General features: G+C 39.9%; 2 protein-coding genes across 28 annotated transcripts; one reads left to right on the top strand and one right to left on the bottom strand.

Annotated features, from left to right (window-relative positions):
* The first annotated feature begins 38444 nt into the window (after nt 1–38444).
* On the top strand, nt 38445–104327 carry METTL21A (methyltransferase 21A, HSPA lysine). 13 transcript variants are annotated; one of them, XM_069578146.1, is made up of 6 exons: nt 49251–49295; nt 49606–49696; nt 50118–50297; nt 51730–51841; nt 56450–56766; nt 57586–58328. In XM_069578146.1, the coding sequence occupies exons 3-6, from the start codon at nt 50151–50153 to the stop codon at nt 57604–57606; spliced, it is 597 nt and encodes a 198-aa protein (XP_069434247.1). In that variant the 5' UTR covers nt 49251–49295; nt 49606–49696; nt 50118–50150; the 3' UTR covers nt 57607–58328. The 13 variants fall into 13 exon arrangements, with proteins under 13 accessions (XP_069434241.1, XP_069434251.1, XP_069434244.1 ...); XM_069578145.1 differs by having other exon boundaries at nt 49251–49455; XM_069578140.1 differs by lacking the exons at nt 49251–49295; nt 49606–49696 and adding an exon at nt 38445–38598.
* Nucleotides 72455–123448, bottom strand: CREB1 (cAMP responsive element binding protein 1). Of its 15 annotated transcripts, none has more exons than XM_069578126.1 (11): nt 122961–123139; nt 108582–108705; nt 107552–107660; nt 104384–104505; nt 97891–98037; nt 97143–97184; nt 90196–90296; nt 86967–87109; nt 83211–83393; nt 81162–81312; nt 72455–73505 (listed from the first exon to the last, which is right to left on the bottom strand). In XM_069578126.1, exons 4-11 carry the CDS (start codon nt 104495–104497, stop codon nt 73361–73363), a joined length of 1026 nt encoding a protein of 341 aa, XP_069434227.1. In that variant the 5' UTR covers nt 104498–104505; nt 107552–107660; nt 108582–108705; nt 122961–123139; the 3' UTR covers nt 72455–73360. The 15 variants fall into 15 exon arrangements, with proteins under 15 accessions (XP_069434227.1, XP_069434226.1, XP_069434231.1 ...); XM_069578125.1 differs by having other exon boundaries at nt 107552–107643; XM_069578130.1 differs by lacking the exon at nt 97143–97184 and having other exon boundaries at nt 122961–123207.
* Between the last annotated feature and the right edge of the window lie 4490 nt (nt 123449–127938).

Below are 127938 nucleotides of genomic sequence, written 5' to 3'. Positions count from 1 at the left end.
TATTCTGACTACCACACTTTCCCTTTCTGCCCATATTTGTTAACCCCCAGGTGTTCCTCAATCTGGCCTAAACTTTCCTTTCTTGCTTGAATTCTCTCAGGTCTCCTACTCATTCATCCCGCTTCCAGCTGTTAATTTCTCCTTCTCTTCCAACTCAAATCCAACCCATTCCACAAGTCCCAGGCAGATTGTAAGCCCTTTAGTAAAGCCTGTCCAGGCCAACAACTTACAAGGATGGCTTCCTAAACCCCATTGTATGTGGTAGCTGTACTGTTCATTTGGCAGATACTCTGCCTTCTTGTCACATATTTATGGCACATATGAAAGTTGTTCAGTTGTGTTCAACTCTCTGTGACCCCATGGACTTTCCAGCCCACAGAATTCTCTAGGCCAAAATACTGGAGTGGGTAGCCTTTCCCTTTTCTAGGGGATCTTCCCTACCCAGGGATTGAACTCAGGTCTCCCAAATTGCAGGCAGATTTTTACTAGCTGAGCCACCAGGGAACCCCATCATGGCACATAGGTGCTGCATATGCATCGAATAAGTAAATGAATCTCCACCACCAGACTTTAAGAAATTGAGTCTTTTTGTCTTTTTTTCCCAGCTTTATTCAGGTATAATTCACATATAATATTGTGTTAGTTTAAGGTATACAATATGATGATATGATATACCTATATATTGGAAAATGATTACCATAATAAGTTTAATTAACACATTGATTGCCTAACCTAATTACCATTTTTTGGTATGGAAACATTTAAGATCAATTTTGTTAACAATTTTCAAGTACACAATACAGTTTTGCTAACTGGGGACATAAGAAACCGAGAACTTATTCATGTATAACTGGAAGTTTGTATTTGGCCAACATCTCTCCATTTCCCCGCCCCAACCCCTGTCAACCACCAACCTACTTATAGAACCATGTCTTATGCTACTTTCTAATTCAACACTCCAGGGTGGTTGAGGGGAGATACATGGCAATGATGAAAAGATAAATCATGTCCAGGAGCTCCAGGGAGGGAATATTTCCAGAGTCCCATCTGTTTCCTTAATTTAGAGCAATACCAGCTTACCTCCTACAAAAACATCTAGGGCAGGGAGTCTTTATTCTCTTTGCGCTAGTGTTTATGACAACCTTTAGTAACAATTTTTCCTAAGCTCTTCCTGCCCAACTTCTCATGCTCTCTTAATATGGTACCCATGTGCATGGCCAATAGAAGCTCTTACAGAAAGAAGCACAACGTCACTGCTGAGCAGTGCTCCAGAGGCCACCATTGCCTGCGCAGGGCAGGGCAGAAGTGAGATGCGGGAAGACTCAAACCCTCTCATTCTATCTGAGGATGACATTCTTAAGAATCTGTGACCTCCCTTAATTTGCATATCACTAGTATATTATTTATTGGCTGATAGTTTTCATTGTTTAAAGAGTTTTGGAGAGGAGGCATTTGTTATTCTATTTCACCCCCAAAGATAGATATCACTACTTCATGTGTAATTTTGTCTTTCCAGTTTATGATGACCACTTTCTGTAAGTAAATAGTTTTACTTTTCTACTAATATTTTGAAAAAAATATCTTTAACAGAACTTTCTTCATCAGCTCATAGCATTTATTGAGCAGTTTTCTCAGTCAAGGAAAAGGGAAAAGAAAATTTGGTTTCTTTTGTCCTTATGGTTCTGCCTACCAGCCTAAAGTTCATATGAAAATACACATCACACAATGCTATTTGTTGAGACAAAAATTTGTCTCACATTTTTGAGAGAGGAGTTGAAAACTTTTTATGTAATTCAGCAAATGATTAATACATGAACACTTCACTTTGCGAAACAAATAGATGAACAGGAAACAGTTCTGGCCATCGTGCTCATCAGGCATGAGCATAAAAAGCTGCCCATGAACTATTCCAGGCATCCATTCTTGCTCACCACTCGTGATAGATTGGGCACTAGACCAAGAAAAATTAAACCCTAGATGTAAAAAAAAAAAGTTCCTTTCAACTTACTGGGCAAACAACCAAGACTACAGACCTTTTAGGTTTCAGAAAACATTACAGAGAATCTTTACTGATGGCAAATTTGCTCTCCCAGCAATATACAACTTTTTCTGTATCCATAGTTATTGCGCCATTTCTGTGGCTGTGTTTCGCAGTTGGGCACAGATGTGGAGTTTCGCTTGTATTCAACTGTAGAAGATTAATTTGTAACTTTCCCCCCCTCGCTTTGGGGAAAAAAATCAGGAAGGAACTTAAATACAAGGCTTTTCCTCCTATTTTACATTCAAACATGTCTTGCAGGAAATGAACAAATAGCGATTCTCAAATATAACATTGTGCTTCTATGTGCTGCAGTACAAAAAGAGCTTTACTGGAATTTTGTGTGTTCCGGAAGTTGAGATTTTTTAAGGACAAATGTGGGACTTGCATTTTTTCACTTCCTGTAGAATATAAATGCCAAATTCCTTAGCCTAACACTCAAGATCTCCAAAAGCTCATCCCAGCTCACTTCCAGTCTGATCTAGGTCCATCCTGATTCCATGAACCCAGAAACATCTTGTGAGGCATGTTAAAGATTTTTACCTCCAAACTGTTTTTCTCTCTGGATTATCCTTTTATCTTTCCTTCCCTCATCCCCCAAACCCACTGTCAAATTATTTATTCTTCAAGATACATCTTCAGAGAAAAGGCATCCAGAAAGCAACCCATACATCATCTCCAAGTTAGAATTTCCTTCTTTCTTGGGTTTTCATAATTTTGCATAACTAAGGATTACAGCTTTTGTAATGAGGAATAAAAACTAAAAACTACTTAACAGCTTATCAAATAAAACTTGATCATAATTTATTTTTTTAAAGGGCAAGAAATTCTTTCAGAACCAAAGAGTTACATTCATACCTTTAAATGCTCTCCCTAATAAGCAAAAAGAATAGAAATGCCAACCAACATAGGAAGCAGTAACAAGACAGAGCTGCCCTAGGGGTCAAACGTTACTATTTTTAAAAATAATGGAAAGGTGGGGAGAAAGCAATTAAAAAGCTAAAATACAAAAATTGAATGTGACCTACAAGAAGAAAGTCAACAACATTTTAATTGGAGATTTAAAAATGATAAATGAGTACATGCATACTCCTGCAAAATTTCTTCAATTAATGTGTAGGTTTAATGCAAATACTAATAAAAATTCCAATGTGATTTTTTTAATTAAAAAAAGGAAGTGAAGTTTATTGGGAAAAACTAAACAGACATGATTTAAAACATATATTGGAAAAAGAATAATGCAGTGACATTCATTCTGCCTGATACCAAAACATATAAAAGCTAAAGTAGAATGCTGTTGGAAGATGACCAGGGAAGTAACTTAACAGAACCGAACAGATAGCCTAGAAATAAATCTTGTTTTATGTAATACACTAGGAAATGATAAAGAGAAAAGAAAGGACTTTTCAATAACTGGTGTTGAAGATTTTAGCTCTTTAAGAAGAATTTTCTGGTTGCACACTTCAGAATAAAATGTGTTCTAAGTAGAATTTTAAAACTAATGATTCAAATAGTAGAATCTTCAGACAAAGTAGAAGAGGTGACTATTTTTTAATGTCTGGAGGAGAGGGTTCTTTAAGGTTAGAAGTAGGAAGAGGAAGCAAAAGAGGAATGAAGTAATATTTAATCACATAAGTCCCAAAGGTGTGCGCATTAAATATAAACAAGTAACTGATTGATGTCTGGTAAGTTGGTGAAGCAGCTTCAGGCTCTGATAAAATGCTCCCTTCCACCTTTAGTGCCTATATCTATTTCAAACGCATAGTAATAATAAACAGGATATTGAAAGGAAAAATCAAAATGATATAATTGAGTTCAAGAAAGGAGACCAAATAATAATAATAAAGAAAGGAGACAAAAGTAAAAATAAACAAGTGGGACCTAATTAAACTTTTTTGCACCACAAAGAAAGCTGTCAACAAAATAAAAAAGAGAACATACTGAATGGGAGAAAACATTTGCAAATGATATGACTAACAAGGAGTTAATATCCAAAATATATAAACAGCTCTTACAACTCAGTATCCAAAAAAACAAACAACCCAGTTTTAAAAATGGGCAGAAAACCTGAGTAGACATTTTTCCGAAGATATACAGATTGTTAACAGGCACATGAAAAGCTACTCAACATTCCTAATCATCAGAGAAATGCAAATCAAAACCACGGTGAGATATACCTCACATTTGTCAGAAAGGCTATCATCAAAAAGAACATAAAAAAAAAAATTTTGGCAAGGATCTGAAGAAAAGGGAACTCTTGTACATTTCTTGGGGGAATATAATTAGTGCAGCTACCGTGGAAAAGAGTATGGAGGTTCCTTAAAAAAACTAAAAATAGACCTACCATATGACCCCACAATTCCACTCCTGGGTATGTATCTGAAAAAACAAAAACACCAATTCAAAAAGATACAGGCATCCTAGTGTTCATAGAAGCATTATTTACAATCGCCAAGATGTGGAAGCAACCTAAGTGTCCACCAACAGATGACTGAATAAAGAAGATGTGGGATAATAAACAATGGAATACTACTCAGCCATAAAGAAGAATGAAATTTTGCCTTTTGCAAAAAGGGATGGGCCTGGAGGGTATTATGCTTAGTGAAATAAGTCAGATAGATAAAAACAAATTAGTATATGTCACTACTGATATGTGGAATCTAAATAAAACAAACAAAGGTAGCCAAACAGAAAAACTTTCAGTTATAAAGAACAAACTATTGGTCACTAGTGGGGAGAGGGAAAGAGTTTGTAGTAAGAAAAATGTAGGAGATTAAGATATATAATTACTATGTATAAAATAAGTAAGATACAAAGATATAGTATACAGCACAGGGAGTATTACATAAAAACTTTTATGGAATATAATCTATAAAAATTTTGAATCACTATATTGTACACCTTTATTTTCTTGGGCTCCAAAATCACTCCAGACTGTGACTGCAGACATGAAATTAAAAGATGCTCATTGGGAGGAAAAACTATGACAAACCTAGGCAGCGTGTTAAAAAGCAGAGACATCACTTTGCTGACAAAGGTCTGTATAGTCAAATCTATAGCTTTTTCAGTAGTCAAGTAAGGATGTGAGAGTTGGACCATAAAGAAGGCTGAGCACCAAAGAACTGATGCTTTCAAATTGTGGTGCTGGAGAAGACTCTTGAGAATCTCTTGGACTGCAAGGAGTTCAAACCAGTCAAGCCTAAAGGAAATCAACCCTGAATATTCATTGGAAGGACTGATGCTGAAGCTGAAGCTCCAATATTTTGGCCAAAGGCAGGAGGACAAGGGGACAACAGAGAATGAGATGGTTGGATGGCATCACCAACTCAATGGTCATGAGTTTGAGCAAACTCTGGGAGATGGTGAAGGACAGGAAAGCCTGGCATGCTGCAGTCCATGGTGTCACAAAGAGTTGGACATGACTTAGCGACTGAACAATTGTATATTGTAACTATACTTCAATGAACGAACTAAAAAAACATAAATATAAATACCACCATGGAACTGAAGCAAGCAAAACCTGCCACAGTTGAAGAGAGCAGAATTTCAGCTGTATACCTTCCCGTCTTCCATTCCCATATCCAAGGCTGCAGCTCGTACAGATACAGCCTCATACAGAGAACACTGAGGAAAAAGATTAGGGCTGAGACTCCCTCTAGTCATATGAAACTGAACGGAAAAGTTGGCTTACCCATACCTTAGAGGTGTGGGTTCATAGGAAGCTGCAGACGTTGGGAAGTAGGAATTCAAAGACACAACCTGAGGTGTGAAAGAATTTGTGATATCTACAATGTCTCCTATCCTGGTACTAACCAGATTTGACCCTACTTAGCCTCCAAGTTCAGAGGAGATCAGGGGCGTTTAGGGTCGCAAGGCACGCTGGGATCTCCAGTTCAGAACTGGGTATGTAGTAGAAGTTTGATGTTCCTGACTTACTTTGATATTGTAGGTTTCATTCTACAGCCATACCATCTAAAACAAGACCATACAAAATTTGAAAGAAAAAGAAAAAGAGGATGGGAAAGCATGGTATATGCCAAAAGCAATGCTGTCATATAGGAAGGAGTGAACTTGGAGGGAAAGGGAAAGAGAAGAAATAAATAAAAGACTAAAAACCTTTCTACTAAAAATGAGTTACAGTGTTCTCATGTCAGCAGACCAGGTTGAGGCCTTGACTTACAGGGAAAGTCAGCTTTGAGGTGACAGGTTCACTTCTGAGCAGGGAGGGGAAAGGGGAGACAGAACTCACTGACATGGAAGATTGTATCTTTAAAGTCATATTGTGCCATTGTAGATGAGAGTAACTACAGCCTCCCTTGGGATGAAATGTGAACGCTGAATGGCTCCAATAATTTAGGACAAAGCAGCAAATCAAAGGACCCTAAGAGGATGTTAATTACTGGAAGAGTACAAAATCTCTTAGAACAGATGCCTTTTCTGAAAAGATAGCAATCCCAGTCCTGAAGGGATAAATTTAATACTGAGACCACACAGAAAAGTAAGATTGCAAAGGAGATATAAATAACTTTAAATAAGGATTTTCCATAGAAAGCATCTTCTTCAAAGAAAAGATTTTAAAATATGTTGGCCTATTTTACAAACACATTCCTGCCATTTCCTTCTCCAATGCATGCAAGTGAAAAGTGAAAGTGAAGTCGCTCAGTCGTGTCCGACTCTACGACCCCATGGGCTGTAGCCTACCAGGCTCCTCCATCCATGGGATTTTCCAGGCAAGAGTACTGGAGTGGGGTGTCATTGCCTTCTCCTAGACATCCCAAAGTTCTCCCTAAAGAGAGACAGCATCTCCAAGACAAGAAATAGGATTTTGCAAGCTTTTGAAAAACACACGTCTATGAATTGAACATTTGTTTTGTCTCAGTGGTTGAAATAGATTCCAGTTCTACAAAGGTGGATTTGGTCCTCCTACAGAATAAAGCACTTTTTGATTATTAAAGGATTTGCCAATGTAGCTACAGTCAGAAAAGAACATGTCTACTTGCTGGATTTATCCTTCTTCTCTCTCTTTCTTCATCTTTCCTGTCTTCCTTGAATTACAGATTCCCATGTCCATAAGGGCTAGGCAAGCTGTGTAAATAAACACAAGTTGTGGATGTGAGTGTGGGAAGTCTGGGGCAATGCTGGGCTGGAGAACACAGGCTCCACAGGAATGGGCAAAGTTACTGGCCAGCAAGAGCCAGCAGGCAACCTTGCAGGAATGCAGGCCCAGTGCTAAGAGACAGTCCCATTTTTGCAATAAGCCAGAATTATAGACATTCATATGAAATCCATCAGGTTTTGAAATAGCTAGAGTTGATTCAAATATTTGCTTAAATTGGGCAGGCCAACTTTGGCCTTTTTGGCCACTTTGCAGTCTCTGATTTAACCTACTTAAGGCTAACGGTCTCATCTACCTCACAGGACTATTATTGATAGATTTCTTTTTTTTAATAACAAAAGCTATACTCATTGAGCCTTTACTTTTTGCTAGTCAATACTTGAAGTGCTTTACAGGTATTAATTCATTTTTATCTTATGTCAACTGCATGATGAAAGGAACTTATAACCTCATTTTGTAGATGAGAAACAGAGGTACATGAAAAACAGATGAGACGATGCACAATTAGCATGCTAGTAACTCTTTCTGTGCTACCAGAACACAAGGCAGTATTATAATTATTAATGAAGGATGGGACTTTCCTGGTTGTACAGTATCTTAAGACTCCATGCTCCCAATGCAGGGGAGTGGATTCTAGCCCGGGTCAGGGAACTAGATCCTGCATGCCACAATGAAGAGCAAAGATTCTGAGTGCTCCAACTAAGGCTCAATGCAGCAAAATAAATTTTCAAACAAATTATAATGGTGGAATAAGGGGACTCTTTTGAAACTGGAAGGAAAAGTTGCACAACAGTCTTCTGAAGAGCCGGGAGTCTAGATGTGTTCTAGTTATCTTGCTGTGTAACAAATCACCTCAAAACTTATCGGATCAAAACAATAATTTACTGTCATTTCTCATGGTTTGGGGGTTGATGGGTTCATCTGGGCAGCTCTTATTGGGGCCACTCATGCAGCTGTAGTCAGATGGCTTCTGAGGCTGAGGTCACATGAAGGGGTCTTCATTCACACATTAGGCACTTGGCCCAGGATGGCTGGAACCACTGGGTGCTGGCTGGGCATGGGTTTCTTCGCAGGACCTCTCAATGTGGCTAGCTTTGGCTTCCTTGCAGCATGGTGGACTCAGGGTGCCTTGGAGCTCCAAGAGCAAACCTGCTAAGGGACAAAAAGTGGAAGAGGTCTATGAGAGCTAGGCACTGAAACTGGCAGGCACTTTCACTTATTCTTGGTCAGAGCAGTCTGACCAGACTGAAGGGGCGGGTCATAGGCTCCACCTCTTAGCGGGGGAAGTGACCCAGAATGGATAGCCATCTTTAATCTGCCAAAGGATGGCCGACCAAATGGATAATCTCCATTATCCTAGCTGACAGGCTATCACCGGAGTGAATCACTGTCAGTTTTTGTCCTTGTTTTGCCTGAGTTCCATCTCCATGATAGCGAGATTGTCTAGGCCAAGGGGACATGCAACAGGGGAGTCACAGTTCCCCAGAGAAAAATCATGTAGTCCTCACTGCAAAAAAATGATGAATGGATGCTATAGAAGTAAAAACAATGTCTGCTTCAGATATTTATTATTTGATTTAAATCTATTTTTGATCAACATGAGAATCTTCACATAAACCCTTGCCCCTCCTTCCATGCCTTTCACACCCAAACACTGTCTGTGTCCCTCATTTTATTCGAATAACAGATGTTCACCAGTGGCAACGCTAGGCAGGCCTAGGCTAGGCTCTGTATGGGAGATCAAAGAAGAATCGGCACTGGAGCTTGCCCGCCAGTCACTCACTCTTGAGTAGGGGGAAAACCCAGGAACAACAGTAACATCAGAGAGGAGAAAGGAGGTGCCATAAGAAGCACAGACAAAGTGCTCTGGAAGTTTAGAGGAAAGGGAGATTTCTCCCAGCTGCACCCTAATCACATACCGCCTCGCATCTCTGCTATTGTTGTCATGGCTGGTTACTGATTCCTGTGTTGTTGAACAACAGCAAACCAGTCACACTGAATAATTCACAGGGCCGCTCCTTCCTGTCTCCGGACCATCAGCTCCTCTGAGGCAGGGCTGGAGAACTCTGATAGGCATATTGCAGGGGCTCATGTCTATAGACTGAAGAACGTCGCTCCAACAGAAAAGAACATCAATAAGATGCTATCTGAATATGCAATATATGCTCATAAAAATAGGCCTTTATTCGCTTCCTCATATTTCTTCAATGCATTAAATAGGAGATTAAGAGGAGATTAAAGGCCACCTTACCTTGCCCTCTCCACTCCCCCCACCCCTTCCCCTTCCCCCTCCCACCCGCCTGGAATGATAAATCTTTCTAATGGCGCCTCCTGCTTCCAATGACTGACATCTCACTTGGGTGTGTCCTCCACTGCAGCTATGGAGAGATGTCAAATAAAGGTGATTGACTGTCATAGTAAAACACACTTTGGTGATGGCTCTACAAGGACTTTTACACATAGCAATCTCAGATTTCTTCATGGAAAGTTCTTTTGTGTGTGTCCCATTAGAGTGTCGCCTTTTGACATCCCTTCCAAGCCTTTCTGAAAAACATACTGTATTTTCCTTTTTGTTTCTTATTTTTAAATGACAGATGGTTAGGAAATATCTCCTTCTCTCGTATAATTATTTTCCTCAGTTTTTCTCCATTAAACAGCAATTACCCTCATGCATAATCTTTCTAAGTAGTTATTTTCTAGCTCCCAAAGAGAATAATCACAGTGAAGACATTCATCTTACATACTTCTCAGCAGGAAACTTCTAGTGAATATAATTTGTACCACAGTAACTAACATAGACACTTAAACATGCTTGGTAGTTAATTTTTTTTGAGTGGGACCAAATTTACAGATAAAACATTCATCGGTTTCACAAAGGGTGGTTTTCCTGGATTCTCTCCAAAAATACCTTCAAGGAAAACTAGATATGTGACTACTGTACTTCAGATATTTTCCAAGGGAGAGATGGAGTGAAAAAAAATTGTTTCCTCTGGCTTAAATTACCTCATTTTTGTACTGTGCTAAGCACTTTACAAAAGATGCAAATTGTCTGCCTTATGGAGAAGTAAAACCCCTCCAGGATTTATTTTTTGATGCCAGCAATATTGAAAAACAATTTAATTCACATTATACAAAAGAAAAAAAACCTTAGATAGATTTAACAATTAAATATATAAATCAAGTCACAGCTAAGTAGTGGAAAGCAGAAATAAGCAGTTATGACATCTTTAGAAGAATTATAACTTATCCAAGCTAGGAAACAGTAAGTGAAATATCAAAGGACAAAAACAAGAGATTTGATGTTTTATGAATTATAACATTAAAGATGATTTTAAAAAGCAACATTATTTTACCAAAGATCATTCATGATTAATTTTGAAGAAATTATTCTTGGCTTTTGGCATTCAGCGATGGTCACATTTCATAAGATATCCCCAAAGCCAATGACATAGAGAACCATGTTATTTTGAGTCAAAATCTGAATAATGTTGAGACCATGGTATGCCTGACAGAGTCCCTCATGTGAAAGTATCCTATATGACCCCCCAGCACCTGAATTTCAAGGAGGCCTTGTTCTTTTTACCAGGTTATTCTGACATACTTCTCTCCAGAAGCCACATGTTGATATATTAATATTTGTACAAAGGAAAACATTCACTGCAATAGTTTTTCTCAAATGTGGGGATTCAGAAAGGTTTCATTCTGGAGAATGATATCACTGCTGGGAAATTCTATAGAATGGTGATAACAGAAAGATCAGTGGAAAGTTGCTGAATTTCTAGAGATATTAGCTGAATCAGGACTCAAATTGGCTTTAGAAAAATTGCAACTTTGAATGACAGTATACAAGGGAATCGATTAATACAAGGGATCAATTTTCAACAATCTCTGATTAAAGAAAGGAAAAAGAAAAATACCCATGCACACACACTAAAGATTCTTGTCCCCATCATACAGAACAAGAACCACAAGTGGTTAATGTGATTTCTAACAAGGAGACCTCTTGAATTAAATGACCTCTCCCGGCAGTATTAACAGCACGCCCAGCTGGACAAGTCCCAAGGTTATACACCTCAGGCACGACAACAGCGGTTCCCAGCCACACCTGCAGTCCTGTGTGCTGCTATATCCTGTTTCTCTCTGAGCTGGTCACACTATCATTAACCCAGATCTGGACCATGGGCTTCCCAGGTGGTGCTAGGGGTAAAGAATCCACCTGCCAATCAAGACCTCGGTTCCATTCCCGGGTAGGGAAGATCCCCTGGAGGAGGAAATGGCAACCCACTCCAGCATTCTCGGCTGGGAAATTCCATGGATAGAGGAGCCTGGTGGGCTTTATATAGTCCATGGAGTCAAAAAAGAGTCAGACACAGCTGAGCACAAAGCACAGTAGCATAACTGGACCATGGCAAGCCCTCCAATTAGTCCCTCCAGCTCCAGCCCATTTCATGGTCAATCCATCAGACACGTTCCCAAGAGGTTGCTGTCTAAAATGCAAGTATAGCTTTGTCCCTCCCAGCTTTAATATACTACAGGGAATGGCCCATCGCCTTCAGGAGACTTCCCAATTCTTTCTTTCTTATTCTGGTTAAAAAAAAGCAACATGAAGTTTACTACTGTAACCATTTTATGTATACCGTACGTTCGTGTTAATTAACTATAAGTACACTGTTGTGCTGAACAGATCTCTTGAACTTCTTCATCTTGCAGAACTAAAATTCTATACCCACTGAACAATTCCCCATTTCCCCTCTCCTAGTTCTTAATAATCACTCTTCTGCTTCCTGTCTCTCTGAGTTTAAGAACTTGAGAGACTTCATGTAAGTGGAATCATAGAGCATCCGTCCTCTTGTGACTGGCTTATTTCACTTAGCACAACATCCTCAAGGTTCATCCACACTGTGGCAGGCAACAGATTTCCTTTTTAAGATTGAATAATATTAATATTCCACTCTACATGAAGATCACCACATTTTATTCAGCCATTCATCCACTGATGAACATTTGGGTTGTTGCCATGTCTTGGCTATTGTGAATAATGCTACTTTGAGCAAAAGTGGACAAACACCTCTCTCTTCAAGATCTTGCTTTCAATCCTTTCGGATACATACCAAGAAATGGGATTATTGGATCACATGATAATTCTACTTTTTGAGGAACTTCATACCATTTTCTATAGTGGCTACAGTATGTTACATTCCCACTAACAGTGCACAAGCGTTCTAACTTTTCCATATCTTCACCAGTACTTATTACATTAGTCCCCTCTTATCCGTGGTTTCACTTTCCATGGTTTCAGTTAGCCATGGTTCAAAAATATTATGTGGAAAAATTCCAGAAAGAAACAATTCATAAGTTTTAAACTGTGGGCCATTCTGAGTAGCATGATGAAATCGTGAGCCACCCTACTCCAACCCACACAGGACGTGAATCATCCCTTTGCCTAGCGAATCCGCCCTGTAGTCAGTCACTTAGCAGCCGTCTTGATTATCAGCTCAACTGTCATGATATCTCACTGCTTGTGTTCAAGTAACCCTTTTTTTACTTAATAATGGTCCCAAAGTGTAAAGGTAGTGATGCTGGAAGCGACTACTATATTGTTATTATTTTACAGTGGTCAACCCCTTGTGATTAGTGAAATGGAACATCTTTTCATGTTTGTGGGCCATTTGCACATCTTTTTTCCTTTTTGGAGACATGTCTAGTGAAGTCCTTTTTTTTTTTTAAATCTGGGGTCTTTTTGCTGTTGTTGTTTTGTTTTGTTTTTCTATTGTGGAGTTGGTGTCCTTAATTCTTAAGCATGGTCTACACCCTTCCTGATCTGATTTGGACATCAGCCCCATTTCCGTCCTCTCCTTACCTCCTACACTTCTCTTTGGCAGGCTCAGTTGTTAGAAGTTCTCTACTAGAGGAGCTGGGCTATTGATGTCTCCAAGTGTAGCTCCTGCCAGGGTGCTCCCCTCCCTACTCCAAAAACATCTTGACCAAAAAAAAAAAATCTTGACCGCTGGAGAAAAATTCTGCTTCTGTTATAAAGAACAATTATCTTGAGGGGATTACCTCTGAGAGGCCTTCTCCCACCATGTCCTGTAGCCCATCCACTATCTGTTGCAAAGAAAACCAAGTTCACCCTCTTCTGGACCATTGATCGACCCTATGTTCAGGGCTGATCACGTGGGGCTGTGATTTTTATGAGTATCTGACTCCCCTATGGGAGAAGGCAATGGCACCCCACTCCAGTACTCTTGCCTGGAGAATCCCATGGATGGAGGAGCCTGGTAGGCTACAGTCCATGGGGTCTCGAAGAGTCAGACACAACTGAGCGACTTCACTTTCACTTTTCACTTTCATGCATTGGAGAAGGAAATGGCAACCCACTCCAGTGTTCTTGCCTGGAGAATCCCAGGGACGGGGGAGCCTGGTAGGCTGCCGTCTATGGGGTTGCACAGAGTCGGACACAACTGAAGGGACTTAGCAGCAGCAGCAGCTGTCTCCTGCATCTCCTGCATTGGCAGGTGGATTCTTTACTACCGAGCCACCTGGGATGATACAATCGTGCTCTGTAAAGATTTTTTTTTTTCCATTTGATTTTAAGTGTTTTTTTTTTAAAATATGAAATCAATACAAGCTCAAGAAAATTAAAAATTAAATAAAATTAAAAATAATCCATAATTCATATTCCAGTAATCCTAACATATTGATAAACATGGTTTTAGAGTTAGTTCATTTGTACCCCATTTTAGGCCTTAGAAAACAGATGAATTTATTCAGTGAATGGTTGTATATTTGTACATAAGCACACAAGTACATATAGAATTAGTTTATATTATATTCTTTATAAAATATAGCATTCTTGCTGAATACTATGAATAATTTATTTCATTAAAAATCTTTATAAATATTCTTTAATATGGAAAGGGTTTTCACCATAATCATAAAAATAATACTTTTTCATTGGGGAAACATTTTTTAAAAATATGTAACTCTAAAGTAAAACTACTTATTATCACCAAGAGAAAACTTCTATTAAGACTTTGGGTTGTGTTTTTTTTTTTTTTTTTTTTTGAGAGGAGAATATCTTTTTGCTGTTTATGAATGTGTATTTTAACAGAAACAAATGGAATAGATATTTTCAACCCTTGATATATTTTTGCCAAATTACTTTCCAGAAAATTTGTTTTTATTAAAATGAACAGCATTGGTGAATGAAACTGTTCATCTCACAGTATCTTTTCCAACATCAAATATTATCTTTTAAATTCAGGGGTTAATTTTATAGTGGGGAAAAATGGTTATGAATGTGAACTTTAAAAATACTGATGGTTGTGAAAATAATTGCTCATAATTATCTCATTTTACGACACAAAACAGATTAAGTACGTACAACTAAACATACTTGAGAGCTCTGTACAGCTAAACTCTAGTTTATATCATATCTGTTTAGACTGTTTTAAACCAAGATAACATTGGCTTTAAAACTGTTTTGAAAACTGCATTGTATTAAATGATAATGAAAGAATAAGAAAGTACCTGGCAAGGCAGGTAAAACAGCCTCAAATAAGACTTCCGTGGAAGAGACAAAGGCAGCATCTCTCTGTAATCTGTTTGTCTCTTTCTTTCCTACCCTATTCCCAAAAGGGTAGACAACTAATACATTGATATACACAGCACAATTCAAACAGTCAGATCCTACCTACAATCAGAATCTTTAAAATGTTCTACTTGGGTATATTTTAAAGTCACTGTTGTATTTGAAGGGCTGTACATCAAAGCCACAATTCACAGAACACTAGAGTCAGAAACCTAAGTACTTTCAGAAGAAGTTTAATTTCTAGTCCACTTTCTAAGGCTCCCCAATGCTGTTGTATGTGCCCCTCTTGTCTCCTTGCCCCTGAATTTTTAAAAACAAATATTTATACCCATTAAATGTTCAACAGATCCCTGGGTCAGGAAGATCCCCTGGAGAAGGAAACGGCAACTCACTCCAGTATTCTTGCCTGAGAAATCCCATGGACAGAGGAGCCTGGCAAGCTATAGTCCACAGAGTTGCAGAGTCAGATATGACTTAGTGACTTCCACAGCAACAACAATAAATTAAACGCCATCGCTGACCTTAATATTGTGACTGCGTCATTGGTCAAAGGGAAAGGGAAATCATATTTTCGGAATGTGCGGTGTTTGGTGTTGGCATTCAGAGTTCACAGCCCCAGGAAGGTCCTCTGTGGTACCTGAGAGAAGGCACGCCTGCCATGTGCTGTCTGTGTGTAAGGCTACTCCCTGCATCTCTAGATAACTATGTGAGATAATCCTGGGAGAAGGAGCAAGAGTGAGGTGTAAATGTTTGGGTTGTACTTCGTAAACACCAAGATACATGGGAACAAAGGCAAAATGTTGGACTCTGTTACAGCCTGTGAATGTAATACGATGCTGTCCTTAGTGTTACTGTCTGAAGAGATGAAATCCCTTCATACAGAATGTATTGTCTGGTCTGTGACTATTATTCATCAGGGATTAATGCTCTCATTGTTCTGGGGCCCTTGTGTTAAAAATGCATGCTAATCGTGATAATGGAAGCACAGGATTCAAACTCCCAACATTCAAGGCCCTAATGTTGACCTAAACAACCTTTCAATCTTGATCGCTTTCCTATGCAAAGCCTTGTTCCAGGAAAACTAGTTTCTCAACATTCCCTCCCCATCTCCACTCTGTGTTAGTGCCAGTCACTCCATCTGAAACACCCCTCTTACCAGCATGGTCTGGCAGTTCTGTCTGTTAATCAAGAATCATCTTCTCAAAGTCACCTCCACAATAGCTCCCTTGTTGACCTTTCTCTCTACTCTGAGGAAGGTTCTAGAGACCTTTAGTTCGTTCTCTTCCTTCCTGAGTATGAACTTGTTGCAGGAAGTGGCTACTCAGGCAGTGACTACATTGGTCAGTATTGTACAGCCAGGTGTGCCTGAATGACTTGTTCTTGCTAGTTGAATATAAGTGGAAGGGACAGGTGTCACTTCTGGGCTGGTTGTTTTAAGAAATACGTCTGCATGAAAAGATGTTCAACATCACTAATTATTAGAGAAATGCAAATCAAAGCTACTATCTCACACTAGTCAGAACGGCCATCGTTTAAAAATCTACAAATGACAAATGCTAGAGAGTGTGGAGGAAAGGGAACCTCCCTACACTGTTGGTGGGAATGTAAGCTGGTGCAGTCACTATGGAAAATGACATAGTGGGAGGGGCCTAGGAAAATTAAAAATGGAGCCACCGGGTGATTCAGCAATCCCACTCCTGGGGATATGTCTGGACAAAACTATAATTCAAAATGATAGATATACCCCTGTGTTCATAGCAGCACTATTCACAATAGTCAAGACAAGGAAACAACCTAAACACCCATGAAATGAACCTGTTCCTCTCACAGATGAATGGATAAAGAAAACATGGTACGTACATCCAATGAAATACTACTCAGCCATTAAAAGTACAAAATAATGCCATTTGCAGCAACATGGATGCAGCCAGAGATGATCATACTAGCAAGTATGATAGAAGTCAGTCAGAAAGAGAAAGACAAATGCTGTCTGATACCACTCACATGCAGAATCTAAAACATCGGATAAATGGACCTATCTATAAAACAGAAACAAAATCATGGGCCAGAGACAGATTGGTAGTTGCCGAGAGGTTGGGCTTAGCAGATGTAAGCTTTTATGAATATATTTGTAATGGGTAAACAACAAAGTCCTGCTGTGTAGCACAGATAACTGTATTCAATATCCTATCATAAGCCATAATGAGAAAGAATTATTTACTTATTTACAGCTGTGCTGGGTCTTTGTTGCTGTACGTGGGCAGACTTTCTCTAGCTGCGTGGCGCTGGGGCTGCTCTCTAGTTGCACGGGCCTCTCACTGTGATAGCTTCTCTTGTAGCAGAGTACGCAGGCTTCAGTAGTTGAATAGTTCACTGGGCTTGGTTGCACGGAGGCATGTGGGATCTTCCCAGACCGGGGATGGAACCCAGACTGGAGAGTAAAAGGAAGGTGATAAGGTAATCAGAAGCTTGGCATAGACGATCAGAAATGGGCTTACGGCTCTTCCTGGAATTACTCTTTAACCTCTTCTCAGAGTGCTTCCCCCCGAACCTCCCCACACCCCTAAGAATCCACTGGCAGGTGGATTCTTAACCACTGGCCCACAAGAGAAGTCCCAGTGGAAATTATTATTATTTTTTTTTAAGAATTACAGAAAAAAAAAAGGAAGAAATGTGCCTGCCTTCTTCACTCTTCCTGCTTTTAGGCAGTTTGAAGCCAAAAATTGTGAAACCCTAGAGCATGGCAGGGACTCAAGAGGTACAGCCCAAGCCCCTGGATCATCAGCTGAAGCAAAGCTGCCTGGAATACCATCACTGAGTTATTAAGTGAGGGTAACATTAATTTTCAGGGGGTTAAGCCACTGAAACCCAATGTTTTCTTTCTTACAGAGCTACAGCCACCCTGACTAATACAACTTGGTATATTCGTTTGTGCTTGGCTCATTTCATATAGCAGGTGTTCAAAAAGTATTTGTTAAGTTGAACTGAAAATTCAGACACAAACACAAAGAGATATAAATTAGATTATACTGTTAGAGATAGTATGAGATATCCATTGACACCAAAATGCTCTTCCAGCTCTATTTTCTGAAAAAAAAAAGAAAGAAAGAAAAAACAAAACAAAAATCCCTCACTCCAAGTCTCTTATTTTACATGATAAGTACTCATACTTTGAGATCAGTTGTCACTTATTCTCATCAAAGAGAAAATAAGATGTTTTGAGAATTGACAGTCACTCTCATTGGATGAAAGTGCCAAGTATTCTTCTGGTTATAAGAACCAGATGGAATAACTGTGAACAATAATGGCAAGATGTCATTTGATTGTCATCTCTTTGATTGTCAGATACTTGGGTCAGATTTTCAAATAAGACATAATTAGTGGAAAAGGGCCCTTGGCCAGTAGCACTTTCATTCACATTCCAATTCAACTTTCATTGTAAAATGATACTGTTATTATTGCTGGTATAATTTTTTAGGCTGAGCTAAGTTAGACAAAAAAGAGATCTCTATTAGCTCCAAGTTCAAAATGTCATCAAAACAAGATTGGGTTATCAGTCCTCCAAATCAAGCTTCAGGCTAATGCAGTATGATTGAATTATTGCATTAGAACATCAGCATATAAAGTTTGAAGAGGAAGAGGAAGGTAATAAGGTAATCAGAAACTTGGCATAGAGGATCAGAAACTGGCTTATGGCTCTTCCTGGAATTACTCTTTAACCTCTTCTCAGAGTGCTTCCCCCCGAACCTCCCCACATCCCCGCCCCACACCTGGCTGTGTGGCTTGTGGGATGTGATTTCCCAGACCAGGGATCCAGAAACCAAACTTACACCCCCTGCAGTGAAAGCCTGGAGTCTTAACCACTGGGCCACCAGGGAATACTCCTCAATGTGCTTCTTCCTTTTGAAACCTCCTTAACCATTTTGGGCTTTCTTGGTGGCTCAGATAGTAAAGAATCTGCCTGCAATGCGGATTTGATCCCTGGGTTGGGAAGATCCCCTGGAGAAGTAAATGGTAACCCACTCCAGTATTCTTGCCTGGAGAATCCCACGGACAAAGGAGCCTGGCAGGTTACAGTCGATGGGGTTTGAGCGACTTAACACTTTCACTTTCACATTTTCCACCCATTTTATTTCTCATCTATCTCAATAAGCAAGTATCCACATGGAGCCCTAATCCTGTCTCTGTGTTCAGATACATTTTCTTAAGACCCATTTGTATTCCTAGGCTTCCCTGGTGGGTCAGCAGTAAAGAATCCACCAGCAATGCAGGAGACCAGGAGACACTGACAGTGAAGTTGCTCAGTCGTGTCCGACTCTTTGCGACCCCATAGACTGTAGCCTACTCCAGTCTACTCCATCCATAGGCTACTCCATCCATGGAATTTTCCAGGCAAGAGTACTGAAGTGGGTTGCCATTTCCTTCTCCAGGAGATCTTCCCGACCTAGGCATCGAACCCGGGTCTCCCGCATTGTAGGCAGACGCTTTACCGTCTGAGCCACCAGGGAAGTCTCCTGCAATGCAGGAGAGGCAGGGGATATAGGTTTGATCTCTGGGTCGGAAAGATACCCTGGAGGAGGGCATGGCAACCCACTCTAGTATTCTTGCCTGGAGAACTCCACTGGGTTGCAAACAGCCAGACATCACTGAAGTGACTTCACATGCATCTATATTTCTAGATCATTTAATTTGCCTGGCTGGCCTATTGTATCATCAGATTATTTTCCATGAAAACATTCCTGAACATGTCTACATATGTTTTTGATAATTTTTTTCCAAATATTTTTTTGCTTTTTCCTAAAACAAAAAGCTGAACCCATACTTTCTGAAGGCAAGGGGATTAACTGACTCAAACCCACATTTGGGGACCCATTGTGCTCAGTTGTGTTTGACTCTTTGTGACCCCCTGGTCTGTAGCCTGCCAGGTTCCTCTGTCCACAAGATTCTACAGGCAAAAATACTGGAGTGGGTTGCCATTTCCTACTCCAGGGAACCCATTTGTGGTTCATAAAAATAAATTTACTGAGGCACGACCGGCATTTCCAAAAATGAAATAAAATAGAACAGGAAAAAGTATTAGAGGGTGTCATACATCAGGGCTTCCCTCATAGCTCAGTTGGTAAAGAATCTGCCTGCAATGCAGGAGATCTGGGTTCGATCCCTGGGTCGGGAAGATCCTCTGGAGAAGGAAATGGCAATCCACTCCAGTATTCTTGCCTGGAAAATCCTATGGACAGAGGAGCCTAGTGGGCTACAATCCATGGGGCCGCAACAGTCGGACACAACTTAGTGACTAAACCACCAAACCACACATCTGTTCAATTCAGTTCAGTTCAGTCGCTCAGTCATGTTCCACTCTTTGCGACCCCATGGACTGCAGCATGCCAGGCCATCCTGTCCATCACCAACTCCCGGAGTTTCCTCAAACTCATGTCCATCAAGTCAGTGATGCCATCCAACCATCTCATCCTCTGTCGTCCCCTTCTCCTCTTGCCTTCAGTATTTTCCAGCATCAGGGTCTTTTCAAATGAATCGACTCTTTGCATCGGTGGCCAAAGTATTGGAGTTTCAGCTTCAGCATCAGTCCGTCCAATGAATATTCAGAACTGATTTCCTTTAGAATGGACTGGGTGGATCTCCTTGCAGTCCAGGGGACTCTCAAGAGTCTTCTTCAACACCACAGTTCAAAAGCATCAATTCTTTGGCACTCAGCTTTCTTTATAGTCTAACTCTCACATCCATACATGACCACTGGAAAAACCATAGCCTTGACTAGATAGACCTTTGTTGGCAAAGTAATTTCTCTACTTTTTACTATGCTGTCTAGGTTGGTCATAACGTTCCTTCCAAGGAGTAAGCGTCTTTTAATTTCATGGCTGCAATCACCACCTGCAGTGATTTGGGAGCCCAAAAAATAAAGTCTGCCACAGTTTCCACTGTTTCTCCATCTATTTGCCATGAAGTGATGAGACCAGATGCATGATCTTCGTTTTCTGAATGTTGAGCTTTAAGCCAACTTTTTCACTCTCCTCTTTCACTGTCATCAAGAGGCTCTTTAGTTCTTTTTCACTTTCTGCCATAAAGGTGGTGTCATCTGCATATCTGAGATTACTGACGTTTCTTCCACAATCTTGATTCTAGCTTGTGCTTCATCCAGCCCAGCGTTTCGCATGATGTGCTTTGCATATAAGTTAAATTAGCAGGGTGACAATATATAGCCTTGACGTACTCCTTTTCCTATTTGGAACCAGTCTGTTGTTCCATGTCCAGTTCTAACTGTTGCTTCCTGACGTGCATACAGATTTCTCAAGAGGCAGGTCAGGTGGTCTGGTATTCCCATCTCTTGAAGAATTCTCCAGTTTGATGTGATCCACACGGTCAAAGGCTTTGGCATAGTTTATAAAGCAGAAATAGATGTTTTTTCTGGAACTCTCTTACTTTTTCGATGATCCAGTGGATGTTGGCAATTTGATCCTTGGTTCCTCTGCCTTTTCTAAAACCAGCTTGACCATCTGGAAGTTCACGGTTCACGTATTGCTGAAGCCTGGCTTGGAGAATTTTGAGCATTACTTTACTAGCATGTGAGATGAGTGCAATTGTGCGGTAGTATGAGCATTTTTTGGCATTGCCTTTCTTTGGGTTTGAAATGAAAACCAACCTTTTCCAGTCCTGTGGCCACTGCTGAGTTTTCCAAATTTGCTGGCACACTGAGTGGAGCACTTTCACAGCATCATCGTTTAGGATTTGAAATAGCTCAACTGGAATTCCATCACCTCCACTAGCTTTGTTCGTAGTGATGCTTCCTAAGGCCCACTTGACTGCACATTCCAGGATGTCTGGCTCTAGGTGAGTGATCACACCATTGTGATTATCTGGGTCGTAAAGATATTTTTTGTACAGTTCTTCTGTGTATTTTTGCCACCTCTTCTTAATATCTTCTGCTTCTGTTAGATCCATACATATCTGTCCTTTATTGAGCCTATCTTTGCATGAAATGTTCCCTTGGTATCTCTAATTTTCTTGAAGAGATCTCTAGTCTTTCCTATTCTATTGTTTTCCTTTATTTCTTTGCACTGATCACTGAGGAAGGCTTTCTTATCTCTCCTTACTATTCTTTGGGGAATATTGATTCATGAAAATTCTATTTAATTTGCTTATATATTAGTATGGGCTTCCCAGGTGGCACTAGTGGTAAAGAACCAGCCTGCCAATGCAGGAGATGTAAGAAATTCGGATTTGATCCCTAGGGCAGGAAGACCTCCTAGAGGAGAGCTTGACAACCCACTCTAGTATTCTTGCTTGGAGAATCCCATGGACAGAGTTGCCTGGCAGGCTAGTCCATGGGGTCACAAAGAATTGGACACGATTGCAATGAGTTTACCAACCATGCATATGTTGGCATGTTCTAGCAAACAAAAGAAAATATTTCTCAGTGTGAGCTAAAGTAAAAAAGTCTGAAACCCACTGATCTAGCAGATATGTTTCTGGTTATTGTTGCCTTAATAATTTAGCTAGCTATTATTGGGGCTTCTTAGGGTGGAGGGAATAGGGGAAAGATCAAGATTTTAATAATTAGTATTGTTCCTTAAGGTAACAATGAAAGAGAAAATTCCTCAGTGAAGAAACAGAATACAAACTTCAGCAAGTTTTTTTACAATGAAAAACTTGAGACTTATTCCCTAAAACATCCATAAAATTCATAAGAAAATTATCACCTTGTCCTAAAATTATAGTAAAACAGTAATTTGCTTAATTATTAGCTTTAAAGGCTAACTCACTTTTAAAAAGTTTCATTGAGATATAATTCACATGCTATAAAATTTATTCAGTTAAAGTGTATAACCCAGTAGCTTTCAGTACATTCAAAGAACTGTGCAATCATTCAGTTGAGTTCAGTTCAGTTCAGCTGCTCAGTCGTGCCTGACTCTTTGCGACCCCATGAATCGCAGCACGCCAGGCCTCCCTGTCCATCATCAACTCCCGGAGTTCACTTAGACTCACGTCCATTGAGTCGGTGATGCCATCCAGCCATCTCATCCTCTGTTGTCCCCTTCTCCTCCTGCCTCCAATCCCTCCCAGCATCAGAGTCTTTTCCAATGAGTCAACTCTTCACATCAGGTGGCCAAAGTACTGGAGTTTCAGCTTGGCATCATTCCTTCCAAAGAAATCCCAGGGCTGATCTCCTTCAGAATGCACTGGTTGGATCTCCTTGCAGTCCAAGGGACTCCCAAGAGTCTTCTCCAACACCACAGTTCAAAAGCATCAATTCTTCAGCCCTCTACCTTCTGCACAGTCCAACTCTCACATCCATACATGAACACAGGAAAAACCATAGCCTTGACTAGACGGACCTTAGTCGGCAAAGTAATGTCTCTGCTTTTGAATATGCTATCTAGGTTGGTCATAACTTTTCTTTCAAGGAGTAAGCGTCTTTTAATTTCATGGCTGCAGTCATCATCTGCAGTGATTTTGGAGCCCAAAAAAATAAAGGCTGACACTGTTTCCACTCTTTCCCCATCTATTTCCCATGAAGTGATGGGACCAGATGTCATGATCTTCATTTTCTGAATGTTGAGCTTTAAGTCAACTTTTTCACTCTCCTCTTATTGCTGCTGCTGCTGCTAAGTCGCTTCAGTCGTGTCCAACTCTCTGCGACCCCACAGATGGCAGCCCACCAGGCTCCCCCGTCCCTGGGATTCTCCAGGCAAGAACACTGGAGTGGGTTGCCATTGCCTTCTCCAATGCATGAAAGTGAAAAGTGAAAGTGAAGTTGCTCAGTCGTGTCCGACTTAGCAACCCCATGGACTGCAGCCTACCAGGCTCCTCCATCCATGGGATTCTCCAGGCAAGAGTACTGGAGTAGGGTGCCATTGCCCTCTCCGCTCCTCTTATTACTACAAACTAATTTTAGAATATTTTCATCTTCACCCAAAGAAGGCTTACACCCATAGCAATGACTCCCAGTTCCCCACCTTCCCCAGCTCTAATAAGGCGCTATTCTATTTTCTGTCTCTATAGATTTGCCCATTGTGGTCATTTCATATACAATTGACTCTTGAACAATGTGGGGGTTGCAGGCACCTATGTTCCTTGCAGTAGAAAATCTACATAACTTTGCAGTCAGCCCTCCCTATATCCAAGTTTCTTCAATCTTGAATTCAATCAACTGCTAATTATGTATTACTGTAGTATGGATTTATCAAAAAATTCATGTATAAGTGGACCCACACAGTTTAATTCCCTCTTGTTCAAAGGTCAACTGTAAACAGTATCATATAATACATGTAGTCACATATACACAAATTCTTATTGTCTTTCATGTTTGGCTTCTTTCACTAAGAATGTTTTCAAGGCTCATCCATGTTGTAACATGTATAAATATTGCATTCCTTTTAATGGGTGAATAATATTCCAGTGTAGGATATACACATTTTCTTTATTTATCAGCTGATGGACATTTGAATTGTTTCTACCTTTTGGCCATTATTGATAATGCTACTACAGATATTTTTGTACAAATTTTTGTATAGATATTATATATTTTCATTTCTCTTGCACATATACCTAGGAGTGGAATGATAAGTCATATAGGAACTCTATACTTTCTATTTTAGAAACTGTCAAACTGCTTTCCAAAGTCCTGCACCATTTTACATTCCTACAGTAACTTATGAGGATTCCAGTTTCTCCACATCCTCTCCAACACTTGCTATTGTGTGTACTTTTATAATAGCCCTCCTAGTGGGTATGAAGCAGCATTGTATTATGGTTTTGATTTTCAATTCTCTAATGACCAGTTATATTGGGCATAGTTTCTTCTACTTATTGGCCATTTGTAATTCTTTGAATAAACCTTTATTTAAAGACTTTGCATATTTTAAACTGAGGTATCTTTTTCATTGCTAAAGTTTAAGTGCTCTTGATATACTTTGAATACAATTTTCTTATCCCAAATGATTTGCAAATATTTTCTCCTATGATTGTCTTTTCACTTGATGCTGTCATTAGCGCAAACATTTTTAATTTTGATAAAGTCCAATTTCCTATTTTTTCTTTTATTACTTGTGCTTTTGATGCTGTATCTAAAAAGCCACTGCCTAGCCCAAGGTATAAAAGATGTATCCCTATGTTTTCTTCTAAAATTTTTATAGTTTTAGCACCTAAATCTTGGTCTAGGATCTATTTTGAGCTAATTTTTTGTATATGCTGTAAGATAAAGATACAACTTCATTCTTTTGCATGTGAATATCCAATGGTTCTGGTACCCTTTGTTGAAAGATGCCAGAACCATTGATTTGGCCATTGAATTATGTTGGCACCTTGCCAACAGTCTGCTTACCGTAATTACAAGTGTTCATCTCTGGAATTTCAGTTCTGTTCCATTGGTCTATATGTCTCTCTTGTCAGTGTAACAAAGTCTTGATTACTTTAGCTTTGTTGTAAGTTTTGATATTGAGGACTGTGAGTGCTCCAAAACTGTTCTTTTTCAAGGTTGTTTCATCTATTACAGGTATCTTCCATTTCTGTTTGAAGTTTAGAATCAACTTGCCAATTTCTCCAAAAAGCCGAGCTGGGATTTTTGATGTGTATTGCATTGAATCTGTAGATCAGTTTGAGGACTACCGTCATTTTAATAATATTTTCTAAGTCCATCTATGTCAAGCAGAGTGAAGTCAGAAAGAAAAACAATATTGTATTTTAATGCCTATGTGTGGAATTTAGGGACTTCCCTAGTAGCTCAGAGGTAAAGAATTTGCCTGCAAGGCAGAAAATAGTATAGATGATCTTATCTGCAAAGGAGAGGTAGAGACACAGATGCGAAGAACAAATGTATGGATAGCAAGGGGGAGAAAGGGGGTGGGAGGAATTGGGAGATTGGGATCGACTCATACACACTGCTGAGACTACGTATAAAATAGATAACTAATGAGAACATGCTGTATAGCACAGGGAACTCTGCTTAATGCTCTGGGTGGTGACCTGAATGGGAAAAAAGTCAAAAGGGAGGAGGCATATGTATATGCAAGGCTGATTCATTTTGCTGTGCAATAGAAACTGACCCAGCATTGTAAAGCAACTATACTTCAATAAAAATTAATTAAAAATAATATTGAGCTTCAAACATGGGATATCTTTCCATTTATTAAAGTTTCAATTTTTTTTGTTTTTGTTTTTGGCTGCAACCTGCAGCGTGTGGGATCTTAGTTCCCCAACCAGGGATTGAAACCACACCCCCTGCAGTGGAAGCCCAGAGTCTTAACCACTGGATTGCCAGGGAAGTCCACCAGGGGAGTCCTTGTTTGTTTATTCTTTCCTCACCTTTTTTAGACCATGGGAATTTCTTTCATGCCTGTTTATGCCCTAACTTCAATGTTTGCCTCTTTTTTTTAAACTTCAGCATTAATGATGTAGAATAATTTTCCTAGAGCTGCTTCAAGAACTTAAAAAAAATCTTAAATTTGAAACTTCTATTTTAAAAAACCTCTGTTCTATTTGACCACTTCTAAGTCTGTAAAATGCAGACACATGGATTTATTCTGATAGAAGTTAGTGCATCTGCCCTCAGTTACTTCCATAATGTGACTGGCATCAGAATTATTTTTGGCCTCATAAACTGTTTTTTTTTTCCTTTTTTTAATTATAGGTAACTCTAATGCTCTAGAAATTCACATATACAGCAAAACACACACCCACATCCACTGAAAAAAACCCTATTTTAGCAAAGAGCTTCTCCATCCAGCTTGTTCTGTTCAGCTTCTCTTTGCTCCTTCTTCAGTTCTGCAAATTCAGGTTTATATTTAGCTCCCTTTTGATTCTCCATATGCTCCTTCTAAAAACATTTCCTATTAAGGACGTTTCAACGGCTGATCTCTTGGAGAAATACTGAGTGAATGTGACCTGGAGTAGGTGTGACTGAGGTTTGTCTACTGGGGGCATCCCAATCAAACTGTAGTCAAGGAAGCCCCTCGGGAAAAGGTCTGGCCTGCAGCTCTCCCGTTTTTCCAGAACCCTTACTGCTGACGACTAGAGAGGGTTAAACATAGCATGTGCAGTGTTGGTGGGGCGGTGGTCAAAGCACCCCTGTTTGCCCATGTTTTTCACTTCATGGGGAGGGGGAGTGGGCAGAAGATGGGAGGGGTGGGGTCCCAGCACCACAGACAAGAGCAAACAATCTCCTGGCAGGGAGAGGCCAGCATGCCTACCTGCCCAGGGTCAGGTCAGATGGGGGCTTCCCAACCCAGCCAGGTCACTGGCTCCTGATGGTGGTTCTCTGACGGAGCTGACCCTGGCCCCCTGATTTCAGAGCAACTGCTTATGCTTGGCCTGAAGGACAGGAAGGAAGAGAGGAAGGATTTCGATGAGACTAGCCTTGAGGTCCCTCCGTTGGCCCTTTAAAACCACTCTGGGCCTTGGTTTCCTCATCTCTAAAGACTAGATGGCGCATTACTCATATCTGCTTTACTGCGTTGGTCTGGAACTGAACTTATGATATCTCTGAGGTGTGCAGGTACTGCAACAAAGCAACTCACATGAATTTTTTGGTTTCCTAGTGCATTTCCTTAGAGAAGGAAATGGCAACCCACTCCAGTGTTCTTGCCTGGAGAATCCCAGGGACGGGGGAGCCTGGTGGGCTGCCGTCTCTGGGGTCACACAGAGTCAGACACGACTGAAGCAACTTAGCAGCAGTGCATATAAAAGTTATGTTTACGTGACGCTGGAGTCTATTAATGTGCATTAACATCGTGTCTAAAAAAAATATGTACCTTAATTTTAAAATACTTTATTGCTAAAAATGATAACCATGATCAGCCTTAAGCACATTATAATATTTTGCCTGTGGAAGGTCTTGCTTCATACTGATGGCTGCTGACTGATCAGGTTGGTGGTTGCTGAAGGCTGGGGTGGCTGTGGCAATTTCTTAAAATAAGACAGTGATGACAGCTGTCTCATTGATTGACCCCTCCTTTCAGGAGCAATTTCTCTGTATCCTGTAGTGATGTTTGATGGCATTTTACCCACAGTAGAGCTTCTTCCAAAATTTGAATCAATCCTCTCAAGCCCTACGACTGCTTTATCAATCAAGTTCATGTAATATTCTATTTTTTGTTGTTGCCATTTCAACACTCTTCACAGCATCTTCACAAGGACTTGAGTCCATCTCAAGAAATCACTTTCTTTGCTCATCTGTCAGAAGCAATGCCTCATCCATTAAAGTTTTATCATGAGATTTTATTGGGTCGTCCTGGTAGTCTAGTTGGTAAAGAATCCGCCTGCAATACAGGAGACGCAGGTTCAGTCCCTGGGTGGGGAAGATCCCCTGGAGAAGGAAATGGCAACCCACTCCAGTATTCTTCTCTGGAAAACCCCATGGACAGAGGAGCCTGGCAGGCTACAGTCCATGGGGTCGCAAAGAGTTGGACACAACTTAGCGACTAAACCACCACCATGAGATTCCAGCAATTCAGTCTCATCCTCAGGCTCCACTTTTAATTCTAGTTCTCTTGCTATTTCCACCGTATCTGCAGCTACTTCCTCCACTGACATCTTGAACCCCTCAAAGTCATCTAGGAGGGCTGGAGTCAACTTCTTCTAAACTCATGTTCATGTTGATATCTTGACCGCTTCCTATGAATCACTAATGTCCTTCACGGCATCCAGAATGGTGGATCCTTTCCAGAAGGTTTTCAACCGAGTTTGCTATGATCCTTCAGAGGAATCATTATCTCTGGCCACTATAGCCTTATGAAATGTATTTCTTAAATAAGACTTGAAGGTTGAAATTACTCCTAGATGCATGGGCTGTGGAATGAATGCTATGTTAGCTAGCATGAAAACATCAGTAATCCCACTGTACATCCCCATCAGAGCTCTTGGGTGACCAGGTACATAATCAGTGCCAGTAATATTTTGAAAGGAATCTTTTTTTTTACTGAACAATAGACCTCAACAGTGGTCTTAAAATATTAGTAAACCATATTGTAAACAGATGTGCTGTCATGCAGGCTTTATGGTTCTATTTATAGATCACAGGCAGAGTAGATTTAGCATCATTCTTATAGACCCTAGGATTTTAGAAATGGTAAATGAGCATTGGCTTCAACTTCAAGTCATCAGCTGTATTAGTCCCTAATAGAGTGTTGTTGTTGTTGAGTTGTTAAGTTGTGTCTGGCTCTTTGTGACCCCACGAACAGTAGCATGCCAGGCTTCCCTATCTTTCACTATCCCCAGAGTTTGCTCAAACTCATGTCTATTGTGTCAATGATGCCACCCAACCATCTCATCCTCTGTCATCCCCTTCTCCCTCTGCCTTAGATTTTCTCAGCATCAGGGTCTTTTCTAATGAGTCAGCTCTTCCCATCAGGTGGCCAAAGTATTGGAGCTTTAGCTTCAGCATCAGTCCTTTCAATGAATAGTCAGGGTTGATTTCCTTTAGGATTGACTTGTTGATATCCTTGCTGTCCAAGGGACTCTCAAGAGTTTTCTCCAGCACCACAGTTCAAAAGCATCCGTTCTTCAGTGCTCAGCCTTCTTTATGTTCCAACTCTCATATCCGTACATGACTACTGGAAAAACCCTAGCTTTGACTCTACCAATATTTGTTGGCAAAGCATTGTCTCTGCTTTTTAATACACTGTCTAGGTTTATCATAGCTTTTCTTCCAAGGAGCAAGCAACCTTTAATTTTGTGGCTATAGTCACCATCCACAGTGATTTTGGAGCCCAAGAAAATAAATGAGTGTTAGGCTGTCGTTCGAAGCTCTGAAACCAGATACTGACTTCTTTCTAGAAATGAAACATCTAGAGATGAAACATCTCTAGAAATGAAACATCTGGTGTCTTCTTCCAACATAAGGCTGTTTCATATACACTGAAGATGTTGTGTAGCATAGCCACCTTCACTAATTATCTAAGCTAGGTCTTTCTGGATAACTTTGACACTAGCACTTGCTGCTTCACCTTCCACTTACACGTTCTGGTGATGGCTTCTTTCTTAAACCTCATGAACCAACCTCTGCTAGCTTCATAGTTCTCGTCTGCAGCTTCCTCACTTCTCTCAGCCCTCATAGAACTGAAGGCCAGTTAGGGTCTCGCTTGGGATCAGGCTTTGGTTTAAGGGAATGTTGTGGCTGGTTTGATCCTCTATCCAGATCACTCAAACTCTCTCTACATCAGCAATAAGGCTGTTTTCCTTTTTTACCACTGACGTGCTCACTGAAGTAGCACTTTTCATTTCCTTCAAGAACTTTCCCTTCGCACGCACAACATGGCTAACTGGTGCAAGGTGCCTAGCTTTTTGGCCTCTCTCGGCTTTCGACATGCTTTTCTCACCAAGCTTGATGGTTTCTAGCTTTTGATTTAAGGTGACAGATGGTGACTCTTCTTTCATATGGACACTTAGAGCCGCTGCAGGATTTTTAACTGGCTTAACCTCAATATGGTTGTGTCTCAGGGAATAAGGAGGCCCCAGGAAAGGCAGAGAGATGGGGGAACAACTGGTCAGAGGAGCAGTGACACGATACTCATGAATTAAGTTCACTGTCTTGTATGATCAAGGTTCATGGTGCCCCAAAACAGTTATGATAGTAACATCAAAGATCACAGGTCACAGATCACCCTAACAAATGCAATAATGGAAAAATATGAAATATTGAAAGAATTACCCAAAAGTGACACAGAAACACAAAGTGAGCAAATGCTGTCAGAAAAATGATGCCTACAGACTTGTTCAAAGCAGGACTGCCACAAACCACCAATCTGTAAAAAACACAATTATCTGTGAAGTGCAGTAAAGTGGAGAGCAGTAAGGCGAGGCACGCCTAGGCTTTGCAGGGTTGTGAATGTGCTCGGCACCTGCTGCCCTCAATAAATATGATGATACCCCCTCAGCTGCTGCCCCTCCGTCTCTGCTGGTGGCCGGTCTGTTCTCCTTCCCTCTCTGTCTCTCTCCCTTATTTTCCTGCATCTAGCCCCCACGTCCTCAGCACATCTTGGATTCCCTTTCAGCTCTTCGTCTTTATTCCTTGGCCTTCGTTTTCAGTGCTTTTCTTTCCACTCGAGTGGATGCCAGCTTGATCCTGTTGATTCATTCCAGTTGATCCCAGTGGTCAGTGGGTGCAGCTTCTTTGTTTCTAGACTCTTCGTTTTCACTGTTGCTGAATGTTACCATATTTATTTGCCTTGAGCTAAAAGCCACTTGAACTCACCACCACCATGGGAGGAGACGGTTTTTACCAGCCTGGCACATTCTGGAATCCTTTCTCCAGCTGACCTCAGCCCAGTGCTCCCGGGGGCCAGGCCAGCAAGCAGGGCTCCTTCCTCTTTCTGAGATCTTCAAGACTATCACTCCAGGCCTCTCTGCCTTTTGACACCTTTGGGGAGGGATAAACTCCTGAGACGTGGCTCGGTTCCGGCCCTTTTCCTCCTGGAGGCAGGTCTGTGCACAGAGCCCATACTCCCTGTGCTGAGAGAGTCACCTGCATGCCCCACTCTCACCCAGCGTCAGCTTGCTTTTGCCTGCAGATATAACCCATGCCTCCACCCTCTTCTGTCTCAGTAAGTAAAAAGCATATTTTTGTTTTCAGCTTTATTCACTGTTTTCTCTCTCCAGCTTCTTTAGAACTCAAAGAAGAAAAAGAGAGATGCCGTTTATTGAGGGCTCCTCAAAGACTCCCATGGTGTTGGCAATGCACGAAACTGGCTAAGGAGAAGACACTAAGGAATAGAGGGGACTGTGGCAAACTGAGAGAGAGAGTGTACCGTCCAGGGAGGAGAGTGCCAGCTCAGCTCTAACTCATTGCTATCTTCTGGGCTTTTACGCTCATTTTAGCCAGATACTTTCAAAAATGTCAAAGAAAGCCAGAGACCTTGATTTTTACCTGACATTTCCTCTGTTTTTTTGGTCTAATTTAATTTTTAGATCAAAAACTTTTTTGGGGCCACATGTGGGATTTTAGTTCCCTGACCAGGGATCAAACCCATGTCTCCTGCATTGGAAGCTCAGAGACTTAACTGCTGGACTGCCAGGGAAGTCTCTATCTCCCCACTTCAAAATGTTGACAACAAAATTAAAACCATGAGAGCCAAGTTGGTGTGGAATGAACAAAACCTATCTGTAAGTCAAGGCTGTCCAAAGGCTGTTGGTCAGGGACAGCTGCCCGCATCCTGTCCTGGACCCTCAGCACCGCATCCTCCCTGCTCACATTTGCATGTAATTCCACTTCCGTCATCCCATCTGGAAAACTTCCTTACAGCCCATCAGCAAAACTTGAATTCCAAATGCCACGTGATACCTGAAGAGGAGCATTGCTGTAAGTGAATGAGTTCTTTTGGAACTGCAAGCTAATCATTTTCATTTGATAACATTTGACTCTCCTTTTGATCTGACTTACTTAAAATGTATCCACTTTTATACTAGTTACATATCAATTAACATGCCCAGTATGAAAAGCAAATGGCTCCATCCCTTTTCTTGGAATCAGGTTGATAAAACACTGCTAACTCTTCAGCATCATTGACTTGAAGGTGCCTAGTAAGTGGAATTTGAACTTAAAAACTCTTGCAGTGAGGTGGGCAATAATTTTGTGTGATGGTTCTGAATTGTAACATTGATTCAACAAATATTTACTTGGTGTAAGCATGCGTGTGTGTGCTCAGTTACATCCGACTCTTGGTGAACCCATGGGCTGTAGCCCACTGGGCTCCTCTGTCCATGGGATTTCCCAAGCAAGAATACTGAAGTGGGTTGCCATTTCCTTCTCCAGGTGATCTTCCTGACCCAGGACTGAACCTGAGTCTCTTGCATCTCCTGCCTCAGCAGGTGGATTCATTACCATTGTACCACCTGGGAAGCTTTGTTTACTCAGCAGTTCTCTATAAACCACAGCTGTGATGGCAAAACCCACCAGAACACAAGCCTGGAAACTTCTCCTGAAGCTGCCTCTTGTGCTGTTGAACAAGAACGTCAGGATCAGCTGCAGCTGCTATGCAGCTGTGAACCAGGGCAACCTCACCGGCAACATGAAATGTCCGAATGCGGCTACTGATGCTACCCATCCCCTTAGGGTAGAGCTCCTGGCAGTCCTCCTTTTCTCTCTTGGTGAGGTCTTACGGAAACTTTGACATTCAGAAACTGCAGGGTAACTTCAGGAAGATGGTAATGAACATGGTCATGCCAGGGCTCTGAATGTGATTAACTTTCTGTAGCATCAACGTGAGCCTTGTTCCTTAGGCTTCTCGAATATCCTCAAGACTGCCTCTCTCTGGCTGTGTTCACGTCATCCAGGGCAGTCAGCCTCACCCCGGAGCCACCCAGGGCTCTGTGACTCACCCAGAGGAGCTGGGTGGCTGTGCCCCAGAACCACCTCTCCTGCGGGGTGAAAGCCGGGGAGTAGGGTCCTTCAGTGGTTCAGTGCCAGGTCTGGTTGCTCTTCAGGCTCATCTCCTGCTGCCCCCCTCGGGCTCACAGCTGGTCTTCCTTCCCCCTGGGGCTTTTGTATTTTCGAATCCCTTGCTTGGAAAGCCTCCCAGCCTCTTTAAGTGGTGGTTTCTTTTTAATCTTTAAAAATTTCCATTTAAATATCACCCCCTTAGAGTCCTCTCCTTCCAGTGAGTTCCCTTATGTATTAGTGAAGATGGGGCCAGGCTATTCTGCATTTGTGAATAAGCCCCAAATCTCTGTGGCTTAATAAGATGAATATTGATAAACAATCCAGCAGCTCAGGGCTCCAGCTCCTCCTCAGCTGGAGGATGAGCTCCAGCTCACGCGTCCCAGGGTATGAGGATGGGCGAGAAAAGACTTTCATGCAGGGACGCTATGGCCCTCACCCTCATGGCCAAACCCAGCCCTGAAAGGTGGCTGGGAAAGCAGTATTCCTTTATAGGCAATATTTCAGTTAAGCTCCACAGCAGGCCTCTGAGGTAATTGGGAATAGCTTGCTCATTTTCCAGGTAGGACACTGAGGCTGAGAGAGGCTATGTGACCCCTCACCCTTGACCCATGGCCATGCAGCTAGGTGGTGGAACCAGAATTCTACCCAGGGCATCAGCCTCCTGAGTCCACTCAGAACCCAAACTCTGTATTGCCTATGTTGCTTCCCTGTTAAAGATAACAAGAAAATGGATAACCTATAACTTCACAATAATACTGAGATGTTATTCACCTTTTTCACTCTCATTTTCTCATGAATGGATTATGGGGCTTTCCAGAGGCTCCGTACCTATGATAACATCATTGCTGTGACAGTGACATATAATGGCGATGTGGCTGTAACTTTAAAATAAATTAACAAATAGTTTTGTTTTACCTTCTTAAAATGTATCCTTTCTAATATAACATTAATAGATTTTACCCACACAAAGGGCTTCCCCAGTGGCTCAGACAGTAAAGAATATGCCAGGCCTGCAAGGCAGGAAACCCAGGTTCGATCTCTGGGTCAGGAAGATCCCCTGGAGAAGGGATGGCTACCCACTCCAGTATTCTTGCCTGGAGAATCCCATGGATAGAGGAGCCTGGTGGGCTACAATCCATGAGGTTGCATAGAGTCGGACATGACTGAACAACTAACATTTTCACTTCCAACCCACACAAAAGTTCTTTGGGGAGGTCTTCAATGATTTCAGAAAGTGTAAAGGATTTTAAGACCAAAAAGTTTGAGAACTGCTGCTGGGTTAGAAGTTCAGGGCAATGTGTTTTCTAGTCACAGTTTAAATGCTAGTGTACAGCAATTAAGAGTCTCAGTTTAAATTTTGCACTCAATTAAGAGTGCACGTCCACTGCAGGAGTCTTGGGTTCAGTTCCTGGCTGGGGAACCAAGAGCCTGCATGCTGCAAGGCATGGCCAAAAGGGGGGGAAATGCCCACACATCTCAACTTCTGTATCTTTAAAAAGGGGTTATGGTATAACTATCATATATTACAGGCTTCCCTGGTGGCTGAGATGGTTAAGAATTCACCTAAAATGTGGGAGACCTGGGTTCAATCCCTGGATTGGGAAGATCCCCTGGAGGAGAGCCACTTCCATATTTTTGCCTGGAGAATTCCATGGACTGTATATCCATGGGGTTGCAAAGAGCCAGGCATGACTGAGTGACTAAGCACAGCACATAATATATTATAAATATGACATATTATAACAAATAATCTGTATTACAACATTGAATAAAATAATTTAAAACATTAATCACAGTAGGTTGGATTAGAATTGAGCATTCTAAAAACTAAGAGAGGAAAATTACTATTTAATAATAAATTCAAAGAAACTTTCCATATTTTCTGTACCTTTCTCTCAAGTCCATTCCTTTCAAGAATAGTGGGGAAATGTGGCCAATTTGCTCTTACTATAATATTCAATCAGTGAGGCTTCTACCTTCCAGAGACTGATAGTCTATAATCAATTTACCTTGGCTCATATTAACGAAAAGTCACTACAGGTAAAATTCATAGTAGCAAAACCCATTTTACCTATGTACTGTGTAAACAGCTCTTGAACTTGGCTGATGGGTTGTTATGTTGTCCCATGCTGCTGTCATTATGGGAAATTTCAGTTTAAATAAAGTCAAGTAGGCACTGTCTTCCAGTTCACTACAGTGGCTATACGATGGCACAATGGCTCAAGTTTATAATCTGATTTACCTTCCCATAGAGAGTAGGCCATGTGAGCAGAATGTTCACTGCAATGGAATACAGTGTCTGAATAACTTGATATTTATAATCCCTGTTACTTAATAGAAGGTGAACTGTGCGAGCATAGAGTAGCCCATTTACAAAACAACAGCTAAGGATTGCACAAGGGCAAATAATGCTTGATTTAAAGTGCAATAGAAATTCCTTTAAGATATTCTAGCTTTTTGAAAAATTAAAATTCTAAATGATAAATTAAAAAGGAGTAAATCAGAAGAAGTGGTTAAATACTACTATTAGGTCAGGTGTTATACGTGGTAATTGACATGCTTATCATGTCATGTTTACCGTGTTAAGTTGACATGCTCACCACCTTCCAACAGTTCAGTGACATAGGCATTACTATTTTGTTGTTATTCAGTCACTAAGTCATGTCCAACTCTTTGCGATCCCATGGACTGCAGCACCTCAGGCCTCCCTGTCTCTCACTATCTCCTGGAGTTCTCTCAAGTTCATGTCCATTGAGTCTGTGATGCCGTCCAACCATCTCACTACTATTAACCTATTTCTGAAAAAGGGGAGAAGTTTATCTTTTTAGGATTTAAACTCAGACGCTATGATTCAGTGGGCCAAGCTCTCAACCACTGTCCATACTGGTGTCTACTATAAAACTGTGAATTTTAAGCAAATTTGGATTTTTTTAAAAAGTTATTTTTCATTAAAATTTTGTTCTCATTTGTTGTCCTTGTTGCTTTGTTGTGGATTGTGTCCCCATAAAAGAGATGTTAAGCTTGAACACCTGGCACATGAGAATGTGACCTTATTGGGAAAGAGGGACTTTGCTAAGATGCCATTAAGAAGACATGCTAGATTCGAATGGGCCCTAAGGGCTGGTGTCCTTATAAAGAGCAGCAGATCTGGACATACAGGGAGAAGACTGCCGTGCGAAGATGAAGGCAGAAATTGGGAATGCGTTGTCACAGACGAGGGAACACTGAGGGTCCCCAGAAACTGCAAGAAGCAGGGAAGGAGTCTTCCCTGGGACCTTTGGGGGGTGGGTATAGCCCTGCCTGCTTACACCTTGATTTCAGACTCCCAGCCTCCAGCTCTGTGAGGAAGTATCAATATATTTCTGTTTTTATAAGCTACCCAGTTTTTGTACTTTGTTATAGCTGCTGGAGAAGGAAATGGCAACCCACTCCAGCGTTCCTGCCTGGAGAATCCCAGGGACAGGGGAGCCTGGTGGGCTGCCATCTATGGGGTCACAGAGTTGGTCACGACTGAAGAGACTTAGCAGCAGCAGCAGCAGCATGGCTGCTCCAGGAAAAGGATACACTGACTCCATGGGTTGGAGCCCCAGCTGCGCTCACGCTCCTGAGAACGAGGCCTTGGCTACTGATGCACTGTTGTGCCAGGCACAGAGTAGATGCCCCTGGAGACAATGTCAGCAAGTGAACGGATGATCTGAACAAATTAAGCTAATAATTCAATCTGGATTCTGAGACTGTTTTGAAGGTCTAGTTTTGCAGTGAGATCACTAAGAATCTCAAAAAAGTAAATAAGATTCTATCCTAAATATCTTTTGGAACAAAGGAGAATAAAAAAAAAACTTAGGTTTTTTAATTTGATGCAATGAATTGATAGGCAATAGGGAGCTACTGAAATGCATGGCTAGAAAGATTGTGTGCAGGCAGAGTGCTCTCTTTAGAAGTGAGCTTTAAGAAGGGGACCAGGAAAGTGAGAGTATTAGTTGCTCAGTTGTGTCCAACTCTTTGTGACTCCATAGATTGTAGTCCGCCAGACTCCTCTGTCCATGGAAATTCCCAGGAAAGAATACTGGGGCTCCCTGGGTGGCTGCAATGAGGGAGACCTGGGTTCGATCCCTAGATGGGAAGATCCCCTTGAGAAGGGAGTAACAATCCATTTCAGTATTCTTGCCTGGAGAATCCCATGGACAGAGGAGCCTGGCAGGCTACAGTCCATGGGGTCACAAAGAGTTGAACATGACTGAACGACTAACACGTCACTTTGAGAATGGGAGGGTGGTAGAGTGACGAGCTGGCAGGACACTGACCCATGGGCATGGCAGCAGGTCAGCCAGCCAGGAGACCACTCTCGAGCAGCCAGCTCACTCTCAGCAGCTTAGGTTCAGCCAAGGCTCCAGCCCATGAAGTCAGTGTAACCGTTTCCTAGAGCTGCCATAACAAAGTACACCAACTGGGTGGCTTATAAAAAACTGAAATGCGGTATAGACAATCTTATTTTACAAAGCAGAATTAGAGACACATAAGTAGAGAATAGATATATGGATACAAAGGAAACAAGGGCCAAACGGGGGTGGGATAAACTGGGAGATTGGGGTTGACACATACATACTTGAAGCCAGTATTGGAATGTTTCAACCACCAGCAGGGCTGCCCAGTGTGTTCTGATGTTGGTGGCAGACAGGAGACCAGGAGGCCAGTCTACAGACAAGGGGGTTTGTCTCGGAGAAGGAAAGTGTTTAGGAAGAAACAATGAGAGCCTGCTACACATTCAGACAAATAAACTGAAGGATGGCAAATCATGTAAAGACTTCATGGTGCCCTCAGGTCAGAGGCAGACCCCACGCAAGCAGCCAGGGCGGAGGAGCATGTCAGGATGAGATGGGAGAGGCAGAAACCACAGGCTTCTCCCCTGGATGTGCACCACCAAGGCCTTGAACTCACCGCGGTCACCGAAGCCACAGGCTTCTCCCCTGGATGTGCACCACCAAGGCCTTGAACTCACCGCGGTCACCGAAGCCACCTGGGGTCACATGAGCACCGACGAAACAGACTGAAGGCGTGGGCACTGGAAGGCGTGAAGGTTACAGATCTTGTGACCTAGCGGAAAGCGGGGGCAGCAGATGAGGGTGATGAAATAAGTAATGGTAGATGTTTAGTAAACATTTCCTGTGTGTGCAAGGTACTGGTCAACGCACTGAGCGTGTGGTCACCACCTTCCTTTTCCCATCAAGCTGGCAGGGTCATGATAAGACATCCCTTTTGCAGATGAGGAAAATTCACAAAATGCTAATTCATGAGTCAAGGTCCTACAGTTAGGAAAGGATATGACCAGCAGTAAAGTCCAGGCCTTTGACTCTAAGCCTGTTTTCTTAATTTTTCACACTAAAGATACTCAATACCATGCATTAAAGTGTTCAGTGAGCTCTTCCATACAGCATCCCTCTTGGTGCCTGCAGCAATCCTGTGAGGTGGGTATTATCATCAGCCCCATCTACGGATGAGGAAACTGAAGCTCAAGGTATGGTAATAACTTGCCCAAGGTCGTGAGATTTGGGGCTGGTGGAAGTGGGTCTCAAGTCCGCATCCTGCAGTCCCAGCCCCCCACTCTTCCACTGCTCGGCTGAGCTGCTGAGCAGAGCACTGCTTGTGCGGAAGTGATGATTTTGAATACACTGAACCCTGAAATTGCAGTAAAGAGGCTAAGTAGGCAAGAGCATAGGAAGAAAGGCCAGCATTCTGAGAAGCTGCAGAAGCCTGGAGGACCCTGGTGGCAGAAGGGCGACACCAGAGCCTGGTGTCCTGTTGTCCTAGAGGAAAGAACCTCTTTACGTCCAGTGTCCAGAGAAGGCTGGTGCCAGGACAGAGCCAAGACCTGGCGCTGGCCAGAGGCACTCTGAGAGAACAGACCATGTCAGTTGGGCGCCGAGAAGAGTAGGCAGGTTACAGGCAGAGGCAAGCCTGCAGCACTCTTAAAATTCTGAATTTTTAGATAACAGGGGACTCTTAGACTTGTTTGAAGGCAAAAAGGAGCAGCCATTGGTGGAAAGAGTTGGGGAGCAATCCTCCCCTGTTCTGGAGAGGAGACAGATGACTTAGGGCTGTGTGAGGTGGGGGTGGGGGTGCCTTTTCATCCTGGAGTGGACAAGAAAGATGCAACCAGATATCACACTTCTGTTTCACCAACATATTTATCAAGGTGGGAGGGGAGGCTTCCCAGGTGGTGCTAGTGCTAAAGAACCTGCAAGCCAGTGCAGGAGATGTAAGAGACATGGGTTCGATCCCTGGGTTGGGAAAATCCCTGGAGAAGGGCATGGCAACCCACTCCAGTATTCTTGCCTGGAGAATCCCATGGACAGAGGAGCCTGGCGGACTATAGTCCATGGGATCACAAAGAGTCGGACATGACTGAAATGACTTAGCACGCATGTGTGGGCTCCAGTCATCTGCTGACATTGAGTGTAGAGAGGAGATTTTTTGTCTTTCAAACACAAGTCCATCTATTAGGATCATATTTGTTGTTTGGCAAATACAATAGCAAGTTATTATATAGGTGAAAGTTGCTCAGTCTGACTCGTTGTGACCCCATGGACTATACAGTCTATGGAATTCTCTAGGCCAGAATACTGGAGTGGGTAGCTGTTCCCTTCTCCAGGGGATCTTCCCAACCCAGGCACTGAACTCAGGTCTCCCGCATTGCAGGCAGATAGATTCTTTACCAGCTGAGCCACAAGGGAAGTCCTATTATATACATGAGGACCTTATATAATGTTTATTTTCTGTTTATGTTACTTCCTAAAAAAACACATCAGAAAATACAATAGCTAAAGCAAAAAAGGGAGCTTTATTATCAGGTTACACTGGCGTCCTGTAGATCCCAGGAGCCCAGGTGCAGCAGGACCTGGAGGACCATCTGGAGGCCTGGCTTCTCCACATACAGCACACCGGGTGGCCCTGATGGGCATGGCTTTTTCTCCTTTGTTCAAGGAACCAGCCCAGGCTGAAAGTATCAGGATTGTTTTTCTTCTTCAGGGGACACAAAAGGGAAAAAGCAGCTCAAACTCATTTAAGCTAATTAGGGAACTTAATGGCTCAAATAACCAAGCACTTCTGGCCCACTGGATCCAGGTGGTCACTCAGCGCCACAGGAGGCACTTCTCCTTCCACTGGCACCTGCAAGGGCTCCAGTCGCTCCTGGTTCAGTCCTCTTGGGACCAGATGACTAACAGGACTTGGATTTCTCATCCTTCTCAACCCTCTGGTTCTCTGAGAGTTCCAGCAAGTCTCACGATTGGCCACAGGAAAGCCCAGCTTTGGCCACATGCCTACTTCTGACCCAGCAGATGGAAGGAAATACTTTTTGGCCAGGCTGGGGCCACTTGCCTGGTCCTGGAGTCAAGGCTGAGGTTGTTCCCACCCCAAACATAGAAGAGTAACAGCAAATGCTACATGAAGTTCACTGTTTGCTGGGCATGGTTTTAAGTTCTTTAGACAACTCATTTTAACCTCACCTTGTGGCTAAAATAGTTTCAGTCATGTCTGACTCTTTGCGACTCTGTGCACTGTAGCCCACCAGGCTCCTCTGTCCATGGGGATTTTCCAGGCAGAATACTGAGTGGGTTGCCGTGCCCCACTCCAGAGGATCCTGCCGACCCAGGGGTTGAACCTGCGTCTTTTATGTCTCCTGCATTGGCAGGCAGGTTCTTTACCGCTAGCACCACCTGGGAAGCCCTTGTTTACTAATTTAATCAGCAGATTATCCCCTCTTGATAGCTGGGGAAATTGAGGCACAGGTGAACACATCTTAGCTAAGGTCTCACAACTAATTGAAAATAAGTTGCAGAGCTGGGATAGGACCCAGATTCTTGGGCCCCAGGGCTCTTGACAATTAGCAAAAGGGGACTGCTACCAACAAAACAAGAAATAAATATTGAATTAATAAAGATAACAACAAGAGATGTGCAGTAGCCACCCTGAATTCTCAATCTGCAGAGGGAATTATCTGCCCAGCCCAGGCCGAGTATCCACCTTGGTCCAGGGCAGGATCACATTGTACCAGGGTGGCTGCATCTGCTGTGACCTTGTATATGGACCAGTTCCAGAAAACAGGAAGGATAAAAGGATAAGCTCCCTTCTACCATTATTCTCTAGTGAGGAGTCATAAGATTGGGAAAGGCAGTTTTAGTCATAGGAATAAAAATAAAAAGCTGTAAATTAAAAGGCCCTGGGTATACTTATTTATATTGTATCTTACCCTAAATTCTGCTCTCCACAAGGGGAGAGTAGGTATGAGGGTCCAATAGACGAAAGGTACATGGGGAACCATGGACCTGGAGGAGACGACCAAGCATGGTCCCTTTGTTTGGGTCCAGGAGATGCCCAGGGAGTGAAGCCCAGCCACCTTGCTATAAGCAAAAAGCACATAGATTTAGAGATTGTTATATTATGAACGAGCTGCACTCTGGAATTATAAATAATCCAGAAAGTGAATCTACCTTTTTGCACATCTCCCACAAGACTGTCCCAAGTAGGAAAATGGTCTTCAAGCCTTAGAATCACAGCTGCATAAAGGCAGTCAGTTGTCTCAGTTGATGCTGATGCTAACAAGGGACAGTGGGAGGTGTGTGAGTGCTCAGTTGTGTCCGACTCTTTGCGACCCCATGGACTGTAGTCTATGGGCTCCTCTGTCCAAGGAATTTTCCAGGCAAGAACGCTAGCGTGGGTTGCCATTTCCTCCTCCAGGAGATTGAACCTGGGTCTCCTGCATGGGCAGGTGAGTTCTTTACTATCGTGCCACCTGGGAAGCCCCATGTAGAGCTCCCCAAGAGGATCACCTTTACTGAAATTGAGCCACCCACACTATAAACTTCTCCCTGTTTTGAAACTTCCATCTTTTTTCACACTTGTGTTCTGGCAGCTTTTGCTGCCTTATACTGTAATAACAATCTCCAGTCTCAATGATGAGCTCAATAAAGGTTTATTTCTCACTCGTGGTTCAAGTATTACACAGGGTTGTTGGGGCTCTGCTCCACCAGGGGATGGGGTTAGGCAGCACCCCCATCTGGGGTCTGCAGGTCTTTAGCAAAGGGAAAAGGAGCAGTGACAGGGCTCCAGAAAGGGGCGGTCCCTAACCCCATCCCCAGGTGGAGCAGACGCAATACAAGGGAGAAAAAAACTGTCTTTTCAACAAATGGTGCTGGAACAACTAGACATCCACATGGAAAAAATAATTCTAGATACTGTCTTACACCTTTCACAAGAATTAACTCGATATGGATCACAGACTTAAAATGCAAAACTATAAAACTCCTAGAAGATAAAATACGAGAAAGCCTAGACAACCTTGAGCATAGGTATAATACCAAAAGCATGATTCATGAAAGAAATAACTGATAAGCTTAACTTGCATTAAAGTTAACATTTCTGTTCTGCAAACGAAACTCAAGAGAATAAAAAGACAAGCCATAGACTGGAAGAATATTTCCAAAAGACACATGTAATAAAGGAGTATTATCCAAAGAACTCTTAAAACATAACTATAAGAAATCATATTTTAAAAAGGTCCAAACAACAGGTATGTGAAAAGGTGCTCAGCATCATTAATCACCACAGAAATGCAAATCAAAGCCACAATGAGCTATTTGTTGAATCCCTATTATAAAAAAGGTAAGAGATTACAACTGTTGGTGAGAATGTGTAGAGAAGAAAACCCTTGTGCACTGTGGGTGGGAATGTAAATTGCTACACTCACTATGGAAAACAGTATGGAGGTTCCTCAAAAAATTAAAAATAGAACAGAATTACCATAAAATCTACCTAGAGGCTTCCCAGGTGGTGCTAGTGGTAAAGAACCTGCCTACCAATACAGGAGACATAGAGACATGGGTTCGATCTCTGAGTTGGGAAGATCCCCTGGCGGGGGGCATGGCAATCCACTCCAGTATTTCTCAGTATTCTTGACTGAGAAATTCCAAGGACAGAGGAGCCTGGAGGGCTACAGTCCATGGGGTCACAAAGAATCAGACATGACTGAAGTGACTTAAGATAGCAGATCTTAAAAGTTCTCATCACAAGGAAAAAAACTGTAACTATGTGAGATTATGGATATTAACTAAACTTACTGTGATAATCATTTTGCTATATTTATATATATCATGTTATTATGTTGTATACTGTAAACTAATGCAAAGTTATATGTCAATTATATCTCAGTAAAACTGGGGAAAAAAAGAAAGATGCTCCATGGCACATGTAATTAGGGAATTGCAAATTAAAACAGCAATGAGAGGCCACTACAAGCCCATTAGAATGGCCAACATTCAAACACTGACAACATCAAATGCTGGTAAGGATGTGAAGCAACAGGAACTCTCATTCATTTCTGATGGGATTGCAAAATCACAGTCACTTTGGAAAGCAGTTTGGCTGTTTCTTATAAAACAAAACATACTCTTCCATGTGACTCAGAAGTGATGCTCCTTGGTCTCTACCCAAAGGAGGTAAAAACTTATGACCATAGAGAAGCCTGTACAGGAATGTTTATAGCAGCTTTATTCATAACTGCCAAAACCTGGAAGCAACCAGGCTGTCTTTTAGTGGGTAAATGGACAAACTGTACTACATCCATACAATGGAAGGTGTGTCATTCAGCACTTAAAAGAAATAAACTACCAAACAATGAAAAGATATGAAGGAACCTTAAATGCACACTAAGCAAAAGGCTACAAACTGTACAATTTTAACTATACGACCTCCTGGAAAATGCAAAACTTTTTGGAGTTTAAAAAAAAAATCAGTGGTTGCCAAAGGTTATGGATGGATATGTGGAAGACAGAGGATTTTTAGGAAGTGCAACTACTCTATGTGATACTATAATGGTGGGTACATATCTTCATTTGTCCAAGTTCATAAAATGTACAACACCAACATGCTATGGAGATCAGTGGAGAAATAACTCCAGAAAGAATGGACAGAGCCAAAGCGAAAACAACACCCAGTTGTGGATGCGACTGGTGATGGAAGCAAAGTCTGATATAAAGAGCAATATTGCATACGAATCTGGAATGCTAGGTCCATGAATCAAGGCAAACTGGAAGTGGTCAAACTGGAGATGGTAAGAGTGAACGTTGACATTTTAGGAATCAGCGAACTAAAATGGTCCGGAATGGGTGAATTTAACTCAGATGACCATTATATCTACTACTGTGGGTAGGAATCCCTTAGAAGAAATGCAGTAGCCGTCATAGTCAACAAAAGAGTCTGAAATGCTGTACTTGGATGCAATCGCAAAAACGACAGAATGATCTCCGTTCGTTTCCAAGGCAAACCATTCAATATCACGGTAATCCAAGTCTAAGCCCTGATCAGTAATGCTAAAGAAGCTGAACTATAAGACCTTTTAGAAGGTTCTATGAAGACCTATAAGGCCTTTTAGAACTGACACCCAAAAAAGATGTCATTTTCATTATAGGGGACTGGAATGCAAAAGTAGGAAGTCAACAAACACCTGAAGTAACAGGCAAATTTGGCCTTGGAGTACAGAATGAAGCAGGGCAAAGGCTAATAGAGTTTTGCCAAGAGAACGCACTGGCCATAGTAAACACCCTCTTCCAACAACACAAGAGAAGACTCTACACATGGACATCACCAGATGGTCAACACCGAAATCAGATTGATTATATTCTTTGCAGTCAAATATGGAGAAGCTCTGTACAGTCAGTAAAAATAAGACCAGGAGCTGACTGTGGCTCAGATCATGAACTTCTTATTGCCAAATTCAGACTTAAATTGAAGAAAGTAGGGAAAACCACTAGACCATTCAGGTATGACCTAAATCAAATCCCTTACGATTATACAGAGGAAGTGAGAAATAGATTTAAGGGATTAGATCTGATAGACAGAGTGCCTGATGAACTATGGATGGAGGTTCATGACAGTGTACAGGAGACAGGGATCAAGACCATCCCCAAGAAAAAGAAATGCAAAAAAGCAAAATGGCTGTCTGAGGAGGCCTTACAAATAGCTGTGAAAAGAAGAGAAGAGGAAAGCAAAGGAGAAAAGGAAAGATATACCCATTAGAATGCAGAATTCTAAAAGATAGCAAGGAAAGATAAGAAAGCCTTCCTCAGTGATCAGTGCAAAGAAATAGAAGAAAACAACAGAATGGAAAGGTCAGAGATGTCTTCAAGAAAATTAGAGATACCAAGAGAACATTTTATGCAAAGATGGGCTTAATAAAGGACAGAAATGGTATGAGCTTAATAAAGGACAGAATTGGTATGGACTTAACAGAAACAGAAGATATTAAGAAGAGGCGGTAAGAATACACAGAAGAACTGTACAAAAAAGATCTTCATGACCCAGATAATCATAATAGTGTGATCACTCACCTAGAGCCAGACATCCTGGAATGTGAAGTCAAGTGGGCCTTAGGAAGCATCATTACAAACAAAGCTAGTGGAGGTGATGGAATTCCAGCTGAGCTATTTCAAATCCTAAAAGATGATGCTGTCAAAGTACTACACTCAATATGCCAGCAAATTTGGAAAACCCAGCCACAGGACTGGAAAAGGTCAGTTTTCATTCTAATTCCAAAGAAAGGCAATGCCAAAAACTGCTCAAACTACCACACAATTGCACTCATCTCACATGCTATAAAGTAATGCTCAAAATTCTCCAAGCCAGGCTTCAACAATACGTGAACTGTGAACTACCAGATGTTCAAGCTGGTTTTAGAAAAGGCAGAGGAACCAGAGATCAAATTGCCAACATCTGCTGGATCACTGAAAAAGCAAGAGAGTTCCAGAAAAAACATCTATTTCTGCTATATTGACTGTGCCAAAGCCTTTGACTGTGTGGATCACAATGAACTGTGGAAAATTCTAAAAGATATGGGAGTACCAGGTCACCTGACCTGCCTCTTGAGAAATCTGTGTGCAGGTCAGGAAGCAACAGTTAGAACTGGACATGGAATAATAGACTGGTTCCAAACGAGGAAGGGAATACATCAAGGCTGTATTTTGTCACCCTGCTTATTTAACATATGCAGAGTACATCATGAGAAACGTTGGGCTGATGAAGCACAAGCTGGAATCAAGATTGCTGGGAGAAATATCAATAACCTCAGATATGCAGATGACACCACCCTTATGGCAGAAAGTGAAGAAGAGCTAAAGAGTCTGTTGATGAAAGTGAAAGAGGAGAGTGAAAAAGTTGGCTTAAAGCTCAACATTCAGAAAATGAAGATCATGGCATCCAGTCCATCACTTCATGGCAAATAGATGGGGAAACAGTGGAAAAAGTGTCAGACTTTATTTTTGGGGGCTCCGAAATCACTGCAGATGGTGATTACAGCCATGAAATTAAAAGATGCTTACTCCTTGGGGGAAAAGTTATTACCTAGACAGCATATTAAAAAGTAGAGACATTACTTTGCCAACCAAGGTCCATCTAGTTAAGGTTATTGTTTTTCCAGTAGTCATGTATGGATGTGAGAGTTGTACTAAAAAGAAAGCTGAGCACCAAACAACTGATGCTTTTGAATTGTGGAATTGGAAAAGACTCTTGAGAGTCCCTTGGACTGCAAGGAGATCCAACCAGTCCATCCTAAAGGAAGTCAATCCTGAATATTCATTGGAAGGACTAATATTGAAGCTGAAACTCCAATACTTTGGCTACCTGATGCTAAGAGCTGACTCCTTTGAAAAGACCCTGATGCTGGGAAAGATTGACGGGAGGAGAAGGGGATGACAGAGGATAAGATGGTTGGATGGCATCACCAACTGAATGGACATGAGTTTGAGTAAACTCCAGGAGTTGGTGATGGACAGGGAGGCCTGGCATATTGCAGTCCATGGGGTCACAAAGAGTCAGACACGACTGAGCAACAGAACAGAACTGAACTGACAACAACAACAGCGAAGTCTAATGTGTAAACTCTGGTCTTGGGGGGTGATAATGATGTGTTACCGTAGGTTCATCAGTTGTGATAAATGTACCATTCTGGTGGGAGATGACAAATGGGGGAGGCTAGGCACCCGGCAGGGAGTGCTTGGGGAATCGTTGCACTTTCTTGCCAGTTTTGGCATAAAACAGCCAGTTTTATGCCACTAACATAAAAAAGTTAGTCATGAATAACTGAGCAAAGCAAAGAAAGGAAAAAAAAAAGGAAAAGATATTCACTGGTGACCTTCAAAGTTCAAGTCACTTTTGCAGCCCAGGGTCCCAGCTTTCTAAGGAAATCTGGACAGAGAGCAGAGCACGCCCCCTGCGGGATTTGAGAGGAATAGGAAGCGGGGACGCGGGGGTCGGGGGGTGGTGGTGGTCCAGGCTGCCGGCCGGAATCACCCGGGAAGCTCTGAAAAATAGGATTGCTCTAGGCCCCACCGCTTACCAGCTGAGACTTTGCAGTGGCGGCATCCAGCTCTGCAGGGCTGAAAAGCGCTCCAGTTTATTCTAAAGTGCAGGCGGAGCTGAGACTCGCTGCGAGAGAGCGGCGGCGGGTGGGTTGCAGGGTCTGGGGGTCAAGATCCAAGAGGAAAAAGAAACCTTCCAGGGAGAAGGAGGGTAGCCCTCATCTCGTCATTTGTGCCCCCCTCCCTCCAACTCCCAGCGCAGTCACATTCCTGGATGCTCTCTCCAACCGCGTCCCTCCCAGGGACCTGCGACCAGATGCCACACTCTGAGCAGCTTTCGTCTCAAGAACGGGTGCCCCCAGGGCAGGTGCGCTGACCTTTCGGCCGGGGAAGGAAGGAGACAGGATCCCGGCTGACCGCGCTAGCAACAACACCGGCCAGGGTGCCGCGTGCGGGCTCCGAGAAGGGCTTTGTCGCGTTTCCCACTGCGCAGCCACGGAGCACGCGAATTCACTAACTCGGACTTCACCTGGGTGAGATGGTGAATGGGTGATGGGTAGTGGATGGCTGACCACGTATTCTTAGGGGCGAATTTTCTCCTACACCCGCTAACTGACCACCCTTAAAACTAAAAACCCGCAAGCGCACAAATTTTAAGACCACACACACACAAAAGCGCGAGCGCGAGAACTAGCACACAGACTGGCAGGCAGACCCGCCGCCTCTCCAGCGCCAGGCGGGTGGCTTCGCGGTCCCCGGCCGCGGTGGCACCCACGCCCTCCGCGCCCCCGCTTCTGCAGCGGTGTATATCCAGTAGTGTAGTAGTGTTAGTCACTTAGTCGTGCCCGACTCTTTGTGACCCCAAGGACTATAGCCCGCCAGGCGCTTCTGTCCATGGAATTCTCCAGGCAAGAATACTGGAGTGGGTTGGCATTTCCTTCTCCCATCCTGATGGTAGTGGACACTGAAAACATTTAGGCATAAAGTGTTGGCTAGCATAGCTCACCAGTAGAATGAGATCACCTGTTTGTTGGCTCTCAGCACCGCCCTCAGTGTGGCGATCTGCTCCCGTTTGGTGCTCAGTAGGGACTTGAACTTGAGGATCTCTTTCATTAGGGCTTTCTTGTCTTTATCGATCACGGGGTCTGCAGCTCCTTGACGAGACAGTTGCAAGGACCGGTCCACGGCTTTCTGCAGATGTTTGATTTAGTCCCGGAGCATGGCATTAAGGTTGTAGATATTCATTGGTTCTTTGCGAATGTCACTTGTATCTAATACTGGAGATGATGGCGGGGCAGTAATAACAGAGGGTATCGTAAAGCGGAATAATCATACTGTTAATGCCTAGTATTTAAGTTCAGGATCGAGTCCGCCCAGTTTAAGTTCAGGATCGAGCCTGCAGTGGTCGTTATAGAACTCCCCGATTTAGACAGCGTGGATCCCCACGAGCTCCACCCTCGGCGGCCAGAGAAACTGACTTGCGGGTGCGGATACCTTGCGGACACACGCAGCGGGAACCCCGCCCCGCCCCCGCCTCCGCCCCGCCATCCCCGCTCTGGTCCCCACTGCACCCGCCGCTCCGCGTCGCTGGCGCTCGGGGATCGCGTGTTCTGGGAGGGCGGGGGACCGGAAACGGGTGGCCCAGCGCCGGCCACCCGCCCCCTCCCGGCCCGGCGCGGCGGTCTACCCGGGCTCTGGCCCTTTAAAGCCGGTCATTTCCGCCGGCGACCTTGGGGGCGGGGAGAGCAGCGCGCGCGCCTCGCGAGGCCGTCTCCGGAGCCGTAAGTAGAGGCCAGGCCGTGCCGCGGGCCCCAGTGCGTGGCCCGCCGGGCTCCCGGGGCGCTGGCCGCGCCCTCGGCGGGGAGGTTCCGGCGCTCCCGGGGCGGGGTGAGGCCGGGCCGAGCGGGCGGCCCCTCTCCAGGCTCCCGCCCCTACGCCGCAGCTGCCCGTAGCCCCGGGGCCCGGCGGAAGGACGTGCGTCTCTGTCCGCCGCCCCTGTTTGGGGTTGGGGGGCGGGCGACTCCGGGGAGGGCTCCCAGCCGCGGAGGGGGGCAACTCCATGCCGGACCCAGGGTCCCGCTCCCCGCGAGAGATTCAGAATGCCCGAGTGTCTTTCACTTTCAGTCTCCAGGAAATGGATCTGCGTAGACCGTGTATATCCAGCCGGTACCATAAACCAGGATAATCACAACGTTAACCCCAGGTTGAAGTTCAGGTTCGAGTCCGTGGTGGTCCCCACTGAACTCACCGAGCGAGAGGGAGCGAGGGGAGACCAACACAAAACAATAGATGCCCCGCCGACCGCGGCGGGTTGCAAGCCGCCGTCCACGCGGGCCCAGGCGGTTTAGAAAGCGCTACTTTCTCCGCGCCCTGAGCTGTCACCGCCACTTCGCTCACTCATCGCGCTGCGAATTCACTGAGTGGTTACCGCTGAGGGTATAGGGCATCCAGCACCTTTGGCTTGAATTCAGAGCGAAATCTCACTTCCCAGGAGGGCCGTGCAAAAGGGATTAGAGACTTCGCCTCAACTCTTTCTTCTTTTGAACTTGTAACAATTGGCTTTGAGCATTTGGAGCTACTAAAGAGGTCGTGCATTTTCTACCTAGAGCCTCACTCAAGATTCTTTTGCCCTACAGCTTGGAGGGAGCAGAGAGCTGGGCGGGGGCGAGATGGCCCTGGTGCCCTATGTGGAGACCGCGGAGATGGGGCTGCAGAGATTCCACAAGCCTCTGGCCACCTTCTCCTTTGCAAACCACACGATACAGATCCGTCAGGACTGGAAGCAACTGGGAGTCGCAGCGGTGGTTTGGGACGCGGTAAGTGATCGCCGGACGTCTCTGAAAATATCAGCAATTGATGATAAGAGTGCTCTTATTTTTGAAAAGTTAACAGCTTTGTTGGGTTGTAATTTATATACTGTACCTTTCAGTTAAAGTTTTTTTTTTTTAAAGTAAATTCACAAAGTGGTGCAAGTACCACTATGCTCAGTTTTAAAACATTGCATCACCACACCCCATCCCCAGAAAACCTCTACCCATTAGATCATTTTCCTGCACCCCACCTCACCAAACAGATTGCATTTTAAGGGTGAGTAAAGAAAGCTGAGAGAAATCAAATGACTTGCCACTGGAGCCCCTAGCTGCTTTGGACACTAGTTTAACACTGCACAAAGGAAATGTAACTGACAAAGCCCCACAGGAGGATCATGTGTTTTCTTTAAGTTTTCCATAGTTGTCATGATCAAAAAACGACACTATAATGGTTACTTTTTCCTCTCCCCAGCCTTGTTCTTTCAGCTGCTTGTAGCAGACTTGCCCTCAGCCTCTAGCCACACCTGGGATTCAGTGGGAACTCAGGATTCAGCCAATGCTGGATAAATGATTGGCATAGATACAGTTTTACAATCTTAACATTGTATTGGGGGTGTCAGAAACATTCAGGGATACAAAATATTGATATATCTGTAACCCAGTAGTACTACTTCTAGGAATCTAGTCCAAGGTAACAAGAAAAGTTTTCTCAGAAAGAGTAATAAAGATACAGAATAGTGAGGAATGGATGAGTCTCCTTCATTCTCACTGAGAAGAGGAATTGCTTGGTATACTAATAGTATGTGGCCATGAAAAATTAAAGTGATGTTAAGAGCATACATTGATTTTTAGAGCTGTTTGCAAATGCTAACTCACATATCAAGTCCAACCCTTCATCTGAAACTTACCCCTTGATGTCCGGTCGCTGTGGGGTGATGAGTGTTAGGGGCTCAGGAGAGCAGGAGAGAGGGATGCAGCTCCGAGAGACTTGGTGGGGCTCTGCTTGTCCCCTTTGGTTGTGGCCTTGCTGATTTGAACTCGGTTTAGGAACTGGACATTCCTTAAGCCAAATCACAGAGACTGTTCATGTCAGCTCTGCCAGAATGGGTTTGTAAACCTTGAGTGTCAGAGTGCTGTGACACAGAAGTTAACCTTCCCAGATTCAGCAGGACCCGGTCTTGGATGGGCAGAATCACTGACTGCTGCTGTCCCCCCAAGGGCCTCTGGTGGGGCTGGGGGCAGCTGGGCCGTGGGACTTGGTATCCATGTTTGCTCTAGGTGACCCTACCAGCAGCAGCTGAGTTCCCATGGGTGCTGTTAACCTGGGAGTTGAGCTTTGCAGTGGGAGGGGGTGTGTGGTAACTTCCTGGAGCATGGAGCCTGCTGGAAATCCTAAAGCGCTTATTGACCTTAACTGTCATACTGTGTTTTGACTCAGGCTGTCGTTCTTGCCACGTATCTGGAGATGGGCACTGTGGAACTCAGGGGCTGCTCTGCTGTGGAGCTGGGTGCTGGCACAGGGCTGGTGGGCATAGTGGCTGCCCTGCTGGGTGAGTGTGACGCAGGGCTCCCTCCTGTGTGAGTGGAGGGGTCGCCTTTTCATGACGCAAACCCATTGTCAGTTTCCCTCTTACTGGGTTACTGTCCTTCTCCTTGTACTTATTATGAGTCACAGGCCACAACTGCTATGCTCACAACTCCAGGAAGGCTCATTCCTTCTCTCTCTGTCTCTCATCCTGTTATTTATATTCTCACTGGAGATGCTTTGCCCACTTCAATTCTGTGATGATCTTAAGGAGACTGAATTCAAAGAGAATTATCCAATTCATGTGTTTTTAAAAAAATTTTTTTTATTTTACAGTTTTAGGTACTGACCTCCTGCAATGCAGGGGAAGCAGATTTGATCTCTGGGTTGGGAAGATCCCCTGGAGAAGGAAATGGCAACCCACTCCAGTATTGTTGCCTGGGAAATCCCATGGAGCCTGGCAGGCTACAGTCCATGGGGTCTCAAGAGCTGGACATGACTTAGCAACTAAACCACTATCCCTGTCTCTATATTTGGATTTACCCCAAGGAAGTAAGGAGAGCAGAAAATCTTTTACCTTTGTTGCTGAGGAATCTTTGGTGGTTTGTTCCTTTTAGGAAGGGCTGGGCCCCCTGCAGTTTGAACTGACATCTTCTATTAAACAGTAGGTAGTTCTGACTTGATGTCAAGGTTTGTATGTGTGTGTGTGGTTTTTTTTTTTTTCATACAGACATTAATTTAGGCCTAGAGCATTTTTAACCTTCATTTCTATTTCATAATTCATTGACTCTTTTTTGACAAAGAGTTGACTGTTGACAAATTTTTTGATTCTTTACAACTTCTGGCTTGTGCAGTTCAAGCGATTTGATGATTGGGTAGACCTGCCTCTAAGATACAATATATACTATTCCTCACTTCAGTATTGTCAGCTGGGGCTCTTGTTTCTGCTTCCCTGGGTCTGGAGTGGGGCCCAAGAGCCTGCATTTCTTATGAGCTCCCAAGTGATGACAGTGATGCCCAAACTGCTGGTCCTCAGACCACGCTGAGGTGGTCAGGATCTAGAATTCCATCATGTGCGTACAAGTACTTGAGGACCCACTAAAGCCCCACTTCTGTCCTGTTCTTTTTCTGCTAACATATCTTTTTCAGTATTCCTTTCTCTGTTTAGATTTTGCCTTCCGATGGGGAGCATAGGCAGGGGCGGTGGGTGAAATTATGTACCTAGAAGCTGGCTTAGGTCCATCTGTATGACATCACTGGAGAAGGCAATGGCACCCCACTCTAGTACTCTTGCCTGGAAAATCCCATGGTTGGAGGACCCTGGTAGGCTGCAGTCCACGGGGTCGCTAAGAGTCGGACACGACTGAGCTACTTCCCTTTCACTTTTCACTTTCCTGCATTGGAGAAGGAAATGGCAACCCATTCCAGTGTTCTTGCCTGGAGAATCCCAGGGGTGGGGGAGCCTGGTAGGCTGCTGTCTATGGGGTCGCACAGAGTCGGACACGACTGAAGCGACTTAGCAGCAGCAGTCTGATATGACAGGTGGCACTAGTGGTAAAGAACCCACCTGCCAATGCAGGAGACATAAGAGATGTGGGTTTCATCCCTGGGTCGGGAAGATCCCTTGGAGAAGGGAATGGCAACCCATTCCAGTATTCTTGCCTGGAGAACCCTGTGGACAGAGAGGCCTGGTGGGCTACAGTTCCATGGTGGGGGCAAAGAGTCAGACACGACTGAAGCGACTTAGCACGCAAGCGTGTCTGATGTCACAGCACTTTCCATCACTGGGGAGGCCCTCACTGATACCACCTTTTGTTCTCCTCACATTAACCTTATATCATCCCTATGTATGTTAGGTATGTTTTAAAATTTTCGTTTTGCCAGTGAAGCTGGAAGTTCTGGGAAACTAACCCACTTTCTGAAGTCCTGATCAGTGTCGACCTGAGACTCAAACCAGGCTTGTCGCATACAGCAGCCTGAGTTCTTTCTTTCTGCAGTACTGACCCTCATCTCGGTGACGTGAGAGGAGTTAACTGGATGGAGAGATGAAGTTTCTTTTGTCTCTTCCTGAGAACAAGGGCCTCCTCACTGCTGGCAAGACAGAGTGTGGTGATGTGCACAGGGTTAGAGGCCCACTAGGCGCTGACCTTTTTTTTTTTCAATTTAATTTTACTGAAGCATAGTTGATTCCCAATGTCATGGCAACTTCTGTTGCACAGCAAACCGACCCAGGCATATATATACATATATACATTTTCCATTTTGCTCCGTCACAGCATACTGAATACAGTTCCCTGTGCTACGCAGTAGGACTTTGCTGCCATTCATCCCACATACAATAGTTTGCACCTGCTGATCCCAAACATTGGGAAATACGCCCTCCTGCCCACTCCCTCACCACCCCCCAGCTGCAAGTAAGCACTTCACCTGCTCTGACTTCTTTTAACTCTTACTAGCTGTGTTACCAGAGAAGGCCATGGCACCCCCCTCCAGTACTCTTGCCTGGAAAATCCCACGGACGGAGGAGCCTGGTGGGCTGCAGTCCATGGAGTCGCGAAGAGTTGGACATGATGGAGTGACTTCCCTTTCACTTTTAACTTTCATGCATTGGAGAAGGAAATGGCAACCCACCCCAGTGTTTTTGCCTGGAGAATCCCAGGGACGGCAGAGCCTGGTGGGCTGCCATCTATGGGGTCACACAGAGTCGGACACGACTGAAGCGACTTAGCAGCAGCAGCAGCAGGTTGCTTCTAAGTCCTAGCTATTGTAAACAGTGCTACTATGAACACTGGGGTACATTTGTCTTTTTCAGTTGTGGTTTCCTCAGGGTATATGCCCAGCAGTGGGATTGCTGGGTCATATGGTAGTTTTACTACTAGTTTTTTAAAGGAATCTCCATCCATATTTTAATCATAGTTATAATTGTGATTCCATACATGTGCCTATGCATTTGGTTATTCCCCTGCCTAAGTTACCTTCTCAGTGAGGCCTTTCCTTTCAAACCAACTCTCTTACTTCCTGATGTTTTATATCTCTCTTTCCTGCTTTATTTTTTTCTTAGTGTGTACTTCCAACTAACATACTGGACATCCTGCTTTTAAAAACACCCCTTGCTGCCTCTCTCCTCACTTAAATGTAGATTCTGTGAAGGTAGGGGTCTTTGTCCCATGGCTGATGGCAGCCACTTGGATATTTATGGAATTGGTGGATGTTTTGGGGAATGGTCAACTGACAGATTCTACTGAAACTTGTGGCACACTCGGCAGGTCAGAAGTAGCCTCAGAAACCTCTGAGGCAGGCATTCGAGGAGGTTTCCATCTAAGAGCTATTAATGTGAACACCGAGGTGACATGGAAAACCACATCACTCCAGTGCTGACAGCAGAGTGCTCGGTAGACTGTTGGGAAGTCCAGAGGTAAAGTTCTAGGTCAAAGCAGGAAAAGGCTTGTTACTGGGAGAGATGGAAAGTATCACTGAATTCTACTCTGGTGAGCATGCTGGCTAGCAACAGTGATAGGTGCATGCATCTGTCAACTTGCACATTTTCACAGTATCACACTCAGGACTGAGTCACATGTCCAGCTGAATTGTATACCCTAATATGTTATATGTCAAGATAAGAAAGCTTCAGTGTAGCCTGTACTGAAATGGTGCTGCCAACAGCTGTTCTGGGATCCTCTGGGGGATTGCCCATGAAGATTGCAGACTGGAGGATGCAGATGAAAAATAACTTATGAAGGAGTTAAATGTGATGTTTATGTTTTAGAATTTACAGGGTAAAAACCAAGCAGGATCATGTGTGTGATAGTGTTAATGCAATGTAGATGAGGTGTTTCAGGGCTGACCTTATGTAGTTGCTTTACCTGAAGGGTTACTACCCTTCAGACTTCTCTCCACCATACTGGTTCAAAAAGTTGAATCTCTTAGTTCATTGTAAACAACCCACAAGAAACAGATTAATACAATACTGCCTCCTTTATTTTACACATTGCTTGTAGAAACTTAGCACATAGAGAACATCATTTCACCTACAGGACTGTAATACAATCTTGTGATTTTTAACTTTATCGTTTTTCCATAATTATATATAAATTGAATGATTACATATAGACTGGCTGCTTCCTGACAGCGTAAGTAGAGGTAGATTGAAATTTCTTAGTAGCCAGTTAATCTTTTCCATGCTTCTTTTTAAAGCTTTAGCCCCAGAAAGGAGTCTTTCTGTGTTTAAAAGTATCTTGCTGTCTTCATAATCGTTTGCGCCCAGATTTTTCGTCTTTGGCTTCAATTTTGCCCTGGAGCCTACTGACTTGAAGATGGTAACCTAATGAATGAAGTGTAATGGTAGACACTTATGGAGGGTTGGGCCACTTCTGCCTGCAGATTTCAGAAGCATCAGCTAGCGTATCACTTGGGTGCTTTGTATTTAATTGGCATAACTTCTGCAAACAGCAAGAAGGACTCATAGAGGCAAACCGGAGGTTCATGTTTACCTGCAGGCGGCAGAGGAGGAGCTTCTGGCCATTGTTCTGATGCATCAGGTGAAATGTGTAGAGTCGCTCACCTGCTGTTTAACTTGACCCCTCTACTTGTTAATTATACTGATGTGTGCATTACTTTCTGTCCCACATTCTAGGTGCTCACGTGACTATCACGGATCGAAAAGTAGCATTAGAGTTTCTTAAATCAAACGTTCAAGCCAATTTACCACCCCATATCCAGCCCAAAGCTGTTGTTAAGGAGCTGACTTGGGGACAAAATTTGGGGAGTTTTTCACCTGGAGAATTTGACCTGATACTTGGAGCTGATATCATATATTTAGAAGAAACATTCACAGATCTTCTTCAAACATTGGAGCATCTCTGTAGCCACCACTCTGTGGTTCTTTTAGCTTGCCGAATTCGCTATGAACGGGATTACAACTTCTTAGCAATGCTGGAAAGGCAATTTACTGTGAGTAAGGTTCACTATGATTCTGAAAAAGACGTACATATTTACAAAGCACAGAGGAGATTCCTGAGAGAGGACTTATAATTGGTTCTAATTTATAAGAATGTTGTCACTGAGTGTATCAATTAAGGTCTTACATGGGGAATATAATCATATGTAATAAAGTAGCCGCTGTACAAGTTTAACCAGAGGTTCTCAAAAGACAAAGCAAATGGGCAGTTTTAAAACAAAGCAGCACTTTGTCCCATAGCTGTGACTTCTTTAGTTATATTTTACCAACTCTGAAATTCAGTTAACATTAAAGGAAAGTGTGAGACTTTGGTTTGTGTTGTCTCTGTATCCCATACGCTCCCTCTCAAAACACAATTTTCATCGATGCTCTGATGAAGGGTTGGTATAAAGAACTTGTTTTGGTGAGGCTAGGTGATACAAATCATTTAAAACACATTGTAAGACATATGTTTATCCCAGTTTTCTAATTTTCTGAGTATAAGACAAGAAGCTTAATGTACATTCCCTAATCTGTTAATACTATTGAAATCTTTTGTCTGATATATTTAGGCCTTAAGTACTTTTGGTTACTAGAGATTAGGATGTGAGTTTCCTGAGGTCTCATATGCTTTTTTGGTGTAATTTCAGATTTAGGTATATAAACAAAAGTAAATAAAAATAAAATTTTAGTTACTTTTTGGTAAGCTCCTAAAATCTTGGACCTCTGTGTGCTGGGAATAGGTTATCTTCTTCAAATCCAAAGCAGTAGTATCTCCCTTCAGCTTTACCCTTTCTCGAATGTGTTTGTATTTCTCAAATGTTGTTTTGTAGGCTTCCCCTGCCTCCTCATGATGCACAGGATGACAGGAAAAGGAAAAGTTTTAGACCTCACCCCTCGATGGGAGGTCGACTCCCCACGTCTCAGCTCCTTCCACATTGCACTTGTGACTGTTTATTCAGTGTTTGTGTGCCCCAGAAGATTGCACAGTTCTTGGGGGGCCAGGAATGCTTCTGCCTCTTTCATTATGGTCTCCCCAGTATCTAGTATATCATAACCAAAGATTTGTTGAATGAAAAAGATACATTACAGTTAGAGGGTATTGATCTTTGGATTGACTGACTGCTACATTGTTTTGTGATTACCTTTGATAGACTTTATGAAGTCTCACACATACCCTGGCCTTTTGTTTTTTACCCCCACAACGTAAAACCTTAAACAACAGCTTAAACATGTAGACCACAAGAATATTATTATCTCAGTATGATGTTTCGCACTAGATAGATTTCTTTGTAAAACAATAGAAATAAGACCTCCTCCCTCTTAACCTTTTAATGACTATTTTGGATGTGTCATATTTTAAATAGAGCTTTAGATAGAGGTTTTACTTTAATAAAGGTGAATTTAAAGTTCTGAGCATGTACCAGTTGTGATGTACCAGTTCAACACAGTTCTGATAAATGCACATGAAATGGAAATATCCACGGATAACCGAATCCAGAAAATGCCAGTACTGTACCATGGGCCTGGAACATCTTTAAAAACAAGTAAAATAAAAGCCCTGTAATATTAACAACATTGTAATGAAAGGCCAATCCCATCTAGGTTTGTTGCTAGAAATGAATATATTAATTGGAGTTCAGCTCCTTTGCTTGAACATCCCTGGCTTTGGAGAGAGCCACGAGAATGTCTGGGTATGGATGGGGTGGGGTGGGGGCAGTAGACTGCTTGGATGCACTACCAAGTGAAGTAAGCTGTGATTGGGTTCTCTTACATTTCTGTAAAACATTAAGAATCAGAAAAGGTGGAAGGTAACTTTTCCCCTTTGTCCTACAAATAGAAGAAAAGGTGAGAAAAATTCACCAGGAATAGCTCAGCTGTCTAAGTGAAAATCAAGTCGTGGTTTTTTTTTTTGGCTTTGGGTTCAAAATGTCACAGGTCCAGTTCCCCAGGGAAATAGACTCAGGGTGGAAGGTTAAGGTTCAGAAAGTTTAAATGAGAATGCTTTCAAGAACCTCTGAGGGAGTAAAAGTAGCAGGATTGGGAAAGAGGGAGAAATTGGGTTGGGATGCAGATGGGAAAGCCCTCAGCAGAATTCAGAGCTAGGATGGCCAGAAAATGGGTGTTGAGGCAAGGGGGTGGGACTTACATCCTTGTGTAGTCAGTCATTGGATCCAAGGGGCTTAACTCTGGGGTGAAGACAGTTCCCGAGAGACTCAGCTGAGCGCCATCAGCCACCGATGTTACCAGAAGCTGGGAAATGAGTGCTTCAGGGGCGTGTACAGAGGGAGGGGGTGTAAGAATATATCTGGTCCACTATAAATGGCAACAAAGTTGCAACTTTTTATTTCTGAGAAAAGGATTAATTTATCCCATAAATATGCATTTTAAAGTGTGCTTATTTTGTCCTCAAGGATAGAAATCTAGTCTCCTCTAGACCTACTGTCCTAAGCCTTGATTCTCACATTGCTCAGTTTCTTAACTGTTATGTGGTTAACAGCCAGTGGGTATCAGTAACTTTTTTTTTCCCAGTTAAAATCAAATGCCAATTCTAATGAGGTGGATGAAACTGGAGCCTATTATACAGAGTGAAGTAAGCCAGAAAGAAACACCAATACAGTATACTAACACATATATACGGAATTTAGAATGATGGTAACGATAACCCTGTGTGCGAGACAGCCAAAGAGACAGATGTATAGAAGTCTTTTGGGCTCTGTGGGAGAGGGCGAGGGTGGGATGATTTGGGAGAATGGCATTGAAACATGTATATTATATGTGAAACAGATTGCCAGTCCAGGTTCGATGCATGATGCAGGGTGCTCGGGGCTGGTGCACTGGGATGACCCAGAGGGATGGTACAGGGAGGGAAATGGGAGGGGGGTTCAGGATGGGGAACATGTGTACACCCGTGGTGGATTCATATCGATGTATGGCAAAACCAATACAATACTGTAAAGTTATTAGCCTCCAATTAAAATAAATTTATATTAAAAAAAATCAAATGCCAAGATGCTGAGCTAAAATATACATCAGGTGTTTAGAACTAAAACTCTAAAGTCCACTTGTTTTCTAAGATCTCTCTTAAGGGTATCTTCCTTTAGTTCATGACAGAACCATCTGAAGCTATGGTTTCTAACAGCTTCTAACAGTACATTTATTCTTCGTACTCAAGGATCACAATTATAATTGATAAAAAAACTTTTATCTAAATGAACTGAACACTAGATTGAAAACTGAGGACAGAGTAACATTGTCTGAAATGTTTCATCATCTCTCCAAGTACAGTTTATGCTCCAGCAAGGCAAGGACTGTACCTCATATTTTATATTTCAAGTGTTAAGTGTCCTCTTCATAAAAGTTGTTCAATAAATATATACTCATGAAAAATACATATTCCTTTACATATCAGTTACCTTATTAAATTGCCTTATTCTCAGGGATATCAAAATGTAAAGCATATTCTCAGTAACAAAATTGTTATGAATTTATATAAAAGATTCAGTTCCAACATCATTCCTGTTTAATCTATGCTTTTAGTTTATGGTGGTTGATGGAAGCAAATGATTTTCAGTCATTTTTAAAATCAAGAAAGAAAAATAACAATTTAAGATACTGTTCTTAAAATTCAAGCACTTTAATTTTTAAAATTTCTTATTTGTTTGACTGCACTATGTAGCTTGTGGGATCTTAGCTCCCTGACAAGGGACTGAACCCACACCTTTGACAATGGGCAGAATCTTAACCACTGGACTTGCCAGGGAATTGAAACAATTTATTAATAAGATTCTTTTAAAAATCACTTTCAATGCACTATTGGTAAGAGTCCCTTGGACTGCAAGGAGATCCAACCAGTCCATCCTAAAGGAAATCAGTCCTGGATATTCATTGGAAGGACTGATGTTGAAGCTGAAACTCCAATACTTTGGCTACCTGATGTGAAGAGCTGACTCATTGAAAAGACCCTGATGCTGGGAAAGATTGAAGGCAGGAGGAGAAGGGGACGACAGAGGATGAGATGGTTGGATGGCATCACCGAGTCAATGGACATGAGTTTGGGTAAACTCCGGGAGTTGGTGATGGACAGGGTGGCCTGACGTGCTGCAGTCCATGGGGTCGCAGAGTCAGACACGACTGAGCGACTGAACTGAGCTGATAAGAGGTCCTGGATATAGTTGGTGAAATAACATGATTTAGTGTGAGAAACAGTCATGTTACGGCTCCCACAACCTCTGCTGAGACAGAAGCAGCATTTTCAAGTGCTTTACAAGAATGAGGTGAGATGCTATAATGAGTATATTTCCGTGTTGTTGGAAACTGGAGACTTGGGTTCTCTCACCACTGACGTGAGCTGCCAGGAAAAGCAGGGCAGTCCTCGGGCTCTTTTTGTCACTTCAAAATTCGAGGACTTGTCAGCTCAGAAGTTTCTGCTTTAAAATCACGTTATGCTTTTCTTCCTACAACCAGAGAAGGGTTAAAATCTAACACTAAAATGATGGCCTCACTGCATGCTCCCTAGCTGAGGACAACTGTTGCTCACGAAGATTAGAAGGGAAAACAGTATAACAGAAATAAGAAGGACTGCTAACCTTAGGCTAGTCTGCTACTTCTAATTTTTCTTTGAATATTTATGAAAAGAGAGACTGTGAAGTTTGACATAAAAAATACTAATGAATATGACATTTTAAAATTAACTTAGCAGTTTCTTAATACTGCTTGGCCAACCACCTCCAAATATGAAGAAAACTATACTTAATAAGTTTCCACTTTTCAGTATCTATCCTGGAGATACACTAACTTGTATATACATCTATACTAACTTGTGTATATCTTAACAGTCAGCAGTTTCAAACTAACTAAATGTCCAGAAAGAGAGTACTAGTTAAATAAGCTGTGCTATATCTATACAATGGGATACTTCACACCTGTTAGACTGAGATAGATAGACCTGTAGTGAAATACAACTATTGCCAAGACACATTCAGAGGAATAAAGCACCATCTATATAAAAAAGGGACAAGGAGAGAAAAGATATTTACATTTGTGTGTACATTTAGTGACAGACTGTCACTAAAAGGATATACAAACTCACCCATTTGTACTGTTTTTTTACCAAATACACTATTACTTTAAAAAACTAAGTTAAAAAATTAGGATGAGGACATTATCAAGAAAATGAGAAGAAAATTTACAGGACAGGGGAAAATATTTGCGAATCCTATTATTTGATAAGGACGCAGTATCAGAATATATAAAGAACTCAAAACTCAAGGGGAAAAAAAAAAAAGCTGAGCAATGAAGTTAGACACTTCTCCAAAGAAGATATACAAATGGCCAACAAGCACATGAAAAGACGTTCAGTATCATCAATCATTAAGGAATTACAGCCAAAACCCCAGCAAGACACCACTTCCCCATCCATGAGAATGGCTTTACTATTTTTTTTTCCCAAAAGTAAACAAGTGTTGGCCAGGATGTAGAGAAACTGGAACACTTCTGCATCACTGGCGGGAATGGAAAATGGTGAAGCCACTGAGGCAGTTCCTTAAAATTTAACTCATAGAATTATCATATGACCCAGCAATTCCACTCCTAGATGTATCAGTTCAGTTGCTCAGTCGTGTCCGACTCTTTGCGACTCCATGAATCGCAGCACGCCAGGCCTCCCTGTCCATCACCAACTCCCAGAGTTCACTCAGATTCACGTCCATCGAGTCAGTGATGCTATCCAGCCAACTCATCCTCGGTTGTCCCCTTCTCCTCCTGCCCCCAATCCCTCCCAGCATCAGAGCCTTTTCCAGTGAGTCACCTCTTCCCATGAGGTGGCCAAAGTATTGGAGTTTCAGCTTTAGCATCATTCCCTCCAAAGAAATCCCAGGACTGATCTCCTTCAGAATGGACTGCTTGGATCTCCTTGCAGTCCAAGGGACTCTCAAGAGTCTTCTCCAACACCACAGTTCAAAAGCATCAATTCTTTGGCACTCAGCCTTCTTCACAGTCCAACTCTCACATCCATACATGACCACAGGAAAAACCATAGCCTTGACTAGATGGACCTTTGTTGGCAAAGTAATGTCTCTGCTTTTGAATATGCTATCTAGGTTGGTCATAACTTTTCTTCCAAGGAGTAAGCATCTTTTAATTTCATGGCTGCAGTCACCATCTGCAGTGATTTTGGAGCCCCCCAAAATAAAGTCTGACACTGTTTCCACTGTTTCCGCATCTATTTCCCATGAAGTGATGGGACCAGATGCCATGATCTTCGTTTTCTGAATGCTGAGCTTTAAGCCAACTTTTCACTCTCCACTTTCACTTTCATCGAGGCTTTTTAGTTCCTCTTCACTTTCTGCCATAAGGATGGTGTCATCTGCGTATCTCAGGTTATTGATATTTCTCACAGCAATCTTGATTCCAGCTTGTGCTTCTTCCAGCCCAGCGTTTCTCATGATGTACTCTGCATATAAGTTAAATAAGCAGGGTGACAATATACAGCCTTGACATACTCCGTTTCCTATTTGGAACCAGTCTGTTGTTCCATGTCCAGTTCTAACTGTTGCTTCCTGACCTGCATACAGATTTCTCAAGAGGCAGGTCAGGTGGTCTGGTATTCCCATCTCTTGAAGAATTTTCCACAGTTTATTGTGATCCACACAGTCAAAGGCTTTGGCATAGTCAATATAGCAGAAATAGATGTCTTTCTGGAACTCTCTTGCTTTTTCCATCCAGCAGATGTTGGCAATTTGATCTCTGGTTCCTCTGCCTTTTCTAAAACCAGCTTGAACATCAGGAAGTTCACGGTTCACGTATTGCTGAAGCCTGCCTTGGAGAAGTTTGAGCATTACTTTACTAGCATGTGAGATGAGTGCAGTTGTGTGGTAGTTTGAGCATTCTTTGGCATTGCCTTTCTTTGGGATTGGAATGAAAACTGACCTTTTCCAGTCCTGTGGCCACTGCTGAGTTTTCCAAATTTGCTGGCATATTCAGTGCAGCACTTTCACAGGATCATCTTTCAGGATTTGAAATAGCTCTACTGGAATGGCATCACCTCCACTAGCTTTGTTCTTAGTGATGCTTTCTAAGGCCCACTTGACTTCACATTCCAGGATGTCTGGCTCTAGATGAGTGATCACACCATCGTGATTATCTGGGTCGTGAACATCTTTTTTGTACAGTTCTTCTGTGTATTCTTGCCACCATTTCTTAATATCTTCTGCTTCTGTTAGGTCCTTACCATTTCTGTCCTTTATTGGGCCCATCTTTGCATGAAATGTTCCCTTGGTATCTAATTTTCTTGAAGAGATCTCTAGTCTTTCCCATTCTGTTCTTTTCCTCTATTTCTTTGCATTGATCACTGAAGGCTTTATCTCTTTTTGCTATTCTTTGGAACTCTGCATTCAGGTGCTTATATCTTTCCTTTTCTCCTTTGCTTTTTGCTTCTCTTCTTTTCACAGCTATTTGTAAGGCCTCCCCAGACAGCCATTTTGCTTTTTTGCATTTCTTTTCCATAGGGATGGTCTTGATCCCTGTCTCCTGTAAAATGTCACGAACCTCATTCCGTAGTTCATCAGGCACTCTATCTATCAGATCTAGGCCCTTAAATCTATTTCTCACTTCCACTGTATAATCATAAGGGATTTAGGGTGGCGGTCAGCAGATACCCCTCATCCAAGGTATGGAGCAGCGGCTGACCTTTGCTGGAGCAGCCGTGAAGATACCCCACGCCCAAGGTAAGAGAAACCCAAATAAGATGGTAGGTGTTGCAAGAGGGGATCAGAGGGCAGACACACTGAAACCATACTCACAGAAAACTAGTCAATTTAATCACACTAGGACCACAGGCTTGTCTAACTCAATGAAACTCAGCCATGCCCATGGGGCAACCCAAGATGGGCAGGTCATGGTGGAGAGGTCTGACAGAATGTGCTCCACTGGAGAAGGGAATGGCAAACCACTTCAGTATTCTTTCCTTGAGAACCCCATGAACAGTATGAAAAGGCAAAATGATAGGATACTGAAAGAGGAACTCCCCAGGTCAGTAGGTGCCCAATATGCTACTGGAGATCAGTGGAGAAATAACTCTATAAAGAATGAAGGGATGGAGCCAAAGCAAAAACAATACCCAGCTGTGGATGTGACTGGTGATAGAAGCAAGGTCCGATGCTATAAAGAGCAATACTGCATAGGAACCTGGAATGTCAGGTCCATGAATCAAGGCAAATTGGAAGTGGTCAAACAAGAGATGGCAAGAGTGAACATCGACATTCTAGGAATCAGCAAACTAAAATGGACTGGAATGGGTGAATTTAACTCAGATGACCATTATATCTACTACTTTGGGCAGGAATCTCTCAGAAGTGGAGTAGCCATCATGGTCAACAAGAGTCCGAAATGCAGTACTTGGATGCAATCTCAAAAACGACAGAATGATCCCTGTTCATTTCCAAGGCAAACCATTCAATATCACGGTAATCCAAGTCTATGCCCCAACCAGTGACGCTGAAGAAGCTGAAGTTGAACGGTTGCATGAAGACCTACAAGACCTTTAAGAACTAACACCTAAAAAAGATGTCCTTTTCATTATAGGGGACTGGAATGCATAAGTAGGAAGTCAAGAAACACCTGAAGTAACAGGCAAATTTGGCCTTGGAATGTGGAATGAACCAGGGCAAAGGCTAATAGAGTTTTGCCAAGACAATGCACTGATCATAGCAAACACCTTCTTCCAACACCACAAGAGAAGACTACACATGGACATCGCCAGATGGTCAACACCGAAATCAGACTGATTATATTCTTTGCAGCCAAAGATGGAGAAGCTCTATACAGTCAACAAAAACAAGACCAGGAGCTGACTGTGGATCAGATCATAAACTCCTTATTGCCAAATTCAGACTGAAATTGAAGAAAGTAGGGAAAACCGCTAGACCATTCAGGTATTACCTAAATCAAGTCCCTAGATGTATATACCCCCCCCAAAAGTTGAAAACAAGCGCTCAAACACAAAACTTACACATGAATGTTCACAGAAGCATTATTTACAATGGCTCCAAAGTGGAAACAAAAAAGGTACAACAGATGAACAGTGGCATATACATACATTGGATATTGCTTGGCCATAAAAAGAAATGAAGTTCTGATAAATGCTACAATGTGGCGGAACTTCAAAAACAGTAGGCTAACTGAAAGAAGCCAGACGTAAAATGTCACATATTGTATGATAATATGAAATATCCAGACCAGGTAAATCTGAAGATTGGTGGTTGTCAAGGGCAGAAGGGAGGGGAAAATCGAGTGACTCTTATTTGAGTACAGCATTTCTTTGGAGTGATAAAAATGTTTTGGAACTAGATATAGGTGGTGGTAAGACAACGTTATGAATGCAGACTTCAAAATGTTTTATGAATTTGCACCTCAAACAAGAACAAAAACCACATTCAGACTCAAATTACCTTCCCTCTTCACTTGTTGGGCCCTCACTAGCATTCTAAGCCCTAGTATGGTCAATGTGGATAAATTAAAATGAAGAGGGAAGGACAACCCTGATTTAGGCAGTGGTTAATGGTCTTACCTTCAAGATGGAGAAGAAACAGCTTAAGGGACAACTGATTTAGAGGAGAAATTAAAAGTTCAGTTTGGGCCTCTATTTTGCAGTCGGAGTAGATGACAAACGTGAGTCTAGAGTTCAGGACTCAAATTGTATGTTAGAATTGTTTCCTTGGCTGTGTGTCTTAGTCTCTTGAAGACAGGAACTTTCCAGTGCCCTGAACTGTGTTCTCAACATGTACGTGTTTGTGAAATAAGCAAGTGACAGCAAAGTTGATGGAGAGGATACGCACTCTTCGCTTTTACTGGAGGTCCAAGCACCTAAGCTCAGCTTACAAGGAGGGTCACCATAAATCCTAGTTTGCGCAGCATAGTCTTGGCTTACACCCTACCCTTTCCCTCGCAAAAATGTCTGTCTATACATTACATTATGTGGTCACCCCTTGTAGAAGAAAAAAGGAATAAAACTCATGTGTTACTTTCAATACAATGTCAGATATAACAAGCTTAAACAACATGGCAATTTTTAAAAGCCCTTTAGACTGCAACTGCTAATTTTCAGAAACTGAATCAACAGTACAGGAGACAATCTTTTATTCTTGTGCTTTAAGTGAAGAGCAGATTAACCACATCTTCTCCCCTTTCCTTCCATTTTATGTAATTACAGAACTTTAGAATTACAAGGAGACCCAATAGATCCATCTATTCTTATCCTTCCAATGCAAACATGCATTTTGAGACATTAAACACAGCTGGCCATATGTCTCCCATTGGTTGTCTCAATAACATCTCTAAATCCTCAAAAAGGCACTGTTCATTAATCTTACTGAAAAAAGAAATCTTGTGCTAAAAACCAGGAGTACAGTAAAATTAAGTAAAGCTATGTTGTTTGAGTTCGTTTTCTGCTGTTGTGCAACATAAGCTTGTGATATATTGTAGCGTAACTTTTGCCATTTAACAAAATAAACCAAGTCCACAAAATATTGCTTAACACACCTAGGAAAAACCACAATGTAGATGATCCCATCCCAAAAAAGAGACTTAAGAGTTTTTAAAAGCATGTTTATGTGACAGCACATAAATGTTTGTGTAAAAAGGGCATTATGACAGTTGATACCACAAAGATTACAGTAAGAAAAAGCACTTTATGACAATATTTCACAAATTCACAAGGATTACTTTAATATACAAAGCAATTGCTACCATTCTGAACACAAAGCAGCTAATATGTACATAGTGTTAATAAAATGCATTATAACTCAGTACATTTTTTCTCTTTACACAAAGCACAGAAAGATTTAGGTTAAAAAAAAATTAAAACAGGGATGCTTCTAGAATGTAGGGAATCTTATTAGAAATGTATTTTCCTCACTATAGTTACTTATTTAGTATTCAACTCCAATAGCAACATCAGAGTTAAAAGTCAATACCCTGTTTTGTGCTGACAGTTTTGGGGGGAGGTATTCTTGACCCCAATCCTCAAGGAAAAACAAAACAACAAAACCAAAAACCCAACACCTTTCTCTCTAGAAACTTCCCTGATTATTTTGTTTCTAAAGTTTCAAGTGATACAGCTAGGTTAGAAATAATTCTTTTTGGGTGGGGATGACAACTGACATGACAGACCAGTCAGGGACGGTACGTGGAAAACTGCAAATGAGCACTCTCCTCTGCCATCCTAATCTATCCTCACAGATTATTTCCCAATTTTCATATAAATAACTTTATTACATACACAAATTGGAGTGGCACCTGGATAAAAATACAATGTCTATAAAGCATATACCAATTCAATTTTAAAAACGTAAGAAAATAAAACCTCCCAAACACAACGACAGATCGTTTCACTTGGCCAGCTGACTAAGGTCATCATCTGCAGGGATTTCCTTCCTTCCCTACCAATTTTTGAACTATGTTAGATTTACTCTCACATCTGAGATGCTCCTCAGACACCAGCTTAGAAATGCTTCTATAGGCAAGTATTAAATAATGCCTGTATAAAGCAGGTAAAATTTGCATTTCCTATGGTTTGACCCTTTCAAAAGACATTTACTGAAGAATATTCATTTTCCTTTTACTTGCTGGTGAGAATAACTCAAAATGTATCGTGTTTTACCCAACTAGGACCTGTATGTACAGTACCAGAATGCAGACAGGTCAATATTTTCTCTCTGTGCTAAACAACGCAGCCTGTTTATAGTATCAAATTGCTTCACAGGCTTTTTTTTTTTCTATTTTTATTTTTTTAAAAAATAAATTTCAAGCTAAAACACCTGAAATATAATCCCTCCATTCAAACGTTATCTGGTCCCTCTTAAAGTTTGTCTGCCCCCTGAGGACACATACAAAGGCTTAAGCTACATTCACTCATTAATAAGAACTTATCAGCAGCAGATGAGACAGATGGAACTGCAGCACCCTGTTTGATTGATTTGAAATTCTTCCATACTGACTCAGCTCCATGATATGTTCGACCCCTCAGGGATTAGTGCCTCTCTCAGCCGTTGATTCTAGACAGTCAAGGAAACCAGTTCCTAGTACACACACTGACTGTGCAGTCAACTTAAAAAAAGTCAGCACATCAACATTAGAAGTATTCAAGATGTATGTGAGCCGTCCAACAGAAAGTTCCAGTTGTGCTTTGTACAACTGAGTGAACAAATTTATCCCACAATTCTTCACCTATAGGCTTACTATAAGCACACCTCACTTTTCCTCTCATCTGAAACCAGTCAAATTTAGACAGTTATTTTTTATGTTAATGAAGACAATTTAAAGTGAAAAAAGTTAATCAAATTATTACATGTTCTCCATGACAACAATAATTAATTACCTTGAAGTCTTTCACTGTTCTGCACAAATTCAAGGATATCTTAGGATCCTATAGATAGCATTAATGTTGGGATGAGGACAGAATCTCATTTAAAATTGGAAATAAATATTCACTTGAGCTGTATTTCCTTCTATCTTTATTCATGATGAAAGAGAATTAGATAGGGTTTGAACCCATTTTTAAATTAATTGAGCTAGTCTAATTTCCTTATTTTCCTCTTTTTACAGCTATTTATAAGGCTAGCATTTAGGTGTTAAATAAAATATTTTAATCAATGAAAAGCTTCCATTAAAAAAGACACATGATTTGAAGACAGGAGAAAGACATAAAAAGTCAGATGACAATCAATTGATGAGGGAATTTCTCAAGTTTGCAAATACCCCAAACAGGGTCATTTTAAAAGTGCAAGTTACACCAAACATTTACAAAGAATATAATGTAAATATAATCCAAATAAATATACAACTTTTGTATTAAGTCAATGGGAAACAATATACCAACAGTTTTCAGGGTTACAAAGGCAACAAACAGAGCCTCTTGAAAAAAATGAAACGGTGTGTACCAAGTGTCTTTGGAACCTACTTTAATTCAAAATTTTAAGATGTCAGCCTTCCTTAATCCTGAAAAATGAAGCAGCCAACCTTCTGATCTTCAAAATAAACAGACCAATTTATGCTGACAGCTGACTATAGCTGATCACAGAATTAAAAATATTAGAAATGAAAATAAGAAATCTAGATTGAAGTCACTTTAAGTAAAAGCATCCTGGTTTAAACAAACTTGTATCTTCCTAAGCCTTTGTATGATTCCACATGTCACCCTAAATGGTCAAAAGGATCAGGGATTAGGCCTGAGAGACAGAGATAAACTTCAGCCAGATACTTCTGATTGGACAGCCTGCCTGACTGGTATTGTGCTTTCAGATACTAGCACTGCTGCTGACTTACCATCTAAGTATATTTTCTGACAAAAATCCCTGCTCAAATGAAAACACCAAAAGTTTTCCCCCAGGATGATTTTTGAAAAAAATCAGTGGTACCTTTTAGAAGCTATCTTCAAAATGTTCTTACCACTGTTATAGCTGCCAGAGACAAAGCATAAAAACCAAATACTTTTGGGGGTGGTGGTGGTGGTGGTGGTGGTTCAAGTGACTAGTAACATGTTTAAAAGTATCAAGTCAAAGAGAATTAACAATTAAAAAAAAAAGAAAATTAGCAGATAAAAAAATCCATCATGAGTGCTGGAGTAATGCAGTCTAAGAAACTACCAAAAGGGATGCAATAGATCACGCAAAAATGTAAAATTTCATCTGACCTCAATATACTATAATACTTAGCATTCCTGACTTAAGAGCTCTCAGAGCCTCAGATATATACTGTATGTATATATATATATGTACACATATATTATACAAATGCCATCCCCCCAAGAATATCTAAATGAATAGAGCACCTATGACAATATTATGGTTGCCAATATGGTACTTGAGTTTGAAAAAGAGTGAACTTAAAAATTACATCTGGTATCAATTCTTTTTAATAATGTGAACACATTGGATCTAGCCCTTTCTAAACCACTTTTCAGTTAAACACTATCAAAGCCTAAAAACTCATAAGAGCAATATATCAAAAATAAACCCCTCCCACTTCATTTTTATTAGAGTTAATCTGTCCTATAGATAAAAGTGCCACATGGCCCTATATTTGCAAAGTGAGCAATACCAAACTTGCTATTTTCTAGGCAAATCAGTAGCATATGTACAGATTCCTATGATGACATTTTTATTCCCTTTTGGCCAATATGAAGAGAAAAAACATTTATAATGTGGCCACATATATTCTTGGCTGTAAGATTTTTAAAAATTATGTTGTTAACAAAGATTCTCAAAGTTGCATGCTTAAAAACAAACACATTTTTCCCAATTCTCTTTAAAAAAAAAAAAAGTTCACAAAAGATGCTTAATTTCTATCTGTATAAACGAAACTCTTCAAGTCTCTCCAAGGTCTAAACAGATTTAGCAACAGAATATACTTCTTACCTCACCATTAACTGACTTCAAACCAGAGCAGTCATCCTCAAAGTAACTTATAAATCCAACCAGCTAATATGGATGTGATTGCCTTGATTTATCAGGGACTAAGAGACCACTAAATTGCTAATTAAACAACCTTGATTTCTGGAAACATTTAATTTGCTAAAATTTCAATTCTAAAGCTTATCACTTTTAAAATGTTCAGTTTTGACATTCTGACTCATTTAAAAGTTCTGGTTTGTGAACAGATTTGTGATTTTGCTTGGTTTCTATCAAACCAATTTTGGAAAATGGTATATCTATGCTGGCATACAAATAATTTTTATGTTACAACTTTCACCGTTAGCTCAGCAGGATAAACAACAAAATTTACAGTCGTTTGAAAGCCTTCTTGAGAATCTGGTGAACTGTCCAAAGATAAGACTACATCACTCAATTCTTAGAATGATGCTGGCTTCATAAACTCTGTTCATCCTTAAAAAAAGACAACGGTTTGTTACAAACAAAAAATACCATTTACAAATATTAATTAAAAGTCTTACTTTTCAAAATGGACTCAATAATGAACACCCACATCTGCATATTTTGTTAACACACTAACAAACTTTTAAAAACAACCCATGACATAACTAAATATAAAACATTAAATCCTAGACTCTCTTAAAAAAAAAGGAACAACTTCTCAAATGAGAAATTATAATCTAACATTACGTCATTTTCAATTTTTCAGATCTATCTCAGTCTTATTTTTTTTTAAAGGGTAACTTTTAAATTTATCGACTTAGTGAATAAAATGAGTATTAGTAATTGAAAGTCATGTTGGAAACAATGTGTGATACATACAAATACAGCCGGCTCTAGTCAGGTAAAACAAACAGGTAGCTCCTTTACAGAGTAACAGAGGATATACAGCACACTGGAAAGCTAAGCAGCCCTATCCCTTTTGGAAGAAAACAACAAAAAAAGGTCTTACAAGAATGACAGTTCAAATATTGTAGTACAGCAGTCATTCAAATTAAGTCTGAAGAAAATTATTTTCCTTGTGTATATCTAATATTGTACTTTTAAACTATATCCTTATAACTTTTTTCATTAAAAAATTCACTAAACTGTTAAAGTATGTTAATATGGAAACAATTTAAAATCAGTATTTTTCTATAACACATAACATTTTATAAACAAATATATCACTTTGCTTCAACATCTTGAAGGCTTTCCTGTTGGTGGTATAAGTGCAAAGGGGAGCAGTTTAATTAGAAAAACCTTTTTAAGTAAATGTGTGACAATATAAATATTTTTGAAGGTGATGACAAAACATTTATTTAAAAACCTTGTTATATAACTCAAGGAACTGGTTTACTAATGAGCATCTTTGTACTAAAAATTTAGTACTAAACTAAATGAAGCTTTGTAATTTTACTTACTTTGATTTAATTTAAAATCAAATACCATGCTTTTTCATTCAGTTGGTTACTTCTTTTAATGTATTCAAAAATGTTGAACACATACAGAACTGAATTAAGAAGCAACAACTGCCCTATCGAAGAGCTATAGTTAATACAGATTATTTTTAAGAACCAAGGACAAGTGTTCAGTATTGAAGAGAATGTACATAGAAAGCACTCTGAATTCATTCTTAATTTCTTCAACACCATCCTAAAATTCTTTTCTCACAGGGTATGTCTCTTTAACGATTTTACATAATTCACAATGGAAATGTGAAAACAGGTCAATTTGGCAATCAACACTTCTTCATTGCACCTTACTTACTTTAAGCATGCGGCCCAAACATTACGTCAACTCAAGAAGCTGGGGTAATTCTGTCCCTAAGGCAATCAAGGAGCTCAGCACAAACCTTGAAATCATTAAAAAAAAAAAGAAATTTTCTTTTCCTCAATTCCCCCATCAATTTACAAGTAAACAAATTATTACTTCTTGAAGAGGGCAAGGGATACAAAGCAGAAGTCTCTTCATGATTCCTGGTGCTGAAAATTTCTTGAGGGGAGAAGTAGAGGCAGGTGTTGGAGCATTCACAGTTTAATGCAAAAGCACAAATGAATGAAATTCTGTAGTTGCTTTCAGGCAGTTTTGCGCATAGAAAAAAAGAAATGTTTAGAAAATAAAATGTTTATTTTGTCTTTCTGGTTGTGGCCAAGCCAGTCCTTTTCCCACCATCATAGGTGAAAATTTAAATCCCAAATTAATCTGACTTGTGGCAGTAAAGGTCCTTAAGTGCTTTTAGCTCCTCAATCAGTGTCTTGTTTTGATTTTCAAGCACTGCCACTCTGTTCTCTAGACATTTCACATATTCTTTCTTCTTTCTACGACACTCTCGTGCTGCTTCCCTATAAGCAAAAGACAGGAAAAATTATGCAACATTTCTGCAGCCTTTGTTTTGGGTTAGGTAGAATACATTAAAAAAAGATCTGGCTCAAAGCAACAAACATTTTAATATATTATAGATTAGGCATTTGAAAAAAATAAAGAGAATGACTCGGAAATTGCCTAATGTAAAATTTTCAACATACCATAGAAAACTGATTAAAAAAAAACCAACTGTTCTGAAGCACCAATTTTAATTGATGGGGCAGAAGGGTAGCAAGCATTATCACATGAAAATAAAAATTACTATATTTTGGAATAGAATACAAAAATTCAAATGAGCTTTAAATAAAAAATTTAAAGAACTCTTTAGCTTGGAGATTGCCTCTTAAAGTGTCTCAAAAATTTCTGAGTATTTTTAAGAACAGAAGAGAATGAAAATATTCTCCCAATGGACTGGATGGGCAAAAGGACAGATACACAAAACAATGAAGCAAGCAAGCCAGACACCCCAGAAACAAGCCTATACAAATATGGTCAATTACATTTTGACAAAAGTACAAGGGCAAGTCCACAAAGAAAGAATAATCTTTTTTAACAAATGGTGCTAGAATAAACAGTTGATACAGAAAGATAAATCTGAACACACTTCACACCTTACAAAAATTAATTCAAAAGGGATCAGAGACCTAAATGTAAAATATAGTTATAACACTTGATACAGCGCACTTGGAACTTTCATACATTGCTGGTAGAAAGGCAAATGGTATAGCCACTCTGAAGAACAGTTTGTCAGTTTCTTATTAAATATATACTTACCATTCCATCCATCCAGGCCACTCCTAGATATTTACTCAAGTGAACTGAAAGTTCATATAAAAACCTGTATCTAACTGTTCATCGTAACTTTATTCACAATCCTTCAAAACTAGAAACGAAGATAAACTTTAAGGTGAACGGATAAACCACATCCATAGAATACCAGGGATAAAACCAACTACCTGATTCATATACCACTAACAATGCCTTGTGCTAGGTGAGAGAAGTCATATCCAAAAGGTTACATTTATAGGAGATTCTGGAAAAGACAGAAGAAGATGGAAAACAGTTCAGTGGTTTCCAGGAGCTGGGGAAAGAGGTAGAGGCCAACCACCAAAAGTTATCACTGGGAATTCTTTTTAGAATGGTATAAATTTACTGTATGGCACTGTGGTGGTAATATGTCTGTCAGAAGCCACAGAACCATACAGCACAAAGAGTAAAGCAATGACAATTTAAAAACAGAAAACAAGATGTCAGGCAATCCCAGAATTGAATGATCATGTTGAGAAATCTAACTTTACTGTAAATGTATGACATAACCTCACTGAGGACGTCCCAGGTGGCTCAGGGGTAACGGACCTGTGAAGCCAGAGATGCAAGTTTGATCCCTGCGTCGGGAAGATCCCCCGGAAGAGGAAATGACAACCTGCTCCAGTATTCTTGCCTGGGAAATTCCATGGACAGAGGATCCTGGTGGGCTACAGTCCATGGGGTCACAAAGAGTCGGACAGAATTTAGCAATTAAACCACCACCACCACCCACCTCACTGAAAGGAGTAGAGAAAAAAGAAGCACAGCTAAGTAACTCTGAAAACAGTGCCTTCACTAGTACTTTAAGGTTATAAGCAAAAAAGAACTGTGCGTAACTGTTGTATTGTAAATTTGTTTCTAACAGGGGTATAAGTTAGCAATTACAAAACTATTTTATATGATACTAGCGTTTAATAAATAGATAAATAAACTGTCTTTATTGGGAAGCCAAGTTTCTGTCAGAGAACGAAGTTACAAATAAGCAAAGGGGGAAGGTAAGGCTAAAATAAACCCTGTGGTTAGAGATTAGTCAGTGGGGTTAGTAAAATATACTTATAATAATTACTACAGTATATAGTAATACACAGAACTATAGATATGTGCATACATGAGCTAGTGTGTATACACACACACACACACACATTTCCTAGCTCCGTCCTTTAAGAGGGCCTCAGTAGCAAAGAGCACTTTGAAAAATTTTATAAAAAGAGAAAAATAACTGTAATGGGGGGCAGCTGGACAGCACTTTAACCAAGTGGTCAAAGTAAACCATTTTCCAATGAAAGAAACTAAGGCTCACTGAAGAAATGGCTGATTTCAAAGCTAAGGCAGAGAAAACCATAAGAGAAGTTGAACCTGGATAATGTAGTGTCAGAAAATAAAGATGTGTTTCAAGAAAATTAAGATGCCATCTAAAGGACACAGGAACCAACTTATAAGAACTCCTAATGGCCAAAGCTGGAATAATCTTAACAATATCATAATTAAGTAATACTGAATTACAGCCCAAAGAATAAGGTAAATATCTATAAATTCATACTGAATTTGAATGAATATGAATAAATTCATATTCATAAAAAATACATGGGGAAGGGAAAGATTTTCCTTAAAGAATTCCAGTTAATAATTGCAGAAGGGATGGGGAAACAAAATTCTCATTAGAATTTTATCATAGTAATAATCACCGCAGGAAAGACCTCCCTGTGAATACTAAAATTAGTGGGGAATACCTGAAAGAGAAATAAGATATTTGCATAGTCTCCAAGTATCTTTGTGAAATTACACCAATTACTATGTTAGTTTTCACCTATAACCACAAATTCTTTGATACTCTCTGTTCCAGGAGGTGGTATTTAATAATCCTCCATTTCAGTGTGGGCTGAATGTAGTAACTTGCTTCTAAGGAACAGGGTGTAAAAAGAGAAAAATAAATGTAGTGGGGCAGTTGGAGAGCACTTTAACCAAGTGATCAAAGTAAACATTCTCAGGAATGAATCATGCTAGTATGTGCTTCCTGATAAGTGACAAGAAGGGGCAGACTACACCTCTGTGGATTCTTCCCCCAAATTCATTACCTTCACCTAATCGTAAGAAAACATCACACAGGTTGAAAGTGAGGGATATTCTGAAAGAAACTTTATTACTCTTCAAAAGTGGCAAGGCCACAAAAGACAAAGGAAGAGACTGTCACAGACTGGAGGGGATGAGGAGCCACAAGGAGTAAATGCAGTGTAGTGACCCGGACTGGATTCTGGTAGAGAAAAGTGGAATAACTGAAGAAATTCAAATAAAATGGACAGTTCAGTTAATGGTATTATACCATGATAAAAAAGAAAGAAAGTGAAGTCGCTTAGCCGTGTCTGACTCTTTGCGACCCCACGGACTGTAGCCTACCAGGTTTCTCTGTCCATGGGATTTTCCAGGCAAGAATACCGGAGTGGGCTGACATATTTCCTTCTCCGGGAGATCTTCCCGACCCAAGGATAGAATCCTGGTCTCCCGCACTGTAGGCAGACACTTTACAGTCTTAGCCACCAGGGAAGTCCAAAAATACTATGTTAATTACTATCCATAGTATATGACAGAATGTTAATTTCTTTAGTTTTAAGAAACACAGACTGGTTACATAATATGCTAAAATTGTAAGAAAGTTGAGAAGGTTGATAAGAGTATCTAGAACTCTGTACTAAAATGTTTTTAACTGTTCCCATAAGCTAAAATTATTCCAAAATAAAAAATTAAAAACTATACTAAAAATATGTTGTTTATCATTGCACATATATACTAGGGGAAAAAAATTATACTCCAGAATGTTAACATTTTGGGTGGCACATCAGTGGTGAGTAAATATTTTAGCTTATGTTTTCTAATATGCTTATAATGAGCATGTTTATCTTCTGTAATAAAAATAAAAAAATGGGATTATAATATATATATATTGGTAACCTGCTCTTTTCCACTATGAGCATCTTCCCATCTCAATAAAAACAAACCTTCATTATTAATGGTTGGTTTTATATAGTTGAATGAAAAAGTAATTTGCTCAGTTGTGCCTGACTCTTTGCAACCCCATGGTCTGCAGCCTGCCACGCTCCTCTGTCCATGGAATTCTCCAGCCAAGAATACTGGAGTGAGTAGCTGTTCCCTTCTCCAGGGGATCTTCCAAACCCAGGGACTGAACCCAGGACTTCTGCACTGAGGATGGATTCTTTACGGTCTGAGCCACCTGGGAAAGCCCAAGAATACTGGAGTGGGTAGTCTATCCCTTCTCCAGGGGATTTTCCTGACCCAGAAATCGAACCAGGGCCTCCTGTTTCGCAGGCAGATTCTTTACCAGCTGAGCAACCTGGGAAGTTGAATGGATGTACCTTCACCGACATAGCATACACTTTACTTGGTTTGAATTTTTTATTTTTTTAAACCCTATTTCTAATTCATTGTCTTTAAATCTACCCATTACATACCCTTATCAGTCATCTGACTTTATATGTTAAAAGGTTTCTAGTTTTTTTGCTTTGCTATTTTATCTTTTCCTTAGCTAATCATAGGTGTTGTCATACCTACTTAACCTTTTCCTTTATGACTTCTACTTTTATGAAAACTGTTAAATTCTTCCTGCATTCTAAAATAGAAGACAGGGGTTGCATTGCTTCCATAATTTTTTACTCCTCCCTCCCTGTGGGAAGAGTATACATCCCCATTTCACTGACGTTGGGCTTGTCCTCACCTGTGCTTTTGCCAGTGGTACTCGAGTGGACGTGATGTTCACCACAATCAAGCAGATGCTTCAAAAAGCATTGCCCCCTTTCCCTTTGCTACAAGGACAGGCCTCAAAGAGATGCTCCTCCTTTGGCTGGGAGCATGTGGAGGAGAGCCATAGCATATGACTTGCAGCTGCCAAAATGTAAGTAAGTGAGGAAGAGATTTTTGTTTCTAAGACACTGATTTTTTGTTACTGTAGCAACACAATTAATGTAACCATCTATACTTTTAGAACATTTACCACTTTGAGTATATGGCAATTTGAATGTTACAGAATTTGAAGAATCACAACTTTTCCTTATCCAAGTTTAGAGGACAGCCTTTGTGTGGGGTACATAAAGGGCATCTATCCTAGTGAGTATGTTAAGGAGAAGACTGATTCTCTAACTTTTCCATCTAAGTAACCATAACACCGGAGAAAGCTAAGGATGGGGGGACACAATCCAAAGCAACCACTGTTGGTATGAGTTTAGTTTTACCTTTAGTTTCGAATCTTTAGTTTTACCTTTAAAATGTTTGTTTCTGTCAAATTTTTGAGCAACATAAATATTCAAGGGAAGCTCCCATGTTTGCTTCGTGGCCCTCCCTACCTCCAGCACACTGCCACCATGTGTTCCAGTTTGAGCAGCAGAGCAGGCGATGGCAACTGCACGCTGGAACCCGAGAGGCAGCACGCGCACATGCTCTGGTGCCAGGTCCAGGCTCATTTCCCAGTTCTACCCATTTCTTAAAAGGTGTGACCTCTGGCAAAATATTTACCTGCTGACTGTAAAGTGGAGATAAGCTTCTGTCTTACTGTGGGCAGGACTAATGAAATATATAAAGAAACAAAGTACTGTGTCTACCATATACTGGTACCTAAATAAGTGATATCTCAAGGGAAAGGTCAAAACTAGCATATAATTGAGTTGTATCAACATAAAGATGGTGCCTGAAATACAGGTAGGCATGAAAGTTTCAAGGGAAAATTTGAAAAGTAGACAGAAAACCAGGTGAATAAGCCAAAGAGCTTAAGAGAAACGAGCAGTTAGAAGTGTCAAATACTCCCATAAAGGTAAAATGAAATGAAAAGAGAATACTAGATGTGCCAAATGCAAGGGTATCTGTATGTTTCTGAAGACACAGGAGTGGTATGGTGGGCTCAGAAGGCAAATTCTAGTGAATGAAAGTTGAAAAAGTAGAAGCAGCAGGAATCTGGGAATAAAAGGAAAAGGGAGCTATAGCAGTCAATGGAAAGTTTCCTTAGAGTGAAATTAAATCCAAGCCAAAGTATTTTATTAAAGAGTTCACAGTAAGTTAGGTAGCTTCCCTGAATATCTCAGGTAAACAGAGGTTGTTAGGAGCTGAAGCTGTGTGTGCCCTGTCCCCAACCTGGAGGTGTGTGTGTGTGTGTGGAAAATCCATGAATCAAATGAATAGAGAAAAAGGAAAATTTGGTCAAATTAATTTGCTTTTATAAATGGGCATCTCTCTCTTCTGTACACCAGAGCAGACAAGAAGCTATAGTGCTGCCTCTTCACCTAATTCTTAAGTGTTTCTGTTCTACAGAGCCAGACTACATAGACATAATCTGAAGTCCTTCTGATGTTTTCATAATGAAGAGATTTATTTTTTACCTGACTTCTGTGTCTGTTGAGAACTGGTTTCTTCAGTAAATACTGTTACCTTAAATTTTTTAGTCTAGCCTTTACTTGAGACTTCTAATCAGACTTGCTTCTCATTTTAAAAAGGGGTTAAACATTTCCCTACAAACATTTAAAACTGCAAAAGTTTAAACAGAATTTATATTTTTAAATACATTTAAATATGAACACAGCTTTTATGTTTCTGCTTATTATTCTAACTTAAATACTTACGGAAAATCACAGATTGATGGAGCACCAATAAGTTACCCAGCTTGTCTCCAACTCTTTTCCTAATAACCCGGAAAAAAACTGCCGTTTCTCATAGTCTACATGTAATTTACTAACATTGTGTAATAGCTAGGAATATTTTAGGAATGAAAGAGGCTGATCTGAGCTGAAAAATGAAATTGCAGAAAAACAGATGTTTCAATAGAGCACTGCAGTTACAAAGTGCTTTCAAAGGAATTATCTTATTTGACCCACAGAACAACCCTCTGGGTAGGTAGTGGGATTCTATTTTTACAACAGATCCTTTGTAAAAATGCCAGAAAACTGAGGTTTAGGAGGTGATGCTCTGAAGTCACAGCAAAAGGGGCAGATCCAGGATTTGAATCTAGATCCTCTAAATTCAACTTTCATGTTTCCTTCACTTCATCACAGCATGTGAAGAATCTTGGGGTGAAAGGCAGAGGAATATTTTCAATGTTTCAAACTTTTAACATCTTTATTTTCCTTTTCTTTGGTTTGTCTTAGGTAACTTCCATATTTATCTTAAGGTATATTTAAATCCTAAGCTAAACACATACAAATACTAAGGTAAATACAAGTAAATAACATTTTTACTCTGCTTTTGTTTTTTAATGACAAAGCTATTTACAGCTATGAATTTACTTTATGGAAATAACTTTCTCATGTTTAAAAAATTTTTGACATCTAGCATGTTCATTGTTTAAGACTAGCTCTGTTTTAAAATTTTTGTCAATAATAAGATATTCTCAGAATTAATCTATTTTTCGAAAAATCTTTATTTAGGTGTTTAATATGCATTAAAACTTGGACTGGCCATCATACATTTATTACAAATACATTTAATGTAAATAAAGCTTACCATTTATACACACACACACAATCTTAACTTTCTTAATGATACTACTTGTGACAAAAAAACAGTTTTTAAATAACTGAGTTAGTTGGCTGAATCAACAGTGAAAATACAGCAAAGCTGTGCATTATGTCTCTCATGGAGAAACTGCATGAAAGAAAAACTACTTATCAAAGACTGACCATTAGCCATCTCATTAAGTGCAGCTTATTAAATAAAGAAGTTTTAGCAGGATCCATCAATTTTACCAGAAAAAAAATCCCAATGCAAAGATCCTACTGACATAATCTGAAGTTATTCTTGACCTACAACAATCTAAGTAAATGCAATGTATATACCTGTTCTTCATGAGGCGAACCTCTCTCTTTCGCGCCGCTTCTTCAGCAGGCTGTGCAGGAAGTGCTGGGGAAGACGCCATAACAACCCCAGGGGCAATGGTGCTAGTGGGCGCTGTGCGAATCTGGTATGTCTGTACATCTCCAGAGGCAGCTGAAAAGAGAAACAGTGAGCATGGTGTGAGACACTGAAGCACTGTGACTTGGTAAAACTATGGGTCAATCATGAATCTGAACATACATTTTGAATTAAAAGGAAAAAAAGCAACAGATGATTCTGACTAAAATGCTGAGAATCAGCAGCACTCTTTGGGTCATTCATTACTCAGAAATAATTCCCAATTTAGAGTATTTATTAGTATAGGCACTTGGATGAAAAAGGATCTTCATGACTTATGTCTGCTGGATCTTACATTTATCTTTCACTGGAACATAGTTCTGTTCTGTTGTTAACATGTTTACCAGCCTTAAACCTAAAAGGTGAGTAGGGCACAGCTTGGATGATCTTCCTAGACAGAGTATAGTCCTCAATGTCTTCCTTTGATACTGGTAAATTCATATTAAAAAATTTCAAGTAAACTCTTGCCACGACATAAAAACGACCATGATTTTTCATAAAACAGCAGAATTGAAGAGAAAATAAAGCATTATGGTCAACTGTTATAAATTCCTAATTATAACAAAACTGAAAGGATGAAAAAGTGTATCACTTGATAACAATTATACTACCTGTAAGCACTGTTTAATGTAAATGATAATGGCTAAATAAATTGAAGTTTTATTTTTATAATTAAATGATCCATCATTTGTGAAATAAAAAAGTCTCTTTCTAAAAACAGCTTAATAATAAATATGCCCTCCTAGGAATAAGAAACCTAACATTATCTGAGAGAATTTGAAACTCTTTAAAAACCATCCATTTTTGTTATTAACATCAATTAAAATGTGTAGTTTGAGTTGAAACGATGTATATACTAAATGTGTTACCATCTTCAAACTGACGTTCAGAATTCAAATTCACTGACATCCTGCTTTACAATTTTTGAGTACCTGAGTGTGAAGTGAAAAGGTGTTTTACTCCCATTAATAAGCAAAATACTATCTTCTTCAAATATTATTTGTTTAGTAACAAAATATCCTGTAAGTACATTAGGGTCCTTTAAATATTTTATGATTCTTTAGCTGGTTTTAGAATTATTGAAAATTAATCATCCATGGTGAAGGGGCATATTTGTCATTACCTAGTAGAGACAAAACATACTATTAATGAAAATATTTTTAGAAACAGATTATTTCCTTAATATGCAAATTTTAAATCTGGCATAAATCATTCTTAAAATATGCAATGAATTCAAAGAAAAATGATCCACTATTCATAAAGATTTCTGAAACAAACAGGAAGAAAACAACAAGAAAACAAAAAAAGAAAAAATTTTTGTAAGTTCTGAATTTTTGCAATTCACCATGGATTTAACTACTCTTGCTCCTAGAGCAGTGGACTTGCACACTGGCAAAAGATTTTTCAGAATATAATGATTTCCTTTGAAATAAAAAATGATGACCATAGAAATGGAAGATATAAATTACTTTTGACTAAAAGCAGAGAAACAGAATTTGAACCTCCAAAGATTCTTTTCAGTGATTTAGCACAACTTTTCATTTGACACACTGAAAAAAAGTGAGGTCAAGGGAGGCTGGCTTTTACTGAAGGTCACAAGCAAATCTATATACTTAGATTTAGAAACTAGCTTTTTAAACTCCTATTTTTATTGTCTTTCCCTCTAGCCTACCCCATTTCTCCTACATCCAAATGTTAAAGGTATTAAATATAGAAGTTATATTTTTAAAACTGAAAATAGTTGTTTTTATGCCATGACATTTTGGTCCAATTGGAATAACGGAAGAAGAGTTCATGGAAAATATTATCTATGATGCAGAAAATAAGCTGTATTTTAACAGTGCTTTGCATTACCATACTTACTTTTTTCTGAGTCTATAAAGTTTTAACCTTTTAAAGAATTCACCACACCTGTGAGCTCTAAATTCTCTTACCTTGAACGACAACTTGGTTGCTGGGCACTAGGATCTGCTGTCCATCAGTGGTCTGGGCATACTGCAGGATGGTAGTGCCTGGCTGAGTGGCAGCTGCATTGGTCATGGTTAATGTCTGCAGGCCCTGTACCCCATCCGTACCATTGTTAGCCAGCTGTATTGCTCCTCCTTGGGTAATGGCAACTAAAATCCAACAGATTTTATTGTTACAAGTTTAATTAATACCATATAAAACACACACACAGTAAATTCCAATAATAATTTGCAAGACATATCTAGGAGAAATTATTACAGCAGATAACATCACCAAGAAAGATTCTCTATAGTCAAGTAACTTTCTGCTCTGCTGCTGCTACTAAATCACTTCAGTCGTGTCTGACTCTGTGCAACCCCACAGATGATAGCCCAACAGGCTCCCCCGTCCCTGGGATTCTCCAGGCAAGAACACTGGAGTGGGTTGCCATTTCCTTCTCCAATGCATGAAAGTGAAAAGTGAAAGTGAAGTCGCTCAGTTGTGTCCAACTCTTAGCGACCCCATGGACTGCAGCCCACCAGGCTCCTCCGTTCATGGGATTTTCCAGGCAAGAATATTGGAGTGGGTTGCCATTGCCTTCTCCAAACTTTCTGCTCAGGAAAACTTATATCCAATTTCTAGAATACAAGTATACTCTATGAACCACATTATAATTTATAATAATGTCAGTTAACAATTAAAAAAATAAAATGAGAAAATGTTAAATTCCATTTGAAGTTATTTGGTTGAGAAGAGGTACCACTCTGTGACCTACACTTCCTTTATTCTCACATTAACTATGTACGATATTTCTTCTCTACATTCATGTACATTAGCACAGACATGGGTATGTAACAGGCACCCAATAAATGATTATTTTAATGCATAATTAATAAAGCAGTTAAGTAGTGCACTCTGTTCTCTTACTCAGTTAGAAATACATAAAGTGTAACAGAAGTCCACTCAATGAGACAACGGAAATGTCCTGGGGAACTTAATTACCATAGACCTCTCGGAGTTTAAAACTGGAGCCCAAGATGATCATTTAGAAAAAAGTATCTTATTGCTATTTGTAAGCTACATATTCAAGCCTTCTCATGTAGAATCCATTGATTATTCACATGTGTTATTCATCTGCTCCAAAGAAATATGTGAAAAGTATTCTGAAATTAACACTGCTGGATAACTTGAAAGAATCAGAAGGTTAACAGAATCAAACCACAATTTCTCAATTAGAGTTAATGAGCAAATTCCACTGTATTCAACACAAACAGCTTTCTTCTTGACTATGTATCAATGAAATCAAAGTGGAAGGAAAGAAGGAAACTAGAAATCAGGAGATTTGGGTTCTAGTCCAAGTTCCATCACTAAACTTATTATTTGAATCTGTTATCTCTTCTGTAAAAATAAAAATATATGGTTCTAGCCCGTAAGTATCATTGTTATAAAACTCAAATGAGACCATGTATATAAAAGTACTCTGAAAACTTAAGTCTGATCCTATCAAACATTGTTTTTCTCTTAATATTTATTTATACACATCATATTTTAAAAGGACGTAAGATTGCTCTCAAAAAAACTAAATTAAAACAAGAAGGAAAAGAAGTCAAGTAACTAATGTGTATTTAGATGTACATAATGATTCTATCACAAAACAAGGAAAGCATATAATTAAACAAACTTAGCTGAGAGTTTGAGTAGCCAAAATGAAGAGAAAAACAATTTTATTTAGTGAAACATGTTTTTCTACCTAAGAATAATCTTTTCAACACTTATTATCGGGGATTGTGAACCAAGTAATGGACAAAACTAATACTAGTGTTAATAAAAAGACACAACAACCAATTTATTGGCTATAAATTGATGTAGTCACTGGGAAGGGTAACTAGGATTCAACAGTTCCACTCATTAGATGCTACCCCACTGACAGGATAGGACACTATATACTAAAAGAATGTTTATGTAGCATTATTTGAAACAGTAGAAAAGTCCTAAATATTTATCAGTGTATGTGAGTTTTAAACAAATGTTATATTTATACAGTGAAATACAATGCAGCTATTAAAAGAAACCACTTACATAACTATATATGCATATATTTGTCTGTAGTATATAAATATGTAGATCTCACATGTATAAAAATACACTTTACATGTTTATGTATAAACAGAATGAAAAAGAATGAAGGATATATACCAAACTCTTACTACTGGGGAGGGATGGGAAGGGTCTTTACTTTTCATCAATACTATAAACCTCTACCATTTGAATTTTCCCAACCATATACTTGTTTTATAAGAAATATATAATATTGTTACATATGTAAGTAGTCATTATATTGATTGTTAATAATAATCAAGAACATAATGTTAAATCAGTTCCATCAAAGTCATATATGCGTATACAGAGAGAATAAGGCATAAACATTAACGCATAAAGCCTTTAAAATCTCAAAGTATTAACCTTAAAACAAGCAACTGTTAGCCGCTGGATGGAAGGGGTGTGCCAAATGAAACATCTATTTTTCTGAGCTTTACCTCCCTCAACTTCACTTCCCTATTTGAGATTCTGATATGCCTCTGTCTGGAGAGCATGCCTTCTATTTCTAATTCAAATGAGAACTGCTGTGGTAAATGAATCTCTGTTACTAATAGGATTATGCTATATTCCGCAAGTGTACTCAAGTTGGAAAAAAGTTCATGTATTAATATGTTAGAACACATACCTTGAATAGCTCAAATTATTTTGATAAAAAATACACACATACACCTCTTTCTGCCAACGAAGAAGAAAAAGGATAAGTGAACTCTAATAAACTTACAGAATGAACAAGAAGCTTAGTCAAAAATGCCTGCCTTCTACTTGTTATTAAAAGTTTCAGCTTTGGTAGAGCTAAAAAGTCTGCCACTTGTTTTTAATATGGCTGGAATGCAAATTAGTTATGCAAACCATGGCCAAGGTGTAACTGGAAAATTATGAACTGGAAGTCAAACTTTTATACATATTTCTGACACAGACTACCCCAGGACATTAGAAAACCGATGTAGTAAAAGAGTTTTGATGTGTACATTTGATATGTTATTAAGGAAGAGAGGGAAGGCAACTATATAGTGGGCAGCATTGTATTTAATAAACAAATAAAAATGAAGACATCAATGTGTGAGGCACTGTGGAAGGCACAAAGATATTGGAGAAAAAGGAAAAAGGTACCATTCACACAAATGCCTTTGATCAAAAAAAAGGTAGCACTCAAAAAGTACTTTTGTAACAGATTGAGATGAAAGATAAGAGAGACCCAAGTATTAGAGAAATGGGAAATCAAGACATCAGAGAAATGGGAACTTTGATAATTTTTCAAAAGAAATCTTTGCTTTCTGTGAGACAAAAATTGGCCTTAAACATAACCAAAGAATAATTATCTGAAAAAACTCATGTTTTCTATTAACATGTTATATGAGGACTGAAATACATTTTTAAGTAGTGGTTTAAAAAACTTCTTAGACTCTCCATGCACCTGAACAAAACAAACGGCCACTTAAAGGTCTTACATACCTGGGTAATCCTAACTAAACCTGAAGAAAAGCAAGTATTTCTGTTACAAAATTTTGCATGTAAGTAAAGAAGTATAACAATGACAATCAAGATTTAGCAAAGTGCAGGCTGCTTTTATAAGATTACTTTGAGGAGAATGTAGCCATTAGTTTTTCATCTCATTTTCCCAAACAGAAATATCAATTACTCACTATACTGTCCACTGCTAGTCTGATAGATCGGAGTTGGCACCGTGACAGTGGTGATGGCAGGTGCTGAAGTCTCCTCTTCAGATTTCTCTTCTTCAATCCTTGGCACTCCTGGTGCATCAGAAGATAAGTCATTCAGAATTTTCCTAGAAAAATAGAGAATTGTATCAGTTAAAATAAAGGTAACATTTACTGGCTAAGTACAAAGAAGAGGAAAAGATCAGAAAACTGACAGAAAGTTGACAGTGTTTAGGATAGAATTTAAAAATGTTATAGTTTAAAATGTAAAAACTTATAATAATAACAACAATAAAATTTGCAACATTAAACTAAAAATGAATCAGGGCATCTACATGTCAAAACCATATGAGGACTAGAAAAAACACAGATGTATTTCTCCTTTCAGTGAACATAAAAAGACGATGATTCAAAATCCAGGTGCAATTAAAGAAGAGATGAATAGAAAAACTGACTACAGGAAAAACAATCTTTTGCATGGCCAAGAATGCTTCCTTGGTGGTTCAGCAGGAGAAGAATCCACCTGCAATATGGGAGACCTGGGCTCAATCACTGGTTTGGGAAGATCCCCTGGAGAAGGGAATAGCTACCCACTCCAGCAGTCTGGCCTGGAGAATTTTATGGACTTTATAGTCCATGGGGTAAAACAGTTGGCTACAACTAGGCGACTTTCACTTTAATCTAGATGCTAGGTTATTTTTTTCTTTTAAACCAATACAGTCTTATGGTGTATTGGCTTTTTTGGCAACCACATTTAATCAATGAAAATTAAAGAACACTAATTATCTTTTTTAGATGAATTATTAATCCAGAATCCTGTATGGGAATAACATTTTATTTTAAACTCAGGTTCAGAAATTTTACCATTATCCTCAACATTTTATCCTATTCAGTTCAGTTCAGTTCAGCCACTCAGTTGTGTCTGTCTCCTTGCAACCCCATGAACTGCAGCACGCCAGGCCTCCCTGTCCATCACCAACTCCCGGAGTTCACGCAAACTCACGTCCATCTAGTCCGTGATGCCATCCAGCCATCTCATCCTCTGTTGTCCCCTTCTCCTCCTGCCCCCAATCCCTCCCAGCATCAGAGTCTTTTCCAATGAGTCAACTCTTCACATGAAGTGGCCAAAGTACTGGAGTTTCAGCTTTAGCATCATTTCTTCCAAAGAACACCTAGGACTGATCTCCTTCAGAATGGACTGGTTGGATCTCCTTGCAGTGCAAGGGACTCTCAAGAGTCTTCTCCAACACCACAGTTCAAAAGCATCAATTCTTCAGCGCTCAGCTTTCTTCACAGTCCAACTCTCACATCCACACATGACTACTGAAAAAACCATAGCCTCGACTAGACAGACCTTTGTTGGCAAAGTAATGTCTCTGCTTTTGAATATGCTATCTAGGTTGGTCATAACTTTTCTTCCAAGGAGTAAGCATCTTTTAATTTCATGGCTGCAGTCACCATCTGCAGTGATTTTGGAGCCCCAAAAATAAAAGTCTGACTATTCGTTTCACTCTATTTCCCTTGGCTGCTATGGTCTTTCAAGGTTTTTATTCTACCATCTATTAGGGTACTTTGCCCTTAAGTTTCTGTTATTTGTTGATCTGATAAACATGGCTTTTATGTTTTCAGCTCAATTACTGATAAAAACACCAAGCCAGATGAAATCAAGTGAGAACCCTTCAAGGACTTCCTCTGGGTAAAAACTGATCACTATAAAGCTGGGCTGTTCCAATAAAAACCCAAATGTTATTATTTAATTCCCATTTCTCCAACTTCACAAAAATAACCTAAGAATTTTTGTACAGATCTTGTTATAATCAAATTAAGACATACAAGCTAGAAAATAACAGCATACTCCACTATGGAGGTTTGATTGTAAGGGAAGATACCTTTCTCTACACATGTGTGGTGCCAATTAAGGCAAAAAAAAAAAAAAAAAAAGATTTTTTTCCAACATAAAACTCATGTATCATAAGGTTACAGCTAGGGTTTACCTAGAACTTATATAGAGAAGCCATGTAGCTTGTTTCTTAGTATCAAGTTGAATTTGCTTCAGGATCAAATGTCTGACATAGTAACACTAGATATATTTCAAAGTTAAAAGATAAAACTAGCTACATTTTGAGAATTATGAGTATAAATAAATACAACACATACTTGGTAACACAGAATTCTCAAGATCTCAACTTACTGCTATTTCTTTAGGATCCCTAATTAAATTGTGAGGATAGAGAAAAGGGCTAGCTTAGAAGCTAAGAAAATGGAAAAAATATAACATTCCTTTGAAAAATAGAAATATATATAAATAGAAATAATGTAGGCTAAAGAAGGGAAGAATAAGCTTGAAATTTATTAGACTATGAATTGAACTTAAAGATTCTGGGAACTGCTTTTCCTGGAGATACTTAATATGGCTCCAATTTCTATGTAGTACTAAAACAGTTTTGGTCCATCTTGGAAGCAAGGTATGGATTAGCCAACTTTTGTAGCTGAACATAAAACTGCAGTAAGATGCCCCTAAAATTAAGGAATATCACCAAACATCACCCTAAGCAACTATTAAGTTAACAAGCAGGGAGTATCACCAAACATCACCCTAAGCAACTATTTAATTAACAAGCAGTTATCATGCTAAGTACCATGGAATAAGAAATGTGTTGTGAAGTACATGGTACAGTCTCAGAACTGACTTATAACTAGAAAATGCTATAACCTTATCAAATGTATTCCAATCTTTTAAACAGAAAAGCAGCAGCCAGCACAGTCTACAAAAACAGAAGGAAAAAAAAAAAATCAGTCTTTATCCAGGACTATTCAGAGTAAGGCTTCTCTGGTGGCTCAGATGGTAAAGAATCTGCCTGCAATGCAGGAGACCTGGTTCGATCCCTGGGTCAGGAGGATCCCCTGGAGAAGGAAATGGCTATACACTCCAGTATTCTTGCCTGGAAAATCCCATGGAGAGAGGAGACTGGTAGGCTATAGTTGATGGGGTCACGAAGAGTCAGACACAACATGTTCAGATTAAGAAGTGCTCTTATTCTATATGACAAGCTTCAACTCATTTGAGAGAAGCAACTCAGGATGAAAAGACATGTTCTGTATGGTCCTGAATCAAGCATCTAATTGGTGTTCCGACATCTCTTCATCTGTAACTACACAGGGGTATACCTTTATACTCCTGATCCTAAATTCTTTTAACTATTCAATTCCATACCTGTAGGAAGGCCTCCTTGAAAGAATCTCTCTTCGTTTCTGGGAATCGGTTACACTATCCACTGACTCCTGTGAATCTTCACTTTCTGCAATAGTTGAAATCTGAAAATAAAGAAGAACTTTATCACGATAATCAAATTTAGTTCCCATAAAATTTTTATGAATTTTAAGAAAAGGTCAAATACAAAAGGGCATATTTCAACCTTATACATGCTTCAGTAGAAAACCAGTTTTTATTGGAGATAATCATACCATCCCTTTCCTCTCCCTTTTTCCCCCATCCTACAGAAGTCAGAGAACCTAAAATTTTTTTGTCAAAACCAAACTTTTGTGATATCCAAAATCAGCCTAATCTCTTTCAGGACTTCTTATAATCAACACTGAATGTTATCAGTATCGCTTGTCAGTTGTTTTCTTATAGTTAGAACAAAACTACCAAGTAAAATAAAGTTCTGACATGAAGGAAAGAATGAATGACTAAACATCTAGCTATCAGTCTACTGATTGTACAAATATTTTCCTTTAAGTGATGTGTAAATACTTTGAGTATATGTACAATTGTACAAATAAGATCGGTGATCCTTCAACCATGTTCCAGATGGCTGTTTCTGGCAATTCTGGAAGAAGTCCTCTGCTACATATAGACATGTTTCAAAGTTGGCAATCCATAATTTTTATTAAGCAAAACTTCAAGGTAAAGAACTATGTATTTCTGGAAAGTATGCTCGGATTGAGAAGGAATAAAGGTAAATGAATACAGATTTTATGTGGGATAATAATAATAGCAACTAGCATTTACTGAGAACTTACTATGTGGCAGATGCTATGTTAAAGCATATACATATATTACATTAATCAGAACTCACTAAAATACAGTAACTTTAGGTGCTGCGTAAGTACCATTAGTATGTCCAGTTTATAGATGGAATAACTGAGGCACAAAGACTTTAAGTAAATCACCCAAGTCACAAAGCTATGAAGTAGTGAAGCTACTGTCAACACTTGACATCTCAAATTTAGATGTCTATACTAGCATCAACATCCTGCTGGTTCCAATCTCAAACCAATTTTGTCAGAAGCAGCAACCCAGAGCATTTTCAGACTAGAATTTCAGTCATTCAGGTAAGCTAGTCTGTCAAATTTACATTGCCAAGTTTCCCTAGGCTAAATAGCAGGAGCCTCCTGCTCTCTCTAAACCTAGGTGAGCATGCTGCTGTCGGGAGTGAGAATTAAATTTAACCAAGGCAAAAGGGTCTATGTGGGATAGCGCCTTATCAAAAATTTATGGCAAAGGCAGTAAGAACAAACATATTTAAGAGAAACTTGAGAAATCAAGTATGTGGGCTGAGCCTAAGGATTCTGGAGAGCAGGCAGTTGTATTCGGAGGGCTTTGTGATACACACTCACTTTAAAAATGAAGTTTGTTAAATCTAGTAATGTTTCACAAAATAGAGCTACAATAAAGTAACATGTGCCCCTTAAAACATTTTAAAGTAAACACAGTATAGTCCCACAGACCTGTGATTCAAGGTAGAGTAACAACACTATGCTGCTGCTGCTGCTAAGTTGCTTCAGTTGTGTCTGACTCTGTGCGACCCTGTAGACGGCAGCCCACCAGGCTCCCCCGTCCCTGGGATTCTCCAGGCAAGAACACTGGAGTGGGTTGCCATTTCCTTCTCCAATGCATGAAAGTGAAAAGTGAAAGTGAAGTCGCTCAGTCGTGCTCTTAGCGACCCCATGGACTGCAGCCCACCAGGCTCCTCCGTCCATAGGATTTTCCAGGCAAGAGTACTGGAGTGGGGGTGCCGTTGCCTTCTCCAAACAACACTATAGTTACTGCCAAAGGAGCACACAGAACACTTTCCCACTAATCTGTAGCTGCTGTTAACTAGCTCACTCAGCAGAGTCTCTACAAAGACTTTCTCAAAAATGTACAGCTGATGAGGAGTTGTAAAAAGGCAGAGAATCAGAATTTCAAGGGATAATAAGATCAAACTCAAAGTGAATAACCTGACAAACGTTTACCCTCATGAATGTTTTTTAGAACCTTAGTTTCTCTACCATTCTGTCTTTTTTTGCTTAACTCTGATTCTTACAACCTTCTTTCAAGGATATATAATGACGTAAGCATACTCTTCCAAGTCAAAAGTCATTAAAATAACAACTTTAAAACATGCTACATAAACTACACATAGGACAATTTTGAAATGAAACTAATTAACACTGCTTTTTAAATATATGGCCTTTATTTTTTTCCCCAAAACTCAATGCATCTATTGCTCCCAGTAGAACAAAGTCTCCCATTCCTCTTACCTGAAACAACTTGTCAATTCACACAAAAGGAACTAACTTATACTCTATGACTGCAATTTAAAAAAAAATTGAAGTATGACTGCTGTACAATGTAATTTATAAGTATACAGTATAGTGAGTCACAATTTTTAAAGGTGATATTCCATTTACAGTTATAAAATATTGGCTATATTCCCTGTGTTGCACAATAAATTCTTATAGCTTATTTTATACCTCTTAGTCCCCTACTCCATATTGCCACTTTCCTCATCCCTATCCCCACAGGTAACCACTAGTTTGTTCTCTGTATCTGTGAGTCTGTTTCTTTTTTTAATATATTCACTAGTTTGTTGTATTTTTAAGATTCCACATATAAGTGATATGTACTGCAATTTTTTAAATGTAAAGGGAATTCAGAACTATTCAATACTACTTAATGAATGTAGTATTTCCTCTTTGGTGGAGTACTATCCAGAGAGAACTTAGAATTATGAATATGAAGCCAATTCCTATGGACTATCTACCAAAAAACAAACAAAACTCCCCCCAACCCCCAACACCATACCCCGCCAAACCAAAACCAAACAAAAAAAACCAACCCCTCCAAACTGCTAAACCCTCATGTCTAAGACCATTAAGTACCATTAAAATCCTTTTTAATAACAGTTCAACACATATTTAATAGGTTATTTTAAAAATAACATGAAAAACTATATCCCACTTGTAAGTATCAAAGACTATCATCACATTCCAATGACAGATCCCCTTCCTCTGGTCTTCACCTCCTCCTGCCTCTATTATTAATCCCTTCCTGAGTTCCTTAAATAGGACTTTAATCACGGCCACTTATAGGTCAAGAAATTTTTAAAAAGCCAAACCCATCACTGAACCTGTGAAGTCTTAGATCTGTATTTCTCAATACTCTCTTTATTTGTTAAAACAAAGTTTGTTAAAAACCCAAACCTCCTGTTTATAAGAAGGAAAAAAACTTTGATGTTACCTGAAATGTCAAAATAAAATATACAGTGACTAGCACAAAATTTTTTAAATGGCTGTATTAGATATTTTCTCAAACTATACATGGTCCCCCGAAAACTTAAGCACTTTCCTGGAGTACAGTTCAGGCTCAGGTTTAGGTATAGTTGTTTATTCACTGGATCAAGGAGTTTAATATAAGTCTAGAACAGTAATCTCCAAAATGTGCTGATCTGCAGATCTCCCTTATAAATAAGAAAATTCAATATAAGCACACACATTTATTTGCAAGTTTTAAGTATTATCTTATCATAAAACAAATTAATTTTTAAAGACTCAGGATGTATTAAAATACACTTGTAAATTTCTTAATGTTTCATACCAACAAGAGTGATGTGCTTTAATATGGTTCATTAAGAAACCATTTAATATTTTATAACAGTGACTCAAAAATCTGATTCTAAGCCTGGACTTTCTGAAATGTGATCTGACATCTGCAACTGCTGAAAAAAGGGGTTCATGACATGTGGATATAGCAGTAAGTGCTTTGTGGCCAGGCTTACTAAATAAAACAATCATTTTTTTTTCACTTTCATCTATCAATTGCTTAAACTTTTGATGAGATTTACTAGTATATTTTCATCTCCCTGACTCTTGGTCAGTTATTACATGCTAATAGAAGCTTTTATATTTTAACAAGTAAGTTCAACACCTACTGAAACTCAAGAACACTTCTGAATAGTCTGGAAAACTCTATTTCCAGAGTTTTAAAAGTATATACATTTGAATTTCTAGGTGACAAATTTATTCTGTTTTCAGTGAAAAAAAAAGTATGGGAACATTTTCAAACTTCTATATTCAAAATATTATGTCCAAAGCATGATTTCCTTTCAAAATGCAGGTATTCTCATACATTGTTAAAATGTTACCTTCTCTCAGAAAGGATAGTTGAAAATAATGTCTTTTTTTTTTTTTTCAAAAATATCTGTTAGTTAACATATCCTTTATAGGTTATCTCTTGCTTGCCATCATTATGAAGATCAGCAACTCTGGAATACTTGTCATATGTAAAAACAAACAAGTAACATCCTTATGTTTGTTCAGCAACTCAAATATTTGCTATATGATAACAACTGGATATCTTACACAAAAGATTTTTATTGTTGTTCCCATCACATTATAAAGTATTGTAAAGGCAGTATCAAAAACTTCAGTGCCAGCCACAATCCCTCTTGCTCACTCTATTCAGGCCATGTCCTCTTGCTATTCTTTGATATGTAAAGCATACTTTCATGTTTGGGCCTCTGGACTAGCTTTTATTGTTTGTATGGCTTAGCCTCCTTCACTGCTTTCTAGTTTTCTGCTCTGTGTTCCCTGACCACTCTACATAAAATAAAATACCCTTCCCTCCACATTATTCTCTATCCCTTTCCCCTGCTTTAATTATCTTCCCAGCACTTATCCTCACCTGACATATTTTATTTTTTCATTGTCTCTCTTCGCTCAAATGTGATCTTCATGAGAATAGAGAAGTATTATTTGCTCACTGCTGTCTTTCACAGCACCTAGAACAGTGACTGGCACACAGCATGTGATCAATAAAAATTCGTTGAAGGAATGAAATGTAATAATTTAAGGTAACATAATCCATAAATCCTATGAAATGTTTTAACTGCATGTATTAAAAATGCATCCAAAATTAATAAATGGTAAGTGAGGATGATACTGTTAACTTCTATACATTTGTGTAACTCCCATTATTTTTGTGGCAATTTTTACATAATCTGTGAGATCTGACTTACACATATACATAAGGGATAAGTTAGGGCACTGATGAATATGAAATATTAGTAAAGCTTAGTTTCTAATCCTCTGAGATGAAAAAAGATAAACAGAAATCTTAGTATCTTATTCTCACATCAAGAGAAATGTACCTTATATGGTTCAGAAATGCTATTCTAGAATACTAATATTCTTCCATCAAGAAGGTTGAGGAAATCAGTTCTCTCCTTGTTTGATCACCTCTTCTGTTATAAACCATTCTCTAATGATTAATTCTAATCACTGTTCACCAGCTGAAATGACCACTGAAGTTTAATAGCTTCTTCATGGTTTAGGGCCTTTAAACTAAAAATACTGTTTGTGTTTCTATTTGTAGAATTCAGGTTTCTAATTGTAAGCACAGCTCACACATTTCTACAAGTTAATGGTCATTATTATTATTCTTACCACAAAGTAAAGATTAAAACTAAGACTATAATCAACAATTAAACATCATTTATTAAAACCAATGTTTATAATGTTAGCAAATTTTGTGGTAATTTTTGTGTGTTCTTCATAGAAAGACCTCCTATCGTAAGTGAAAAAGAAAAAGTAAAGGTTAATGAGATCTGGAATCTAGGTCTCCTGACTAGGAGGTCAGATTCTTTCCACTATTATCAAGAGGAAGATACGAGCAGGCAATTAATAATGGCATACATCATATGAATAAAAGTTAGGCAGCATTCAGTGAAATAAAAACTGAGACAAAAGATAGGAGACTACTGTTCAGTCAGTGTGGTTCTATAGAAATATCAAATTCTTCAGTCTTTACCTGGACTATACCATCTATTTAGTAACAACAAATTCCTTTTCAATATTACAACTTGATGATTTTACTTATATAAAAACATTCATTCTTCTTTCTCCTTCTACCTCTGCCCTAAATTCCAAGCAAATGAAAGCACAGAGATCAAATGAAGTAGAGGTGAGTTAACATCTATTATATCCTTTGATGACACTACTGCTACTGCTGCTGTTGCTAAGTCACTTCAGTCGTGTCCAACTCTGTGTGATCCCACAGACGGCAGCCCACCAGGGTCCCCCATCCCTGGGATTCTCCAGGCAAGAACACTGGAGTGGGTTGCCATTTCCTTCTCCAATGCATGAAAGTGAAAAGTGAAAGGGAAGTCGCTCAGTCGTGTCCAACTCTTCGTGACCCCATGGACTGTAGCCTACCAGGCTCCTCCGTCCATGGGATTTTCCAGGCAAGAGTACTGGAGTGGGGTGCCATTGATGACACTAATAGAAGACAAAAAGGGACTTCTCCCCTCTACAAGTATCAATCAGTCTGGCTACTGTACTCAAGGGGAAAAGAAAGAAAACAGCTCTCACCCACAAGATGACGACATGGATGGTGAAGAGGAAATAAAGCAATGCCAATTATAAATGGCTGAAGAAAAACAGGCATTTACTTGGTCTGGACATATTTTTAATGGGAAGGACGTGGGAGATAGGGAAAAGGAAACAGTCCAATAGAAAAAGGAGTTAAATTTGCTTAAGTTATTTCTGAGGATAAAATTGGGACCACTAGGTAATACTTTTAGAAAGATATTCTGGTTCACCTCAGCGAAGAATATTTTAGCAATTACCCCTGATTATAAACTGGTTACCTCTGGAGATTGCCTCCTTTCTCTCAAAGAGCTGAAGTAATGCCAGACTACCCTTTGGAGGATGGGAGAAGGATGTAAATAGGGAAACTAAGTAACAGATTAAGGGCTGGATAGGTAACGAGTTTGGCCTAGACTTAGAAGATACCTAAGATTTTTATTCAAACCTTGAGTTCCATGTTTAGAGAGAAGGGACAAAGATATAAAGAATAATTTCTCACCTTCCTTTCTAAAAATAGGACCTAGGACTCACCTGAGTTCCGGAGAAAAGTCTTTTTAAGTCCTTACAGGAAGACTGTGAAGCAAAAAATATGAAATGGGAGGCTGGGGTTATGGCCTACTTGAATGAACGTTCAAGTCTTTTTTTCTTTCCTTCCCCAATAAGCTCATTGCAAAGATGTATACTGTCCTAGGTTCCCTACAGTTAAGTAGATGTTTACATGCCTTTATTCCCCTTGGATCCAAATTAAAGGAACAATCTCTCCAAAGAATAAGATAACATGCATGGAAAAATCCCTGATTCTTAAGGTACACTTTCTGAAGGTATCATTTCGAAGTTATATATACTCTAACTTAAGACTCCTAAACATAGTTGTTTTTCTCTAAAATTCAAATAATACCTTAGGTAAGGTTATTAATTTTTGACAAGGGTTGTTTTTTCCAATTGCATGTTTAGAAAATAATTACAAAGTTATTATTTTGCATCTTATTTCCCTGAGGTACCCTTATAGTCTCTCCCAACATTTCCACTTTATCCCGTAAACTTTATGACTTTTCCCAATCAATTCTTTTTTTCCTCCAGTTTAAGAAACAGTTTTTTATTATGTCTGTTCTTGTGTATATATGTTCCTATACTTAAGGTGACTATACAGATGCAGCGCACTCCATAATTACTATACAACTCTACACTAGACATGTTCCTATTTTCATAATGAAAGGAAGAGAAATATGGCTATAAACGACAGTTATGAAAGTAGATGCAGAACTTTTTATACACATACCTGAACTGTCTGGACTTGTGGAGACTGAATAACTGATGGCTGGGCCGCCTGAATAACTCCATGGACTTGAACTGTCTGCCCATTGGGCAGCTGTACTAAAGTTACGGTGGGAGCAGATGATGTTGCGTGAGCTGCTGGCATAGATACCTATGGTGTTGAACATGGAAAAAAATTACCATCACAGATACCTCCTTGGGCGTACTCATGTTTAATATGAAGCAACTTTTTAGCAGCAAAAGGATGACCCTTCTGCTAGGTTAAGTATTCCAGTGGTGTGAAAGGAACTAACATTAAACTTAATATTCTTTTTGAAAAAACAAAACAAAACAAAAAACCAAACGCTACAAATACTTCCCATGCCCCCCACTTTTAAACTCCTCCTAAATGACAAAAATAAAAAAACTGTTCTAATGTAATATCAAAATATGTAACAGACTTTTTTGAACACTAAATACCACTTTATTTGTACGGTGCTTTAAAGTTTCCCACCTGCTTTCATATTCAATTTCTCATTTGCTCTTTGAAGAAATCAGACTGAGTTAGAATAAGAGTTATCCCCATATTCTCTCCCCACCGAGAGACAGAAACATTAAGTGCTCCAAGAGATTAAGCAACTTACCCAAGGTCAAGAGATAAGCTAGCTTTGAAGGAATGTAAAATTCTTCAGAATATCATGTGTTAAATTAAGCCATGTTCTAAAGTATAATTGTTCCCAAACTTGGGTGAAGCTTAGCTACTAAGTCGAAAACAAATACACATCTTACAGTATAAAGCATATTTTTATCTTATAAACTTATTACAAGTATGCCTTTCATTCATGAGGAAGTACAAACTGAAAATTTCTATCTCCTCCCAGCACTGAACTGGTAACAGTTGATATTTTAAGGATTTATCTTCCTCTTGAAGAGATAAGGGGACAGAATTGAGAGAATCTGAGAAACCAGTTTTCTCCTGAGGCACAAAGGCGGCAATCTTAATAAGTCAATACCCAGGTTAAAAGGGCTCTGAAGTCATACATATCTATCAGATTGTAGAGTATTTACGGTTCCTGCACTTGAATGTGTTTGAGGGTAGCAATTTTATTTGTCCTTTTGGTAATAAATTTGGGAATTTAATGAAGCTCATGTGATCATACTCTTTCCTTGGACTGCAAGGAGATCCAACTAGTCAGTCCTAACTAAAAGAAATCAGTCCTGAATATTCATTGGAAGGACTGATGCTGAAGCTGAAGCCCCAATACTCTGGCCTCCTGATGTGATGAACTGATTCACTGGAAAAGACCCTGATGCTGGGAAAGACTGAAGGTAGGAGAGGGGACAACAGAGGATGAGATGGTTGGATGGCATCATCGACTTGATGGACATGCCTTGAGCAAGCTCTGGGAGTTGGTGATGGACAGGGAGGCCTGGTGTGCTACAGTCCATGAGGTCAACTCAGTCCATGAGGTTGACTCAGTCCATGATTCATTCAACTGAGTGACTGAACTCACCTTCTGGGGATATGTGTGCCAGAACAATGCTAGAATTGAAACTACAGAAATGAGACAGACATAGGTTTTTGCCCTTATAGAAATTACTGAGGCATGTGTATGAAGGAATGGGGAAAAGGCCACAAATAAATATAATTCAATGAAGTAATGAAGTCTGCAAAGAGAAAAATGGACACACTGAGGAGTGCGATCCAGCCCAAAGCAAGAGGAGGAGAGGCTACCAGGGAAGTATGTTAATTTGAAACAAAGCATATTAGTTTAAAAAAAAAAAAAGAATGAGTAAGGCATGTTCTTATGAGGTGCAGAGGGGAGGCACAGAACTTCACGCAGAGGGTGACACTGGCAAAAGCAGGGAGGATAGCAATGCCTGTACATAGCAGAGGGGGATGACCAGCAGTTACTAACACTGGAACATGTAAGTGTGTTACTATAGGAGGGAGGAAGTGTGGAGAGATGAGTATCAGGCAGGGGCCAGATGGGCTAGTCATGAAATCTTATACAAGTTACACTAAATAATCTGCATTTTATCATGAGATAGGAAAAAACACTGAATGGCTTTTCAACTCCTGAATACCATAGTGAGGCTTGCATTTTAGATAGATCACTTTACTTTAGTGGTAGGGTAAAAGATACTTATTTCAGAGGAAGAAAAAAGTAGAGGTGAGACCAACTGAGAAAGTCTATATATAGTAGTAAAAGTGAAGGCCAGCAATTAGGCACTAGGTGTATTAGGGATGGAAATAATATAAGTGATTTAATGACAATTCAGGAGGCAGACCAGAAAGGGATTTAAGAAAGACTGATGGAAAGAAGTGAGAGAGAAAGCAAAGACGACCCACATAGTTCACATGTGGGTGAAATGGGTAAACTATGCCAAACAGAGAACACAAGCAGCAGCTTATGGGTGGCTGGGGTAGTGGTGGAAAACGATGGAATTGATATGACATCTGAATTTGCAGAGATGTTTACAAGGTAGTTAAATATTTGACTATAAAGCTTGGGGGGAAGATACCTACTAAAGGCAGAGGCTAAAGTCATGAGCTTCCCCTCTGGACAGTGAGGAAGTCCTTCCTTATCAATCACTTTTTTTTCTGGCCACTATAAATCTTACTTAAGTTTTACCTGGTTCTCAAAATGTGATCCACGGATTACCTCCACTAGAGTTACATAGGGTGCCTGTTTATAAATTAGTCACAACCTCTGAGGACCCAAGGACACGTTCCCTGACACCAAGGTTGGAGAACCAAAACTGTAAATTATTCAGAATATCTCATATCAATGGAAAGCTCTTCTAATATTTGAAGCAATTAGTATGTCCTCTTCTCTGAGTATTCTATAAGGTAAATAGAACAAGCTAACTTAATAATCCTCTTTCTATGCTAATCATTCCACATAATGGTTCCTCTCACTGTATATTTAGAAAATTCAGATACACCAATATAGAAAAAAATCACTTATATTCCTACCACTCAGAGCTAATCATTTAATATTTTTGCTGTAGATACATGTGTTTTTAAAGATGCATATATATATATATATATATACACTCAATTTTTATAGCACTATCACAGAATCTTTCAAATCCATTCCAAATATCTCTTCATACCATTAATAGTATTCTTTCATGGTTTTAATGACTGTCTAATGGTAAAAATTACATAATTTAATAAATTCCTTATTACTGTCTATTTAGGTTTTCAAATTTGCCTGTTATAAGAAAGTTAATTGACAACAATATTGCAGCAATCATCCTTTCACCCAACTCTTTACTTAAAACCCTCCATAAAAATTAACATTCTTATAGTCAAAACCAACATGTTTTTTCCACTTTAAAAGAAATACTTGTAAATTTCAAAAGTAAAATAAGACATTTCATTATTATTTAAGATTGATTTTCCTCCTTCACTAGTTAGGCTGAATTTGTTTTTTTACATTCAATGGTCAAATCACAACGGTCTTGACAATTTTATTATAAATCTCTAGTTTACTACTAGACAACAAAAATAGGTTATCAGAATTCTGAGAAATTATGTCAAAATGTATATGTTAAGGACCTGGATGAGCAAGTGAAAAAAACCCCCGCTGTAATTAGGTATTAGAAAGAACAACAAAACTTACAAAAGTGAACAGACACCACTTCTAAAATTCAAGTGTCATGTCATTCCACTTATCAGCGATTATATGCTCACTGAACATGTGCATATAATTTTGTTCCTTCCCGAATTTCCAATTAAGCTTCATGAAACTGATTTTGTTTTTACAGGCATCATCACACCAGCAGAGAAGAATGGGAAAGGAAGTAACAGTAAAGAGTTTTGGAGGCTGGAAATAGGTGTGTGAATGCTAATGAACTTGGAAGACCTCAGACGGCCAGCTCATGAGGTGGAGGCAGGGACAGCTTGATTTGTGCCACAAGGTCCTTAAGAGGCTCAGAATCTAAGGCCCCCTAGAAGGTAGAGTGAAAGGAGGGGCTGAAGATAAGGAAGGCTGACTGGAGGCTCTTTGAAAACCAAGTAGATCCCCTCCTCACTCTCTGTGAATGGACACTCATCTCCCCTATAAGGACAGAAAAACATTGGTTTATTTTCTGATAGAGGATTTCTTGACTGCTTGACACCAGGCATTGCTGAGGTGAGGTGCTACACTCTAGTCTCCTTCCGCTGGCTGGCTCACAGGTCTTTACTTATATGCAGGAGATAGTCAAGCTTTTCTCTGGGGAACCTGACCAACACAGTTAAGAAGAAAGACTTAGCATAATGACACTGGGATGCCACCCTACCACGAAGCTCACAACTCACAGACGTCAGGCCCCACACGTATACACACAACGTCCAATGTAGGTTTTTGGTCACCTACTTTTAAATGCAGGCCAACAACCACAAGCTATCAAATATCTGAGGAAAGCTTCTAATATGAAAGATGGTGACCAAAAAGATAGAAGAGGAAAACTGTATACAGAAGAAAATCTATGTAGAGAAGAAAACTTAAAACTTAATATTATAAAGGGAAAATACTGCCTGCATGAAACATTTAAAAAAAAAAGTGAAAGTGTCAGTCGCTCTGTCATGTCTGACTCTGCGATCCCATGGACTGTAGTCCACCAGGCTACTCTGTCCATAGAATTCTCCAAGCAAGAATACGGAGTGGGTAGCCATTTCCTTCTCCTGGGTATCTTCCAGACCCAAGGATTAAACCTGATCTCCTGCACTGCAGGCAGATTCTTTACTGTCTGAGCCACCAGGGAAGCCTAAAACAAACAGGATACTATTAAAATACAAAAGGATTGTTCAGAAACAAAAGCAACTCTTGGAAACAAGATAGGAGAAATAAACTCCGAAAGATGGGGTGAAATGTGAAGTTGAAGAAATCTCTGAGGGCAGAGCAAAAAGACAGACTGAAAACAGGAGAGAAAATTAGAGAAACAGTCCTAGAGGTATTAACATCTGGATCACAAGAATCCAAGAGATAAAAGAGAAAGAAGAGGGAGAGAAAAAAATCATCAATGAAATAACTTAAGGAAATTGCCCAGAATTGAAGACCCAAGTTTCCACTTTAAAAAAAAAAAAAAAGGGCCCACTGAATACTACTGCACAATGGATGGTAACACTTCAAGGCCTTGATAATGAAATGGTGAAGCAAGGTGAACAGAGATTTTTACAAGATAACAAGAGATACAAAGAAATGGGTTTAGTCTTTTAAACATCAATACTAGAAATTGACTGTGCCTTAAAAAATTTGAAAAACATTTTCTTTACCAAGAATTCTTTACCCAGTCAAACTTGCTGAAGGAACCACTGGAAATAAAACTCCACAAGAGAAAGACAGTAGGAAGGCAACCTCCAGAATGACATGACACAGCAGACGTGGAGGGCAACCAGACCAGAATGGTGTCCCGAGAGAGAGGTACGTTGAGGATTGTCATCACCAAAATCCCTGCTGGTGCTGTATCTTCTTTTTACCAGAGGGCTGAGTGCTTGGATGAGTCCCGATTCGTATTTGTCCACATTTGCCTTGACGTGCACTAAAGAGGCCCTGATGCTTTCACCTTTGTTCCTGCACCTGCTTCATCTTGAGTACGTTCACTTCATCCCTAAATATGTTCTGCTTTGCCTTACTCCTCAGAGCTGGAGGTGGGCCCTGGTGATCTTAGGAGAAAACACAAAACATCCCACTGCTTCTGACCACCAGCAGACCTAGTATTCGGCCCTAGTATTCCTGCTAGAGACCTAGTATTTGACCCGTATTTTAGCTCAGTGTGGTGACCATATGTGATTAGTCCTCCATTTCCCAAGATCCATTCTTGCTCATGACTCTATTTGGAGAGCTTTTAAACTCTCTGGGAAGCAGAAGCTCCACATCCCACTCTTCTTACCTAGCAGGTTATTTATTTGCTATTTGGTTTTTATATTAACCACTTTTCTCACTCATATATAACATAATGCCAATAAATGTTAATAAAACATTTGAGGAAAAATATGTAAGAACAAAAAATAAAGATGAGAATATAATCTTAGAATGTTTAAGACAAAGACAAAATGAAAGAACTATGAATCATACTTCAAGAAATACAGGGACAAAAACTATCATCCTTGATATTTACTTGTGTGTCAATTATTTGTTCTTTTTCGTTTAAGCACATCTCAATTTAGCCTTTCAGATTGTGTGTCCCCATGCCCCCAAATAAATCTATATGATATGAAAAAAACCCCACCCAGTTATCATATTGTTTTGTTCGTTTAAGAGACCATCTTCCCATCAGTTTAAATGTAATTATCCTGAATCATGTCACTACTACAAATAGTGTGTTAGTATCTAGCAATACATTTTTCTATGTTACTGAATACTGTCATTTCTAAAATTAGGCTGATAATAAATAGGAATTTTGATATTCTAAGAATGTTACCACTCATTCTATGTATATCTCTAATAAAAACTAAGTTCTCTTGTATTTAAAACATATTCCTTTTAGAAGAGACAACTTGGAATCTCTCCATGTTTTTATACCTGGGCTAATGTGGCAATCTGTGGCTGGGCTTGCACTGTCATTTGCTGGCTTTCAGCTTCTGTTACAGCTGCATCTCCACTCTGCTGGTTCTCTGCTCCAGATTCCATGGTCATTTAGTTACCTACAATAATATGGAAGAGTGTTACAAGCACTACAGTGCTTTGTGCTTTTGTGGTTTTAAAGGCAATTTTCAAGTTATAAAAAGGTATATGTGGTGGTTAGGTTAGCAGGTGCACTCAGAAATCTAGTTAAGCTACAATGTAGCTGGATTCCTGTCAAGACTTGTCCAAATATGCTGAGCTGTAAAAGTTCTAGTTTTCTCAAAAAAGAAAAAAGCTTGTTCCTTTCAATTCCCATTACTCCATCTGTTATGGAAGACAGGATTCCCCTCTTCCATGAATCTGTCCTAATAAGGAGAGGAAGGGCAGCAGCAAAGTTTTAGTTTTTTCAAAATGTATCAATCAGGTAAGGAGGGAGGGCAGAGAGCAGAAGTGAGCTGATGACAGGGTCTATGAGATACTGGCTTCAAAGTACCTCCTATAAAGGCATTCCCTCTATCATAGGGAAGAAACAGAAAAATTATAACCTACTTCCTCAGGAAATTGCTGGTGGTTAAGACAAAATAGCCCAAGTTTCAAGAGCTCAACCTGTGGCTCTTGACACAGAGTCAAATTAGAGACCTCAAACATGGAAAAGGTTCTTTTGCGTTCTGACTCATTACCCTATAATGTGCAACACTCCACACCTGCATGTATACACACAAACAATAAAACACTTAAAAATTTTAACTGGATTCTAGATAAATTAATGAAGGCTGATCCTTTTAGATACTGCTTTGCTAAGAGTTTAGTGTGTTTGTTACATGTGGCACTGGGTGACTGCAAAAGTGGAGGGCAATTCCCAGCAGCGGACACTACTTTAAGATTAGAGAAACTGATTATATATATAGCAGATATAACTGGGGGAGGAACTGTGTTTCAAGGAGTCACAACAAAAGGGATTATTTCTTACTTGTGTACTACTGTTATCACTCAGTTCCTAACGTATTATCTGTCAAAAATAAATTTAATAGTAAGGACTCCCTATGGCGATTTGATAAACAACACAAAAACTCCAATGCTTTTCCAGAATTTATTACATTTATTTTATAACTCTGAAATTGATAACCAAAATAGTAATTAATCCTTATGTGATTATTACATTCCATCAAAATGTATCACATACTAACATTCTGCCACCATTCACAGGAGTCTATAAAATGTTTTTACAAGTGACAGTTAAAAATGAAAATATCTCTGTGGAAATGAATAATTTAGAAATAAAGAAGCCACAAAACAAATGACAAAGGAAAAGATCAACAGACTTGACTACATAATTATTTAAAATATTAACAAGACAAAAGCCACCAAGACAAGTACACAAGGAAAAATATCTCATACATACAGTCAACACAATAACATCTAGAATACAGAGAAACTACTACTCAGTAAGAAACTCTTATTATTGACTAGTTTACAAAGATAGAATTTTTTTTGGAATAGTAAAAAACTAGAAACAAGTATCCATCATTAGGAGGACCATTAAAAAATTAAAGCAATGAAAAACAACGAAGTCTAACTATAATGGAATGACAAAGCTTTCCAAGACAGTGAAATGGCAACTTATAGAACTTATTATAATGTAGAACCCTATTTACATTAAAAAAAAAAACACGTAAAACAAATTATTATAAAGGTAGCATGGAAAAGGTGTAGAAATTTTAACTGAACCATAATAAGTGCTGGTTCTGAAAAGAGAAGATTTGGTACAACTGTAAATGATGATTTGCACCTTTTATTTATTTCAGTACTTTTACTTTTTTTCTGTGAGCATGGATTCAGGATTATGTGTTCAATTAAAGACATTTTAATACCAGAAATGAGGGGTAACATTTTGAAAATATGAATCAAAAGCTTTATTTCATGAGAGCTTTATTTCATGAGAGCCATGATTTTGAGATATCCACTGATAAAAAGTTTTTAATCTGATACTTATAATATGAAGTTAGTATTTGTTCAAAATTTACCTATTTACCCCAATTTCCAAAGAGTAAAAATAACTATTTTCTTAAAAGAATTGTAAAATAACTTTACTACCCCCTGTGATAATTCATTGAGTTGTACACTTAAAATCAATGCTCTTTTAAACTAAAAAATTTCACACAGACTTAAAGCAACATCAAAAAATAGTTTGTGGATACTAAATACGGTCCATACTGTTGCTCTGGAAGAAAACATGAAAGCAAAAAAAAAAATCTAATCTTAATAACAATAAAGTAAGTAAATGATCAATCTGAGGACAGCACAGAGTCAAGCTAAATAACAGCAGAAGCCCACAAACTTTTCTCTATCTTCTGCCCCACATCATCAACTTAATGAGAACAAAGATAAACACAAATTTACCATCACAATACCTTTTCGTAGACAGAGAATACACAACCATTTTGTAAAGACTTTAGTCCTAGCCACATTTTGTTTTTTAAATTTTCTGGCTGCACCATGCCACATGTGGAATCTTTCCCACCAAGGATCACGCACACACCCTACCCACCCCCAGCATTGGAAACATGGGAGTCTTAACCACTGGACTACCAGGGAAGTCCGCCACATTTTTTTTAACCTATGCTGTCATCCAAATAGTTTCACCCTATCATCTGATTAAAAGTAACTCTAAGCCCAGATCATACTTCTTTTGTTTACTTTTCAATGTTAGAGCCACTTAATTTCCTTTTAACATTTAAGGTGTGTGCTTGCTAAATTACTTCAGTCGTGTCCGACTTTTTGTGACCCTGTGGACTGTAGCCCACCAGACTCCTCTGTCCATGGGATTCTCCAGGCAAGGATACTGGAATGGGTTGCCATACCCTTCCCCAGGGGATCTTCCTGACCCAGGGACTGAATCCATGTCTCCTGTGTCTCCTGCATTGGCAGGCCGGTTCTTTACCACTAGTGCCACCTGGGAAGGGTATCATTGCAACTTGCTTCAGAAAATAAAATATTTATGATTCTATAATAAAAGAATAAAACCATTAGCTAACATAAGTAATTATAGTTACAAGGTCACATTCAAAGAAAGAATGTGATTTGCATCTTCTTCCCTCCCCAACTAGATGATATTATTTTACTTACTTTTAATTTTCTTCTAAAGACAACGTGTGGTATTTCCAATGGTTAGGATCCCCCATGTAAATAAACTGCCAGTGTTTCATTACCATTTCATTCTGGAAGACAACCAAACCTTTTTCAAAGTGGGGGAGAGCCATATTAATTAGCTTCAGCAGATATCAACCACTTGAGCAACAGTACAACTGTCTTTCATCAGTTAATTCAGGCCTTTCTCAAAGAACAAGTGAGAATCATTTAAGGAAAAACAAGTTTGTTTCAGGTAAGAAATTCAAGAGTCAACTAAAACAGAAACTATTCTGGTTTTCACCTTGAAGGTACTGAAACAGCAGTCTCCAACTAAACTAAATTAACATTTAATGTGAGCACATTAATTATGATTTTGAAAGCTTTTACTCCTTTGTGTTTGTATCTTCAGGTGGAGAGAGAAGAGATAATAAGGTATGTAGTGTACAGTCTTCAATTTTTCTATTAACCCAGGAGCAGTCTTAGTCAACAGAGCAGTATTCAGACACAGGATCATTTAACAGAGCCAATATACAGGTTTCCAAAATTACTTGAGGAAAGGAGATTCCTAAATGATTATACAAATGAAATGCATTTTGGGAGTGCAAAAACAAGCAAAAGACTGAATAAGCAAAGATAAGGTACATATGAAGTCAGACACAATGTTGTAAAAATACTGGATCTGAAACATTAGAAACAATAGAGCTTTAGAAATCATGGAAAATCTAGTATTAGCTTGACAGTCTGTCAAGAATTCTTGAGTTCTTCCAATAATTCTGAATTCCAAAATTTATTTGGGAATGATATTTAAGATTTAGGTATTTTCATGATTTAACCCTAAAAATAGAACGTAATTCTTTGAAAACTATGAACTTAAAAATGAATTTCAAAATCGTGTCATGCCTAAAAAATTGTTTTTTTAATAAATTCATTCACAAAGACATGCCATTTTGCTCTAAGGGTCTTCAGAGCTCTATCTCTTAACATGAAAAACAAAAAGGGAATGATTCCGCAGTATTAGGCACCTCACCTTGAGTGAAACAAAGAATGCTGTTCTGAACAGTTGGGAAATAGCCTAACATTCGATGGAAAGCTGGAGCTGTCATCAAGTGGTCACAGGACAAATTAAATCTTCTGTGTTCTAGTTTCCTCATCTGAAAACAACAGATGGATAAAAAGCTCTCTCTCAATTTTAAATGCTTTGATCTTAGGAAGTGACAACACAAGATCATGCCCACACACACAATTATGCAGGCCACTTAATATTTATTACCTCCTTTTACTATATGGTTCGTGGCAAAGACGATGGACTAAAAATATGTCGCGTAGCCTCTTAATCTTGGGCAAATATAAAAATATTACCATTCAGATATGACACATAAAATTTATCACTTTAACAGTCCTTTTCTTAATTTTCAAAGAGGATAAAGCAGCTTTTTTCTTTCCATCTTAGAAAGTGTCAAGAAATTTATCTGACTAGGATTGTATCACTTCTGTACCTTTACATAGTCAAGACAATTGATATTCAAAAATTTCAATATAGTTAGGATAAACATTTCAGTAAAGTGTCTATTTAAGAAGACAGTGCACTGCAATAGTCAAGAGTGGTGGAATGCCAAACACTGACGATGAATACAGTATCAATAAATTTGGGGATTTATCTTCTGATAAGAAAAATGGTATAAGCAAAGACTTTAATTACAGTAGGCCTTTAGAGAAATGAGTGAGTCAGTGGCTGGTGTATAAAGGGTAAAGATAAAGGATGGTCATTCCTTATCAATCCGCAGCTACTAGGGCAAAATGACAATATGAGAATGATGTCTCAAAGTTAAGTTAATGGGTTTACAATTTTTATGTTGCAATGTATTTTACTCTGTAAAGCAATATATCCCGAGGTAACTCACCAGAAGTGAATATTCACTGTTCTTAAACTAAAAGGATCTTCAGTTTTAACAACTTACATTATATACAGTATACTTGTATTATAGCATTATATCCAAGTACTTACATGTTGGGCACTTGTTCAAGTTACTAGAGATGAAGAAATAATTGTTTAAAAAAACTTTGTGGAATTTATATTCTAGTGTGTGGAAATAGAAGAGAGAAGTATAACAAGTAAAACATGTAACAAATCAGAACACAGTAAGTGTTGGGTAAAATATAAGGGTGGGAAGGATGCTGACGGATTTTCAATACTATAAATGTGGTAAGTATAAAGCCCTCACGGATAAGGTAGCATTCAAATTCACCTACTCAGCACCTATACAGAACTTTACCAAATTAGGGAGAAATTTCTGGCAGTACCAAATTCTGTAATAAAGGTCACTGAACAAGAAAGCCAGTCTGTATCGTCACTTTCGCTAACAACCATTAAGTGAAAGCAAAGAATGCTGTAAATCTTCACCTTGTTCTTTATCCTAAAATACTTTGAACTTTAAGAAGTGCCCAGGTCTTTAAGATCCTAAACATTCTAGCTCAAGTTTATGAAAAATAAATCCATCTCCCTCACAAGTTTACTTTTTAATCCCTTAAATCTATGACAAATGTAATCCAGTTTAGAATGAAAGGTTCAGCATTCATCGAAATGAACTGTGAATTTTGACTTGAAGAAGAAACAATACATTCATAACTAAGAGAACATATGAATATAGGCCATGGTTTTAAAATGCAAATAACCTTTATTATAAACAAGGGGGGAAAAAAACCCTGCTCCTGTGTCTAGCAAGTGGGTGACTCCTGAACTCTTTCACCAAGTCCAGGGATTTAAGGAAATCACAAAAGCAGACTTTAAAGTCTCCAGGGTAATCACAGCAAAAAGTCACATTTAGGCACGATTTTAAAACTAAATGACCAGTTTGTTGTCATAGTCAAATGTATTACTAAAAATATTTTGCAGAAAACCTAAAACATCTAGGGCTCATGTACAATACTTTTTACATAGCTATTCTGTACTTGTTAATTTTTTAGTATACTACAGCTGTTTGAAAGCCTTGCTAGCATACTCGTACACCTTTAATATGTCTTGATTAAGATTAATATTCTGAGCGTTATGATTAATTTGAGCTTCCCTTGTAGCTCAGTTGGTAAAGAATCTACCATTCAGGAGACCCAGGCTCGATTCCTGGGTTGGAAAGATCCCCCGGAGAAGGAAATGGAAACCCACTCCAGTATTCTTGCCTTGAGAATTCCATGGACAAAGGACCCTGGTGGGCTACAGTCCATGCGATCCCAAGAGTTGGACACGACTTAGCAACTAAACCACCACCACATGATTAATTTACTAAAGCAAATTAAAGCAAAATGTTCAGATGCTACATAAAGGACTCCAGCTTTCCAGGAGTCAATGATTATGGTGCACTGCTTCTTTTCCTCTATTTTTCCTCCTGTATGCTTTTTGGTTGTTAACCTTGAGACACTTCATTTATCTTCACTGTATGCCCTATTAAGCAGAACTGAGATGTATGCAATCAGTACTGGAAATCTAATGCTTCACGTTTCTGATGCTAATAATAGTCATTTGGTATTAAATACAGCATACTTTCACTGAAACCAGATAGGAAAATAGCATATTTGAATGTTGTAATGTGTCTGTATACATGTGTGTAGGTATGTACATATGTACACAAGCACACTACATGCTCAACACACTTACCAACTCCAGCTGTAAGAACCCTATTAGATTAGAGACTGATTACACTTGGACTGCAGGGAGATCCAACCAGTCCATTCTGAAGGAGATCAGCCCTGGGATTTCTTTGGAAGGAAGGATGCTAAAGCTGAAGCTCCAGTACTTTGGCCACCTCATGCGAAGAGTTGACTCATTGGAAAAGACTGATGCTGGGAGGGATTGGGGGCAGTAGGAGAAGGGGACAACAGAGGATGAGATGGCTGGATGGCATCACTGACTCGATGGACGTGAGTGTGAGTGAACTCCAGGAGTTGGTGATGGACAGGGAGGCCTGGCGTGCTGCGATTCATGGGGTTGCAAAGAGTCGGACACGACTGAGCAACTGAACTGAACACCCTAACAAATTAAGGTTATATATATATATGTTTTTTAGCGAAAGAACCAGAATAGGCAATGTGAAAAACTAAAATAACTTGGTAACTTTACCAAGCTAAGTAAATTCTGACATAATTTTCAGAAAGTTTTCTCTAAGATCCTACCAAGATCCTTCTCCCTTAACTGGGATACAAACCCATACTTTATTTAGCCCATAGTCTAGTATTAGAGGAAGGGAAGAAAACTGTATCTGAAATTAATTCTATGTGATCTGAATCTGATGAAATTTAATCACTTATGAGACAAAAGGCTTGAAAATATGTTTATATGTTTTAATAAATTATTAATAATTGCCAGTACTCAACTACCATCACCTAAAAAAAAAAAGGGAATCTTTTCAATGTTATTTATTAAAACTAATTCCCTAATTTATTTATTGGGCTGAACTTAAAGAAAACCATCTTAAGTTCAAGATTTACATGTTATGATTTATTGCATTTTCTGATTACTACAGTATTTGAATGCTATTTAATTTGAATGCTATTTAAAATATGTAGTATGCTCTGTAAGAAACTGTCCTCACAGGAAGTACTTAACAGAAATGAATTAGGAAGGTTATTATTTGACTTACATAAACCACCCTCATATTCTAGTGTGACTAATTCTATACTATCTTTCAATAAGAAAGCTTTAGTACTTTCTCAAATCAGTTACTGTTATTTTTTTAAGTACTGGCAAAATGTATCTGCCTTGTTTTCCTCCAGGTAAGACTACTCATGGCTCTATAACAAGCCTTCATGTATCTGGTCACCAAGAGACAAACAATGTTGCTTAGCAAAGCAGCAGCTATGACTATGCATTATTTTACATAATAACATTTAACTGAACTCTTCCCATTCTTTCTATCCAAACACCCATCTGATACCATTTTCACAACTTTTTCCACCTTTAGCCTTTCAAAGAAGTTACCTTATATAAGGTTCTATATATGAAATTCTACTAATTAGATTTTTGAAGCTGCTTTTTTTTTAAAGGGAAAAAAGCATTATGCACCTCCTACATGTAATTACTTTTAGAAGAGCAATTTCCATGTTGAGTAAAGAGTGAAGCTGTCTTCAAATTTCAAGTTCTGCTTCATAAACTAGCTCAAGGCTAACACTGTTAAGGACTTACAGAAGTTATGCCTGGAGGTTAAATATTTATAGCCCATTATTCCATTTACTCAACAAAACCTGAATGACTATGTGAAAATCACTATACTGAAATGAAAAATGAATGTTCAAGTGTTTTTTTTTTTTAAAGGGTATAAAGTTAACATTATTATTCTAACAGTTTGAACTAAATTTTAAAATGCTATTCTTGGTGAATTATTTACATACTAAACAACAAAGAGTGAAAATCAGTTTTCCTGAAGTAACACAGTACACGTTATATGGCAGGAGTCATAAGACAGGAATTCTGGCTTTAGCTCTGACTTCACAGATGGAGAACTGAAGATGTTAAGAGATTTCTAAGAACTTTATAAGACTGTTTAGGGCTATGTACATCTAGCTTCCGATATTATAAAAAGTGAAGAAATATCTGGCAGTAGAACTGCATAAACTATTAAGCAACATGCTAATCATTTTAATTATATTTGGCTTACTAGAAAAATCTCAAGCACTCAAAGCACCAAGGGTATATTGAACTATATCTTAAAAAATAGCCATGGATAATCTACAAAGATGAAAAATGACATGTAGACCACAGTCTACTTGTAAAGTTTTGATAAGGATTCACTTCATATTTAGATATCTTTTATCTCTAATCCTGAAAAGTCAAGTCCAGCATTTCAGGTAAATGCACTTTATTATAATCAACCTAATAGTGACTTCTGGTGACCACTTTGATTAATAGTCTCATGCTATTTTTCCTGTTTCAGAGGTGAAAAGCGTTAGTAAACCATCAGAGTTAATTTAGACTCCAGAGAGAAGTTTCTATTTAAACCACGAAAAAACGAAATCTAATTTCCTTGGCTTTTAAAAAATAAATCTGTAATCTGTCTAATCAATTACAAGTGTCCGACTATTTGCGATCCCATGGACCGTGGCCCGCCAAGCTTCTCGTCCATGGAATTCTCCAGGCAAGGATACTGGAGTGGGTTGCCATTCCCTTCCTTCTCCAGGGGATTTTCTCAACTCAGGGATGGAACCCAGGTTCTCTCACATTGCAGGCAGATTCTTTACAGTCTGAGCCCCAGGGAAACCCCTAATTGTCTAAGCATATGCATGTATGTCAGCTTCCTCTAACCTCAAGGGGGATTGGTTTTAATCCTGCTTTTCAAATCTGTGACCCTCCAAGAGGAATTCATTCATTCTAAGTTTTCGTGCATATTACATAATAAGTGTTCTGCCAGAAACTATGGGGACTATAGTGTAAAGCAGCCAATAACCCTTTCTCTCAAAGGACTCACAAACTCATCAAAGAGCTAGGCAAGTTTAAACTAATCCCTACCATCGGTTTACATATAAATTCCCTCCAAACAAGTATTTAGTTAATAATTATTTCAAACCATAAACTGTTTTGAAATGATAGAAAAACAATGAATTATGGAAAAAAGGAAAGCAAGAGCTGGCTATTTACGGTAACCTTTCTGTTGATGCAGACTTGATTAATAGGATAACGAAATCAACATTTTTACAAGACTGGCTACAATACTTCCTTCAAGTAAATGAACTTTTATAAACCAAAACTATTGATGAGGAACAACAGATTTTAGTAATCATCAATAAAGCTAAACCTTCTAAACTTTCTTCACAAAGAGATAATGCTATTAATATTCAGAGTGACGAAGACTATGCTTTACTGTTATTTCTTGCCCAGGGAAAATGTTCTAATAGTTTGTAAATTTAAATTCTCCAGAGGTCAGCTGAGTCAACTGCAAAAAATGACGGAGTTAGTACTGGCTCCATGGTGTGTGTGTGTGTTAGTCACTCAGTCGTGTGTCCAATTCTCTGCGACCCCATGGATTGTAGACTGCCAGGCTCCTCTGTCCATGGGATGATCCAGGCAACAGTACTGGAGTGGGTAGTCATTCTCTTCTCCAGATGTTCCAGACCTAGGGATGGAACCCATGTCTTCTACACTGTAGGCAGACTGCTTATGCCCAAGATACCAGGGATGCCTCCGTGGTAATAGTCTGCGGTGTGAACTTCCCTAATACAGCAGAATTTAAATTTATGAGTAATACACTACGTCCACACAAACATAAAATTCTCTAGTAACAAATAATTCACAAAAGTTTGAATTAAACTTTGTTTCAAAGTCGCTTTCTCTTGATATTTACCTTTGCTTCTTTTGGCCAGTACTCAAAACTAAGGAATCTGGACATAGGATAAAAAAAGGATAAAAAAGAAGACCAGAGCAAGTGGGGTGTAATTCCAAATATGTACTAGTAGATTTAGTTATATTTTTCATTAGTCACGGCTTTCAGAGATATTTAGAAAATGTCTATAATAAAGAATTTATAATGTCCAAGATATGACAACAAAAAGCACAAGCAATGAAAGGAAGAAGAAAAAAAAAGAATTTGAAATTGTCAGAATTAAAAACTTCTGTGCCAAAGAAGTGAAGACAATCCATAGAAGAAAACTTCATAAATCATATATATCTGGTAAGAAACTTGTATCTAGAATAACAAACAACTATTACAACTCAGTAATAAGACAAATAACCCAATTTAAAAATGGCAAACAATCTAACAGACACTTCTTCCAAGATATACAAATGGCCAGTAAGTACACAAAAAGATGACTGACAGCATTAGTCACCAGGGAAATGCAAATCTAAACCACAATGAGATACTACTTCTCACCCACTAAAATGGCTACAGTGAAAAATAAAAACAAGTGTTGAGGATACAGAGAAATCTGAACTCAAGTGGGAAGGTAAAAGGGTACCACTCTAAGTCTGGCAGTTCCTCAAAACGGTTAACATAGTTACCATGCTGCTGCTAAGTCGCTTCAGTCGTGTCCGACTCAGTGAGACCCCAGAGACGGCAGCCCACCAGGCTCCCTCATCCCTGGGATTCTCCAGGCAAGAACACTGGAGTGGGTTGCCATTACCTTCTCCAATGTATGAAAATGAAAAATTAAAGTGAAGTCGCTCAGTCGTGTCCGACTCTTAGCGACCCCATGGACCGCAGCCTACCAGGCTCTTCCGTCCATGGGATTTTCCAGGCAAGAGTACTGGAGTGGGTTAGCAATTCCACTCCTAGGTATAAAGCCAAGAGAAATAAGAACACATGTAATAAATGAATGCTCGTGGCAGCATTATTTACAATAGCCCAAAGGTCCAAATGCCCATGAATTCATGAATAAAATATTGCATATCTATAAAACGGAATATTATTTAGCAACAGCAAGGAATGAAGTCCTGATAAACATGGATAAACCCTAACAGTTTTACTGTGTTAAGTAAGAGAAGCTCATCACAATGCAATCCATTTATATGCAATGTTCAGAATAGGCTTCCCCAATAGCTTAGCAGGTAAACAATCCACCTGCAATGCAAGAGACACAGGAAAGGTGAGTTCGATCCCTGGGTTGGGAAGATCCCTCTGGAAAAGGAAATGGCAACCCACTCTGGTATTCTTGCCTGGGAAATCCCATGGACAGAGCACCTTGGCAGGCTACAGTCCATGGGGCCACAAGGAGTCAGACACAACTATTAAAAGAATTCAGCACTGGAGACAAAAGTGCCTAGGGAACTTTAGTAGTTGCCTAGGACCGGGGGTATGGAGTTACCTACATTTTAGCTTGTTATATCACACCATTCCTGTTTATGTTGTTCCTCCTCTTACACGAAATTTACAGCTTCCTGCTTCACACGTAGGGCTCCTAAATACTGTGGATTTACATTTAATATGACACTTTCTTCACCTCAAGAAAGGTGAATGTACAAGTTCATTCTGCTTCCATGTCTTCATTTGTGTTGTCCATGCCACTGCCCACAATACATTCGCCTTCATTTTTACCTTCCAAGTTCTTCCGTATGCAATTTGAGTACTATCTTCTCACAAGTTTCCTCACTGAACACCTTTTCTTCTAAACTCAGTAGTTCTTCAAGACAGTGAGAACTGACATTCTGCCATGTATAAACCATTTTTTATTATACTTGTTTCTGTCGTCTCCATTATACTGTAAGTACCCTGGGCAGTAAAGCCACATACTCAGGCTTCTATAGCAACTAGAACAATGGTTTATTTAATATCTCTAAAAATACTTGATTAAATTTTCTTATGACTATTTCACCAAATATGAAAAAGATGATGGTCAATAAATGTTCGCAGAATAGATGACTAGACGGATAAAAGGCAGTAACAGCAAACAATAAATATTTTAAGAGTATGATGTCCTTTTAAGAGTACAGAGTTCAGAACAAGCAATAAATTTCAATTCAATGATGACAAACAAGGTATTTATGAATCTCCTATTGCTAATTGCTTACACAAAAAGGGATAATCACCCTCAAAATTGTTACTCAGCTTCGTTTAGATTACAAACATTTTTAGTTACATCTATACTGTCATACTCTTGCCTGGAGAATCCCATGGACAGAGAAGCCTGGTGGGCTACAGTCCATAGGGTCACGAAGAGTTGGACACGACTGAAGCAACTTAAGACAGACACTGTCATATAATAACAACCAGAAATTCAAACACAGACAACCAGTTCATTAGAGAAAGACTTAAAGAAATAAATCTTAGTTTCCAAGATTTACTAATCTTTGGTAGACATTTTCTAATACCACTGGTATAAACTCTCAGACCCATCCTCCACTCAGACACCAAGGTCATTACTTAGCTATTTTAACATCACTTAATTCTCTCTTCTCCAAACAAATGTATTTACTTTTCTCCTTTAGAAAAAAAGTTAGCATCAATGCTTCAGACTTCCTCTCTAAACCTTGATGAGTGATAGAATATTCAGAGATTCTAGATAAATCCAACCAGGATGAATTTGTTCAGACAGCCCATTTCACTTCACTTATGGTAAACTAAGCTTTAATAATCTTACCTCAACCCCAAGGAAAAGCAACTCAGGTATTTAAAAGTTTAACAAGGGGTACTATTCTTAAGCTGTGATTCATGTAATTGATTAAATACATAAAGGTAATTTTTCATCACTGGTTGTATAAAATACTGTCATCTACTTATCTGCTGGAATTAACCAACCTTCTTATTGGTAACAGAGGAGACAGGTAAGCAAAACTAGGTAAAATAATGAAACATATCTGTACAGGATCAGGACTGGCAGAGTTAAGAAAAGAGAAAAATGCAAAGCAAAACACAAGACAAAGAGTTTGTATATACTAAGCGAGCACACTGAATCAGAAGAGAAACAAATGTGTTTCAAATGTCTCAAAAATCTACATTTACAGATTTGATAGTATAAATTTAGAACCATACTTTCTTCTTGTAACTTCAAAAAGTTGACCAAGACTAACCACATATAATGCCTGTTAGCATATTTATTAAATTGGCAGAGGAAAACAAGTAGCCATTTTCACAGTATCAGTTTGTTGTTTTAGTTCACGTTCTTTACCTCCAACCCAAAAGACAAGCCACTGATACAATGAGACTGTGAGAAATCATTTAATTCCCTGGTAGCCCCCAGATAACGTTCCAGAGGAAACCTTTCCCGTCTGTACAGATTTCAATTATCCACTCCCGACCCCTACCAATCTGCAAGTGCTTTGTGAACATTTAGTCATAGTAAATCCTCAAAATAACAGTAAGACAATATTCTTACATTAAAAGCTTTAATATATCTGTCAAGTTAAGCATACAAAAAATGAGATCACAAAACAGCTTCATTTAATGATTTTTTTTAAAAGAGCTGAGTCCCTGCTGTTAGATTATTAGTTATCATTTTCTAAGTTTAATCAACTTAAAGACCTTATAGCATGTGTATTTTAAAGATAAATATACTAACAGATGTATATTTAAAATGTACTAATAGTTAAATGCCGCTTAGAAGGTCGAAAAAAAGAAAAAGAGAGCACTGAAACTTTTCTTTTGTGCTCTTGTTGAAAGAAGTTATTACTTGGGCCAAGTAATAACTTAGCCAAGGACTTCTACAGTAAAAGAAAAAAAAATTCATCTAAGAAGAAAAGTCTCAGTAGACAATCATATAGGTGAAACTGTTTATTTAGGTATCAAATATAAAACTCACTTATAACACCAAGAAATATTAGAAAATCATCAAAAAGATAAGTTAATGAGTGTGTAAAAAATTAACTCAGAGAAAGCTAGTACAGTAATCAAGATTACTGGGTAATCGCATCCCCTGAGAATGGTCTACTTAAAAAAAGATCTGGACTACATAAGATGTTCTTTCTCATTTAAAGAGAAAACTATAGACTTTTATTGGCTGAAATAATAAAAGGAAGAGTCTGTTTAGGGCTATAAGAACCACGACAAAGGAGTTAAATACAGACTAAATTTGAGAGTTAACTCTTATACAGCTTGCTTCCCTATTCATATTGATCTCGAATATTTTAATAAAACTTAAAAAAAAAAAAAAAACCACTGAAACTGAAGATAACCGAGGGAGTTTAAGGTCTTTATGTACTGACACAACCCAAATGCTAAGCCGTGTTAAGTGAAAACTGCAAGATATAGGTGTGTACACAGTGCACTACCATTTGAATACAAAGGGGGATAGGGCAGGAGAGTACATACATATATCTGTTTGTACTTGGACAGAGTACCTCTGAAAGGACAAAAGAGAAACTGGTAACACCTGGGTGATTGGAGGGTGGGGGCAAAAAACATGACCTGCTGCTGCATGACATTTTATGTGTTCTGAATTATGGGCTATCTGAAAGAATTACTTATTAAAAAATAAAAATTGGAAATACAAAAGTAAAATCCTCTTTTCTTCCATCTTCATCAAGTGTGATCTCGCTTTCCTTTTGACTGCTTTCTTATGGCATATATTCTGCCTTATTAGTCATCATGTCCCCAATAGTTCCTTGAGGGTAGAGATATATGACAGTGTAATCCATCTTTGGATTTGCTGCAGCTTCTGGCCTAGTGAATTAAAACACAGTAACAATAATGATGAAGGATAATTTAAAACATAAAGGAAACATTTGTTGACCACTTGTGACATGCCTAGAGTTTACTATGTATTAATTCATTTAGTTCCCACATGTGTCTGAGTTAGATAACTGTTTACTTAAGATCAAGGAAAATTAGAAGTACAGAGAAGAAATCTGACCAAGGTTCCACAGCTAGGAAGTTAAAATAAAACTTAAATCCCCAAAGAAGTACTTTATAATTACCTGACAACACTAAAAGTAGCTGGCATTATTCTAACAGATAAAGAAACAAAGACTTTCGAAAGATCAAGGTCACAAAATTCCTTGAGGGTAGGCACAGGATGATAGCGGCAACAGCAGGATTCAAACTGGCCTGTGATTCCCAAACCCAGTGCTTTTTCCACTAACTACATTCTCTACCACAGTAAATGTTACCTATTATTTGCTGCTACTGCTGCTAAGTCACTTCAGTCTTGTCTGACTCTGAGCCATAAACTGAGTCCCAAGTGATAAGGCAGAAATGTGTTTATACCTGAGTAAGAAAAAAAATCCTTTCATTTTCTTTTTATCATTCTGACTACTATATCCTTAACCTTAGATTTGAGCTCTAACTAGTCAATAAAGAAGCCATCACTTGAAGTGACACTATATATCAAGAAAGATGCTTGTAAGATTGTATCACAGGCTGGCTATAAACAAGTCCACATAACCATGTCTGATAAGACATTTATAAAATAAATGAAATTACAAATTTCACTGATACATTGTAAGCATAAGAGTACAAGAATTTTTTTCTACTGTGTAAATAAAGGAAAAGAATTTTTAAAATGAGGTGAAGTGAGGGCTATATACCTGGATTTACTGTAGCCATTATTATATCCCCCCAAATAAAACTCAGTGTCTTAGAATGAAAAATAAAGTATGTCTCTATGAAGAAACAAAAATGTCTATTAATCAGATCTAATCATGAAAATGAATTTCAGAAAGCAGAAAAAGGTGCCATTTTATGAATAAGTTTCCTTACGCTCTTCTGTGGGGGAGAAAAAAAAATGATTCAAAAGGAGTTACACTGGAGTTTCATATTCCATAAGAAATGCCCTTTTAATAGTTTTCAGTTAATTTCTATCAAAGACTCACTGCCTTTCTGAATACACCTCCATTAAAAAACGGTTCAAGCAGATTTAACTGTAATTTCTGCTGATCCCTGGGAGGGGATAGAAGTATAACTTAGTAACATGTTACAAATGAATATTCAAATATTAATGATTACAAAAGTTTACAAAGTTTCACCTGAGACTGGTAAGAATTAGATTATGAATTTATAATTTAAAAATTTAAAAGATCTTTTGGATAAAACAAAAGAAAAACTATCATAACTTAAAAAAAAATTCAACAAAGGAAGAATCATTGTCAGTATCTGTAAGGGAAAAGAAATTCTGTTCAACTTATGCTGGTTTGCAGAAAAGCCTTAAGGAAAATCAGTAATCTATGGCATCATCAACACCATAATTTCCTCAGTGTTTGGAAATAAAATCACCTTCCCAACCCTTAACGGAGAACTATTTCATCTTCTTAATTAAATTTTTTGGCAATGAAAAATGGCTAATGTGTTTTTTTAAAAAAAATACTAGTAATACAGCAAGGAGGTTTTGGAAAAGTGACTTGGATAAAGAAAATCAGAAGACAGTGCTCATACTAACAGTATTTATTCCTAACAAGAAACCTTGTTATCAATCACCATTGTATCATACCATGAGACAGGGAAGTATTTTAAAAAGAACCTTTTGCATTACCTAAAATAACCGTTTTGGTTTATATTTAAATCAGGAAATGAATGTAAAAGATTTCAACAACTGGCAACCAGAAGTATTTTATACTAAACCTTTAGAAGGCAGAACTGATGAAAGCTAACGCTAGCATGAAATTTTAACTTCTGAAGAAGGTAAGACAAACTTAAATAGGTCACATCCCATGGTCCTTTAAAAACTGTCTTGATGTGTCAATGATTTTTCTGCTGTCCGTTTTCCCCAAAAGGGAAAGAAAAAATATACCTTGTGGCTTAAATTATTGTGGGTCTGGGGCTAGGGTTACCTACTACGGGCGAAGCAAATAATGCATACTTTTAAATGGCTATTTTTAGAATTAGGGTTAACCAATTTTGTATTTAAGAAAGATGTGAGAAATATGGTCGGGTTGCGAGGGGAGATCCAAAGGACCCAACACCACGGCTGTCCCCCGCCAAGGTGACGTGAAACAAAAGTACATCGCTAATACTCGTTTCAACGAAGTGTTTCAGAATGATAGCTCTCAAGTGATTACCTTATTGAAAAGGGTTAAAACCGAAACTGTTTTCAAAAATCAGCTTCCCTTTTACAAGATCCCATTAGGTTTTTTTTTTTAATTACAAATATATTTTTCTTAGCACCCCCTTCCTCCCCCAAAGAATGCATTTCTATGACTACTAATTAAAAAACAAAAAAAAAAGGGTGAGGGAAAGAGTCAAAAGATTATTTTAAAAAGCGCGAGTTCTCATTACCTCATGTTAGCAGAAAAGCACAGAAAACAGCATTTTCCCAATGGGGCGGGAGCGGGGGGAAAGGGCGTGAATAAAATACAGGACGAGAGGAAAACCTTGGGTTTCGAACTTTATTGCACAAAGAAGAGAAGAGGAGAGTAGGTCAGACTGAGCACCGCTTCCCCTCGCTAGGCGAGCATGGCAGACACGGAGGCTACCGGGAAGGCAGGCACCTTCACCTCCTCTGCCCTTAACTGTCGCCTTCTTCCTCCTCCACCCCCCGCGGGCACCCCGGCGGCGCTGCCCTGGCGGATTGCGGGCCGGGTCGGGGGGCGAGACTGTCGGCGGGGGCCGGGCAGGCGGCACAGGAGGCAGCGCCGGCCGGGCCGGCGGGCGGCCTCCCCCGGGGCGGCTCCGGACTCCCGGCTCCGCGCCCGGCCCGGCCCGCCGGCGGCGGGAACGCGGGCGCCAGCTCGCCGCGGCCGGCCGCCCGCCCGCACACACCCCCGGCCGCCGGCTCCCACCCCGCCCGCCGCCCGCCGCCCGCCGCCCCCCGCCATGAGCGCCGCCGCTGGCTGCAGGCAGAGTCGCTGCCGCCCCGGCCGCCGCTGGCTCCAGTCCGCCGCCATTATTCTTTGTTCGCTGCGAGCGGCGGCGATGGTGTGGGGCTCGGGCGGAGGCTCCATCTTTACCGCGGCCCCTCCTGCGAGGGGAAGGCCCCAAGCGCGGGTGTCCGGCGCCTCCCCGTCCCCCCTCCGTCCCCCCGGCTCTCTCCGGCTCCTGCCTCCTCCTCCTGCTCCTCTTACCGGTGGTACAAGCTCCTCCGTCACTGCTTTCGTTCGCGGCCCGGATCTCGCTGGAGTTTTATTCTCTCCCCCACGTAACACACCGCGTCAAACTACACCTCCGCCGCGTCACTCACCAACACTCCGCTTCTCCCAGCCGCCCGGGCCACAGGCAGCACCAGCCGCCGCCGACTGAGGACTCGCAGCCAGGGAGCCAGCCAGCGCCGCCCAGTGCCGAGTGCGCAGCGGCCGCGCACGGAAACAGCCGAGCTCGGTCCGGAGGAGCTCGAGCGGCCCCGCCCTCCGCGCTGGAGGCGGAAGTTGCCGAAGACTTTCGAGTTCCTTCGGGCGCGGCGGAGGGGTTCCTCCGGGAGAGGGAAAGCGGCCGTGGGCTGGGACCCGGGGGTGGGGAAGAGGGGGTCTGTCTAAGCGCCCCCGCTGCCCTCGCCGCGTATCGACGGTTTAAGGCCGGCGGCGGAAACTTGCAGGAAGAACTGGGGTTTGTGTGTGGCGCGGTGGGGAATTCCCGAGGGGTGTGGACGGTTCGATGGAAACCCCCGCGCGGGCTGCCCTTGCGGCTGTAAGCGGCGGGCTCTAGGGCGGCTGCAGCGTCACGGGCCTGGGCCCCAGAGCGCCTCCCGTCCCGGGAACTTTCAAAAGCTGCAGGGACCAGAAAGACGCGCCTCCGGGTCGGGGCCGCGGCTGAGCGCGGAGGCCCTGCGGAGCCGGGGAGGAAGGCCTGCTGCAGCTCTGCGGTTCCCCGAGGCCTCGGCCGGACGCTGGGGTGCTAGGCCTCGGCGCGGCGCCGGCGCGGCCCAAGGGCGTCGTGGGCCCCTGTGGGAAGGGTTTTCCGCCTTTCTGAGCAGGTCGGGAGGCTCCGCTCCGAGAATCCGCAGAGAAACCTGGCGGCCGCCGGCGGGACCGTTCAGTTTCGGGGCACGGAGGCCCTGGGACTCCGGGCAGCTGGCGGAGTTTAGCCGGGCAGCGAGGACGGCCAGGCCGGTGGGGCACACCTTCGGCCTCCGAGCCATGACCTGCCCTGACCGAGGTTGCTCTTTTGCATTTTCGGAATGTCTTCCCCTAACCCCGCTTACCTGCCCGCCCTTTTTGGGGGGGGGGTGGGGGCAAGGGGAACCCATCCTGTATTGCTTTCTTTTTCACAGTCAGTTTTCTACTGCAGCCGCTGCCCTCTTTTCTTCACCACCCACTCCCCCATCTGAACCCTCAGTGCCTGGAAGCTGCTGATCTTGCCCCCTCAGAGGTCACGCGGAGACTCGATGCTGACTTTATCATTATCTGTTTTATTTAACTGGGCAGTCCTCTCTCCCGGGCTTTCAGGTCTGCTGTAATTCACTTTCAGTGGCTTTAAGCTCTGGAGAAGGGAATGGCAACCCACTCCTTTCTTGCCTGGAGAATCCCAAGGACAGAGGAGCCTGGAGGGCAACAGCCCATTTGGTTGCGAAGAGTCGGACACGAGTGAAGCAACTTAGCAGGCAAGCTTAAAGCAAATGTGTCTTAGGAAGCGGAGAGGGTCCAAGTCAGAGCTTCGCCCTATACAGACTTGTGTTGAAAGAGTTCCCTAGCCTTGTACTGTAGCCTAGCGCTGTAGATCTCCTCCTGCTTCTTCTTTGGGCTGAAGAATAACCTCCTTTCCTTCCGTTATTTTCAACCTTTCTTCCTCTACCGGCGTTTCTGTCTAGCATTTGAACAGCCTTAAGTCTCTCTCCCCTGGAGAAGGAAATGGCAGCCCGCTCCAGTATTCTTGCCTGGATAATCCCACGGACAGAGAAACCTGGCAGGCTACAGTCCATGGGGTCACAAGAGTCAGACGCGATTTAGCAACTAAACCACCACCAAATCTCTCACGTCTAGATTTCTGTCTTTAAGTCCCTCTCCATCTCTTACCACATGGACATTGTCTCATGACTCAGCCCTCTCTAGTCTAGTTTCTGTTCTTACCACACGCCTGGAGCAGCTCTGAATTGTCACAGACAAGCTTCAGGCCTCTGCTTACAAGACCTTGTTCTGGCATCTTACACTATTGCCTACACCCTCATCCACATATGCTCTTGTCTTACACTCTTGTTTTCCTCTTAACCCTCTGGTTCTTAACAACCCGCTTTTCCTCCTTTAGCCAGTTGTTAAATACGGGAGTCCTGTTGAGCTTCACCCGCTTCTGGAGTCCCACCGTATGCGCTTTCCCAGGTGGTCTCATCCTCTTCTGTTCCCTTCAGATACCAGCTCAAAGCAGTATCTTCAGATACCAAGACTCCAGCTCAAAGCTCAAGCCTAGATCTTGCTCTTGAGCTCTAGATTCATATTCCCAAGTGTCTTTGCTACACTTTCACCCGGATGACTTGGGTGTGCCAAACCCCTCTTCCTATAGCCCTTGGTTCAGTAAAGGAAATCATATCCATCTACTCAGTTCAGAAACCTAAGACACCTCCAACACACATCAGAATCACCTAGACCTACCTTGAAAAAAATAGGATTTGTGGCTTCTCTCTGTTCCTACGACCACTTTCCCATCCCACTCTAAGTTAACTTCACCTCTTGCTGGAAGTTCTGCAGTAACTACCATCTAGGTCCTACAGAACTGGTCTTGGCTCATTCCGATCCATTTGCCATACTGCAGCCAGAGTAATTTTTAACAAATACAAATCTGATCAAGTCGCTACCCTGATTGAATTCCTTCAGTCCTTCCCTTTGTTTACTGAAAACAATCTGAGTCCTTATCATGAAGGCCAGGCCCTCTGTTATCCAGGCTTGTGTTCTTCTCAGCCTCCCCAGTGGTTTCTCTAGCTATCTGCACTCCAGCCATGTTAGTCTTTTATTTTTCTAGGCTCTTTCTCTGGTTCTCTACTGTAGGCTCTCACCTCAAGGTATTTATACATGCTGTTCCCTTTCCTTGAAATTCTTTTCTGTCACCCACTCCTCCTACCTAACTGTACTTAGCACTTTCCTGACTCATCATTCTTGGAATTATTTGTTTACTATCCATGTAAGTCTGCAGGTAGTGACCAAGTGTGCCTCGTTTGCCACCAGAATTTCTCTCCTCCCATCCTCAGCACAATGCAGTGGTGTTCATTGAGTATTTATTGAACAAATAATATCTCTGTGGTCATGGCAAAATTTATTAATATTTTAGGATTCAAATCCTGGTTCAGCTGTGTGACTTTGGGCATGATCTTCCCTCCTGCACCTCAGTTTTCCCATCGATGAAATGAAGATGATAGTAGCTACTACATCATAGTGTTCTTGTGGTAATTAAATGAGATCATTCATGGAAAGTGTACTTGACACAATGACATGTAACAAGTGTCAATTAAAATGTTGCCCCCCCCCCAAAAATAAATAAAAATAAAATGTTGCCCATTCTTAGATTTATTTATATATCTCATCTTTGTGTCAAATACACTTTCAAAATGTAGCTTACCTCCTTGCTCTTCTTACCCTGGCCCTATACATGATACCAAAATATTGGGATTATTTGGGGCTTCCCAGGTGGCTCAGATGGTAAAGTATCTGCCTGCAGTGCGGGAGACCTGGATTTGATCCCTGGGTCCAGAAGATCCATTGGAGAAAGGAATGGCAACCCACTCCCGTATTCTTGCCTGGAGAATCCCATGGACAGAGGAGTCTGGCAGGCTTAATTTTTAATTTTAAAATTTCCCTGCATTCTCCTTTTCTGTTCGCACTGTGAACTCACTTAGGCCCTATCTCTTCATGTGTTAGTTGCTTTGCTAACTTCCTAGGTGCTTTTTAACTGCAGGCCCACTTCCCTGATTAACCTTTGCCCTATGGTCAGATCAGTGAGCCTCCAACAGTCATTCAATCGTATTTCGTCCTTGATGTCGGCTCCCCTGACCTCTGTTCTTACCTGACCTCGTTAATTCAATTCATTCAGTCATCCAGTCATTCAAGGGCATGTTATTTTACTAAACACTTTGGATATACTTCAGATTTGAAATGTAGTCTTCTAATTTCATGTATTTGCATATCCATAAACCATAGAAATGAACTAGAATCATCCAACTTTAGCATCCATTTTTATCTCTGGGACTTGAAAGCTACTCCCATTTTTGACTTAATTTTTCAATTGGAAAACAGGGTTAATGAAAGAGAAGAGCACATGGGTGCAGGTGGACTTAGTATAAGGTAGATGAGATGGAAAAGGGGAAAGGTCTCATGAGATGATTGTAAAAGGCTTCAGGGAGAAAGTGGTATCTGAGCACTTTTTTTTTCTAACCACCGCTTCCTTTTCCTGTTATTTTTCTCTCTTGCTTCCGCTGTTGAACCTAATTTTTACCCTCTCTGTGAACTCAAGTTCCATGAACCCTGCTTGTTTTAGTTCATCACCTCTCGTGACTTGGTTTGTTTTTCTACCTAACCCGAGGGCCATGGTGACCTATTTTGTTTATTCTAGAAATACCTGTTGAGCACCTACTTTGTGCTCTGTACTACAAAACTGGAGCTATAGCAATCAATAAAAGGTTGTTTCTGCTCTCAAAGGTACTGCTTTCAAAGATACTGGAATAAAATCTTCAACCTCCAGTATCTGATATTTATCTTTTTTGTTTACTCCTTTATGCCCTCATCCTGTCTTGTGATTGTAAATACAATGCTCATGCTGATTAACTCAAAATTATATCTTTTCCCCAAATCACTCTCCCAAACTCCAGACTCATTTAAACAGCTATCCACTCATGCCTTCACTGTTGTCTTAGGATGTTGTCTTAGCCTTGGTTCTCCCAGAAAACAGAATCTGAGGCAGAGGCTTCTGTGCTCCTATCTTATTAGGGAGTACAGTCCTGGGGAAATGAGAGTAGGGAAAAGAAGTGAGTCAGGAGATAAGGTTAAGATTCAATCAGAGGATGCTAGCATTACCCTCCTCTGGAACATATACATAGTTTTGTTTTGTGTGGGTACCAAGCAGACCTTTGTGTGAGATGTGTGGCCTGAGCATGAGGCAAAGCACTATTGGGTGGTTACTGCCTGA

The sequence above is a fragment of the Ovis canadensis genome, chromosome 2 (assembly GCF_042477335.2).
Source record: "Ovis canadensis isolate MfBH-ARS-UI-01 breed Bighorn chromosome 2, ARS-UI_OviCan_v2, whole genome shotgun sequence".
Taxonomy (NCBI): domain Eukaryota; kingdom Metazoa; phylum Chordata; class Mammalia; order Artiodactyla; family Bovidae; genus Ovis; species Ovis canadensis.
This window is presented reverse-complemented; position numbering and strand designations above follow the sequence as displayed.

Bases quoted from the DNA above. Each gene is read 5' to 3' on its own strand.
- METTL21A (XM_069578140.1), top strand. From the start codon at position 38,455: ATGACCAGCAGTAAAGTCCAGGCCTTTGACTCTAAGCCTGTTTTCTTA. The intron at 38,599-50,117 runs GTGGGTATTATC...TTTGCCCTACAG, and splicing joins GCCTGCAGCAATCCTGTGAG to CTTGGAGGGAGCAGAGAGCT. The intron at 51,842-56,449 runs GTGAGTGTGACG...CCCACATTCTAG, and splicing joins CATAGTGGCTGCCCTGCTGG to GTGCTCACGTGACTATCACG.
- CREB1 (XM_069578124.1), bottom strand. From the start codon at position 104,497: ATGACCATGGAATCTGGAGCAGAGAACCAGCAGAGTGGAGATGCAGCT. The intron at 97,185-97,890 runs GTATGTGTATAA...TTTGCTTCACAG, and splicing joins CACAAGTCCAGACAGTTCAG to TCTTCCTGTAAGGACTTAAA. The intron at 87,110-90,195 runs GTATGGAATTGA...CTATTTTTCTAG, and splicing joins TCAAGGAGGCCTTCCTACAG to GAAAATTCTGAATGACTTAT.